Source organism: Myotis myotis, unplaced genomic scaffold (genome assembly GCF_014108235.1).
Source record: "Myotis myotis isolate mMyoMyo1 unplaced genomic scaffold, mMyoMyo1.p scaffold_m19_p_19, whole genome shotgun sequence".
Taxonomy (NCBI): domain Eukaryota; kingdom Metazoa; phylum Chordata; class Mammalia; order Chiroptera; family Vespertilionidae; genus Myotis; species Myotis myotis.
Window position 1 is genome coordinate 10,909,364 of NW_023416323.1, and position 139,707 is coordinate 11,049,070.

At 47.1% G+C, this 139,707-nt stretch overlaps 7 protein-coding genes and 1 long non-coding RNA gene across 20 annotated transcripts; 6 read left to right on the forward strand and 2 right to left on the reverse strand.

The window, feature by feature from the left end:
• Positions 1-13,720: 13,720 nt before the first annotated feature.
• Positions 13,721-13,933, forward strand: LOC118674146 (cyclin-dependent kinases regulatory subunit 2-like). The gene has a single exon (XM_036345482.1). The coding sequence runs from the start codon at positions 13,721-13,723 to the stop codon at positions 13,931-13,933; it is 213 nt and encodes a 70-aa protein (XP_036201375.1).
• Positions 13,934-45,062: 31,129 nt separating this feature from the next.
• ATP4A (ATPase H+/K+ transporting subunit alpha) lies at positions 45,063-58,370 on the forward strand. Its single transcript, XM_036346794.1, has 21 exons — positions 45,063-45,230; positions 45,318-45,377; positions 45,964-46,167; positions 47,276-47,389; positions 47,623-47,875; positions 48,164-48,432; positions 49,294-49,492; positions 49,866-49,975; positions 50,058-50,192; positions 50,832-51,024; positions 51,741-51,916; positions 52,987-53,123; positions 53,211-53,361; positions 53,457-53,625; positions 53,717-53,871; positions 55,224-55,347; positions 55,748-55,893; positions 57,158-57,291; positions 57,669-57,770; positions 57,862-57,953; positions 58,121-58,370. Exons 1-21 carry the CDS (start codon positions 45,063-45,065, stop codon positions 58,147-58,149), a joined length of 3,120 nt encoding a protein of 1,039 aa, XP_036202687.1. The 3' UTR covers positions 58,150-58,370.
• Positions 58,371-61,475: 3,105 nt separating this feature from the next.
• On the reverse strand, positions 61,476-63,240 carry TMEM147 (transmembrane protein 147). The gene is made up of 7 exons (XM_036346638.1): positions 63,053-63,240; positions 62,907-62,976; positions 62,413-62,472; positions 62,191-62,327; positions 61,969-62,053; positions 61,758-61,879; positions 61,476-61,674 (listed from the first exon to the last, which is right to left on the reverse strand). Exons 1-7 carry the CDS (start codon positions 63,127-63,129, stop codon positions 61,551-61,553), a joined length of 675 nt encoding a protein of 224 aa, XP_036202531.1. The 5' UTR covers positions 63,130-63,240; the 3' UTR covers positions 61,476-61,550.
• Positions 63,241-63,445: 205 nt separating this feature from the next.
• Positions 63,446-73,158, reverse strand: GAPDHS (glyceraldehyde-3-phosphate dehydrogenase, spermatogenic). Its single transcript, XM_036346637.1, has 11 exons — positions 73,000-73,158; positions 70,481-70,709; positions 69,582-69,678; positions 69,316-69,422; positions 66,275-66,365; positions 66,061-66,179; positions 65,572-65,653; positions 65,119-65,270; positions 64,797-64,959; positions 63,666-63,763; positions 63,446-63,588 (listed from the first exon to the last, which is right to left on the reverse strand). Exons 1-11 carry the CDS (start codon positions 73,064-73,066, stop codon positions 63,516-63,518), a joined length of 1,278 nt encoding a protein of 425 aa, XP_036202530.1. The 5' UTR covers positions 73,067-73,158; the 3' UTR covers positions 63,446-63,515.
• Positions 63,669-69,434, forward strand: LOC118674628. 3 transcript variants are annotated; one of them, XR_004973683.1, is made up of 6 exons: positions 63,669-63,784; positions 64,384-64,525; positions 65,337-65,686; positions 66,006-67,078; positions 68,695-68,759; positions 68,932-69,434. It is a non-coding gene; the product is annotated as an uncharacterized LOC118674628 (long non-coding RNA). The 3 variants fall into 3 exon arrangements; XR_004973685.1 differs by lacking the exons at positions 68,695-68,759; positions 68,932-69,434 and having other exon boundaries at positions 65,337-66,130; positions 66,958-67,169; XR_004973684.1 differs by lacking the exons at positions 68,695-68,759; positions 68,932-69,434 and having other exon boundaries at positions 66,006-67,169.
• A 4,872-nt stretch (positions 73,159-78,030) lies between the features above and the next one.
• On the forward strand, positions 78,031-82,746 carry SBSN (suprabasin). 4 transcript variants are annotated; one of them, XM_036346635.1, is made up of 5 exons: positions 78,031-79,032; positions 79,087-80,055; positions 81,456-81,521; positions 81,630-81,674; positions 82,566-82,746. In XM_036346635.1, exons 1-5 carry the CDS (start codon positions 78,085-78,087, stop codon positions 82,587-82,589), a joined length of 2,052 nt encoding a protein of 683 aa, XP_036202528.1. In that variant the 5' UTR covers positions 78,031-78,084; the 3' UTR covers positions 82,590-82,746. The 4 variants fall into 4 exon arrangements, with proteins under 4 accessions (XP_036202528.1, XP_036202527.1, XP_036202529.1 ...); XM_036346634.1 differs by having other exon boundaries at positions 78,031-78,533; positions 78,588-80,055; XM_036346636.1 differs by having other exon boundaries at positions 78,031-78,533; positions 78,804-80,055.
• Positions 82,747-89,944: 7,198 nt separating this feature from the next.
• DMKN (dermokine) lies at positions 89,945-104,388 on the forward strand. Of its 7 annotated transcripts, XM_036345803.1 has the most exons (20): positions 89,948-90,499; positions 90,778-90,993; positions 91,076-91,135; positions 91,402-91,452; positions 91,606-91,630; positions 91,715-91,974; positions 93,072-93,134; positions 93,371-93,421; positions 95,394-95,447; positions 96,300-96,350; positions 96,471-96,515; positions 96,722-96,769; positions 98,998-99,054; positions 99,375-99,422; positions 100,968-101,018; positions 101,135-101,176; positions 101,510-101,581; positions 102,612-102,635; positions 102,743-102,790; positions 104,075-104,388. In XM_036345803.1, the coding sequence occupies exons 1-19, from the start codon at positions 90,194-90,196 to the stop codon at positions 102,788-102,790; spliced, it is 1,572 nt and encodes a 523-aa protein (XP_036201696.1). In that variant the 5' UTR covers positions 89,948-90,193; the 3' UTR covers positions 104,075-104,388. The 7 variants fall into 7 exon arrangements, with proteins under 7 accessions (XP_036201693.1, XP_036201694.1, XP_036201698.1 ...); XM_036345800.1 differs by having other exon boundaries at positions 89,945-90,499; positions 91,606-91,974; positions 102,743-102,786; XM_036345798.1 differs by having other exon boundaries at positions 89,947-90,499; positions 91,606-91,974.
• Positions 104,389-109,569: 5,181 nt separating this feature from the next.
• LOC118674592 (keratinocyte differentiation associated protein) lies at positions 109,570-112,514 on the forward strand. Of its 2 annotated transcripts, XM_036346581.1 has the most exons (6): positions 109,578-109,723; positions 110,981-111,019; positions 111,120-111,161; positions 111,335-111,379; positions 112,049-112,096; positions 112,349-112,514. In XM_036346581.1, the coding sequence occupies exons 1-6, from the start codon at positions 109,637-109,639 to the stop codon at positions 112,385-112,387; spliced, it is 300 nt and encodes a 99-aa protein (XP_036202474.1). In that variant the 5' UTR covers positions 109,578-109,636; the 3' UTR covers positions 112,388-112,514. The 2 variants fall into 2 exon arrangements, with proteins under 2 accessions (XP_036202476.1, XP_036202474.1); XM_036346583.1 differs by lacking the exon at positions 111,120-111,161 and having other exon boundaries at positions 109,570-109,723.
• The last annotated feature ends 27,193 nt before the right edge of the window (positions 112,515-139,707 follow it).

Sequence of the window (139,707 nt, forward strand, 5' to 3'; positions counted from 1 at the left end):
GTACTTCCAGTACTATGTCGAACAGGAGTGGTGAGAGGGGGCATCCCTGTCTTGTTCCTGTTCTTAGGGGGAATGGTTTTAGTTTTTGCCCATTGATTATGATGTTGGCTGTGGGTTTGTCATATATGGCTTTTATTATGTTGAGGTAAGATACTTCTATTCCTACCTTGCTGAGAGTTTTTATCCAGAAAGGGTGTTGAATTTTGTTAAAAGCTTTTTCTGCATCAATTGATATGATTATGTGGGTTTTTTTCTTTCAATTTGTTTATGTGATGTATTACGTTTATTGATTTGCAGATATTGTACCATCCTTGCATCCCTGGAATAAATCCTACTTGGTCATGGTGTATGATCTTTCTGATGTACTGCTGGATCCGATTTGCTAGGATTTTGTTGAGGATTTTGGCATCTATGTTCATGAGGGATATTGGCCTGTAATTCTCTTTCATTGTGTTGTCTTTCCCTGGTTTTGGTATGAGGGTGATGCTGGCTTCATAGAATGAGCTTGGAAGTGTTCCTTCCTCTTGAATTTTTTGTAGTAGTCTGAGGAGGATAGGTTTTAGTTCTTCCTTGAATGTTTGGTAAAACTCCCCTTTGAAGCTGTCAGGCCCCGGCCTTTTGTTTGTTGGAAGCTTTTTGATTACTGCTTCAATTTCCTCCATAGTTATTGGCCTATTGAGACTTTTAGCTTCTTCCTGATTGAGTTTTGGAATGTTGTATTTTTCTAGGAATATGTCCATTTCCTCCAGGTTGTCTAGTTTGTTGGAATAGAGTTGTTCATAGTATTTTCTAACAATCCTTTGTATTTCTGTGGGGTCTGTTGCTATTTCTCCTCTTTCATTTCTGATTTTGTTTATTTGGGTCCTCTATCTTTGTTTCTTGGTGAGCCTGGCTAGAGATTCATCAATCTTGTTTATCCTTTCAAAGAACTAGCTCTTGGTTTTGTTGATCTTTTGTATTGTTTTTTTTGGTCTCTATGTCATTTATCTCCACTCTGATCTTTATTATTTCCTTCCTTCTGCTTAGACTGGGCTTTTCTTGTTGCTCTCTTCCTAACTCTTGAGTTGTAGAGTTAGGTAATTTATTCTCATTGTTTCTTGTTTCTTGCAGTAGGCTTGTAGCGCTATGAATTTCCCTCTCAGGACTGCTTTCGCTGTGTCCCATAGGTTTTGGATTGTTGTGTTTTCATTGTCGTTTGTTGCCATGATGTTTTTTATTTCTTCTTTGATCTCTCTGGTAACCCAGTCATTGTTTAATAGCGTGCTATTTAGTATCCATGTGTTTGATTTTTTTGGATTGTTTTCATTGTAGTTAATTTCCAGTTTTATGCCACTGTGGTCTGAGAAGATGCTTGATATGATTTCAATCTTCTTGAATTTGAAGAGACTTTGCCTGTAACCCAATATATGGTATATCTTTGAAAATGACCCATGTGCACTTGAGAAGAATGTATATTCTGTGGCTTTGGGGTGAAATGTTCTGAAGATGTCAATTAATTCCATCTGATCTAGTGTGTTATTTAGGATTGATGTTTCTTTGCTGATTTTTTGTTTAGAGGATTTGTCCAATGGTGATAATGGTGTGTTAAAGTCCCCTACTATGATTGTGTTGCTGTCAATCTCTCCCTTGATCTTCTCTAAAAGATTTCTTATGTATTTGGGTGCTCCTATATTGGGTGTGTATATGTTTACCAGAGTTATTTCTTCTTGTTGGATTGCTCCCTTTAGTATTATGAAGTGGCCTTCCTTATCTCTTTTTATGTCCTTCACGTTGAGATCTAATTTGTCAGATATGAGTATTGCTACCCCGGCTTTTTTCCCCACTTCCATTCGCCTGAAAAACCTTTTTCCATCCTTTCACCATCAGTCTGTGTGCGTCTTTTTTTCTGAGGTGGGTTTCCTGTAGACAGCAGATATATGGGTCATGTTTTCTTATCCACTCAGTTACCCTATGTCTTTTGATTGGGGTATTTAATCCATTTACACTTAAAGTTATTATTGATAGATACTTGTTTGTCATCATTTTTATTCTTTACCCCTCTGTTCCTTCTTTGTTTCCTATTTTTTTCTTTTTACAGCAGACCCTTTAGCAGTTCTTGCATTGCTGGTTTGGTGGTAATAAACTCCCGTAGTCCTTTTTTGTCTGTGAAGCTCCTGATTTCACCCTCAATTTTGTTTGATAGCCTTGCTAGGTACAGTATTCTTGAATTCAGTCCATTTGTTTGCATGATTTTGTATATTTCATTCCATTCCCTTCTTGCCTGATGTGTTTCTGTTGAGAAATCAGTCGCTAGTCTGATGGGGGATCCTTTGTAGGTAACTTTCTGTCTCTCTCTGGCTACTTTTAAAATTCTTGCTTTGTCATTGGTGTCTGCCAATTTAATTATAATGTGTCTTGGCATCGGTCTTTTGGGGTTCATTTTGTTTGGGACTCTGTGAGCTTCTTGGACTTGTGTGAGTTTTTTCTTCCCTATATCAGGGAAGTTTTCTGTCATTATTTTTTCAAACAGGTTTTCTATTCCTTGCTCAGTTTCCTCTCCCTCTGGCACCCCTATTATTCGGATGTTGTTTTGTTTCGTGTTGTCCCAGAGTTCTCTTAGGCTCTCTTCCTGCTTTTTAATGTTTTTTTCTAGAAGCTGCTCTGCTTGGGTATTTTTTCCTCCCTTGTCTTCTAGCTCACTGATGCGGTCCTCTGCTTCTTCTAGTCTACTGTTGATGCTTTCAATTGAGTTCTTTATAGCAGTGATGACATTTTTTATTTCTTCTTATTTTTTCTTCATTTCCTCTTGGTTGAATTTGTTCATATTGTTGAATTTGTCTTCCATTCTTTTCATCCACCTTATCGCCATTTTCTGAATTCTGTCTCCGGCAGGTTGCTTGCCTACATTTCCAACATTTTGTTTACTTCCTTTTCTGGTGATGCCTGTTTTTCTTTCATACGCGGGTAGGTTCTTTGTTTCAACATGATCTCTCTTCTCCAGGTGTTTGGTTTTGTAGTTCTCTCTCTGCTATGTTGATTTAAAGGCACAAAATACAACACAACAAGGCACAACGTACAGATCACTGAACACAAATGTATTCACGATATTAATAACCCCAAATGAAGGTGACCACCCGAAGAAAGAGAATTAGGGGATAAGGAAGATAGAAGAGAAAGAGATAAAAGAGAAAAGGAAAAAAAAGGAGTGCAAAAATGGAATTGGGAAAAGGGAGAAAAAAAAGTAAGAGAGAGAATGAAATAGAAGAGGGGAAGAGACTTATATGGGGAGAAAGCACCAATAGCACCGCCACTAATCCCAACCAATTCCAGCAACAGATCCCTGGAGATTAATGCAAACTAAAAACAACCACTAATATCAAGCGAGGTGAGGGAAACCAGAAGCACAAAAATAACTGGAGAAAAAAAAACCAACAGGAAAATAAAAAGCAAAAGCAAAACAATCTCACAAACAAGCATAAAAAACCCCAATATACTCAACAATCAAGCAAACAACAACAAAACGACAGAGAGTAGAAAAAAAAAATTTGGACAGTGAAGAAGGAGAAGAAAGAGTTGTATATGGATTTAGAGCTGGGGATTTTGAATTAGACATATAAGTAGGGTGAAATTTAGACAGGGGGTAAAAGGAAGGAATAGGGAAAATCTAAAGCAGGAATAGGGTAAGAGAAACAGGACAACAAAAGGGGAAAAGTGAGGAAGAGAGCTTTGGCATAAAGGTAAATTTGGGGTAGAGAAAAATGATGCTAAAGGAATGATGAAAATAGAATGTAGAACACTAATCCCCAAATAAAACAAAGAGAAAATAAAATGACAATTTAAAAAATGGTAAAATGATAGTAGTAATAATACTAGTTAAAAATAAAGATGTAGTAATCAAAAAGGTAAAATCAGGTGATCAAAAAAAATAGTTTCTTAATTAAAAGGTGAAAAAAGAATTAAAAATAAAAATGTACAGTAGTGAAGGTGCGTCAGGTCCTCTACTCTTCTTTCTGGGATGCCTTAGTCCTGCCAGGTATTCAGGAAAGTGTTGAATTTCCCTGTGATACACTGTTCCTCCGTGTTTTAAACCACAGTCCTGATTTTAAGGCAGGCAGTATTTGTTTCCCAGACTGCCTTTATTTGTATTTACAGAAGAGTCAGTTTGTGGTTCAGCCCCTGGGTGGCAGTGTTTCTGGATTGACCTCTGAGGCTATAAGTCCTCTCTATCCAGCAGTTGGGTTTATTTTCCCTATCACACTTAAAACTGGTTTGGGAGAGTCGACTGTCCTAGAACCTGTTCTTTAGTCATTACTCCCACTCTGTTTCCCAGGTTCCACAAAAACAACTTTCCCCTGCAGTCTCTGCGAGTGACCCTGACTGGGCAATCCCATGTACTGGGTTTAATAATCAAATGCAAAGATTTAATGGGAAGAGAGAGAACAAGGGCCTGAGAAGTTGCGGGAATTCACAACCCCCCACATTTCAGCTCTGTGCGCAGTCCCTTCTCTTTCCCAGTACTAAGCAGCCGGCACACTGGCAAAATCCAAGGCTGCTTTTTTGCACCCAGTCCAGCTATGGGCTTATTTTTAGCATTCCCTTCTGCCAGCAGCCCTGCGGGAGCCCTTCCACACTCACAGATCATGCTGGCCCCAACGGCCGTGGACTTTGTGGGGCTCGGATTTCCCCCACCCATGCGTGTTCCTCTCTCCAACCTGAATTGCAAATCGCACCTTTAGGGGAAGTCTGCCCTTTCCATGGGGAGAAGCAAGGTTCCTCTAAGTTCATGTAGTCACGCTGCTTGGGGTCCATTGTTTCCGGGTTAGTAGCCGATCTCTGGATGCCGTGGATACTGGGTCTTTGGCTTTATACTCTCCCAATAATAGCCACTCAAGATGGCGCATTCTCTGCGGCATGGCCGGCGCTCCGGGAGAGATTTCAGCCGCAATCTCCAACCTTTCCCTTTCTCTGGGAGTCCTCTGTCTTTTCCGGCTGCAAACTGTCTCCCAGCTGAATATCTTCTGCTTATTAGGATTGTATGTTACCCTTTGCAGCTGCTCACCCTTATCTGCTCCTGGACAAGGCTCGGGACACTTCCGTCTATACCTCTGCCATTTTCTTCTGCCCCTTGTAGTTTTTTTTTTTGATGGAGTCTGTAGGGCAAGCATGTCAAACTCACGGCACACCATTTCCCTCCACTAATGCTAGCAGCAAATATTTTAGCAACCAATTGCCATGTCATTAGTCTTGTACTGACTGGTTTGGTGTGCGTAACAAGAAATATTTTGCTTTCGAAGACAAGAAAAATAGGTTTGTTTGTGTTATGCTTATTAATTTGTGCAGTTATTCAGTGTCTGGTAAGTTAATGTTCAAGAAAAATATTAATTTTTATTAAAAATGTTCTATTGTTTTATGTTAACAATTATTTATTTATTTATTTATTTTTATTTTATTGCTTAAAGTATTACAAAGGGTATTACATATGTGTCCATTTTTCCCCCCCGCCCTAGACAGTCCCCTAGTCTCCCCTATCCCCCAGTGTCTTATGTCCATTGGTTATGCTTATATGCATGCATACAAGTCCTTTGGTTGATCTCTTACCCCCCTACCTCCTGTCCCCCAACCCTCCCCGGCCTTCCCGCTGCAGTTTGACAATCTGTTTGAGGCAGCTCTGCCTCTGTATCTATTATTGTTCAAAAGTTTATAATGGTCTCTATTATCCATGAATGAGTGAGATCATGTGGTATTTTTCCTTACTGACTGGCTTATTTCACTTAGCATAATGCTCTCCAGTTCCATCCATGCTATTGCAAATGGTAAGGGTTCCTTCCTTTTTAGAGCAGCATAGTATTCCATCGTGTAGATGTACCACAGTTTTCTAATCCATTCATCTACTGATGGGCACTTAGGCTGTTTCCAGATCTTAGCTATGGTGAATTGTGCTGCTATTAACATAGGGGTGCATATATCCTTTCTGATTGGTGTTTCTGGTTTCTTGGGATATATTCCTAGAAGTGGGATCACAGGGTCAAATGAGAGTTCCATTTTCAGTTTTTTGAGGAAACTCCATACTGTCTTCCATAGTGGCTGCACCAGTCTGCATTCCCACCAGCAGTGCACAAGTGTTCCTTTTTCTCCACATCCTCTCCAGCACTTGTCGCTTGTTGATTTGTTGATGATAGCCAGTCTGACAGGTGTGAGATGGTACCTCATTGTTGTTTTGATTTGCATCTCTCAGATGATTAGTGACTTTGAGCATGTTTTCATATGTCTCTTGGCTTTCTGAATGTCCTCTTTTGAAAGGTGTCTATTTAGATCCTTTGCCCATTTTTTGACTGGATTGTTTATCTTCCTTTTGTTAAGTTGTATGAGTTCCCTATAAATTTTGGAGATTAGGCCCTTATCAGATATGACATTGGCAAATATATTTTCCCACACAGTGGGTTTTCTCGTTGTTTTGTTGATTGTTTCTTTTGCTGTGCAGAGCTTTTTATTTTGATGTAGTCCCATTTGTTCATTTTCTCTTTAGTTTCAAGTGCCCTAGGAGCTCTATCAGTGAAGAAATTGCTTCGGCATATGTCTGAGATTTTGTTGCCTTTCGATTCTTCTAGAATTTTTATGGTTTCCTGTCGTACATTTAAGTCCTTTATCCATTTTGAGTTTATTTTTGTGTATGGTGTAAGTTGGTGGTCTAGTTTCATTTTCTTGCATATATCCGTCCAATTTTCCCAACACCATTTATTGAAGAGACTATCCTGGCTCCATTGTATGTTCTTGCCTCCTTTGTCAAATATTAATTGAACATATTGAACAATTACTTATTTATTTCAGCCCTTTGTATTCAGCATGTCTCTATCTAAACAAACCTAGGTTTCTATGAAAATTGAAGCTTTTGTTTCTTTGCGGCCCACATAAACTTAAACCTTGTTTATTTGGCCTATTTTAGCTTTTGAGTTTGACATGCTTGCTGTAGGGTTTTCTGTATACAATGTCATGGCATCTGTGAATAATGATATGTTAGTTCTTTTTTTCCAATTTGGATGTCATTATGTTTTCTTCTTGTCTGATCATTGTGGCTAGGGCTTTCCATACTACTAGTATGTTGAATAGAAGTGGTGAAGTGGACATCCTGTATTGTTTCTGATCTGCCCATTGAATATGATATTGACTGTGGGTTTGTCGTATATGGCCTTTATTACATTGAAGTATGATGCCTCTATTCCCACTTTGCTGAAAGTTATTTTAAAAGGGTGCTGGATTTTGTTAAATGATTTTTTTCTGTATCTATTTCTATGATCATGTGATTTTTATCCTTCATTTTGTTTATGTGGTGTATCACGTTTATTGATTTGCAGATATTGTACCAACTTCGCATCCCTGGAATAAGTCCCACTTGGTCATAGTGTATGATATGTTAAATGTGTTGCTGGATTCAGTTTGGTAATATTTTATTGAGGATTTTAGCATCTATATTCATCAGGGGTATTGGCCTATCATTTTCTTCCTTTTTTTTGTTTTTTAATTAAATCTTTATTGTTCAGATTATTACATTTGTTCCTCTTTTTCCCCCCCATAACTCCCCTCCTCCCAGTTCCCGCCCCACCCTCCGCCCTCACTCCCCACCCACTGTCCTCATCCATAGGTGCACGATTTTTGTCCAGTCTCTTCCTGCATCTCCCACACCCCTTTCCCCCCCCCAAGAATAGTCAGTCCATTCCCTTTCTATGTCCCTGATTCTATTATGATCACCAGATTATTTGTTCACTTGATTCTTTTTTTTTTTAATATATTTTTTATTGATTAAGATATTACATATGTGTCCTTGTCCCCACGTTACCCTCTACCCCCCCGCCGCCCCCCGCTCATGCCCTCACTCCCCCGTTGTCCATGTCCATTGATTAGGCCTATATGCTTGCATATAAGTCCTTTGGTTGATCTTTCCCCCTTACCCCCACCCTCCCCTACCTTCCCTCCAAGTCCCGACAGTCCAATCAATGCCTCTCCGTCTCTGGATCAGTCCTTGTTCATCAGTTTATGTTGTTCATTATATTCCACAAATGAGTGAGATCATGTGGTATTTATCCGCTCTCCAGTTCCATCCATGCTGTGGCAAATGGTAAGAGTTCCTTTTTCTTCTTCCTCTTCTTAAAGAATACCTTTCAGCATTTCATATAATGCTGGTTTGGTGGTGATGAACTCCTTAAGCTTTTTCTTATAATGATAGCTTTGCTGGATAAAGTAATCTTGGTTGTAGGTTCTTGGCATTCATCACTTTGAATATTTCTTGCCACTCTCTTCTGGCCTGCATGGTTTCTGTTGAGAAATCAGCTGACAGTCATATGGGTACTCCCTTGTAGGTAACTGACTGTCTTTCTCTTGCTGCTTTTAAGATTCTCTCTTTATCTTTTGCTCTTGGCATTTTAATTATGATGTGTCTTGGTGTGGTCCTCTTTGGATTCCTTTTGTTTGGGGTTCTCTGCGCTTCCTGGACTTGTAAGTCCATTTCTTTCACCAGGTAGGGGAAGTTTTCTGTCATTATTTCTTCAAAAAGGTTTTCAATATCTTGCTCTCTCCTTCTGGTACCCCTATAATTCTGATGTTGGTACGCTTGAAGTTGTCCCAGAGGTTCCTTACACTATCTTCATATTTTTGGAATCTCTTTTCTTTTTTCTTTTTCAGTTGGGTATTTTTTGTTTCTTTGTATTTCAAATCTTTGACTTGATTCTTGGGATCCTCTCGTCTGCTGCTGGATCTCTGTAAATTATTCTTTATTTCAGTCAGTGTATGCTTAATTTCTAGTTGGTCCTTTTTCATGTCCTCCATGGTCTCACTATACTTATTGAGGGATTCATTAAATTTATCGGCGGTTTCCATAAAATTCTTGAAAAACCTTATAAACGTGGCCTTGAACTCTATATCCAATCGTTTGCTTTCCTCCATTTCTGCCATTTGTGACCTGTTTCTTTGTCTCCGCATTTTGGCAGCTTCCCTGTGTTGATAGAGTGGCCCTGCGCGCCAGGTGTCCTGTAGGGCCCAGTAGCTCAGCCTCCCCAGTTACCTGGGGTGGACACTCTTGGTGCACTCTTGGTGCCTTGGTTGTTGTAGAATCACTGGGAGGAATTGACCTCCAGGCCAATTGGCTGTGAGAATCAGCTGTGTCTAAAGTGGGAGAACTTCTGTGCTGAAGACACCCTTCTGGGGCAAGACTTGCTTCAGTGGGGCTTTGGTGCTCACTGAGTCTGCTCCCTGAGTGTGTCCCTTATGGATCTGAGGAGTTGCAGTCTGGATGGTCCCCCTCTGACCACTGGGTAGAGTGGCTCCTGGATCTAAGGAGGTGCTAATTCAGCCTCTGCCTGAGGCCACACAGCAGGAGCCACAAAGAGGCTCAGCTGTGAAGCAATGCAAGCCGCTGCGGGGCCTTGGGCCTTCTCTTGGAAGTTCTGGGTCTGCCTGGCTCGGCTGCAGTTAGGTACATTCACATGCAAAAGCCTCTGCCGCAGCCTGGGTGGGGCGGGGTCTCAGGGAATCAAAGGGCGGATCAAGGAGCTATGGCTGATTCTCTGCCTGGAGTCGCGGGTCTCAGTGACCCGCTAATTGCTGCAAGCACCTCTGAGGGAAATCCGCCTTCAAGTTCGCCTGCTGCCGGACAGACCAGCTTCTCCCCGTATGAGACCTGGGTCCCCAGAGACTTCCCGGAACCGGAGTTCAGAGCAGTCGGGAGCTTGTGATTCAAAAAGACAGCTGCGTCCTCAGGTGCCACCCCCTTTCCTCGCGCGCGCGAGCCGCCGTACCTCTGCACTTCACCTCCGCAGCGCCTCTGGCTCTCAGCGTGCTTTTCTTTCCTTCTAGTTGTAGAATTTACACTCAGCCAGCCTTTCTGTTGTTCTGGATGATGTTTGCTCAGTCCTTTGCGGTAATTTTCAATTGTTGTGTGAGGCAACAATTTCCCGGTGTTTACCTATGCCGCCATCTTAGTTTCTTGATTCTTAGATTCACTTGTTGATAGATGCATGTTTGTTGTTCATAATTTGTATCTTTACCTTTTTCTTCTTCTTCCTCTTCTTAAAGGATACCTTTCAGCATTTCATATAATACTGGTTTGGTGGTGATGAACTCCTTTAGCTTTTCCTTATCTGTGAAGCTCTTTATCTGACCTTCAGTTCTGAATGATAGCTTTGCTGGATAAAGTAATCTTGGTTGTAGGTTCTTGGTATTCATCACTTTGAATATTTCTTGCCATTCCCTTCTGGCCTGCAAAGTTTCTGTTGAGAAATCAGCTGACAGTCTTATGGGTATTCCCTTGTAGGTAACTGGGTTTCTTTCTCTTGCTGCTTTTAAGATTCTCTCTTTGTCTTTTGCTCTTGGCATTTTAATTATGATGTGTCTTGGTGTGGTCCTCTTTGGATTCCTTTTGTTTGGGGTTCTCTGCGCTTCCTGGACCTGTAAGTCTATTTCTTTCACCAGGTAGGGGAAGTTTTCTGTCATTATTTCTTCAAATAGGTTTTCAATATTTTGCTCTCTCTCATCTTCTGGCACCGCTATAATTCTGATGTTGGTATGCTTGAAGCTATCCCAGAGGCTCCTTACACTATCTTTGTATTTTCGGATTCTTTTTTCATTTTGCTTTTCCAGTTGGGTGTTTTTTGCTTCTTCGCATTTCGAATCTTTGACTTGATTCTTGCACTCCTCTGGTCTGCTGTTGGGTGTCTGTACAATATTCTTTATTTCAGTCAGTGTATGCTTAATTTCTAGTTGGTTCTTTATCACAATATCGAGGGTCTCATTAGATTTCTTGAGGATCTCACTACATTTATCGGCGGTCTCACCAGTCTTTTCGAGGGCCTTACTAAGTTTATCGGCAGCTTCTAGACAGTTCTTGAGAGACCTTAAAAGTGTGGTTTTGAGCTCTATATCTTCCATTTCTGACATTTGCGTCCTGTTTCTTTGTCTCCGCATTTTTTTATCTTTTCTTGGTGCACCCCCTAGTGGTCTTTGTGCGCAGTCTTGTTGTAGTTAAGCCTTGATTGTTGTTGGCAATACCAGGGGTGATTTGACCTCCAGGCTAACTGGCTATGAGAGTCAGCTGTGTCTTCAGTGGGAGAGCTTCTGTGCTGGATCTCTAGGGTTGTGCTAATCTAGCATTTGCCTGAGGCTATCTGGCAAATGCTCTGTGCAGGGCTTGGGCGGGGCGGGTCCCCGGGGATCTACAGGGCAGGCCGGATTGAGCAGTTATGGCTGCTCTCAGTTCTGTCCCTAGGGGCTCTGCCTCACAGAGTCCCAGCAACCGCTGCAAACCTCGGAGAGAAAGCTGCCTTCGAGTTCCGACCGAAGCCAGACAGTCCCGCTTCTCCCGTTTGAGTCTGGGTCCCTAGAGACTCGCCCGGATCTGGAGCTCAGAATCTGAGACTCCCTCTCGATTGAAAGCATCAACCGCGCCCTCCGCCGCCAGCCCGCTCCGTGTGCACTCCGTACCTGAGTATTTCACTTCAGCACTGCGCCTCCTCTGAGTCTGGGTATGATATTCTCTTTCCTCCTAGTTGTAGAATTTCCACTCAGCCAGCCTTCCTGTGGTTCTGGATGATGTCCGTTCTGTCTTTTAGGTGTACCCTTGATTGGTTGTTCGAGGCAGCAATCTCCGGCGTTAACCTATACCGCCATCTTGGTTTCTCCCATTTTCTTCCTTTATCTTGTTTTGAAATGAAGATAATACTGGCCTTGTAAAATTGAGCTTGGGAGTTTTTTTCTCTTCTTGAATTTTTTTTGGAATAATTTGAGGATGATAGGTGTTAGTTCTTTAAGTGTTAGGTAAAATTCATCTGTGAAGCCATCCAGTCCAGGACTTTTATTTGTTGGGAGTTTTATTATTATTATTACTGCTTCAATTTCAATAGTTGTAAATCTCTCTATTAAGAGTCTATGATTCTTCCTGACTGAGTTTTGGAATATTGTGTTTCTAGAAATTTATCCATTTAGTTCAGATTGTCCGGTTTGTTGACATATACTTGTTCAAAGTATTTTCGTATAATCCTTTATATTTCTTTGGTGTCAGTTGTTACTTCTCTTCTTTCATTTCTCTCTCTCTCTTTTTTATTTTATTTTATTTTATTTTATTTTTTTAAAATTCTTTATTAGTTAAGGTATTAGAAATGTGTCCTTATCCCTCCCATTAACCCCCCCCCCCACACACACACACATGCTCTCATCCCCCTGTTGTCCATGTCCATTGGTTTGGCTTATATGCATGCCTACAAGTCCTTTGGTTGATCTCTTCCCCTTACCCTCTCCCTCCCCTATTTTCCCTCTGGGGAGTGATAGTCTGATCCCTGATTCTCTGTCTTTGGATCTGTCCCTGTTCATCAGTCTATGTTGTTCTCTATAATCCACAAATGAGTGAGATCATGTGGTATTTATCTTTCTCTGACTGGCTTATTTCACTTAGTATAATGCTCTCCAGTTCCATCCATGCTGTTGCAAAAGTCAAGAGTTCCTTCTTTTTTACTGCAGCATAGTATTCCACTGTGTAGATGTACCACAGTTTTCTAATCCACTCATCTGCTGATGGGCGCTTAGGCTGTTTCCAAATCTTAGCTATGGTTGTCTCTCTTTTTAAATTTGGGTCCTCTATGGGAGCTGGGTGGATTAAGTACTTTTGCTTTTCTGGAAAGGATGTAGAAAAACTTCTCTGTCATTGGTTCTCCCTAGTCCTATGGGTTGGTCTTCTTCAATCTCAGGAATTGGGAGCACTGCTTCTTCCTTTCCCCAAGATGATATATTGAAAAGAGTGGCTATCCTAGAAGATCTCAAACTGTGGTCTCTGTACCAGCAATATAGGGTACACCTAGAAATTTGTTAGAAATGTGGATTCGCTGGCCCTACCTCAGACTCACTAAATCAATCTCTAGGGATGTAGCTTGGGAAACTGTTTTAAGAAGCCCTTCAGAAGATTCCAATTGAGTTCTTTCACTTCTACTGTCCCATCAGCATGCATCCTGGCCTTTCTGCTGTCCTCTCTCACCTTCCCCACCTCTTAGAGCAGTGGTTCTCAACCTTCCTAATGCCGCGACCCTTTGATACAGTTCCTCATGTGGTGGTGACCCCCAATTTCATTGTTACAAATTGAACATAATTAAAGCATAATGATTAATCACAAAACAATATGCAAATATATAGTTGTTTTCCGATGGTCTTAGGCAACCCCTGTGAAAGGGTTATTCGACCCCCAAAGGGGTCACGACCCACAGGTTGAGAACCGCTGTTTAGAGCAAAACATTGCAGGTTCTCCTAATGACTGAGGGCCCATGAACAGGGCTAACCATACCCTCCTGAAGTATCGTCCATTTCCTTGAGAACTTGGCTACTGTGTCTCTAAGTACCCCCTTACACCTCTTCTCCTGTCCCCTGAAGCCACCTCCTACCCCACCCACTCTGTGACCTAACTTGATACCCCCACCCATGTGATCTAGCCTGTGTGGAAGTGAAATTGTAACAATGGAGCAGACACATTCAAGGCCCACTCCTAGAATTGAAAAACAACTGCAAATAAAAAATACGCTAAGAGCGCTGCCAAAGAATATCAATAAGCCAATCAGGAATTAAAAATTTTAAAAAGGGCTGGCTGTTGGTTCAGCTTTAAAGGAGAAAGTTTGGGTCGCAGTCGAGTGTTTCCTTGGATAGCTGGCTGCAGAAGGTTGGTTTGCTGCTCCCACTCCGTGGTGGCCCTTCACGCTGCTCCTCTGCTGGCAGGATGACCCACAAGCAGCTCTACTACTCAGACAAATACTTCGAGGAGCACTCCGAGTACTGGAATGTCATGTTACCCAGAGAACTTTCCCAACACGTACCCAAAACCCATCTGATGTCAGAAGAGGAGTGTAGGAGACTTGGTGTTCAACGGAGTCTTGACTGGGTTCATGACATGATTCATGAGCCAGAGCCTCATATTCTTTTCTTTAGATGACCTCTTCTAAAAGATCAACACAAATGGGGATATCTGGGGACGTCAATTAAATCTTTTTCAAATTTAATGTGTATGTGTATAGAAGGTAGTATTCAGTGAATACTTGAAAAATGTACAAATCATTCATCCATACCTGTGCATGAGCTGTATTCTTCACAGCAACGGAGTTCCGTTAAATGCAACTACAAGTAGGTTACTGTAAGGTGCTTAAGATAAAATTTTTTCTAGTTATTTTTTCTCTTAAATATAAGTACCTGTTTGACTTTACCTGTTACTTTTGTTTAATAAAGTTTGTATGTTGCATTTAAAAAATAAATAAAATGAGAAAGTTTGAGGACCCTTGTGATGTTTAGTCACTCAAGACCCCCTCAGAGAGATCTGGGAAGCTAAAACCCTCCATATGTCTTTCAAGGTTGGTTATTTCCTGAGACCTTTCTAAACACACACACACACACACACACACACACACACACACACACACACACACACCTCATAAAGTCCCCACTCCCTGCATTGTCTTCTGTTCTACTTTGGGATTTGAGGGTGGAGGTTATGGCCTTCAGTTCTTGCTCTATCCCTGTTGTGGTTTTCAATGATCTCCCCTCACTGTGTTTGATCTCATAAAACCATATCTCTGTTCCATCATCAGTGGCCAGGAAAATAACAGGAAGAATAACTGCAATAGAACTGAACATTTTTCTCTGTGTGCCAGTTGGCTGAGAATATGTGGAATCTGGAGAACTTTCCTCATCATTATATATTTTCATCTTTCTCTGCTTATCTGGCAAAGCCAAGGGAAATATTAGACAAAGACCCTCCAACCAAGAAACTTTATTGACAAGGGACACATCAGGAAGTGGACCCACCAGGCAAAGGACTTTCCCGTGAAGAGACTCTCCCGGCAAGATTCTCACCAGCCAAGAGATTGTTGAGCCAATCTTATTCATTGCTCACCCAAAGGGGATCACCACAGAGTAGTGGATTTATGTGCTCCCCTCCCCACCCTGCTTTAGCTCCTTACAATGGGATTTCATTACAGAGGAAATCTTGAAAATTTTGAACCAAGAAATTCTAAGAGGGACCTGCTGGTTTGTAGACTGTGTGTGTGTGTGTGTGTGTGTGTGTGTGTGTGTGTGTGTGTGAGAGAGAGAGAGAGAGAGAGAGAGAGAGAGAGAGAGAGAGAGAGAGAGAAATATATGTGTTTTTCATGTAGGTAAGTACATGGCTGTGTATTTGCAAGACTGCATGTGGGCTCAGTTTTTTTTTTTTTAATCCTTACCTGAGGATATTTTTCCATTTTTTTAGAGAGAGGGAAAAACAGAGAGAAATATCAATGTCAGAGAAACACATCGATTGGTTGCCTTCTGCATGCTCCCCACCAGGGCCCTGGCTGGAAAGGTCCTGCAACCGAGGTATGTGCCCTTGACTGGAATTGAACCCGGGACTCTTCGGTCCACAGGCTAACACTCTATCCACTGAGCCAAACCAGCTAAGGCTGTGGGGCTCAGTTTTGATGGCCTGTGATATTATTTGGAACTATAAAGGCAAGAACACATGGAGGATATTCTGATTCTTGGCATTGCCCTACTCAGCCCCCACTTCCAGTGCCCACCCTCCGTCATTGAGGGTCAATGACTTCCCAGGAGACAAAGGGAACAGGTGAGTTCATCAACATATCACATACACACAAGGACATACACACAATTTCATATGACTTGTTTTTATCTGACATTCCCTGGGGCCTACTCTGTTCCAGATACACCCCTGCCATGCTCAGAGCCCACACGATCTCAGCCTAGCCCCTTTCTCTCTAGACACAAAGTTTCCAGACTCTGTACCCATAAGGAGAGTGGAAACTTGAAGCATCCCATTCTCCATCCTGCTCAGGGAAGCCAAAGAACCTCAAAAATGTAAATAAGAACATATCCCTCTCCAGTTGATATCTTCCAACATGTTCCCACAGTACTTGGAATAAAATCAAATCCCCACTCAGGCATTCAGGCTCTGCCTGGTCTGTTCCCACCCTTCTGTCCCCTTTCCTCCTGCCTTACCAAATTCTAGCCATACTGCCCTGGAAGAAGGCAAATTCCTTCCCACTCACAGTGCCTTTGCCCTTGTTGTTCCTCTTGCATGGAACTTCCACCCTCCACCTAGTCTTCTCACACTGAATTTATCCTTAGCTCAAATGTGTTCTCCTCAAAGAAACCTTCCCTGACCCTCTACCTCCCTCTCCTTTGCTGTACTAGTTATGGCCCTTGGTCACTTCTGAAATCATCTCATTTATTTATTTTATTGTTTTTTCTCTGACTATGCCATGGACTGTAACTCTAAGAGAGCCATGGTCTTGTCTGTCTGGGTCATCTCTTGGCCCAATCCAGTACAGACAGGGCCTGGTGTACAGTAGTCTCATTAGGTGCTCATGTAAAAAGGATGAGTAAGCCCGGCCGCAGTGCCTCAGTGGTTGAGCATTGACCTATGAACCAGGAGGTCACAGTTTGATTCGGGGTCTGGGCACATGCCCGAGTTGCTGGCTTGATCCCCTATAGGGGGCATGCAGGAGACAGCCAATCAATGATTCTCTCTCATCATTGATGTTTTTATCTCTTTCTCCTTCTTTCTTCCCCTCTGGGAAAAAAGAAAGAAAGAAAGAATAAATCCTATCCTCTGCACTCATGAAACCAATCAGGAATCAGTCAGGAATATACTGCCTGTACCTGAGGCCAATCACAGTATATAGTCCAATTATTTTTAATGTTTTTACTGCTTGTGCTTGTGACATTATATCTAAGAAATCATTGCTAACTCAAAATCATGAAGATTTGCCCCTTTGTTTTCTTCTAAGAGCTTCGTAGTTTCACCTTTTACATCTATGATCTATTTTGAGTTAATGTTTGTGTAGGTTAATTTTTGAGGCAAGGGTCTGCTGGGGCTGTCCAGCAGACCCTGAGTGATGGATGAATGATTACTCTGACACATGTTTCTGTGAAAAAGAGGGCTAAGGGATGCTTGGCTTGAGAAACCAAACAGCCCTGTTCACCTGACTCCTTAGGTTTTTATTGTAATAACAGCTTGAACTAAAATTAACTATGAGATACTACCAGCAGGGTAAGTATCCTTGAGAAGACACATGCATCTGCAGTGTCCTTTAAGCAAGGAAGTCTAAAGACTAAACATAAAGATTCCAGTAAAACACCCGGGGGCTTAGAAAAGTCAAGGCAGGGGCTGCTGCCTTAGGCAAGGTCCCACTAGAGGCCCCTGACCTTTCGGAGATTCCTTCTTACAAACTTTCTAACCAAGTCCTGTGCTTCCCACATCTTCCCCCTCCCCCCTTTTTTTATTTTGTTGGATGCAAAAGACAGAGGGAGGCAGTGAACTTTCTGCTTTGGAATATTGAGATCCGAGAAGCGCATCCACTGCTTGAGTTTGTAGACTATAAGAAAAATAAAAGGATTACAATGACAGTAATGGTTAGTCCAATCAAGAAGACAGGGTGCTTACAAGTATCAAATCCTTCCCTCTAGCAACATGTAGGAGACAGGATTATAAAGGGGAGGGGATTAGGGTGAGGAATATAGCTATGTGCAGGCCTGGGGGTCCGCAGATGTCAGTTATTATAATTAGTCATCAGGTGATGAGATGATGTTGCTGAGATGATGTGTTGACTCCTGGTGGCTCAGTCTGACTGGCCATGCTTATCGGTTCTGCTTGCTGGGTTCACAGCTGAGTCACCTCCCCAATCTCTTCACCAGGCCTTGAAAAGGAAACTTTAAGAAAAACTTAAACCTCCTATTCACATATGAGAAACTTAGCCCCCTCTTCACATAAGTATATATGTTCTAAGATTTAAAATAATATGATTACTTTTAGATTAATTTAGGTGCTCTATCTATTAGGTTATAAGTCCCTCTTATTATTCCCCTTCTGATTAGATAGATTGGTTGATATCTATCAACCTTATACTATAGTAGTAAATTCCTTTTAAGATTTCTCTTTATAACCCTTCTATGACTTTGTAAACATTCTTATAACTTTAGCTCTTTTTTCCTTCAAAATACATCTCCATGCTTCATGCCTTCTATTAAGTATTCCTACTCTAATATCTTTTCTTCCTATTATATCCCTTTCCACTATTTTTATTCCTCAACTCTAATTCTTCACAGACTCTCTGCAACTTACCTAGTCCCTTTCAGTTTTGTTAATTCACTTTTCCCCCTTTATCTGTATACATTAAAACTATAAATTTCTTCCAATTAGTTATGATTAAAGGTCAGTCTACACAGGTTCCTCCATTGCCAGCTTCAGAGCAGCTGGAGTGGTGAGAAGCACGTCTCAGGGTCCCTTCTATTTCTCCTCCAGTTGGTCCATCGTCCTTGCTCTGCTCATGTCTGTCTAACTGCCTAGCACATCCCCTCAGGGAGCTTGGCTCTGAATTCTTTCAGGGAAAGAGGACACCAGATTTCTTCGGAAACTGCTTTCTGCTGATGGGAGGTTGAAGGTTTCTCTCAGAACCAAGAGATCCTTGCTCTCTGTCAGAGGGACGATGAGGCCTGGGTACAGAAGGAGGTGGCAATGGTGCCTAGAAGTGGTATTCCTTAGGTGCGAGTAGGGCTCATAACCTTGTGGAGATAAATTGTGCTATAAAATTTAGTTTTATTGGGCAAAAATTAGAACAGTAAGAATTATGATAAACTAGAGGCCTGGTGCATGAATTTGTGCATAGGTGGGGTCGCTTGGGGTGGCCTGCAGGTATCGGGCTCCAGCTCGTGTCCCCAGGCTCGCAGCCCCAGCTTGCATCCCCAGCCCTGCAGCCCTGCCTAGCACCCCACCATGGCCTGGCACTGCCCCCTCACCTGCTCCACCATCCAACCTGTGGGGCGATTGATCGGGGCAGGGCCCCCCACCTGGCTCCCTCAGTGCCTGGGAGCCAGGCGGCCACCCTGCCCCCCGCCACTGCTGCTGGTCGCCATCTGCGGAGCGGTAAGCGGGGCGATCAGGCCTTGGCTTGCACCCGCCTTGGCCTGGTGCTGCCCACTCACCTGCTCCACCGTCCTGCCATGGTCCCGCTCTTGTCAGGGCCCATCAGGGCTGGCAGTGCCTCCACTGCCACCGTGGCCAGCTCTGCGTCGCTGAACCCACCTTGTTCCGCACCACCCCCTGGTAGTCTGCGAACATCATAGCAAGCTGTAGAACTCCCAGTTGAACTCCGGGTTGAACAATTTGCATATTAGGCTTTTATTATATAGGATGGTCTGGTGGAAGGAAAAAAAAACATTTCATATCTAATAATTTCCTGTTGAAATATATTTATTTCTCCTTAAAATCACCCTCATTTTTATTAAAGAGATAAATTAAGATTAATTTGTGTACTGTATTAAGTTTAGTTATAATTTGGTCTGATTGTTTGTATGAACACAATAAAAATAATAGTTGCTCTTATAGGTTAGCTTTTTTTTTTTTTTTTTTTTTTCAATATGCTTTGCTGGAATCTCATGAGAAAGTTTACTCCCAGGGCAAAGAAGCTAAGCCACACAGTTGCCATCAGCCATGGCCTGGAATGCCTACAGAATTGGGGTGCATTCCTCAAGTTGAGGTCCCCACAGATGTCTTGAGGTTTCTTTCATGCCATCTCTCAGGAAAGCAACCTTCGTTTCTTACCTGGAAAGACTGCCATGAATGACGTGACCAGGCAAAATACCAAGCTATTTATCCAATGGGCTTACTGGCTTCGAAGTCAGTCTTTATTCCTTAGAGCTTTCTGGTGACATCCAGAGTTCTGGCATATTTCTCTTTCAGATATGACATTCCAGTAAAGTTTTGGTTAATAAAATCACAATTGGAAACTGACTTATGTCCTGTTATGAAGAAATAAGATTCTTATTAGATTTATGCAAACAAATATATTGCCATGAGAACAATAATTACAAAAACTATAATTATTTTTAGTTCATTCAATCCTATAATCAAATTCTGCTTTTCTTGACTTTTCTTCCTAGTATTTTTATAAATTCAGATACTCCATAGAGTAATGTAAATGACATGGAATCTTGTCCTTTTTACAAAACACAATATTCTATCACATTATAACTAATAATAGTTGTAAATGAAAGCGTATCAGAATATATTTAATCTGCATATATAAATGGAATATAATTATTATTTCCTTATTTGACAGAGCTTCCCATGTACCTTAAGTATAAAATTTTCTTTCATAAGGAGAAAAGCAAATCCTTGAGGCATTCCAGGGCCCATTGGAATGACCTAAAGCCCATTCTAGGACAAAGAAAAGTGTCTTAAAATTCAAACCCTGGGAAGGTAAGTCAAAAACATGACCAGAAGATTATATGTTGTTATCATTATTAAATAATTTTAAATAATCTATTTATTTAAAGTAATCAAATTGCTGATTAACATAATTATTTTAGTAATATATATAAAACCTTTGTTTCCTAAGCAAATACAGGAAAACCTTTTCTTTCTCCTTACTTTTAGAAATAGGCTTATTTTTCCAATGGAAAATATACTCACATTCTTAACACATTGCAGACCAGTAGTTTTATTGCTAGCTTTATCCAGTGGCCAGATAAGTTTCTATTGAATGAGTACAAAAAACATTTTACATAAATGTTAAAGGCACGCTTTAAAATTAAATACCCATTGCATTTTGAAGTTATTTATTACATGTTCTTACAAACTAATATCTTTTTAAAGTATGACGCTTTGTAAAGCACGGTGTAATATAAAGCGAGGATTCTCGTGTTCTGTCTGCAATGTGTTAAGAAGCATAAGGGAGAAAATTCCTTAGCTGAGAAACAATCCCCTCGAACTTGGAAATCCCCAGCGGGCTTCAATGACTTACTGCGCTCTTCGTTTTCAAGGTTTCCGCCACATCTCATTGTGTTTCTTGGTCCTCACACAGGCACCACCTGCCAGGGCTGACCAGCAGACACCTGGGGGCTCAGACTTGCTTGGAAAAGTCAAGGCAGGGGCTGCCACCTCCCGCAAGGTCCCACAGAGGCCCCGACGTTTCAGAGATTCCTCCTTGCAAACTTTCCAATCAAGTCCCATGCTTCCCCACAAGGGTCCGTTGTTTTGCATGGAGATATTCAATTGTTCAAGCACCATTTGTTGAAAATAATCTTTCCCCATTGAATTGTCTTGCCACCTTTGTAAAACTACATTGACCATAAATATGAGTTTATTTCTGGACTTTCAGTTTTGTCCACTGATGTTTCTATCCTATGTCAGTACTAAACTGTCTCGATTTATGTAGCTTTATGATCAGGAGTTTTGAAATTTGAAACTGTAAGTTCTTTAATTTCACTCTATTTTTTTCAAGATTGTTTTGGCTCTTCTGAGTTCTTTGTATTTTTACATGAATTTTAGGATCAGCTTGTCAATTTCTGTAAAAAATAAGCTAGCTGGGATTTTTATAGAGACATCTATGTGAGAAAGACACGTCGATTAGTTGCCTCCCGCATGTGTCCTGACCGCGCCGGGGATTAAACCTGCAACCCAGGCATGTGCTCTTGACCGGGAATTGAACCCGAGACCCTTCAATCTATGGGCCGATGCTCTAACCATCAAGCAAAACCAGCTGTTTTTAAATTCTTTTTTCTTTTTGCTGTTCTTTTCTTTATCATGTTTTATTTTTCAGTTGACATATAATATTATTTAGTTCCAGGTGTACACCCCAGTGATTAGATATCATGTAACTTATTAAGTAATCATCCCAATGAATCTTATACCCATCTGAAACGATACATAGCTGTTAGAATATTATTGACTATATTCCCTATGCTTTATTTTACATCCCCATGACTACAGGGTGTCCCCCCAAAAATGTATACACACTTTAACAGCTGATAGCTCAATTTAGAAAATGAAATATATTTTAATAAATGCTGATTTATAATTGTTCATAGTGTATGTATGCCTTTTTGTTGGGACACCCTGTATTCTGTAACAACCAATTTGTACTTCTTAATCCTTTAACCTTTTGTTTTTCTTTTATTTATACATATTTTTTAATATTTCAAGAAAAACAATTTTAAATATGTTACGTGCAATAAACATTAATATTTAAGAAAAATGATTTTAAATATAATGATACTACATGCAATAAACTTAATATTTCAAGAATAAAGATTTTAAATATAATTTTACCCAAACTGTACTAACATAGTATAATATCACAAAAGCTGTAGAAAGTATTAAGAATCTGCAAATAACAGGATTACTTCTATTATATTCTTACTAGAGGCCCAGTGCACAAAAATTTGTGCACTTGGGGGGGGGGAGGAGGCGTCCCTCAGCCTGGCCTGTGCCCTCTTGCAGTCTGGGATCCCTCAGGGGATAAGCACCTGCTGGTTTAGGCCTGCTCCCCGGGGGATTGGGCCTAAGATGGCAATCAGACATCCCTCTGGCAGCCCGGCAGCCCTCGGGGGATGTCCACTTGCCAGCGGGGAGCAGGCCTAAGCTGCAGGCGGACATCCTTAGCGCTGCTGAGGAGTCAGAAGAGGCTCCCACCACCACCGCTGTACTGGCAGCCATCAGCCTGGCTTGTGGCTGGGCAGAGCTCCTTCCATGTGAGAGCACCCTGACCATCAGAGGGCAGCTCCTGCATTGAGCATCTGCCCCCTGGTGGTCAGTGTGTGTCATAGTGACCAGTCATTCCCAATCATTCTGCTGTTAGGGACAGTTTGCATATTACCCTTTTACTATATAGGATAGAGGCTTGGTGCACAGGTGGGGCCAGCCGATTTGCCCTGAAGGTTGTCCCAGATCAGGGTGGGGGTCCCGCTTGGGTGCCTGGCCAGCCTCAGTGAGGAGCTGATGGGGGTTTGCAGCTGGTCACACCCACTTCAGGGTGGGGGTCCCCACTGGTGTGCCTGGCCAGTCTGGGTGAGGGGCTGAGGGCCGTTTTCAGGCTGGCGGGCAACTGAAGCTCCCAGCCTCTCCTTCTTTTCTGTTTTTTTTTTGTTTTGTGTTTTTTTTTTTGTTTTGTTTTGTTTTATATTCTGGGATATATTTACCTTCTATAGCCGTCACTGGAGCTGAGAGCCGGCTCCAGCTCTGAGGCAGCACAAGCAGGTATCTGTTTTATTTTTAGCTTCTATAATTGAAACATTGTTGCCATCACTGCCACTCTAAGCTCTGAGGCCCAGATGGCTGAAAGCAGGTTTCTGGAGCTTGTTTAGCTTCTATAATTGCAACATAGTTGCTTAGAGTGCAGCTCAGAGGCTAGCAGCGGCAGGCGGGGAACGTTGGCTTCCTCCATCACTGAAGCAAGAAAGCCTCCTGTTCGCTTCAGCTGTCTGGCTGCCGGCCACCATCTTGGTTGGCAGTTAATTTGCATATCACCCTGATTAGCCAATGGGAAGGGTAGCGAAGTTACGGTTAGTTACCATGTTTGTCTATTATTAGATAGGATGTTGTTCATTATATTCCACAAATGAGTGAGATCATGTGATATTTATCTTTCTCTGACTGGCTTATTTCACTTAGCATAATGCTCTCCAGGTCTATCCATGCTGTTGAAAATGGTAAGAGTTCCTTCTTTTTTACAGCAGCGTAATATTCCATTGTGTAGATGTGCTATGTTTTTTAATCCTCTCATTTGCTGATGGGCACTTAGGCTGTTTCCAAATCTTAGCTATTGTAAATTGTGCTGCTGTGAACATAGGGGTGCATATATTCTTTCTGGTTGGTGTTTCTGATTTTTTGGGATATATTTCTACAAGTGGGATCACTGGGTCAAGTGGGAGTTCCATTTTTAATTTTTTGAGGAAACTGCATACTATTTTCCATAACGGCTACACCAGTCTGCATTTTCACCAGCAGTGCAAGAGGGTTCCTTTTTCTCCGCATCCTTGCCAGCACATGTCGTATGTTGACTTGTTGATGACAGCCACTCTGACAGGTGTGAGGTGATATCTCATTCTTAATGTGGTTTTTATTTGCATTTCTCTGACAATTTAGTGATGTTGATCATCTTTTAATATGTCTATTGGCCATCTGTATGTCCTCTTTCTTTAAGAGTCTATTCAGGTCCTTTGCCCATTTTTAAATTAGATTGTTTGTTTCTTTGGTGTTGAGGTGTATAAGTTCTTTATAAATGTTGGATATTAACCTCTTATCATATGTATCATTGGCAAATATATTCTCACATTTAGTAGGTTGTCTTTTGTTTTATTGTTGGTTTCCTTTGCTGTGCAAAATTTTTATTTTAGTTATATATATTTTTGTTTCCCATGCCCAATGATATATGCCAGAAAAATTATTGGTAAGAGAAATGTCAGAGATATTATTATGTTTTCTTCTAAGAGTTTTATGGTTTTGAATATTATATTTAAGACTTTAATACATTTTGAGTTTATTCTTGTATATGGTGTAAGAAGCTAGTCTAGTTTCATGTTTTACATGTACTTATCCAAATTTTCCAACAGCATTTACTGAATAGACTGTCTTGTCTCCTTTGTTAAATATCAATTGACCATATAGATGTAAGTTTATTTCTGGGCTCTCTATTCTATTCCATTCTCTACATCCATTTTTATTCTAGTACTATGCTGCTGTGTTTTTTAAAAATATATATATATTTTTATTTTCAGAGAGGAAGCAATAGAGAGAGAGAGATAGAAACATCAATGATGAGAGAGAATCAGTGATTGGCTGCATCCTGCACACCCTTACTGGAGATCGAGCCTGCAACCAGGGCATATGCCCTTGACTGGAATCGAATCTGAGACCGTTCAGACTGCAGGCCAACACTCTATCCACTGAGCCAAACTGGCTAGGGCAGTACCATTTGGGGTCTTTTGAATTATTTGTTCTAATTCTGTGAACTACGCCACTGGTATTTTCATATGGATTGCATTGAGTCTATAGATTGCTTTAGGTAGTTTGGACATTTTAATAATGCTAGTTCTTTCTATCCATAATTACAGAATATGCTTGCATGTATTTGTATCTTCTTCAGTTTCTTTCTTCAGTATCTTATAATTTTCGGAGTACAGGTCTTTTACCTCCATGGCTAAATTTATTCCTAGGTATTTTATTTTATTTTTTGATGCATTTGTAAAGAGGATTGTTTTCTTAGTTTCTCTTTCTGATAGTTCATTACCATAGTAATAAAAAAGTAATATGCTAATTAGACGAGACAGCCAAACAACCTTCCGGATGTCCTTCCTGACGAAGCCATGGCAGCGGGGGCTGAGGCAGAGGTGGTTAGGGGCAACCTGGCAGACAGGCGAGCAGTTAGGGGTGATCAGGCAGGCATGCAGAGTGGCTAGGGGAGATCAGGCAGGCATGCACAGTGGTTAGGGACAATCATGCAGGCAGGCAGGTGAGCGGTTAGGAGCCAGCAGTCCTGGATTGTGAGAGGGATGTCCAACTGCCAGTTTAGGCCTGCAGGGATTGGGCTTAAACCAACAGTCGGACATCCCCTGAGTGGTCCCAGATTGCGAGAGGGTGCAGGCTGGGCTCAGGGACCCCCCTTCCTGTGCACAGATTTTGTGCACCGGGCCTCTAGTTGATGTATAGGACTGCAACTGGTTTCTGAATATTTACTTGGTATCCTACTTTACTGAATTCACTTATGAGTTTTAGTATTTTTGGTAGAATCTTAGGGTTCTGTATATATAGTATCATGTTATCTGCAAATAATGACAGTTTTACTTCTTTCTTTCTAATTTCATGCCTTTTATTTTTTCTTCTTGGCTGATTGCTATGGCCAGGACTTGCGTATTTGTTCCTGTCTTGGTGAAGCTTTTCTCCTGGATAGTGGTGATAAACCATAAAATTTACATTATATTGAGAGGACATAAAAAAGGTAAAAAGTAAAGCAATAAGATAGTTCTAGGTCAGTGCTATTTAATAGAACTTCCAGCAGTGATAGTAGTGTTCTATAAGCTAGTCTGTCTAATGTGGTAACAACTAGCAATATGTGGCTATTGAACACTTAAAATGTGCCTAGTACAATTGAAGAACTCAATTTTTTATTTAATTATAATTATTTTAAATTTAATTTTCCACATGTGTTTAGTGGCTACTGTTCTGGACAGCACAATTTTAGGTAGTGGTTAACACTGTGGAAAAAAAACAACACACCACACAATAAAATTGGGGGAGCAGGAAGAGGGACTTACGACAGAGTGACCCAGGAAAGCCCTCACTGGAACTGTGTCTTGAAGTTCATGAAAGAGAGAACCATTGAAAAATCAGGAAGAGAGTTCTAAGCAGAACAGCAGGTGCAGACTCTGAGGCAGGAAGGAGTCAGGCTTGTCTCTATAAGAGAAAGAAGATAAGTGGGACTGGCATGTGGCAATGGGCGTGCTACTCCCAGCTCAGAGGCTGGGAAAGAGGCAGATCACATAGAGCCTGGAAGCTTACTGGAAGAAATTTCGATTTTATGTGTGAAGTGAGCTATGGGTAGTATCAAACAAGAACACAGGCTCTGCTTCCTGTTTAAAAAGATTGTGTTATATGTCTACATTGTATGTAAAAGGTCTCTAAGCAGGTTCTGGTAGCAATTCCAGTGTATGTGTGTGTGTGTGTGTGTGTGTGTGTGTGTGTGTGTGTATGTGTGTGTATGTGTGTGTGTGCAGGACATATGTGATTAAAATCTGAGGAAACCCCAATGTCTGTGGTTGGGATTTCCTGCCTGACAACTGCCCTCTATTAGATTTTGCTGAATTCTGGCCAACATAGGTAGCTGGGGATTGTATTAGAAAGTTTGCCTCAAGTTGCTTGTGAAACTGTCCCACTGGAAGGAGGGGAAGTAGTAAACACAAGGCAAGCTTGTTTATAGAACAGAACAGTTGATTCTAAGATGTATGGGAAGAGTCAAAGCTTCTAGAAGAGCCATAACAATCTTTTATTTTATCTTGAAAAATGTTTTTATTCGTCTCAGAGAGAAAAAAGGAGAGGGAGATGCCTCCTATTGGGGACTGAGCCTACAACCCAGGCATGTACCCTAATGGGTAATTGAGCTAGCCACCTCCCAGTGCATGGGATGATGCTCAACCAACAGAACCACACTGTTGGACAAGCCTCAACAATCTTAAAGAAGAACCTGGATGGGGGTTTACACTACTCAGATTTCAACACTGACTATAAAGCTACAGTATCATGCCAGTGTTATCTATCCTATCTAATTATAGAGAAACATCGTAATTAACCATACCTCCAACACGCTTTCCATTGGCTAATCAGGGCAATATGCAAATTAACTGCCAACCAAGATGGTGGCTGGCAGCCAGACAGCTGAAGCGAACAGGAGGCTTGCTTGCTTCAGTGATGGAGGAAGCCAAGGTTCCCCGCCTGCCGCTGCCGGCCTCTGAGCTGCACTCTAAGAAACAATGTTGCAATTATAGATGCTAAAAAACCCCCAGAAACCTGCTTTCAGCCAGTCGGGCCTCAGAGCTGGAGCTGCAACAGTGTTTCAATTATAGAAGCCAAACAAACCCAGATACCTGCTTTCAGCAGCCAAGGTCTCAGAGCTGGAGCCTAGCCTCAGAGCTAAAGCCGGCTCTCAGTTCCAGTGACAGCCATAGAAGGTAAATAAATCCCAGAATAAAAAAAAAAAACAGAAAAGAAGGAGAGGCTGGGAGCTTCAGTTGCCCGCCAGCCTGAAAACGGCCCTTAGCCCCTCACCCAGACTGGCCAGGCACACTAGTGGGGACCCCCACCCTGAAGTGGGTGTGACCAGCTGCAAACCCCCATCAGCTCCTCACTGAGGCTGGCCAGGCACCCAAGCGGAACCCCCACCCTGATCTGGGACAACCTTCAGGGCAAATCGGCTGGCCCCACCCGTGCACCAGGCCTCTATCCTATATAGTAAAAGGGTAATATGCAAACTGTCCCTAACAGCAGAATGATTGGGAATGACTGGTCACTATGACACACACTGACCACCAGGGGGCAGATGCTCAATGCAGGAGCTGCCCTCTGGTGGTCAGGGTGCTCTCACATGGAAGGAGCTCTGCCCAGCCACAAGCCAGGCTGATGGCTGCCAGTACAGCGGTGGTGGTGGGAGCCTCTCCTGCCTCCTCAGCAGCACTAAGGATGTCCGCCTGCAGCTTAGGCCTGCTCCCCGCTGGCAAGTGGACATCCCCTGAAGGCTGCTGGGCTGCCAGAGGGATGTCTGATTGCCATCTTAGGCCCAATCCCCTGGGGAGCGGGCCTAAGCCAGCAGGTGCTTATCCCCTGAGGGATCCCAGACTGAGAGAGGGCACAGGCTGGGCTGAGGGACGCCTCCCTCCCCCCCCCCCGAGTGCACACATTTTTGTGCACTGAGCCTCTAGTTTATATATAAAAAGCCAGAGACTGTAACACCATAACAACTGGTCACTATGATGTCCTCTGAGGCCAGTGAACCTGCCTGATGGGGGGGTGGGGCCAGACAGCCGCCCCCCATGTCTCTCTCCCCTGGCCAACCCTGTCCCTGATTGGCCCATTGCCCCTCCCCTGGCTGGCTCCACCCCTGATTGCCCCCCTACCCCAATAGGGGGCAGGTCGGCTGGCCAATTTCTTGCAGCCCTTCCTCCTGCCTGGCCCCACTCCAGATTGGCCCCCTAACCCTGATCAGGGGTGGGGCTGGCCGGCCAACTGCCTGCAGCCCCTCCCCCCTACCGGCACCACCCCCAATGGGCCCCCACCACCCCAAACGGCCCACGGCTCCTCCCCCAGCCAGCTTTGCCCCTGATCGCCTCCCCCACCAATTGGGGGTGAGGCTATTCGGCCAACCTCCCACAGCCCCTCCCTTGCTGCTGATCCCCCACTGCCCCCCCACCCCATTTAGGGTGGGTCCCATCAGCCCACTGCCCCTTCCCATGGCTGGCCCTTCCCCAATTGGCCACCCACCCCCATCGGCCAATTGCCCTCAGCCCTTACTCCCGCTGGCCCAGCCCTGATTGGGCCCAGGGTGGGCCAGCTGGCCAACCTTCCACCCTGATTGGGGCCAGGCCGGCCGGCCTCCACCCGTGCACAAATTTGTGCATGGGGTCTCTAGTATTGGTGAGAGCGCCGAATCCTAACCACTAGACCACCAGGGAGGTGGGTCTCTAGTATTGGTATAAAAATAGACTGCCAGCCTGCTTGGCCCAACTGGCCCCTTCTGCCAGCCTGCTCACCCCCAAACCCCCTCCCACTGGCCTGATCACTCCCAACTGCCCTCCCCTTTTGGCCTGATTGCCCCTAACCACCTCTGCCTTGGCTCTGCCACCATGGCTTTGTCCAAAAGGATGTCTGAAGGTCTCCCAGTCTAATTAGCATATTACCCTTTTATTAGTATAGATAGATTTAAAATCTTTTTTCTTGAAATATTAATGCTTATTGCATGTAATATTATTATATTTAAAATTGTTTTTTGAAATATTAATGTTTTTTGCATGTAAATAACTAATTATTTTATGTCTACAATCTGGTAATGGATTTATTTTGTTTATTGTAAAAAAAAAAAAAAAAAAGTCAGTGTAGAATGGTGAGCAGGGAACAGGTCACCCAGGGTGATGAAGTCAAGTCCATGGTAAGTATGAAGGGAAGTATGGGAAGTACTAAGCAGGAAAGCACAAGATCTGATTTCTATCTTAAAATGTCCAAATTCCATACCTGAAGAATGTTGAGAGTCATGGCAGACCATTTTCCTTCCATAACAATTATGTACAAAAAGACAAACTAAAGTCATCACAGAGCTATGGAATGTAAAGAATAAAATCTCAAGAAATTAAATTGCAGTGAATGAAGGATCCATCGTAGATAAGCAGAAATCAGCAATTTTTCTGCTCTCTGGGGATTTTTGGCAAATGTTGGAACAGCTGGATAAAGGATTGGGTCTGTGACAGAGGGACTGTGCTGGGGAAAGAAACCAGCAAAGCTTTTCAAGGCCAAGTGGGCTGGTGTGAAAGAAGCTCAGAAAAGTCCAGAGAGAAAACCTTTAAAGCAGCTGAATCAGGAGGGATTCTCCAGAGAAACAGAATATACTAGTAGCTATAGGGATAGAGATGGAGAGACAGAGGTAGAGATTAGATAGATGATAGATGATGATAGATAGATAGATAGATAGATAGATAGATAGATAGATAGAAGATAGATATCAAAGAATTGGCTTATTTAGAGTAGAATTCAGAACAAAAAATGTCCACTGTATAGATAAACAAATGTGATGCATATATACAGTAGGATATAATTCAGTCTTAAAAAGGAATAAAATTCTGATGTATGCTACAACATGGATGAATCTTAAAGATATTCTAAGTGAAATAAGCCAGGCCCAAAAGTACAAATTTTGTAGGTTCCACTTCTATGAGGCACTTAAAATAGGCAAAGCAATAGAGACAGACAGTAGAATAGTGGTTGCTGGGGGCTGGGGAAGGGAGGAATATAGAGTGATTGTTTAATGAGACAGAGTTTCAGTTTGAGAATTGAAGAACATTCTGGAGATGGATGGTAGTGATGGTTGCACAACAATGTGAATGCACTTACTGCCACTAAATTGTACACTTAAGATGGTTAACATGGTAAACTTTATGTTAACTATATACATATTTTTACTATAATAAAAATATATTTAAAAAACAATGGGGAAAAAAAGAATTGATTTATGTTATTGTGGGGCCTGGCGAGTTTGAAATTTGTAGGCTGGAAATTTGGCAGGCTGGAAATTTGAGTAAGAGCTGGTGTTTCCATCTTGAGTCTAAAATCCATAGGGAAGGCCAGCAACTTGGAGACTTGGGCAGGATTTCTGTGTTACAGTCTTGAGGCAGAATTCCCAATTTTCCAAGAAACCTAAGTTTTTGCTCTTCAGGCCTTCAACTGATTGGATGAGGCCTACCCACATTATGAAGGATAATCTGTTTTACTTAAAGTCTCCTGATTGTAAATGTTAATCACATCTACCTTCAGAATAACGTCTAGCCCTGGCTGGTATGGCTCAGTTGGTTGGTGTGTTTGTCCCTTGCACCAGAAGGTCTAAGGTTTGATTTCTGGTCAGCACACATACCTAAGTGTTCAATCCCTGGTTAGGGCACTTAATCAGGGTGCATATGGGAGGCAACTGATTGACGTTTCTCTCTCTCTCTCACTCCCACTCTCTCTAAAATCAGTAAAAGAAAAAGATTAAAAACAAAACATAATAACATCTAAACTAGTGTTTGACCAAACAACTGAGCACCAAAGCCTCACCAAGTTAGTATATAAAATTTACCATTGCAGCATCATAGAAAAAGATGCCTAAACTTCAAAAGAACAAAAAAGATTAAGACCATTTTCTTTTTTTTCCAGGTTTATTTTATTTGTCAAATAAAAGTCTACTACATTCAAGAAGTGCTATATAGTGAGTAAGTAGAATAGTGTGGTATTGGCATAACCATAGATGCTAAATCAATAGAGAAGAATAGAAGTACAGCAATAAATACACAAATATAAGATCAATTGAGCTTCAACAAAGAAATCATGCATTTCAGTGAGGAAAGGAAGTTATTTTCAATAAATGGTGCTAGAACAAGTGGACAACAAAAATGAAACAACAAAATAGAACTTGCTCCCTGCCCCATACCATATACAAAAATTAATTTATATTAGTGTAAGCTAAAAATTATAAAAGCTTCTATACTAAAGCACAGAATAGTATTTTTCATGACCCAGAGTAGGCAAAGATTCAATAAGACACATACACTATGAAAAAATAATAAATTTTATTTAATCAAAATTTAAAGTTCACCTTATCAAAAGAACATTAATAAAATAAAAAGATAAATTGACCATATCTGACAAAGAACTCATATCCAGAATACATTTGTTAAAACATCTATAAATCAATAATGACAGATAAATCAATTAAAAATGGACAAAATACTTGAGCAGATACTTAACAGGAATGCAAAATAGTATAACTACTTGAGAAAACTGACAAATTCTACTAAAGTTAGATATCTTATGACCCAGAAATTTCATTCTAGATATAAAACCAAGAGAAATAAATGTATATATCCTCAAAAAATATTTATGTAAAAATGTTCATAGCAGTTTAATCCGTGATGGTCAAAAATTATGAACAGCCCAAATGTCCATCAATAAACAAATATGGGTATATTCATGAAATGCAATACTACACAGCAATCTATACTAATAAAAGCCTAGGTGGTCCTCATGTCCTCGTGTAACATCCTCATGTCATCACAAGATGGCTGCAACAAGATGGCTGGCAGGGGAGGGCAGTTGTGGGTGACCAGGCCTGCAGGGGAGAGCAGTTGGGGGTCATCAGGCCGGCAGGGGAGGGCAGTTGGGGGCGAGATCAGGCTGACAGGGAAGGGCAGTTGTTGGCAACCAGGCTGGCAGGGGAGGGCAATTGGGGGGGACCAGGCCATCAGGGGAGGGCAGTTGGGGGCAACCAGGCCAGCAGGGGAGGGCAGTTGGGGTGATTGGGCCAGCAGGGGAGCAGTTAGGGGGCAATCAGGCTGGCAGGCAGAAGCGGTTAGGAGCTAGCAGTCCTGGATTGTGAGTTGGACATCCCCCAAGGGGTCCCAGATTGCAGAGGGTGCAGGCCGGGCTGAGGGACAACCCCCCTGTGCACGAATTTTGTGCACCGGGCCTCTAGTCTATACTAATAAAAGCCTAGATGGTCATCATGCCCTCACGCCATGACACCGTCATGCCGTCACAAGCCATCACCTGGTTGGACTGGGGTTGACACTGTGTGCGTGCCACAGGGGTGGGTCCTGGCAGCTGCTCTGTGCGGCTTCCACTGGGAGTCCTGCGGCTCCACGTGCACTGCAGTGGCTGAACCTCCAGCTGTGGCCTACCTCTTTGGGCAATCCATCGAGGAGCCCCGGATGGGTGGGCAAGGTCTACCTCTTTGGGGTGATCGATTGTGGAGCTCCTATACTGTGAGAGGGCACAGGCCAGGCTGGGGGACCACCCCCACCCTCGAGTGTATGAATTTCGTGCACCAGGCCACTGGTCCTATATAATAAAGAGCTAATATGCAAATGGTCATCACACCCTCACACCATCACACCGTAAATGCTCAGACACTCAACACTGGGGAGAGAGGAATGGGGACCAGCCAGGCTGTGGCCGGGAGAGGGACAAGCCGCATGCCCCATGGTCCCGGGTGCTAGCCGCTGTGGCTGTGGCCCAGGAGAGGAGCAAGCTGCCCACCCCACAGTCCCAGGATCCAGGGCCTGCACCTGCGGCTGCAGCCCGAGAGAGGGACAAGCCACCAGCCCAGGGGTCTCAGGTGCCAGCGGCTGTATCTGTGCCTGTGGCCTAGGAGAGGGACAAGCCGCCCACCGTGTGGTCCCAGGTGCCAGCAGCTGCACCTGTGCCTGCAGCCCTGGAGAGGGATAAGCTGCCCCCCCTGCGGTCCTGGGCAAAGCCGCCTGCCCAAGGTCCCCTGTGGCTGCAGCCAGCCCTGGCAAAACTGGCCCGGGGCCTGAGTGCCTGCGGCCAGCCAGAGGAGGGAATCCTGGGTTCTGGGTGTGGGGCAAGGCAGAGGCAGTTAGGGGCAATCAGGCTGGTAGGGAAGCAGTTAGGAGCGATCAGGCAGGTAGGCAGGCGAGCGGTTAGGAGCCAGCGATCCCAGATTGCAAGAGGCAGTTGGACATCCCCCGAGGGGTCCCAGATTGGAGAGGGTGCAGGCCGGGCTAAGAGACCCCTGCCCCTGTGCACAAATTTCGTGTACTGGGCCTCTAGTTGGAAATAAAAGGAATGAGTTCTGACTATATATGGCATGTTGAACACAAATAGCAGTAAAGGATTTTTTAAAAGGCATAAACCCATAAAGACAAAGAGAACCAAAGAGGACAAGAAATGCTTGTAAAATTTGGGGAGCCAGAGAACTGAGACTTGAGCTACAGTTGATTAAGCACTCTGGACAGGGCTGGTGTTTGAGGCCACAAAGCAGGAGGTCAGCAGGAAGAAAAGTGTTCTTGAGAGGCTCAGGAATGGCACAGCCCAAGTTCTGCTCTGGGGCTGAATGTGGAGCAGGCATGGGGATCAATGGTGAAAACTGGAACACGGAAAATCTTGAAAGTGGGCAATTAGATTCTCCAGATCACCTGCCCCACCCAACAGAGCCAGAATACTTTTCACCCTACACAGAGAGAAGGCGAGAGACTGGACTGGAGAGGCCAAGACAGCCCGGATCAGGCCTTGGGGACAGGGGTCAGTTAGCTTGGGGGAGGCAGAAGTATCACCTGACCTCAGGGAGTAAGAGACTATTGATATAATCAGTGGTGAGCTCCCTAGCATCCTTCCCTATTCTCCCTACTCCCACCCTTTCAAGGATTTGGGGGACCAGGCTTGTATCCCCTGGTGGCAAATTGGAGTATTCCTATCTGGGGAAACCAGCCAACCTGGGAAAAACACCTACCAGCACTGACATTTTGGAGGTCTGCCACAGACAGACAAAAACCTACCTGATGAAACTATAGTAAAGCTTAGTCTAATTAAACTTACTAACTTCCTAACATATACACAAAGCTTTCCAGGCAACATTTTATGCCCTTTAAAATCTGAAAAAAATAAACCTGGCCGGCGTGGCTCAATTGGTTTAGTGCAGTCTCATGCACCAGGAGGTCACCAGTTGGATTCCTGGTCAGGGCACAGGCCCGGGCTGCGGGCTCAATCCCCAGTAGGGGATGTGCAGGAGGCAGCCAATGATGTTTCTATCTCCCTCTCCCTCTCCTTTCTTCTCTGTAAAATTTAAAAGTACATATATTTAAAAAAAATTTAAATATGAAAAAGTAATTTGTGAAAATCCCTAATATATAAAGCAAAGAGCCCTAAACAAAGAAATTCAAAGGAAGCAAAGGAAGAACTAAAAAAGCAAATGAATAAGAAAATGTATTATGCAGAGGGCAGAAAAGGGTATTTTTTAAAAAGGAAAATATATCTTCAAAGAGGAAGAGATGATATAGTATCCATGAATAAAAAATAGGAGGCCAGCCTTAGCTGGTTTGGCTCAGTGGATAGAGCATCAGCCTGAGAACTGAAGGGTCCCAAGTTCGATTCCGGTTAAGGGCACGTGCCCAGGTTGTGGGGTCGATCCCCAGTAGGGTGTGTGCAGGAGGCAGCCGATCAATGATTCTCTCTCATCATTGATGTTTCTATCTCTCTCTCCCTCTCTCCTTTTCTCTGAAATCAATAAAAATATATATATTTTTTAAAAAGAATAGAAGGCCATAAAATGGAATACACAGAAAACAAGAAATACCTCATTGGAATGAGAAATATGAAAGTAGAAATAAAAATTTCAAGAGTTTTTGGGAAATGGAGTTGAAAATATCTCCCAGAAAATGGAACAAGAAGGACAGTGGTAGGAAAAAGCTAAGAACATGTGGATATCATCACAGGAGGAATAGAAGTTACAGAAAGAGAAAAGAGAGAGAAGCACAGGAAATTATGAAAGAAGTAATATAAAGAAAGTTATTCAGAAATGAAGGGCATAAATTATTAGTGACCTGGGTAAAAACAAAACTGAGTGCAAAGCTAAATATATAAGTTTAAATGACTGGCAGAATGAAATTGGTGTAACAATTTGGTCCTAATCCCAGCCTCACCACTCACTCCTAAATTCTGATGTTTCTGTTTGTTACATAGGACTAAGAGAGCCTACTAGTAAAACTTTTTTTTCAAACTGATGGTGATATTTATCAAGGGCCTTAAAAACGTTCAAATACTTTCACCAGAAATTTTCTTCCAGGAGTCTGTCTATGTTCATTAGGAAGCTCTTAGTTGCAAGAAAAGGGTCTCAAACCAGCTTAAACCAAAAGGAAATCTTTTCTGTCACAGAACAAGTCTTGAGGCAGGGGGCTCCCAGCAGACCAGGGACCCAGCTCTGTTCTCATTCATTTTCTGGGTTAGGCCATTAGCTGTGGGTTGGCCTCGGTGCTGATCTACTGTCATTCTGTGTTTTTGTTATTTGTAGCTAAACCTGATCATAACTAGTCCTAACCACACTATGGCCTATGAGTCTGATTCCACGGTTAGACTTCTGTACTCTCTAAACAAGGGACTCCCCACATATGAACTTGCAGTAGGTGGGTTGTGAGGAGATGGCCCAGGGGTGCTAAACACTGTGAAATGAAAGGAGAGCTGAGAACTAAACCTTGGGACCCATGGATATTTCAAGGTATATACAAAATAGATCTCATGGTTGACACTGTGGTGGGCAGCGGGAGAGCAGGGAGAACAGCCAGATGAAAGGGGCTATAATTTAGTAGTTTTGTTTTCCCTGTATTTATTTTTATGCTTATTTTCTGTTTATAGCAAAAGATACTCCTCCCAGCCCCCCATTCCTCAGTGCTTTAAGGTTTCCTTTTGAAAGCAACTTATTTGTTTTAAAAAGTAAGTGAATTTTAAGAGATACACATATAATAGTTCAGATGGGAATAGGGTCAATTTGAACAAGATTGCTCTGCCCCATTCTATTGTCTACATTAATCTGGCAAACACACGCCTATAAAGGCATGGGTCCAGAGCAGAAATAACAGTGCAATCAACAGAACACACTCCCCACCACACCCGCATTGTGTAAACACACACAAACCACAGAAGTCAGAAAGTAGGTGTATTTAGTAAAAAACTTTCTTGAGGGACATATGTAATACTTTCAACAATAAAGAATTATTAAAAAACAAACAAACAAAAAACTTTCCTGGTATTTCTCTCTTTTTTTAAATATAAATTCTTTATTGTTGAAAGTATTACAAATGTCTCCTTTTTTCTTCCACTGACCTCTCCCCAGCCACTCCCACCCCCCAGCACATGTCCTCACCCCCCTACTGTCTGTGTCCATTGGTTATGCTTATATGCATGCATACAAGTCCTTTGGTTGATTTCTTACCCACTCCTCCCACCTTCCCCTGCCTTCCCTCTGAGGTTTGATGGTCTGTTTGATGCTCCTATGTCTCTGGATCTTTTTTGTTCATCAGTTTATGTTGTTCATTATATTCCACAAGTGAGTGGAATGATCATGTGATATTTATCTTTCTCAACTGGCTTATTTCTCTTAGCATAATGCTCTCCAGTTCCATCCATGCTGTTGCAAATGGTAAGAGTTCTTTCTTTTTTACCACAGTGTAGTATTCCATTGTGTAGATGTACCACAGCTTTTTAATCCACTCATCTGCTGATGGGCACTTAGGCTGTTTCCAAACCTTAGCTACTGTAAATTGTGCTGCTATGAACATAGGGGAACATATATTCTTTCTGATTGGTGTTTCTAGTTTCTTGAGATATATTCTCAGAAGTGGAATCTCTGGGTAATAAGGCAGTTACAGTTGTAATTGTTTGAGAAAACTTCACACTGCCTCCCACAGTGGCTGCACCAGCCTGCATTCCCACCACAGTGCCTGATGCTTCCCCTTTCTTCACATTCTCACCAACACTCGTTTGTTGATTTATTGATGATAGCATTCTGACAAGTGTGAAGTGACATAATTTTATTAACCAGTGTCACCCCAATAAAAAAATAATGTACCCCCTTGAAAAACACTGCTAGATGCTACAAGCAGTATAAAATGAGTCGGGAGTTTTCAGCCAAAAAGTATAGTAAAAATATATACTATTGATGTGTCAGTTAACATAAATATTTTAAATATATTTTTTTTTTTTGGAAAATAAAGAAATGAAGTGGTGCTAGCATTCCTAAGGGGAGGAATGTAAGCAAAGCCATCCAGGATCCAGAGCGACGACCTGCCGGCCCCTCGGTTGTGTTCAGGATCTCTGACCGCTGGGTCCTGCTCGCCTCTCCCCTTAGCGCACAAGCACTATGGATAGGACCATGACTGTTTTGCTCACTGAAAATTCCAGTGCTCAGCAAAAAGCTTGGCACATAATATCTGCTCAATAAGCATTCAGTAAATAATTAAATGAAGGGTAACTTTAACGAGAGGCCTGTTGTCAAATGGTGCCTGGTGTGATTCAGTGTATTCAAAGGCCTGTGAGGGCTCTCCAGCAGGCTACCTTGGTTCCAATCCTGGCTCTGTCACTTATTAGCTGTGTGACCTTGGGCAAGTCATTTAACTTCTCTGCACCTGTTTTATTTTTTTTTCTTTTAAGTATATTTTTATTCATTTCAGAGAGTAAGGGAGAGGGAGAGAGAAATAGAAACATCAATGCCGAGAGCGAGTCATTGACCGGCTGGCTATCTCCTGCACGCCTCCCACTGGGAATCGAGCGCACAGCCTGAGCATGTGCTCTGACCAGGAATCGAACCGTGACCTCCTGGTTCATAGGTCGATGCTCAACCATTGAGCCACGCTGGCCAGGCTGCACTTCGGTTTCTTCATAGTCAAATAGGAATAAAAACAGTACCACCCTAGCCGGTTTGGCTCAGTGGGTAGAGCGTTGGCCTGTGGACTGAAGGGTCCCGAGTTCAATTCCAGTCAAGGGCACATTCCTGGGTTGCAGGCTCGATCCCCAGTCGGGGCCGTGCAGGAGGCAGCTGGTCAATGATTTTCATCATAATGTTTCTCTCTCTCCCTCTCTCTTCCTCTCTGAAATCAATTAAAAACAATAACAGCAACAACAAAACAGTACCTTTTAAATGAAGTTATCGTGGGGATAAAACATGCTCATACATATAAAGCACGGAACATGGCTGGGCACAGGGAGTTCTAACGAGGGTCAGCTGTTATTACCAGCTTCCTGTCATTGTGCCTGTCCCTCTATTTATGTTGGGGCTGTGTTGGGCAAAGAACATCATTTCAAGGCAGAACCCTGGTCCATCTTAGTGTTTGTGGCCATGACAACTGCTGTATGTGCTAACTATCCCAGGGACCTTGAGACTTATCCAATCAATGGAAGTCCATTAAGTGCCTACTATTTGTCATTTTAGGTACTATGGACACATCAGACCAAAAAACAAACCCTCCCCCAAAAAATCACATAAAATCCCTGCCCTCATGGAATTCATACTCTATTGGGGATTCAGAAAATGCACGCACAACCCAATAGGAAAAAATACATAGTATGTCAGAGGGTGGTAAGTACTATGGGGGGAAAGTGGAGAAGGTAAAGGAGGTGGAGCGGGCTGGAGGGAGACTGCAGCCTACAATTTTAACTCGGCAAGGCAGTCTCACTGGGAAGGCACCTTTGTGTAAAGACCTGATGAAGGGTCAGAGGGAGCCATGAAGATATCTGGGGGAAGCCCTGGCTGGTGTATCTCAGTGGTTAGAGTGTCAGCCCATGCACCAAAGGGTTATGGGTTTGATTCCCAGTCAAGGGCACGTACCTGGGTTGCAGGTTCAATCCTGCATGCGGGAGGCAACCAATCAATGTCTCTCTCTCTGTCTCCCCCCTCCCTTCCTCCCTTTCACTCTCTCTAAAAATCAATGGGAAAATATCCTCAGGTGAGGATTAACATCAACAACAACAAAGACTCCCAAACAAACAAACAAAAAGAAGTCTGGGGGAAGAACATTCCAAGGAGAGGAAACAGCAAATGCAAAAGCCAGGAGGCAGGAGGCTGTTTGCTGTGTCTGGGGCATAGCAGGGAGCGACTGTGGCTGGAATGGAGCAGGTCAGGGGGAGATTGGGAAGTAAGGTCAGGGAGGCAACAGGGCAAATCACTAAGGGCTTAGGTGAGAATGCGGGGCCCTGGCTTTTACCAGGAGTGAGGTGTACCTGGGGAGGTTTTGAGCCTGGAGGGCCCTGACCTGATCTTGGGGTTCACAAGCTCCCTCTGTCTGTGTGTGGGGAGCAAACTGTGGGGATGGAAACCAGAGCAGGAGACCGGGGAGGAGGCAGCTATGCTATCCACGAGGAGAGGTTGAACCAGAGGAGGGACCGAGGAAAAGGGAGAGATGGTTGCATTCTGGATATAACTTTAAGATCCTAGATGAGGACAGTCTGGCAATTTTGTGAGGATAGTTGACCTTTCCACATCTGGACAAAAGTGGGAGAGGAGCAGGACACAGGGGATCTGGCTGCCAGTTTAGCTAGGCTGGGGCCAGGCCTTGACCCCCACTTGTTCCCTCTGCCTGCTCCTGTGCTAGCTTATAGATGAGGGAGTCGGGCCCTGCCTGCCCAGCCCCTAGCTTCAGTCTTCCCAGGGTCTGGGGGTGGGGTGGAGAGCGACCTGACCAGGAGGTGAAGGACATTGCTAATTCCACTATCTTATCAGAGAGGCCAACACATACCCAAAGTCACTTTCACTTAGCAAATACTCCCTGAGGACAGCCTGGGCTGAGCTGGGCCGTGCAGGGCAAGGTTGGGGCCCAGACATTCTGGATCCTGTCCTCATGAGTCCAAGGGGAGGATGAAATGTCACCCAATAGTGACAGGCGAGTGGCCAGGGAGTGGTCAGAGCTGGAATGTGGAAGCCTGGGGTCTGTGACAGACCAGGGGAGATACGTGCGCCAGCCAGGTGGGTGGTCCCAGGTTTCCTGGAGGAAGAAGCATCTGCACTAGAACAGGAAAGAGGAGGAACAGCTGGATGAGGGAGGATGCAGGGGGGATGTTCAGAGAGAGGAAACTGCATGGCCAAGGTCTTGACAAGCTACTTTTGGAAAATGGAAGGCGGGGGTTGGGGCCGGGGCTGGGAGGAGGGTGAGCGCTGAGCCCTAAAGCATGAAAGGGCAACATGGCATCGGGCCTCATAGGGCTGAATTCTTAAAGTGTGTTTGATTAGGATTCCAGGAGACTCGTTCAAATTCCCCTAAAACTCACTCAATACTAGTAAGTCACCATTTAATAGTATGTCCTCTGCCCTGTCTTTCTCAGGAAAAAGAGAACTTTTTAAAAATTCTGGCTGTTTGTTGTTCTCAAAAGTCTTTAATGATCCATGCGCCCAGCCTCAGAGAAATTGTGCAGCACTCTGCTAAATGGTCATGTCACACTTGTGACATTCTTGTGAGAATGACCCCAGGTCATGTTGGGAGTTGCCCATCAGCCTGAGATGGCATGGCACTGCCCACCTGGGGTCTGCTTCAGGGTGCCAAAGATGTTGGCACACCCCTCGCTTTACCCAGATTCTGCCTGTGGGTAACAGCCTGTGTCCATCCCCAGACACGGCTTGAATTGCTTGGACACATAATGAAAGAATAAATGCACAAGTAAAGAACCCCCACCCCCTCCCAAAGACACAGAACTTGATAGCATTGGAAGGCCGTGCAGTCAAAGGGGCTGGTAAAAATATTTAACCATCAACGGGGTGGGCATTGACCGGTCAGAGTAGACAGGCCTTGGGGCTGGAGCAAGGTTGGGCTGCCCCTGGAGGTGGTTGGGTGTGGGAGGTCTGGGGGCTCAGGCAGTGGCTGTTTCATTACTTTAATCATCAGCACAGCGGAGTGCCAGAGTGGCTGTGACAATAGAAAAGTTCTATTTCAATAGAAAATAAAGACATCATAGAATAGCCTTGTGGTCATTCCCTAAAGACTCTTTTTTAAAAAATATATATATTTTATTGATTTTTTTACAGAGAGTCAGAAACATCGATGAGAGAGAAACATCGATCAGCCGCCTCCTGCACACCTCCTACTAGGGATGTGCCCGCAGCTAAGGTACATGCCCTTGACCGGAATCGAACCTGGGACCCTTCAGTCTGCAGGCCGACGCTCTATCCACTGAGCCAAACCGGTTACGGCCTAAAGACTCTTGATAACCCCAAATGTCCACCTTCTTCCAGAATCAAAAATGAGGTTTGTCCTGACAAAATGCTCTGTGAAGGGCACATGTCACCATATGTTCTGACCAAAAGTGCACAACCTGAATCTCATCATGAGGAACCCTCCGCAAAACCCAACTGAGGGAATTCTACATAATAACTGACACTCTTTCAAAATGTCAAGGTCATAAAAGACAGGAAAGACTGAGAAAATGTCACAGATTGAAGGAGACTCAGAGGCATGACAACTAAATGTGAAGTGTAGTCCTGCATTAGATCCTGGACCAAGAAAAGGACATGAGTGGGAAAATGGGAAATTCAAATAAATTCTCTAAATTAGTTAATAATGTCACATCAGTGTTAATTTCTGAATTTAGTCATTGAACTGTGGTTATGCGAGAGAGTGTCCTAATTCACAGGAGATACATGCCTGAGTATTTATGGATAAGCATCCTGTCTCCGACTTACTCTCAATGATTCAACCAAAACTTAAAAATATATCTCTATCTCTATCTATCTATCTATCTATCTATCATCTATCTACTTATCTATCTTATAGTACAAATGTGGTAAAATCATTAAATTTAGGTGAAGGTTAATATTCCTGTAACTTATAGGTTTGAAATAAAAAATTGGAAATTAACATAAAATAATAAAACTAATAAGTGAGAAATAAAACAAATGAGACAGAGTCCAGAGAAGGACGGTCTCTGAGTTTTGACAACGGTTTGCACAATATCACATGTCAGCCATGTGCTGCCAGTGGTAGTGATGGCCGGAACGGTGAGCCCAGGTGTTTTCCTGGGGTCGTGTCTCATGACGCCGAAGAATGAGCTACGCGGACCAGAAGATTTAAGCAAAAGTGTGGAAAATTTATTATAAGCAGATTCAGACTCCCCGCAAGGGGAGGGGGACCCAGAAATGGGCTGCCCGTTAAAGCCTTGTAGTCCAGGGGCATATATTTGCCACAAGCCTGCTCTATGTCTACCTGTGTCGTCACCTGATTGATTCCCTCAATTGTTCTTGCCCAGCAACGGGCCTGAACTTTCCCTGTTTCCGTGTGTGCTTTCTCTGTTCCTGTGCTGAACTTTCTGTTTCTATGTGTTCGTACAGCTTGTTGCTACAGGCCCTCCCTTGGTTTCCCATGCCTCCCGCTTTGAGCCCAGAAACATTTTATTATTTCTGCTTGTTTGGTTCCTGTGGTTAGGCTGCTCAAACTGCCGTGTCTGCCCCTGCATATGTTCCACCTGCCTTTGTTTTCCACTGGACCCCTGCCCTGTCTGCCTGCAGGGGCTTCAAGCTCACTTCTCTTAATAGTGCCTCAGTCTCTGCATCTGTGACATAGGTCGTGGGGTTCCCTAACCTGCGCAGACACAACCCCATATCTGCCTCAGCTTCTGGGTACTTTGGGGGTAGTGGGCTGGGGGCCAGGGTGGCAGGGCTGGAGACAGGAGGGGCACCTGAGAAGGTTCCAAGGGCCCTACCTGTGCACCAGGTTAGTTTATGAACATTCCCAACCCCCGGGGTGAGATGGATCCTGCTCAACGCTCAGAAATATTTGTGTGTCCAGGGAATGTTCCCGGTGTTATGTGGATATCAGCAAACACAACCTAGGCCCGGTCTTCTTTCTAGTACAACAAGGTCATCACCAAACAAATAAAAGTACAATACAATGTCATGTTGGGATAAGGGGTGTGAATTAAGCAGGGTGAGTGGCTGGAGCCTGATGGGAGTGCAATATACAAGTAAGGACTCTCTGAAGAGATGGCATTTGAGCTGAGAGCTGCCGGTGAGAAAGAGCCATGCAGATATCTAAGGAAGAGTAGCAGGCAGAAAAAGCTGCAGGTGCAAAGGCCCTGGGGCAGGAATGACCATGGTCTCTTATAAGTGCAGCAAGGAGGCCACTGAGCTAGGAGAGGTGAGCTGGAGCCAGATCTCATAGGAATGATTGTGGTGTTTATTCTGAGAGAACAGGAAAGCCCCTGGAGGGTTATAAGCAAGGGAATGACACAAACTATTTTACATGTGTGTCCCGGAGAGATGAACGCCAGTGGGCAAGTGGACACATTGTAAGGGGCAGTCAATGTGACTGTGATCTGCCTCTCTTTTGGGGTTTCCTGTGGCAGACTGGAGATCACTAGCTTGTGGGGGCGGGTATGGGAAGGAGCTGGGACTGCTTAACAGCTTTGACTTTCTTATGTGACCTGCCCCAGAGGAGAAGGACATCACCAAGGCAATTACGTTATCAGATAAAGGCACACTTGCCCCTGGAGAAACGTTCACCCCTGAGGCCCAAGCATGAGATATCAAGGACCCACCAGGCAACCAGTCCAGCCTCTCATTGGTGCCCACAGAGGTCCCTGTCTGGGGGATTGGAAGTCCCCAGACCTAAACCTGGCACCAAGCACCAAGTACAACATCAATCCAGGACCCTTGGTTTCCCCATCTGGGCAAGTTGGGGTGGAGACAAGGTAATGATTGAAAGGTGTGATGGCTAAAGCTGGATGTGTGGAGTACCTCTAAGAATCCTCCTTGAACCTCTCTGAGCCTCAGTTTCCCTCTCTGCACAATGGGAATAATAGTGGCATCTTCACAGGGCTTTATTGCAAGGATCCATGAGGTTACATGTGTGTAGTGCCTGGGCATACCTTGCACTGTAGTTGTGAAGTTTTGGGTTTTCCATTGCTGATCCCTTATGAAAACCAGGCTCCAGGGTCCCACGTGGGCTGGAATCCTGTTCCTGATACTTGTTACCACCTTAGGCCAAAGTTCTTAACCTCTCTGTGCCTCAGTTTCCCCATTTGTACAATGGAACATAACTTTATAGGGCTGTAAAGAGGAGCTAATGAAACATTTGCACAAAGCACCTGGGGGAAGCCCCCCACACAGTAAGTACTCCCTAAAGGACAGCCAGTGTAGTGACTGTTGGGAGCACCCTCCCCCTCCAGGTGTGGCACAAGCAGTATGTTCTAAAAATGGACACTCTGCGACCAACCTATTTGATTCTGAGTTCTGGCTCTTTCACACCCTATCTTGGGAACCGTGAGAATGTGACTTCACCCCTTTGTGCCTCAGTTTCCCCATGTATAAGGCAAAGTAAAAATAGTTCTCACTTCAAAGGGTTGTTGTGAGGTTAAGTTAGTAACGAAAACACTCAGTACAGTTCCTGAAATATATGTTTGCTATTTTCTTGTTACTATGGATATTCCTATTGAGTCCCTGACCTCAGTGGCAGGTTGTGATGGGGTCTGGGCAGGTTGGGCAGCCCAGTAAGGAATGCCTGAGCTGCCCAGGCCTAGAGGTCACCCCAAGGAGCCCTGTAATCAGCTGTAATCAGGCCGTCCTGCCCCACCTCCTCCTTCCCTCGGTATATCTGGGCTGGTCCAGATCCAGGCTCTGTATTGGCAAAGGAGGGCAGCTGCACTGGAAATCATGGGAAAGGCAGTGAGTGGGGTCTGGGGCCAGGGGTTGGGGGTGGGGAGGGTTGGAGGTTAGAGGCAGGGGTTCTGGTGGGATCTGATGCCTGCCCTCTCCCCCTGCCCCCAGGAGAATTACGAGTTGTACTCAGTAGAGCTGGGTCCTGGCCCTGATGGGGACATGGCAGCCAAGCTGAGCAAGAAGAAGGCGGGCAGTGGAGGGGGCAAGAGAAAGGAGAAGCTGGAGAACATGAAGAAGGAGATGGAGATTGTGAGCATGGGGCTGAAGGGCTGGGTAGGGGGCTGGGGTGAGGGCCAGTGAGAGCTGGACAGTGAATGTCCTGCCCCCACCACACAGAATGACCACCAGCTGTCAGTAGCGGAGCTGGAACAGAAATATCAGACCAGTGCGACCAAGGTGAGCTGGGGGCAGAGGGAGCAGTGGGTGAAGAGATGGGTAATGGTGAAGAGAGAGAAAAAGGAAAAATGCATGAGAGAGAGAGACAGAGAGAGGAGGAGAGGAGACGAGAGAAAAGAAGCAGATAAAGAGCAACAAAGAAAGAGGCAGAGAGATGGGCAAGAAAGAGAAACAGGGTAGAGGCAACAGGAATACAGAGACAGAAAGTTGAGAGAGAGAGAGAGAGAGAGAGAGAGAGAGAGAGAGAGAGAGAGAGAGAGAGACATAAAGTGTGGAAGGGGAAAGGGACAGGAACAGAGACAAAGATAGAGAAAGAAGGAAAGAAAGAAAGAAAGAAAGAAAGAAAGAAAGAAAGAAAGAAGAAGAAAGAAAGAAAGAAAGAAAGGAGGAAGGAAGGAAGGAAGGAAGGAAGGAAGGAAGGAAGGAAGGAAGGAAGGAAGGGAGGGAGGAAGGAAGGAAGGAAGGAAGGAAAGAGGCACAAGGCAGATGAGGGGGGGCAGAGGGAGGGAAACAGGGGAAGGAGAGACAGAAGAGTGTATGGGGAGAGGAAAGCCCTTAACAGCCACTGCCACCCCCCTGTCCCCAGGGCCTGTCTGCCAGCTTGGCTGCGGAGCTGCTGCTGCGGGATGGGCCCAATGCGCTGCGGCCACCAAAGGGTACCCCAGAGTACGTCAAGTTCGCACGGCAGTTGGCAGGTGGTCTGCAGTGCCTCATGTGGGTGGCTGCTGCCATCTGCCTCATTGCCTTTGGCATCCAAGCCAGTGAGGGTGACCTCACCACTGACGACAATGTGAGTGTCGGGTACTAGGGGGACAGACACTGGACATGGGGTCCTGGAGGACAGAGAACATTAAGCATGAGACTCAGGACACCAGGGACATAGGGTGGGGATGCAGAGACACAGAAATGCAGCTCCAAGACATGCTCATGGAGGTAGGGATCGACAGACCCAAGATCACAGGAGACACAGCAGATAATGTGTCTCAGATGTGGAGGACATAGGTGGGGATACAAAGGCAAAGAAATGCAATACTTAAAAGTTGGGGCTGGGGAAATGGAGGACATGGGACAGATCAAGGACAGAGGGCACAGGGGACATTGGGAATAAGGGACAAAAGACTCAAGACACAGTACATGGAGAGACATAAGACATCAGACAGGGAAACACAGACACAGAGACTATCGAGATGGAGGACAAGAGGACATTAGATATATGACAGGGGTCAGAACAAGAGACATGGAGATTTAGGGACATGTGACATTGAATGTGACATAGGATGGGGACTCAGAATTACATAGACATGGAAGACACTGGACATAGAAACTTGGAATTTGGAACCTGAGACTCTTGATCGTGAAGTTCACGGAATATGAAGCAGAAGATTGACAGCACACAGACACATGGATACGGGCCACGGGCCACAGAAACTATTGTGCTCAGGGGACACAGGTGATGCCAGGCAGATTATGAAAACAGAATAGGAAATGTGGAGCACAGGAAATATAGGTTGTGGGACTGTGAGGAGACACATGGCAGAGGACATGTGGAACGTAAGATTGGAGAACACAGGAAAAGGGGACCCATATGACCAAGGTACTTGGTGACATGGAGCACAAGTCATAGGCTATGGGGACATGAGAGACCTAGGATTCAGGGGCCAGAGAATATGGGATACACAAGACAATGAGAATTTGGAGCCGTTTAAGGTGGATATGAGGAATATGAGGATAGGAGACAAAAGCCACAGGGAATAGTGCATAAGGGTTCCTAGTAGGTGGGGAAAATCCTGGTGGAAGTGACCCTAAGAACACCAGGGGACCAGGGTACAGACCGGTGGCCTTGTACAGGGAGCTTCCAGCCTCTACTCATAAGCTGACTCCCTCACCTCCGCCCCCAGCTGTACTTGGCACTGGCTCTCATTGCTGTGGTTGTGGTCACCGGCTGCTTCGGCTACTATCAGGAATTTAAGAGCACCAACATCATCGCCAGCTTCAAGAACCTTGTGCCCCAGGTGGGTCCCACAGCCCTTCACCACTTCAGATTCCAGAGACTCCACACCAGCGCAGGCAGGCTCCTGGCATCTGTGTGGCCCCTCCCTTTAGGCCCAGCCTGCCCTTTGTCCTTGGCCTCCATCTGTCCCTATAGGTCCTCAACTCACCCCCTGTTCACCTCCCCACAACTCCATTGCACTCAGCAACTTCAATCTCACCCGTTATCCACAACTCTGGTGTCCCTGCCCCACAGCAAGCAACTGTGATCCGAGATGGGGACAAGTTCCAGATCAACGCAGATCAGCTTGTGGTGGGTGACCTGGTGGAGATGAAAGGTGGCGACCGAGTGCCCGCCGACATCCGCATCCTCCAAGCCCAGGGCTGCAAGGTGGACAACTCCTCGCTGACGGGAGAGTCGGAGCCACAGACCCGCTCCCCTGAGTGTACACACGAGAGCCCACTGGAGACCCGCAACATCGCCTTCTTCTCCACCATGTGCCTTGAGGGTCCGTGAGGCCCTTGCCTGCCCACCCAGCTGACCACGCTGCCTCAGCACTCCCTATCCCTACCTCCATTGCCCTTCTGCTACCTTCTGAGACACACTGCCTCCCATTTCACATGACTGCCACCTCTTTAAGTCATACTACCTCTCTAGCTCCTGTTATTGCTACTCTCTTCCCAGGTCACACTGCCTCCACTGCCTTACATTACAGCCCCCTCCTTCAGTTCACGCTGCTCTGCACGCCCCACTGCTGCCCTCCCAGCCCTGAGTCACCCTCTTGGCCCCACTGCAGGCACAGCACAGGGCCTGGTGGTGAACACAGGTGACCGTACCATCATTGGGCGCATCGCATCACTGGCATCTGGAGTAGAAAATGAGAAAACACCCATCGCTATCGAGATTGAACATTTTGTGGACATCATTGCAGGCTTAGCTATCCTCTTTGGTGCCACATTTTTTGTGGTGGCCATGTGCATTGGCTACACCTTCCTGCGGGCCATGGTCTTTTTCATGGCCATTGTGGTAGCCTATGTACCGGAGGGGCTGCTGGCCACTGTCACGGTGAGTTGGGGAGGCAGAAGGGCGGTCCATCTGTCCATTCATCCAGGCTTCCCTCCACCATCTCCCATCTTCCTATCTATCTATTTATTCACCTCCCATCCTCCCACCCATCTTCTCATCATCCATCTTTCCCTCCCACCCCACATCCCTCCACCTATCCATCCAGTCAGCAAACATTCCTGAGGCTTCTGTGGGCCATGTCCTGTGCCACATGCTAAGGACTCAGAGATGAAAAGGCAGGGTCCTTGACTGAAGGAGGCTGAGGCTTGAGGGTGTGGACAACCTTCAACAGTCAGTTCAGAGGAGGCTGAGGGAATGTTCATTTTCTTATTTTGTTGATTTGTTAATCCTTATCTGAGTATATATTTTTTCCATTGCTTTAGAGAGAGTGGAAGGAAGAGGAGAGAGATATGGGGGTTGAGGGGGGAGAGAGAGAGAAACATTGATGTGTCAATTGGTTGCCTCCCGCACTGACTGCTGCTGGGGATCGAACCTACATCCCAGGTGCATGCTCTTGACTGTGAATTGAACCTGTGACCCTCCAGTGCACAGGCCAATGCTCTGAACCACACTAGCCACATTTCTCATTTTAATTGTGTTGATAAGTGAACTTACAGAACCTCGGCTAGGGCAGCTTACAGAGGGGCCTGGCTCTGTTTATCTGGGTGAATTAGGGAGGCATCCCAAGTAGGAAGCACAGGTTGAACAAAAGGGTGTAGGCAAGAGAAAGCCTGGGTTTTATGGGGGAATGCTGCATAATCAGTACTGTGGCTGGGGTAAGGGATCCCCAATGCCAAGAGGAGGGAAGTGGGCCTGGAAGCAAAGACTGGTCTCCAGGTGGCTTTTCTCACCTTCACCCAGGTCTGCCTGTCTCTGACAGCCAAGAGGCTGGCCAGCAAGAACTGTGTAGTCAAGAACCTGGAAGCAGTGGAGACACTGGGCTCCACGTCAGTGATCTGTTCTGACAAGACGGGGACCCTCACTCAGAACCGCATGACTGTGTCCCATCTGTGGTTCGACAACCACATCCACTCAGCTGACACCACAGAAGACCAGTCAGGTTTGGGAGTGCGAAGAGACAGGGCCTGGAGCAGGAGGGAGGCTTAGATGGGAGCTCGGAGGTTACTGAAGAGAACCTGGGAGGGCTATGCATTCATGGAGAGGAACTCCATCCAGATAGGCCCAGAGTCCAGGGCGGGGCTTGGTATGGAGTCTCAGGGGACTCTCAAAGGAGACTCCACACTGGGCCTGAAGAAAAGGCTCCGTCTTGGGGTATGAGGGAGGGTTTGGGTCCCACACAGGTCTGGAGAGGGGAATCCTGTCCTAAATTGGGGGAGGGGGGTTCGGTTGTGATGTGGGAGAGCGGCCGCTCTGTTTCTGGTACAGTCTGGTGTAGTTGCCTTGCGGCCCCAGCCTGGACGTCTGTCCTCCAGGGCAGACGTTTGACCAGTCCTCGGAGACATGGCGGGCGCTGTGCCGCGTGCTCACCCTGTGCAACCGAGCTGCCTTCAAGTCGGGCCAGGACGCGGTGCCCGTGCCAAAGGTGAGAGCCGGGAGACTTGGGGGATAAGGGGAGCCGGGAGCCTGGGACAGCCCGGCGCGCACCTGACGCCCTCCGCTCCCAGCGCATCGTGATCGGGGACGCATCAGAGACGGCGCTGCTGAAGTTCTCGGAGCTGACGCTGGGCAACGCCATGGGCTATCGAGAACGCTTCCCCAAAGTCTGCGAGATCCCCTTCAACTCCACCAACAAGTTCCAGGTGCGAGCCCACCCTGGCCGGCCCCCACTGCCAGCCCGCCCACAGCAAGCCCGGCTCACTGTAGTCTCCACCCACATTCGGGGCTGGCCTGCGGCCGGGCTTCGCTGTCTCCTCCCTCTCGCCCCGCTCCCTTCTCGCCCACCTCCAAAGCCCACCGATGGCCAGGCCACGCCCAGCCCTTAGCCGCGGGCTCTTCGCCTGCTCTCTGCTGTCAGGACTCCGACAGGTGCCGGACCAACTCCGGCGCTCGATCAGTCCATTCCCGGCACCCAGGCCCGTAACTACAGCCCCTCCCCAAACCTCGGCCTCTAGCGAGGACCTGCCCAGCCCCTACCAGTCAGCGATGGGGAACCTTTTGAGCTCGGCGTGTCAGCATTTTGAAAAACCCTAACTTAACTCTGGTGCCGTGTCACATATAGAAATTTTTTGATATTTGCAACCATAGTAAAAGAAAGATTTATATTTTTGATATTTATTTTATATATTTAAATGCCATTTAACAAAGGAAAATCAACCAAAAAAATGAGTTCGTGTGTCATAGTTTCTCCATCACTGCCTAGTCACCCTAAGGCTCTTCGGTCAGCCCCGCCCCCTTCCCTCTCCACCCGGCCCTCTACATCGTCCGCTGATCGCCTGCAGCTGTCCATCCACACCCTGGAGGACCCCCGGGACCCGCGGCACGTGTTGGTGATGAAGGGCGCCCCTGAGCGTGTGCTGGAGCGCTGTAGCTCCATCCTCATCAAGGGCCAGGAGCTGCCCCTGGACGAGCAATGGCGTGAGGCCTTCCAGACGGCCTACCTCAGCCTGGGAGGCCTGGGCGAGCGCGTGCTGGGTGAGACGGCCAGGGCGGGGTAGTGAGGGGAAAACTGGTGTGCAAGAAGCTAGCACAGAGCGAGGCCAATCCTCCCTGCCCTTTCCTGGCTGACTGCTGACCTGCCCCAGTCTACACACTCACCTTTGTTTTCCCCTATTTCACTCCTGATCTCTGCCTATGCCCAATTCCTACCTTGACTCAGCCTCTCCAGACCTGTCCTCACTTGGACCTTCCCTATCCTGACCCGACCTTTGACCCATTGGTTTTCCTAGCTCTTGCCCCAATTGATGATCTGCCTTTGCTTTCACCTCCACCTTTCAGAGTCCTCCTCTTGACCCTTTGACCTTCCCCAATCCCTACCTCAGCTCAAGACTTTCCCCAATCCTTGTCCTGACCTCTGAGACCTCCCCCAATTCTGTCCTGACTCCTTAAACTTTCCTAACCCCTTCCTCGGCCCTGGAAGGCACAGACCTGTGGTCTAATTCTGGAGTTTTCATTTCACTTGCTGTGCAATGACTGGCAGGAATTGTCTCCCTATCTAAGCCTGTTTTTTCATCTGTAAGAGGAGGATCCTAGTAGGCTCACAGGGTGGGTGTGAGGATGGATTCAGATAATGTGAATGAAGGGTGCAGCACAGGGTCAGGCATCACAGGTGCTTGGTGCAAGGGGCCTGGCCTTGCTAGCAAAGGGTCCACTCAGGACTTTTTCTCTGACTTTTCCTTTTTTCTGATCAGGCTTCTGCCAGCTCTACCTGAGTGAGAAGGACTACCCGCCTGGCTATGCCTTCAACGTGGAGGCCATGAACTTTCCAACCAGTGGTCTGTGCTTTGCGGGACTTGTGTCCATGATAGACCCGCCCCGGGCCACTGTCCCTGATGCTGTGCTCAAGTGCCGCACAGCAGGCATTCGGGTATGCCACTTGGGAAAGGACCAGGCAGGGGCAAGAACGGAAGATGGCAGTATTTGGGGATGAGGAACCCTGTGTTATCTGAAAATAGCTTGAATCAAAAAGGGAATATATTGGTTCATGAAACTAAAACTTCTTGGGAATGAAGCTTCAGATGTAGCTGCAGGCAAGTGTTCAGTGTCATTAGGAATTTGCCTTCATGTGCCAGCTCTCCTTTTCTCTCTGCGGGCTTTATTCTCAAGCAGTCCCTCCATTTTGGCAGACAAACATGACCATCCCCCAGCAGCTCCAACTTACCTGTTTACCCGCCCACTCTTTCTGTGCCTCTTTTGCAGTTGTACTAGACTGGGTCACATGTTCATCCCTGAGCAGTCACTGTGGCTGGGGGATAGAATACCTTGGCCAGAGACCTCAACTAGAAGCTGGGGGGAGGAGTGATTCCCCAAAGACAAAGCAAGGGCGGGAGAGCCAATGCTGAGCAAGCATCACTCCCAAGTCTTTCCCATGGTCTGGAAGACCCTGTAGACCTGAGCACAGTTACTTTTCGAAGCCCATTCCTTAGTTCTCTACCTCTTGTTCACTCCTCTCCAGTCATCTTGGCCTGCCTGTTGTTCTCCAATAGTTCAGCCATGTTCTCACCTCTCTCATTTTGCACTGGCTGTTTCCTTTGCCAGAAACACTCTTCCCCCAGATTTCTATGTGGCCAACTCTCACCTCTTTCAGGTGTCTGCTCAAATGTCACCTTCTTGACGAGGCTTTCTCTGGACACACTTAAAATTGAACCACCCACCCCTTTTTTTTTTACCCAACACTTGCCATCCCCTTTGCCCAGTTTAATCCCCCCTCCTTTTAACATGCTATATCATTCATTTCTAATTAAAAAATGTTCTGTCTCTCACACCACAATGTCACTCCACGAAGACAGGGATTTTTGTCTGTTTTGTCTCTGCTACTTCCAAGGCACATAGCAGGTGGTCACAATTGGTTGACTAAATGAATGAGTATATCACTAGGAAAGACAGCAAGAATGGGCTGATATGAAGGAGTCAAGGGTCTGCTGGTCCTTTCCACAGGTGATTATGGTGACAGGTGACCACCCCATCACAGCCAAGGCTATTGCGGCCAGTGTGGGCATCATCTCTGAAGGCAGTGAGACAGTGGAGGACATCGCTGCTCGTCTCCGTGTGCCTGTAGAGCAGGTTAATCGGAAGTAAGCCCCCTTCAGCCCTCCCCATGGATCTTCCCAGGCCCTACCCAGACTGAGGGCCCAGTGATGCCCTCCTACCTTCCTCCCCAGGGATGCCCGTGCCTGTGTGATCAATGGCATGCAGCTGAAGGACATGGACCCATCAGAGCTGGTCGAGGTGCTGCGCACCCACCCTGAGATGGTGTTTGCTCGTACGAGTCCCCAGCAGAAGCTAGTGATTGTGGAGAGCTGCCAGCGACTGGTGCGACCTTGCTGATGGAGGTGGGCAGAAGGGCTGGGCTGGCCCTGGGCTGGCCTTTCACTGACCACCTGCCCACCTCCACCCATTCCCTGCAGGGTGCAATCGTGGCTGTGACAGGGGATGGTGTCAATGACTCCCCAGCCCTGAAGAAGGCAGACATTGGTGTGGCCATGGGCATTGCTGGCTCAGATGCTGCCAAAAATGCAGCCGACATGATCCTGCTGGATGACAACTTTGCCTCCATTGTGACGGGCGTGGAGCAGGGTCCGGGCTGGGTCAGGGATAGGGGAAGGCAGTATGGGCACAGGAGGAAGCGTTCTGTGAGGAGGCTGAGGTACCTACTGTACTCTCATAGGCCGACTGATCTTCGACAATCTGAAGAAGTCCATCGCTTACACATTGACCAAGAACATCCCTGAGCTGACGCCATACCTCATTTACATCACTGTCAGTGTGCCCTTGCCCCTCGGGTGCATCACTATCCTCTTCATAGAACTCTGCACTGACATTGTGAGTTTATAGCCCCATGCCTCCTCCCACACGTGGCCATAGACATATGTCCATAGTTAGACATGATGGGTAGAGACCACCACATTCACTCTTGGAGATAGACAGGCAGGAAGGTAGACACAGACAGAACTACACACAGGTAAATGCTTAGGTAGGTATGGACAAAACCCATGGACATAACCCATGGATACACATGGACTCAGATACAGATACTCAGATAAACAAAAGTATTAACAGATACAGATGTCTGGCTAAACTTGGATCATAGACAGACATCTCTCAATAGGTATGGGCAAATAGATACCATCAGATAGACTCAGGCAGACAGATATGAAAGAGCCACAAATGTAGCCAGAGGCTGACCATATTGACATGTTTATTCAACAACTTACATAGTGCCTAGTCTGGACGAGGCACACATTAAATTTACTTTTGTCCTCATAGCCACTCTATGACATGGGCTTTATTTATCACCCTTGTTTTACTGATGAGCTCATTGGGCATAGGGAGGTTGAGTAACTTGCCCCAGGTTACACAGCTAATAAGTGGCACAGCTGGGATAAGAGGCCAGGCAGTCAGATGCCCCAGAGCCTGTGCTCTTGATCAGTACACCTGCTGCCACTCCGTAGTCACACACATATGGGGTGGAGCATGTTTTTTCCTGCCAAGATCCATTTGGATATTTACAACATTATTTGCTTAATATAATTTACTTAATACAAATTATGTTGCTATGAAAAAAGCTCCTAGACTTATTGGATTTTGAGTCCTGCATAAGGTTGCCTTGGCAGGGCCAGACCAAATGATTTTGTGGGCCTCATATGGCCACGGGCCGGACATTCCCCACCCCTGGATACAGAGAAACAAAGATAGTGACAGACATAGAAGCAGGGACACAGAGTCACAAAAGCAGAGACACAGCCACAGAGAAAGATACCAGAGACGGGGACAAAGAAACAAAGTAAGAGAAGAAAAGAAAGAGGCCCAAGACTAGAGTACCCCAGAGTAAAAAACAGAGACAGAGAAGGAGGAGGCAGCAGCAAGGGAGGAGACAGATACAGAAATGGGGAGAGACTATGTAATAGTGTAGACAAATGCACATGTTCTGATAGAGATGGACAGCAGGACATATGTGGACACAGATGTGGAGTAGATATGCCAACACTCCTGACAGGGGCCAGCTGGACCCAGGCTGTTCAGGCAGGTGTGGCTGTGTAGTCACTGCAGGTCTTACCTCCTAACCTCAGCCCTATCCCTGCTCACCGGCAAGGGGGAGAGAGCTCCAGAGAGTAGGGGACTGGGGCCCAGGAAAACCCTTAACCCAGGTTGCTTCTGCTTCTGCTTCTGGACAGTTCCCATCTGTGTCCCTGGCTTATGAGAAGGCTGAGAGTGACATCATGCATCTGCGGCCACGGAACCCGAAGCGTGACCGATTAGTCAACGAGCCCCTGGCTGCCTACTCCTACTTCCAGATCGGTGAGTTACTCATGGGGCTGGGAAGCCTGGGGCTCTCCTACAGGGCTGCTCACCTGCCTTGAGGTCTCTGAGGCTCTGGCTTGTTCTGGATTTTGGTGTCTGCATTTGATCCTGGCTCTCTGTCATTCTGAGTTTTATCTGTACATAATGGTTTCTATGATCCCCTGTGTCCCTTCTCTGCCTCTGTTCTCTATGATCCTGTCTCTGGGTTGTTGCCTTCTTCTGGCAATTTTGAGTTCTCTGGTGTCTCTGTCACTCTCTGTGCTGTCTTTAGTGTCCTTGTCAATCTCCTGGGGCCTTGTCTCTGTGTCTGTCTCTCCATGTCTGCTCCTGTCATTCTCATGTCATCATTTCTGTGTCCCTGACTCTGTGTTTCCATCTGTCTCCCTGCCTCTCCCAGGTGCCATCCAGTCATTTGCTGGCTTCACTGACTACTTCACGGCCATGGCCCAGGAGGGCTGGTTCCCACTGCTGTGCGTGGGGCTGCGGCCACAATGGGAGAACCACCACCTACAAGATCTGCAGGACAGCTATGGCCAGGAGTGGGTGAGTCCCATGACTCCCTTATTTCCAATGCCGCCAATCTAGTGTGAGGTGCACATGCAAACTGAGCTCAGCCAGAGCATCCCAGACACCCAGACTCCCTGCCAGTTCTGGGGCAGAGGGCCTTTCTTTACTGTATCTTGCTCTAAACTCTTGCTTCTGATGATCCCAGCTGCAGATGGGTCCTCTCCCTGCCCTAACAGTAACACATCATCTCAGGTGTGGAACCAGGCCCCTATTCTGTTATTTTTCCTATAGCACTAACACAGAGCATATGCATTTGTGGCTGACTTTAATGAAGGTCTGGAGCACAGAGGTCAGACCTGATTGGCAGGTGTGTTTAGCTTGTCCTGTAGAGTTACAGATCAGGTTATTTCCCTTAAACATTTACTGCCATGGTTAAGAATGTAGACCTTAGGAGCCAGACTGCGTTAGATTCATATAGTATACCATGTTCCTCACTGTGGTGTAACCCTGGGCAAGTTGCTTTGACTCACTGTGCCCATTTTCTCACCTCTAAAGTGGAGAGAACACTGATGTCTACCTCAGTGATGTTCAGTATGGCCCCTAGACCAGCAGCATCAGCATCACATAGGAACTTATTTGAAATGCAAATGATCAGCTCCTACCTCAGACGTCTGGGGTCAGAAACTTTGGGGGCAGGCCTGGAATCTGTTTTAACCAGCCCTTCTGGGGTTCTGGTGCACACTGAAGTTTGAGTACCACCAATCTACCTCATGGGAATATTGGATTAAATGAGATAAAACATGTGAAACACTTGGAACCTGCAGCATAGGAAGTGTTCCCCACACAATGAGCTGGTATTAAAAAGTTATATTGAAGAAATGAACTGAATAGTGACTGCCCCTTTAAGTGCTGTTCCCCATAGGCCTACCTGGTCCACTTCACTTATAATTGCCATCTGCCTGGGCCCTGGAATCACAGGACTTTGCAAATCCTGCCGTGGGATTCCAATTCCTTTTCCCTAGGTCCCTTATTTCGGGTGCCAGGAAATTCTCCCTTCCTTCTTTCATTATGAAAGCAATTGGATGACCTGTCACCTACCCATGCACTGACACCCATGCTCTGCTAGACCGTTTCTGCACCTCACACTGTGGGGTCCTACAAACCTAGCAGATCCTGTGCCTCTCCTTTCCTCCCATCGTAGGCTCTGATGCAGGGGAAAGGGCAATTAAGGGTCTCTGGCCCCAGCCTGGCTGCAGAGGCTCTCCCTTTGGGCTCAGGCTGCTTTTGTTCCCCGTTCCAGACATTTGGGCAGCGCCTGTACCAGCAGTACACTTGCTACACCGTGTTCTTCATCAGCATCGAGATGTGCCAGATCGCTGACGTTCTCATTCGAAAGACACGCCGCCTCTCTGCCTTCCAGCAGGGCTTCTTCAGGTGTCCCCAGCCCTGTCCTCAAGCCCTAGTCCCAACTTCCATCAGGTCCTGACCAGGGCTTACTGCAGTCAGCGAACACCAGCACCGAATTTACAGATGTGCCAGGTGCTAATATTCCTTATCGATAGCTGGTCAGTAGCTCCCACCATGTGCTTTTCAACTGGCCCCTCCATGTTTCATCAACTAAAGGGATGATGCTGATAGGCCAGCACTGTTGCGGAGGGGCAGACCACTCCTGTGTCAAATGTTTAGAACATCTCCCTGCTGCTAATGGCATCTGACCTGCTCTGACCCAGTACCTTATCTGACCCCCAGTTCCTAAAGGCTTTGTCCTGAGTCCGGCAGTCTGAGCCTGTTCTACCCTGTGCCACCCGCAGGAACAAGATCCTGGTGCTGGCCATCGTGTTCCAGATCTGCATCGGCTGCTTCCTGTGCTACTGCCCGGGAATGCCCAACATCTTCAACTTCATGCCCATTCGGTGAGGGGTCATGAGGTGTGAGCAGAGGGATGGGCATGTGGGACACAGACTGGGGATGGCCCTCACCTTGTCATCTCCCCTGTGCTTTCAGGTTCCAGTGGTGGCTGGTCCCCATGCCCTTTGGCCTCCTCATCTTCGTCTATGATGAGCTCCGGAAACTTGGAGTTCGCTGTTGCCCAGGGAGTGAGTGTGGAGACTGGAGGTCTGGGGGTTGGGGGCTCAAATGTTCTCAGAGCAGTTGTCCGACCTTTGGCCTTCAAACTTGACCTCCAAATCAAACTGCCACAACCTCTGAGACCCTGGCCCCACCTCCTGACCCCTCAACACTGAGTCTTTGTTTTCTTTCCCAGGCTGGTGGGACCAGGAACTCTACTATTAGAGGGACTGCTGTCTTCAAGTCATCCCTGCCTCTACCACAGACAGGTTGGGGCAAGACTCATGGGACTGTCTGGACAGTCACCAAAACACCTGAGCGAGCAAGAGTCCTAGCCTGACCTGTGTCTGTTCCTGTGTAGCCCATGGCACCCCAACCTGGAAGGGACCCTCCCTACTGCCCTTCCCCATCCAAAAGGGGCCCAACTTCTTGGAGGAAGTCCCTAGGCCCAGTCCTCTGAGCTGGCCCGGGGAAGCCCCCATCTGAGGGGGAGGTTTGATGGGGCGGAGCTAGTAGCTCCTGTGAGGTGGGGTGCCTGGGGGCTCTTCTTTAAAACACACTTGTGTCTGCGTAATAGTAATAAACCAGCTCACAGTGACTGCTTTTTAATTTGGTGTGGCACCGTCTTAAGTGGTTTTCATGAGCCCCTCTGGTCCCACAATCCTACAACTTAGGGGATATTTGTTCAGGGCTGTATCTCCAGTTCCTCAAACACAGCCTGGCACACAGTAGGCACTCAATAACCCTTCCTTGGGAAAATAAAGTCCCATTTCTTTGCCTAGGGTTAAAGCACTTAAAGGTGAGTTGGATGTGACCACAGGCACCCTCCAGAGCACTCTAACCACTCCACTAACCTAAACACTGCCTCTGGGCTCTCTTTCTCAGCACCCATTCTCCCTCTGGGGAGACTCCTCGACACAGGGTGTCAAAATCTTTTCCATCTCAGGCTGTCCCCGCCCTCCAGCCTTCACAGGTGTCTCCACTCTGACTCCACTTGTTCATTCCTTTGCAAAGCAATGGGCATCCCAACCTACTCCTGGGATTAAACTCACAGGCTCCTCCTTACACCCTCACTAAAAGTTAAGCTTCCAACTGCCAGAAATTCCCATCCCGGGCCTTCCACCTCCCTCTGGCCACACTCTTTCTTGTCTCTCTTCCCCTTTCTCTAATGAGTCTCTCTGGCTAGGCCCCTGGCTTCTCCCTCCTCTTCATCACAGTACTCCTGCCCACATCTCAGTTGTCTCTGCAGTGTTACCCGCATCTGTCTCTAGCTTCCCCAGGCATGTCTGAGGGGACCCACTGGTCTCTGTATCACCCTCCAAACCTGCTCCCATCCGCTGTCCCATCAGTAGGTTCCTCCTCCTAGGAAAATGTGATGAGACCTTGGGAAGGGCTCTTCACTCCTTTCTCATCTGTCATTTCCGCAATCCCCCCACCACACAGAAAAAAACAGGCTGTTGGTCACCACCTCCACTGCCTATAGCCACTCTCCTACTTCCGCCATCCCTGTCCTGGTCCAGTCCTGATTTCCTGGCCTCAGTCTCCCCACCCACAGTGGCCACAGAAATCTTCCCAAAGCCAAATCTGACCCTGTCTTCCCCTCACATAGAACTCTCCCTGGTTCCCCATTGTCCCTGGTCAATTCCTCAGCCCAACCCTCAGAGCCTTCTGGGATCCAGACCCTGACTTCTGTCTCACAAGTCCCCTTGGACTTGTTCCAACCAGTTAGGTTTGATGGAAAGGGAAGGCCCTGACTTCAAGGCCTTTATACAGATACAGGCCTTGACACCTGTTTTCTCCTCTTTGCCTCACTAACTCATCTTTCAGGTCTCAGCTCTTCCAGGGAGCCCCGCCTGCCCCGCCCCCGTCCTCCCCTGTCTGGGTCAGCTGGCTCCATTGGACCACCATTGTTTTACCATCACAGCTCTAATCACTATTTTAGCTCATCAGTCCTACCACTCCGACCAAGCTTCACCCATCACAGTCCTGATTCCTCTGGCCTGTGCTACCCCCTCCCCCACAACCTTAGCCCCAACCACTCTGGTCTGTCTGTATCCCATGGAAGCTGGGATTAATTCATAGACAGCCACCAGAAGCGGGGCCTGGGAGTCCCTGCTCAGCAAATAGTTGTTGAATAATTCCTGCAAACTTCGTTTGTCCCAACACGTGTCAAGAGCTAGGTGGTGCATGGGATAAAGGTGAGAAAGTGACTCCACTACATATCCACCTACCTGGACTGGGAGAGTGCCTGCTCTAATCCCTTTTCAAGTCAAAGTCAGGGTGACCAATCAATCACTTCCCCATTCCTTCCCAAGATACCTGTGGACCCTGTCTTGACTAGGGGCAAGGGGACGGATCTAGATAGTGGTTGTATGTTCCCTCTGAAAACACTAAGACTGCCATAGTAGAGCTGAGCAGCTGTGCATGATGCTTTCCTAGGCCCAGGGTTAAATAACATTATGGCAGGACCTCCATTGGTAGAGTGAGGGAGGGGGCAACTGCCCGGTCTCACACCCTGGGGGATTCCACTGGGAAAACCAGGGCTGGGGAGCACTTTCCTGGGTGGCAGGATTTGCATCAAGGTGGAGCTGAAACATGAAATTCAAAGCTCTGCCTCTGACAGGATTTGCATCAAGGTGGAGCTGAAACATGAAATTCAAAGTTCTGCCTCTGATATCCCTCAGGGAGGGGTCAGAAATAGGACAGGGAGCTGACCCCACTGAACCAAGAAAAGGTTGAGGTGGGAAGGGTGGCATTCAGGTCAATATCCAAATTTAGGGGTTCAAATGCTCTGCTTGGCTGCAGCGGTCTCTGAACTCTACCCTAAGAAGACTCAGACCAGGATTTTATCTGAGGGCCACAGAACTGAGGAACTCAGAATCACAGAAGTCTGCCCCAACGGTCCAGGGTGCAATGGGGAGCTCTAGATCAGTGGTTCTCAACCTTCTGGTCCTTTAAATACAGTTCCTCATGTTGTGACCCAACCATAAAATTATTTTCGTTGCTACTTCATAACTGTAATTTTGCTAGTTATGAATCGTAATGTAAATATCTGACATGCAGGATGGTCTTAGGCGACCTCTGTGAAAGGGTTGTTCGACCGCCAAAGGGGTCGCGACCCACAGGTTGAGAACCACTGCTCTAGATGGTTATAATGAGGATGAATTAATGAGACTGGGTTTCAGATAGATCCTCTTGGCTGCCATATAAAGGGTGGATCAAAGGAGATTAGGGACAGGGGTCTCGGAGGTGACCAGTGAGGGAAGGGCCCATATGGTAGAGGGCCAGGTTAAGGCTGTGAGAAGTCCCCAAGAACTTTGGATTCCAGCTTCCCTCTATCGCCTGTTCTCTAATTTGCCACTGCTCAAATATTATATACTTCAAGGCCTTCAGTCTACTCTGGAAAAACAAAGAGCCGAGGAACGGCTATAGGAACACAGGACAAATCAGAGCCAGGCTGTCTACCTGGCTCCAAAGCCAGAACAAGGGCCTCTGGGACACAGGTGAGTGTGGCATTGGCAGACAGCTCCAGAGAGAGATGTAGGCGGAAACAACTTCCCAAATACTGTTTAATTCACTAAAACCTGGAGACAAGGAAAAGGTATGTGAATGCCTGGGACCCAAGCCTAGGAGTGCGCGTTGACAACAGCAACATACAAGGCCAGGGTGCTGAGGGCCAGCAGCCCTGTCACTACTGCTCGGGCCAGAAGTGCCGTCCAGCTGCCCAAGGAACAAAGGTGGACGAAGGTCCTGTGGGGAAACATCACAATGAAAGAAGGAAAACAGATCATCCAGCCCCTTTTGGACCCATCCTTGAATCCCACCCAACTCACTCCATGACAAAGGCCTTATAGACGCTGAGAAACATCAGCAGGAGGACAGCTGGCCGGAAAGTGTGGTACAGATCGTAGCGTGTTATCATCCACACCTGGGCAGATGCAATGATGTAATGGACCTGAAGGGAGGCAGGAAGTCAGGGCCAAGTATTGGGGAGAAGTACTGCCACCAACAGAAGGGTGTGTATGGGACAGTAGCACTGCCTACCAGACTGATGTTGGAATCAATGCTCATCTGGATGTATTTCCAGTCAAATTCAATGCCCCGGGCTCCAACCCAGAGGGGGATGCAACTGAAAAAGGCAAAGGGAAGGATTCTCCAGTACCCAGAAACCCTCAGCACCCAGAATCTGAGCCCCCACCCTCCAGAACCTCTCTGAAACCCAGGTGTCCTTTCTCAGGAATCTGGGCTTCAGGCTGCTGCACACACCGGGACATAATGAGCTCCGCAGTGGCCCAGCCCAGGGCAGCAACCATAATCTTGTACTCCCCTTTGCCGGCATTCCGAGACATGACAAGGTTGAGGCCTACTAGGTCTGCCACATCCACGCTGGCCTTCATGAACTCCTGTGGGTCGGGTTAAGGTCGAGTAAGTACAGATGCCAGGGGGCCTTACTTCTGCACTCCCTCCCCCCTTCCTCGCCCCACTCACCCCAATGAAGTCATAGATGCCGCCTTCCCAGGTGGGAAAGAAAGTGGCCAGGAACAACATCTGAGAACAGAAAACAGAGGTCACCTCAAGGTGTGGGAAGTTAGTGTGTGCTGGTTCTGGGGTTCCCATATGGAGAGGGACCACCAGATGAGGGGGCAAGATGACAGGACCCGTGGAGATGTAGGGAAGAGGCCTGGAAGCTTTTCTGTGGTGATCACAGGGTCAGACCTGGAGGTGCTGGGCTGGCGGCCACCAGCAGCATTTGCAGCACCCGGTGGTGGTTAGTGGTTCTTAACCATACAAACCCCCTTCACACCATATAACCGAGTTTCTCAATCTTACAAAATCAGCTATGCAAGAGCTGCTTGGAGGCGTCTCCTCAGGTCCCACCCTCCCAGGGCCATCTTCTATGGGGAGAGCCGAGGACCACACCGCGCCATCGGGCAGCTGGGTCTGCGAGCCTGGGGCCAGACGAGCGGTGTGGGCGCCCTCACCTTGCACAGCTGCACGAAGAGGTAGGTGACTCCAGCCTGGACGCACTTCCAGAAGGCATTGTACTCGGACCTGCAGGAGCGGGCGGTGAGGGCTCGCCCGGCCCGCGCCCCCGCCCCGCCCCGCCCCGCGGCCGCCCCGCACTCACAGGCCGCTGCACTTGTAGGTGATGAAGTAGGGGAAGTAGGCCAGCGCGAAGCAGTTCCCGAAGTGAAACAAGGTCATGGCGCCGCCCCCGCCCGCCGCAGCGCTGCTCCCTACCTCGCCCTCCAGACGCCTGAGCCCGCGCCGGGCGCCCCGGCCTCCGCCGCGGCCCGCGCGGCCTTCTGGGAGCGGAGTCCAGGGCGCGGGCGCATGACGTCACGAGCTGCGCCCCGGCGCGGAGCGCGGCCGCTGGCGCCTGCGCGGGCCGGTCTCCCCCCGGGGAGTCGGCGCCCAGGGGAGGCGCTCGGCCCTCGCGCGCCGGCCGCGGGAGGAAGTGGGGCCGGGCCCCCGGGAGCGGCGCAGAGACACGGGCCAGCTGTGAGCACGCTGTGTTTATTTCACCGGCGGCTCGCGGGAGGTGGAGGTTCTGGGCAGGGAGCACGGGGGAGTGGAGGGGCTGTCGCGCTTCACTTGTCTCGGCTGAACATGTACCGGAGGAGGTCCACCACCCGGTGGCTGTAACCGTATTCATTGTCGTACCTGGGGAGGGCGTCGAGGGTCAGCGGCCCCTCCTCGTTCCCCCAGCTCCCCCTGCCCTCTGACCCCTCCCCCCGTACCAGGAAATGAGCTTCACGAAGTTGTCGTTGAGCGCGATGCCGGCTTTAGCATCGAAGACGGACGAGTGGGTGTCGCCGATAAAGTCCGTAGAGACAACCTGGGTGCCAGAATTTCTGAGGTAAGTTTGAGTCGCAGAGAGAGACCTCCAGGAGGCCAGGTTCTGACTCAGGCATATTGGCTATGCCTTCGTCTACGACATCTGATGGAGTCCTACTGTGTCCAGGCTGTGGGGGTGGGATATGAAGAAGGCACCTGGGGGCTTTGCTGGTGGGGGACTGGCCAAAGGACACAGACCACGAACACCCTGATGCCGCACCAATAAATATCATTTCCTGGGGATAATTCAGGCACTTGGAACGGGCTGGCAGAGGCCCCAGGTGGAGGCACCGGGCTGGGTCGGGCTGACGGGCCCTCAGCAGAGCTGAGGTAGGAGGAGCTGCAGCGCAGAGGCGGAGGGTTGTGGCCCTGGTGTGGTGAAGGCCACAGGAAGGTTTTCTGCAGGGGGGAGGGAGGCGGGTGTGATCTGATTCCATTAAAACAAGAGGCCCTGGTGGCTGTGTGAGGGTGGCCTTGCAAGGAGCTAAACCAGGGAGACAGCACCAGAGATGGTACTACTGGGAGCACAGGGACAGTGGCATCTGTTTTTCACAGGGAAGGTGCCTGCCCATGGCCTGCCCTGAGCAAGTGTTGAAAAATGGTATATTTTGTCTTGTTCAGGAAGCATGTATTGAACATCTGCTGTGTGCCAGGCCCTGAGAAGATGGCTGGAGCTATGGAAGTGAAAAGATAGTCCCCAGATCCTTGCCTTCTTGGAGTGCACGTGCTCGCAGGACCAGCAGTGACTGAGATGGAATTTCAGGTGAAGAAAGGGGCCACAAAAAGAACACCTTGCTGAGGAGGGAGGGAGGCTGAGGTAAAGAATCGGAGGAGGGGGGACAGGTGTATGGCCACTTGGGGGAAAAGCTTTCCAGACCAGAGGAGCAGCAAGTGCAAAGATGCTGAGGCAGGAGATCTGACTCCCAGCCCTGCAGTTCCTATCTGGATTCATTGTGAGCAGCTCCTTGGCAAGTGGGAAGTCACGCTCTCCCCCCAGAGGGTTCCTCCCAGGGTCTCTTCTCCTCAGTCCCTACCTCGTCCTCTGTGTAGGCAAGTATGCCAGCCATTGGCCCCTTGGCTGCTGCTTTTACGGCATCCTTGATGGCCGAGTATGTGGTAGGCCGGGCCAGGCGGCAGGTCAGGTCCACGACAGACACGTCTGGGGTTGGTACCCGGAACGCCATTCCTGTCAGCTTCCTGGACAGTCCCACATGGAGGTGGAAGTCAGAACCCAAGGACTTCTCCATCCACCCCCTCCCCTCCACCTTCCTCTCATTAGATACCTTAAGGATTGGGGCCCGTCTGCTCTTCCCAGGGTGTGCCTCCCACCCTGGTTGCAGCTTTCTGCCCTCATACCCTTTGAGGTCTGGGATGACTTTGCCCACGGCCTTGGCAGCCCCTGTAGAGGCTGGGATGATGTTCTGGTGAGCTCCTCGTCCGTCTCGCCAGGCCTTCTTTGATGGCCCATCCACTGTCTTCTGGGTGGCCGTGTAGGAATGGACTGTGGTCTTGGGGAAGAAGAGGGCTGAGGTGAGGCCTTCCTGCTCCTAAGTTCCTGTGCCTCTTTATTTCAGGTCTGAAGTGATGAGCCAGGTGTGGAGGTTGTGGGGCCACCACAGACCACTGGAGGGGCACCTGCAAGCTGGGGTTCAGCCTTGCCGAGAGTTACACAGAATTTTAAAAGACTCTACCACTGGCGGGCCTTTCCTCTTGAAACCAGTCTCTTTCTATTAAAGTCACACACTAATCTGAGAGGAAGCAGTACAGGTTCCCTGCCATCCATCCTGCCCAGCCCTCTCCCCAACTCACCATCAGTCCTTCCACAATCCCGAATCGCTCATGAACGACCTTGGCAAGGGGGGCCAGGCAGTTGGTAGTGCAGGATGCATTGCTGAAACAGCCCAGTATGCAAGGGAACTGTGAGGTGAGTGTCAGAGCCACCTTCCACCCTTACCTCATTTTGGGGAGATGCTCAGAGGCTCGGATTTGTGAAAAGTCAGGATGGGGATGAGAAAGATCATTGGGGATGCCTTTAGACTGAAGGAGGCACTGGAGGTGCAGCTGGGGGAAGCTCCCCAAGCATGTTCTCCAGAAGTTGTGCATTTTTAACAGGTCCAGGGGGATGTTTACATGGTGGCTGTTAAGACTTTGGGAGGGAGAAGCAGATGGGGATGTGAAAGCAGCACCAGTGGGAGTGGCGGTTGGGGGACGGGGAGGCTGAGCCTGATCCCTTCCCATCACAGGCTGGCATGTTCTCTGGACATCACCCACCCACTTCTGGATGTTGGTGCCCGTTACCTGACAACTTTCATGGAATCAGGATTATAGTCCTTTTCATTCACCCCCATGACAAACATGGGTGCATCTGGTGAGGGTGCGCTGATGACCACACGTAAGGCACCCGCCTGGATGTGGCTCTAGGGAAGGAGGAAGGAGCCCTGGTGTCATGAACTGATGAGATGCTTTGAGTGTCACCTCCCCTGGCCAGCCCCGCCCACTTCTCCCCACTTACAGAAGCTTCCTCTTGGGACAGGTACACTCCTGTGGACTCCACTACAAAGGGGCTTCCGACAGACTTCCAGGGGATCTCTTTGGGCTGCTTGCTATGGAGAGGTGGCAAGGCTGTGTATCAGCCTCCCTTGCATGGCCTTGCCTTCATAGTCCCTGGCCTTTACTGTTTGAAAGGCTGACTAGACACCTTCCCACCTGGCCTGTAACCATCTGTTCTCCCCACCCCACACATACCTAGTTATCCCAGGTGGATTTGACCCTGCTAGTCTTGCCTGTTGGCATTTTGCTGAGGAGGGAGGCTGAGGTAAAGAATTGGAGGAGGTGAGGACAGATATATGGCCACTTGGGGGAAAAGCTTTCCAGACCAAGTGCAAAGATTCTGAGGCAGGAGATCTGACTCTCCCAGCCCTGCAGTTGCTATCTTGATACATTTTGAGCAGCTCTTGTTGGCCACTTACCTTGACTGCCCTTCCTCTGCTATGCCCCAGTATATACAAGTTGCCACCTTCCCTACTCAGGCTCATTCACCCTCTGTCTCCAGGGGACCACCCCTGACTACTGCCAACCAGGTCAGGCCCTTTCTATGCCTAGAATGTAGACTCCAGAAGGGTGAGGCCTGCTGCACTGCTTCTGATTCCCTGTCCTCACAACCTCACCATGGCCCTCCTTGCCTCTTGTCTCTAGCACTCAGCTTCTGCAACCGGGAGCCTTCTGCCAGAGGCTGAGCAAGTCCCTGAAGACAGGAACTACATCCTGGGAGCAATGGGGGGACGGGCTACCGTGGGGTCAGCAGTGGATCAGAAAGGTCAAGGCCTTTTTGGTTTCCACTTTTATAAATTTATATTTTTACTTGATAGTTTAACATTTGCATTTGAAACAAATATTGCTGTTTTCTACTTGGTTTGCATATGAGTCTTCTTCACAGGACTTATCACAACTGCAGTATTCATTTTTGTGATTTTTTGTTAGCATCTGTCTCATCTTTTAGACCGCTTTGTGGCAAAAGGGTTGTGTCTGTTTCCTTTGTCATTGAGCCTGCTCCCTCCAAAAGGGTTCAGACAGTGTTTGTAGGGTTATTTTTTATTAGCCATCCTACACATGTTTACTGAACACCTGCCACGTGCCCATGTTCTAAGTGCTTTGCCTTCACTGAATCATTTAACCCTTACACCCTGAGGGTTAAATGCCTTATTGGCATTTTGTAGAGAAGCCAGGGCAGAGGTGAAGGGGTAGGAGAGAGAGCTGTCTGGAAGTATAGGCAGGCTGGTCCTAGGATCTGTACTGGCTGCATACCAGATTAAAGGAACAAATGAATAGCTTCCTCTCCCTGGGCCACCACGCATGGTTCTCTTTTCCTGGTCACCTGCTCTGTCAGGTCACACTTTTCATCATTTGGCTCAATTACCTCTTCTCTGAGGCCCCCCATCTCCTGCCTTCTCATTTGGGGAGGGAGGGTAACTCAAACTCCTCTGCAACAGTTGTTAAGTTGGCACCTCAGGAGACCCCAGCCCTTTTCCCTAGACTGTCGGGCCCTGCCTTCCTGCCCAGGGTCTTGTTTTGAGGATTCCATTCATTCATTCTTCAAGGAAGTTGTGAGTTTACCCAGAGCCAGGACCTGCACTATAGGTGCCAAAGCAATAGTGGTGACAAACTGACAGGATTCTTCCTGCAAGGGGGCCTTGTGGGAAAATGCCCTTCGCAGTGCTCCCCACATGCCTGTTAACTGGCTGTGCTACCTGCCATGGATCTGATCCCCATCCCCATCAGTTACATGAAGAAACAGGCTCAAGGAAATTCACTTCCTTAGCCCAGGGTCGCCTGTCTAGAAAGGGTTGAACAGGGTAAAGTACACACAAAAGCAACATCACTTTTGTGACTGGAAAACACCCACAGTGCAGTGACAGAGTGGGGTGGTGGGGGGAATAACCACTGCAGTGACCTGACAAGGCAGAACCTGAGTAGGGGTGCACAATGGGGGAGAATGCTGCAAGTGGCAGGAATGACGGTGCCCAGGTTGAAGGAGAGGACACGGTATGTCTAAGTAATGACCTCTGTGCCGGAATTGTTTTTGGTTATGATTTCAAACTTGGGTCAAGAAGCTTCTCTCACTGATGTTCCAGTCCCCACCTCCATCCCCTCCTTCCCAACCCTGACCACCTAACCACAAGCCTTCCTTGTCCCTCTTTTATTCACACTCCCTACACCCCAGTAAATGAGAGGGGCTGGGAGTGGGCCTGCTGGGAGGAGCGCTGGGAGGGCTTGTGAGCATGCAAGCACAAGTGTATGTCAAATCGGGGCCAGCAGTGGCCAATAGTTTACATTAGAAATATGAAGTAGAATATTTTCCATTTTATAATTTTTTAGTTTTCTTGATGTCTTTGGAGCATATTAAACATTTAATAATGCTTTTGGTTTTTGCAGATTCTGGACATATCTTTAAATGGAGGAAAATTAACATCAATAACTATGTGAAATGGGGCCAAGAGGTGGGTGGCCACTGTGGCTGAGGTTATATTAGAAGGCTCAGGCGTAGGGCTCATAATGCTTGTGGGGCCCTATCAGGAGCTGGGATTTTATTTTTGGGGTGGCGGGAGGGTTTAAGTAGGGGAGTAACGGCCTAGTTGACATTTTAAAAAGGCCTCTGTGGTTGCTGTGTAGGAACCGAGTAGAAGCACTTGGCCATATGTCGATGTCGCTTCGTGGGAAGGGAGATGAATAGGTTTGGGGGTTGATGGAGAACCAAGAGGTGAGTTTTAGACATGTTGAATTGCTATGCCTGTGCGAAAACTTGTAAATGTGCATTAAATCAGAATGCACATTTTGATTTATTCCTGAGTAGAGTGGGGCATCTTTCTAAGTCAGTGCTTCCTAACCATTTTAGCAGTCACAGACTTCTCTGAGACCCCCCTCTTCCAACCAGTACTGAGAGACATACATGCTGAGGGGTTATGAATCCCAAGGAGAGGCTGGGATCCCATTCATGTCATCTTTACACTCCCTCCATTAATGTGTTGCAGGCATGCATCAGACAGCTGCCCTTACCACTGGAAGACACTGATCTCCTGTTTATCCACAACCAGCCGTCCATTCTTGTATTCCACAGTCCCCTTGTATCGGCCATGGGTGGAGTCATACTTAAACATGTACACCTGTGGGAGACAGAATGGCTCCTTATCTTGGGGGTGGCAGAGGTGGGGGAGCAACCATCCCTAAGGAATCCCTGCCTTGGTGAAGGTTTCATATTGCACCTGAGAACCTCCCAGAGAGCACCCCTGAACCCCCGATCCTACCCTTTACCTGCTACTCACCATGTATTCCGGGTCAATGAATGGATCATTCACTGCCACCACCTTAACGCCTTTCTGCATGCAGGCTCGCAGCACCAGGCGACCGATACGTCCAAATCTGTCCAGGACAGGGGTTTGGGGTTGTCTTCAGAATCCTCAGCCAGCAGGCAGAGGAGGGGACAGGAAAGAAGGGGGCAGCAGGAGGCTCCTCAAGGGGACTGGGTGGGACGACTCGGTCTCGGGGAAGAAGGCAACCAACCCTTTGCAGGCAGCTATTATCTTGCTCATGATCTCACCAGCTTAACTGATTTGCCTGCTTCCTCACCCATCCATTCTTTACCCCATTCCTAATCGTGTAGTTGGATGGATCTTAAAGAACTTCAGGCCCGATTACGTCTCTTGGCCTGAAAGCCTCTACAGCTCTATCAGTAAAACTAGATCCAAATTCCTTACCATGGCTTACGAGGCCCATCTGCTTTCCAACACTCCTTCCTCTTCTGCCTTGCTTGCTCCACACCAGCACTGAATTCCTGCCTGTCCTTTGCATACTGTGCTGCCACCTGTGCCCCCAAGCCATTGCTTGCTGCACAGCTGCCACTCAGGCCTCACTCCAGTGTCATCTCCCAGAGGTCTTTCCTGACACCCCAGCTAACACTGGCCTCTCCAGTCTTACTATACTTCATACTGTTCATTCACACATCACCAAACCAAATGTTCCTTATTTGATGTTTTCCCACCAGAATGTGAGCTCTCTTAGGGGACAAAGCCCTGTCTACTCCCACCCCCTCCCCCCCCAATTCTCCAAGGTGGACAGAGTGAAAGCACTGATGGTGTGAAATGTGGAGATGCCCTATTCAGTAACTGGAGGAATGCCTGGGCCCTATGGTTTCAGGAAGGCTCAGAGGCCAGGGCTGACTCACCCATTGATGCCAACAGTCAGTTCCCGAACCTTCTGAGGTGGAGGAGGAGGTGGAGGAGGTGGTGGAGGTGGAGGAGGTGGGGCTTCCTCCTTGATAGGCTCTGGCTCTGGTTCTGGGTCTGGCTCTACCACTGGCTCTGGGTCTGGCTCTGGGTCTGGCTCTGGGTCTGGCTCTGGCTCTGGTTCTGGCTCAACTTTGGGTGGTGGCGGCGGTGGTGGTGGTCTGGTTACTGTTGGAAAGAGTGGGGGTGGCAATGAACTGCACCATCACAGTGAGAGAAAATGAGCTGTGTTTCCAAAACCTACCTGATCCACAAAATGAACAGGATGGGCTTGCTTTAAAATATCAATGCCAGGGCCCCTTCCCTGGTGATTCTAATTCAGTGAGTACTGTGTATCTTTAACAGTTGCTTGGGATCACACTCTGAGTCAGTTTCCTCCTTTCTAAAATGGAGATAATAGTACTCTCAGAGGGTCACTGTGAGGATTAAATGAAGTAATAATATATGTAGCGCTTATGACAATAGTCTGGGAACATTCCGCATACATTAGTATTTCAAAGGCCTTTTCCCAAATGGTCTGATAATTCATGTAGCTCACTGGTCCCCAGAATGTTCTGATAAGCATCATCCAGAAAGTGCCTCCTAGGGAAATCTGACTCAGTAGGCCTGTTTTGAGGCTCAAGGGCTTCTAAGGAACACTTCAGGTGATTCTTACCTTCAGAAAAGTTTAGGAAATACAGATATACCAGAACATGAAACAAATGGAGATCTTTATCAGCTCCCGGTTCTCTAAACATACTCCCACTCCCTTACTGCATATTTGAACATCTGTGCTTGGAGGTGTGCCATCTGAGCTCCAGGTGAAGAGAGGAGGGGAGATGTGGAGAGAGCAGTCAGGGATCTGCCTGGCAGAGGGCTTCATACTGGGGATCAGGCACGGTTGTCATCCCTGCCTCGGCTACTTGGCACCTGGCCTTGTGCAAGTTTCCTGTCATCACATCTGACCCTCTCCTTGGGGGCTTTTGGGAGGACTCAGTGAGATCTCAAGGTCCAGTAGTGCTGATTTTAATACAGGGGAGGAAGTCTGATACTACGTATTCATGAGGAAAGGGAGAGAGAAGGGGATGGAGAGGCCCGAGGATGAAGGTGGGAGATGGCTTTGGCACTACTAGAATCAAAAGCACCCGGGAAGTGGTGTGGCTGGGAGCCAGCGGCCAGCTGGCCTGTTGTCTCCCTGACCTCTCTGGCTGCCACAGACCTTGTGGCCTGAGGCTGGGCTGTGGGTGTTTGCTGTCAGTACAAGTTCATAAAAGTATTAGTCTTTATTGGTGGCAGAGGCCCTGTGATTATTGGTGACCTTAGGATGTTTGCATTCCTTGGGGTTCTGTTCCTGCTATAACAGGAGATTTGTCCATCTGGATTAAGAGTAGGGATGAATCTACTCTACCTAAACTCTCCCAACTTTCCCTAGCCTTCCCCTCCCTTCTAGGGGCGCGGTACCGGGGCTGGAGAAAAGCTGCTGCACTGAGCGGGAGCCCAGCGGAGCTTCTTCCGTAGGTGAAACACTGTCACAGGTGACGCCAGGTGCTGGGCTGAGCTCCAGTTCATGGGCTCAGAATCCTGTGAGGCAGATGCTACAAAGCCACCTGACAAAGGGAAAGCCGAGACCCAAGGGCACAGAGGGCACAGAGCTGGGCACCTGCAGCAGGCAGCGGGTTCCGGCCACGCCCAGTACCTTGGGGAGGAGCTTCCTGGCTGTTTCTCACCCTCAACCCCCTTCGGTCAGTGAGGAGGCCGGGAGGGAGCGGGTGGCCTCCCGAAGACCTGGGGTCCTTGGGTTGGGGTGTGTGTGCGCACGCGCGCACTTCCGACTGGGTCAAGTAGGGCTGCCCAGTGGCCGCGAGCGGGACTCCGAGTCCCAACTCACGATTCCAGTGAGAGACCCACGGGAAGCGGTTTGCGCTCTTTGACAAGCGGACGGTACATACGCTGACCTCGCTATGTGGTTGCGAGGCGTCAGTAAGTGCACGCTTGTGAAGCGCTGGGCACAGCCCTGGGAGGGGCAAGTATCCTCGCTGGGTGCAACACGGAGGGAGCCCACCAACTCCCGGCGGCCCTTCCACCCTGGTCGACGGGAGCGTCAATTTTAGGTGAAACCTCCCTCGCCGAGCTTCTCAACCGAGCGGCTGTCCTCAGAGATGCCCCCTCATAAACTCGGCCCCAGGTTCCGTCCCGGCCCCTGCTTCTATCCTTCTACCACGCGCGCGCGAGGCGCCCAGCCCATCCTCCCTCCCACTATCGCCATGAAAACCACTTGGCAGCAAACTCTGGTGGCCGACTGGGGAGGGGTGGCTGGAGGGTGGGAGGAAAGGGGCCCGGATGGTAGAGCCCGTCGGCCAGAGCGCGCCTTCTGACCCTCTTTTGCGGACGCTCTATGAAGGGGGCTCCGACCCAGCGAGCGCTGTACCCCCTCCTCCCTCCCCCCAACCTCTCCAGCGGGCTCCGCCTCTTCCCTCACCCGGGCATGGCTGTCGTAGCAGCTGGACCACGGTGACATTGGTGAGGACGATGTCGCGCTTCCGCATGGCCTCCTAAAATTTCATGGCCTGGCTGCCCAGGGACTCGCCGCGATGTTACTGCCACGCGGGGCGCGGGGCTAGTGGGGCACGAGCTTTCTGCCGTGACGTCACAGTCCAGTGATGTCACAGAGGCGGTGGCGCAAAGGGCCCATCCCATCCCAGGGGAGGTGTGCTGTCTGCACACCGTGCACCACCATTCCAATGCCGCCGCTGGCGTCTAGAATGGAATCCAACTTTTTACACTGGTCCTCAAAGCCCTTCCCTCTCCCTAAGCACACTGGCTCCCTGCTGTTCCTTGACATACACCCCGTTCCCCATAGTTACCCCAGCTGTTCCTTTATGCCTGGAAGCTCTGCGGAGGCCTCCCCTCAGCTGGCTGCCTCTTGGTTTCCCTCAGGTGTTGCCCTTTATTTTTATTTATTTTAAAAAAGACATGTTTTTATTGATTTTAGAGAGAAAGGAAAGTAGAGGGAGAGAGAGAGAGAAATATCAATAGGTTGTCTTGCACACATCCCTACAGGGCATCAAGCCCACAACCTGGGCATGTGCCCTGACAGGGAATCAAACCAGTGACCTTTTGGTGCACTGGATGATGCTCAACCAACTGAGCCACACTGGCCAGGGGTCAGGGCAGGTGTTACCCTTTAAAAGAGATCCTCCTGACTCCCCATCTAAAGTTCTCTTCTTTCTCAGTCACTACCTCCCATCAGCCTCACCCCCTCAATGTACCCACCCTTCAGGAAGCCTGTCTAACTTCCCATCCTAGGTTAGATGTTCCAATGTCTAAAACTACTCAAAGGTCATGCTATTCTTTTATTTTCCTCATGTTGTAATGTACCCTGTGAATCACGGGAGGAGGCCTCAAGAAGTCGAATTAAAGAGTCACATTTATTGAAATCCGGGACTATGAGGGGCCATTCCCCAAATCTCATAGTAACAAGATGGTCGCAGCTCCAAGGTTATATAGGCAAAAAAATCACAAAGGTATTGATTACATCCCAGGGTTTGGAATGAGGAACCTGGCTCGCAAAAAGCAGTTTACAGAAGCAGAATTAAGCATGTTAATTATAGTTTTGGGTCTCGGGGTCACTGAATTGACAGAAATACATTATCTAGAGCCCTTGGGTTTGCAAAACCTAGTTTGCAAAAAACAGTTTAAACAGCATGTTATAAACACATTATCTAGAGCCCTTGGGTAACCTGGGTTTATCTAAATTACAGTTTTGGGTCTAGAGCCCTCTGACCTTGGGATAACTGTGCTGTCCTTCCCAGGTGAAGGAAAAATGTGCTTTCTAAGACCAGTATGACCACAACCCATGGGATATTCACATTACAATCAATAAGGCATTTAATTGAATGGGATGATTTATAGAATTCAGAAAATCAAAATTGTCCATGTTAAACAAAGCAAATAGGTACATAAGCCAAACAGCAGGGTTAAAGTTAAACTATAATTTCCACCTGAGATGGTTGCTACCACACTTCACTCACAGCAGATGTCTCTAAACCCCATTCTTTTCCTTGTGGCTTTTCATGTAGTTCAGCGGTTCTCAACCTGTGGGTCGCAACCCCTTTGGCGGTCGAACGACCCTTTCACAGGGGTCGCCTAAGACCATCCTGCATATCAGATATTTACATTAGGATTCAGAACAGTAGCAACATTACAGTTATGAAGTAGCAACGAAAACAATTTTATGGTTGGGTCACAACATGAGGAACTGTGTTTAAAGGGCCAGAAGGTTGAGAACCACTGAATTGTAGTTTGTCATGACCTAGTTATGATTTACTTGTTCATTGTCTCCCACAAGGCATGAATTCTTGTTTATTTTGTTCACCCCTGGGCCTCCAGCACCTAGAACTGTGCCTGGAACAAAGCAAGCTTCCATAAACGTTTGGGGAAGAACCAATGGACAGATGGTCCCCTTCCCCTAAAGCACTGTGGGTGGGGGCTTGCTTGCACATCTGTGACTCACAGGCAGGCACCTGCAGGGCCAGTTGACACACAACTGTGACCAAGACTTAGGGGTGTGGGGGTTGGAGCCAGGAAGGAGTCACCATCCCAGAAAGAGGTGTGGAAACAAGAAGGGGCACAATGATATGACCTCTTCCCCAACCCTCCATGGGAAAGCAACTGCCATGGGATAGGGTGAGGGTGAGACCTTCCTGCTTGGATGGCCTGGGAGAGGTGGGAATGAATCTACTAAATTGGGTGTACATACAGATAGGGAGACCTCAATAAAAAAAAAGTAGTGATTAAACAAAGGGGGGACGAACTTTACATGTATGATCAAGAGGGGTGGAAAGACCATACAAATAAAACCAGGACTGAAAAGGGACTGATTTTGTACAACTTTACAATAATAAATATGAAACGCTTGATGAAATTAAAATATTTCTTAGAGAATATAAAGGATCAAAATTGGTACAAAAAGAAATGGCAGATCTGAGTAGGTCAATAACAAGAGACAAAGAGTTAAGATCCCAAAGGCTGATTCAGATCCTGATTTTTTTTTTCAGATCCTGATTTTATGACAAGATCTGCCAGAGTATCAGGAACAAGTATTTGCCAGACTATAGGAAATGTTGCAGATCCTAACCAGAGCTGGGAAGCCTGCGGCAGCTCCTGTGCAGAGAGGCTCCGGGCAGGGTGCATGTTCAGAGGCCCTGTGGATTGGCATGCACACTGTGTACTTTCATGGCAAACTTCTTGGGGGTTCTTTGGGGGAGCTGTGATGGCTCCATGACTGAAAGCTCCACCCCTCACTCTAGGAAAGCAACACAGCCATGTAGCCCAAATCAGCAGAGGATGGCAGGCCAGTCTCACAGAGATAGATGCCAAAATCCAAACCAAATAGTGGCCAATGGGAATGGAGCACTGAGGAGGGGGCCTGAGGCTGACAGAAGATGGTAGGGTAGGGCAGAGAGAGGGGTGGAAAGACAAATGGAGAAACCCCACCTGTCAATCTCAGGGAGGATTAGGATTCTGGAGCTCCCCACCCAGCAATCTCCTGGCATGGGAAACTCCCTCATTTAGACACTGGACAGAAAAGCCACACCTGAGGTTGCCCAGGGATTTGGCTTTGTTCCTGGAGCGTGAAACTTGGAAACCTACGATGAACTCAAGCATGGAGAGGTGGTACAATTAGTCACCCTCTATAGGTAGAGCACAGAGAAGGCAGAAGCTCCTGGGCCTCTGGGTCTCGGATGCCTGGTTCCGGATAGAGCCAAGTGTCCAGGATCTGGGGTGGAACCTGGGTCTACCAAGGGAAGTGGGCCGTGTTGTCCTTGTTTGAGCAAAGACCCAACACACTTGCAGATTCTCACCACACCTGGGCACCCACACACATAACTCTGCCACCCCCACTTGCTCACACCCTGCACATTCCTTCCTGCCTGGCCTTCCCACTTGCAATCCCACCTCCACCCCCTCTCTCAGTCTCTCCCCTTGGCACAAAAACCCAAATATCTTACACCCCTTCACCCAACTGTACCCACCCACTGGCTCTTGTCCTTCTGGTCTCTGTCTCCCTCTAAACTAGCTCCAGATAGATATTCTGCCACAGATCTGCAAACCACTACCTGTCCTTCCTCCTGATGCCTCTATTCACACTTAGGCCACCTCTTAGCAGTTTCTTCCTCCAACCCATGCTGCCATGTCAACACCTGGGGCTTCAGGTTGGGACTTATGAGTCTCCAGGGGGAGGAGGTCAGGAAGAATGAGCTCCTGGCCCCCAGCCCAGGTTCTGGCTGACAGTCTCCTGCTGTTCTGGGTCTCCAGCCCCTCCCCATGGCTGCCTTAACCGGCTTTTCAGGAGGCACTGCGTCCTGTCCCAGCTCATGGCAATCAGCCCCCTGCCCTTGCCCAAGGGCTGGGAGGCAGGAGGCTAGGGTTCTGTGATGATAATGTGATCCTGGCTCCAAAATCTGCAACCCTTCCCAAGGGACTGTAGGCTACTCTGGGAACTCAGGCACCCTTCCCCCCCCCAGCACCCTCTGAGACTCAGACTTAGGCCTATCCTTCCTTTGGCTTCTTCTAATCCATCCATTTGTCCAATTTATAAATATCTACTGAACTCCAGGTAATGTTCTAGACGTTGGGGATAGAGCAGTAACTAACACAGACAAAGCCCTGTCCTCTGGATGTTTATAATCTGATACGAGGGACAGACAATAAAAAAGGTAGTTTTGGATCAATTAAGTGCTATAAAAACCAAAGGATGATATTACAGAGTATAACTGGGGGATGGCCAGGAAAGTTTTTTGAGAAGGTAATATTTGAGCCAAAAACAGAATGAGGAGGAACCTGCCATGTGAAGATCTAAGTACTGATACCAGACAGAATAGCAAGGGAAAAGGCCATAAAGCAGAGATGAGCTTGGTATGTTTCAGGACTAGGGAGAACAACAAGGGCAAAGGCCATACGGCAGGAATGAACTTGGTGTTTTTGAAGGCCAGGGAGAAGTCCTGTGTGGCTGAAGCATAGTAAATTGTGTGTGTGTGTGAGGAGTGGGTCAACAGGAACAATAAGAACAAGGTCTGATGATTTCCTCATCTCCCTGAAAGTGCTCACCTCCCCCTGACTGTACCTCTTATCTTTCTAGAATCTCAATGCTGGGAAGCTGGATCCTTGATCCCCTGAGAGGAGTGAAGAAGCTGAGGAACCAGAGATGGGGGGTTATTGAAGGTGGGGTTGGGAGAGCGGAGGCCTGGCTAGTGGGTGAGGAATGAAAAGAGGAGGTAGTTGGGAGGGCAGACATCTAGGTTCTGGGGTGGAGGGCCTGAACGGGGAGGGAGCAAAGATGCCATGTGAGTATTCTTTATTCATGACTCACCTTCTCTTCCTCCTCCTCTTCATTGCTCAACCTCAAATCTCCCTGGGAAATACCTCCTTGACTGGAGACCAAGTCAGTGCCTCACGGGGGTAATTGAGTCATGAGGGGTGGAGAAGAGGGAGGGAAGCAGAAGATAAATAGCAGCTTGGCTTCACTGGTTCCTCTCTGCATCCTCCCCACCCTCCCAACAATATGCATCTTGCCAGTTTGATCAGTTCCTGCTCCCTCCTACTGCTTTTGGGGGCCCTGCCTGGATGGGCAGCCAGTGATGACCCCATTGAGAAGGTCATTGAAGGGATCAACCGAGGGCTGAGCAATGCAGAGAGAGAGGTGGGCAAGGCCCTGGAAGGCATCAATAATGGCATCACTCAAGCTGGAAGGGAAGTGGAGAAAGTTTTTAATGGACTTAGCAACATGGGGAGCCAGGCCGGCAAGGAGCTGGACAAGGACATCCAGGGGCTCAACCACGGCTTGGACAAGGTAGCCCATGGTACCAACAATGGCGTCGGACAAGCAGGAAAGGAAGCAGAGAAGTTTATCCATGGGGTCAACAACGCTGCTGGACAGGTTGGGAAGGAGGCAGATAAAGTGATTCAGGGGGTCCATCATGGGGTCAACCAGGCGGGCAGTGAGGCAGGGAGGTTTGGCCAGGGGCTCCACCATGCCGCTGGGCAGGCTGGAAATGAGGCAGGGAGGTTTGGCCAGGGGGTTCATCATGGGATTGGTGAGGCCTGGAAGGAAGCAGACAAGTTTGGCCAGGGGGTCCACCATGCCGCAGGGCAGGCTGGGAATGAGGCAGGGAGGTTTGGCCAGGGGGTCCACCATGCCGCTGGACAGGCTGGGAATGAGGCAGGGAGGTTTGGCCAGGGGCTCCACCATGCCACTGGACAGGCTGGGAACGAGGCAGGGAGGTTTGGCCAGGGGCTCCACCATGCCGCTGGGCAGGCTGGGAATGAGGCAGGGAGGTTTGGCCAGGGGGTTCATCATGGGATTGGTGAGGCCTGGAAGGAAACAGACAAGTTTGGCCAGGGGGCCCACCATGCCGCTGGGCAGGCTGGGAATGAGGCAGGGAGGTTTGGCCAGGGGGTCCACCATGCCGCTGGGCAGGCTGGGAATGAGGCAGGGAGGTTTGGCCAGGGGGTCCATCATGGGATTGGTGAGGCCTGGAAGGAAGCAGACAAGTTTGGCCAGGGGGTCCACCATGCTGCTGGGCAGGCTGGGAAGGAGGTAGAAAAGTTTGGCCAGGGGGTCCACCATGGGATTGGTGAGGCCTGGAAGGAGACTGAGAAGTTTGGCCAGGGGGTTCATCATGGGATTGGTGAGGCCTGGAAGGAGACTGAGAAGTTTGGCCAGGGGGTCCACCATGCTATTGGGCAGGCTGGGAAAGGAGGAGACAAAATAGTCCAAGGGGTCCATCATGGGGTTAACCAGGCTGGGAAGGAGGTGGGGTGGTTTGGGCAGGATGCTCATTATGCCACAGGTCAGGCTGAAAAGGAGGGAGACAAAATAGTCCAAGGTGTCCGTCCTGGGGTCAACCAGGCTGGGAAGGAGGTGGATCAGTTTGGCCATGGGGTCCACCATGAGGTTAATGAGGCCTGGAAGGAGGCAGAGAAGTTTGGTCAGGGGGTCCACCATGCAGCAGGGCAGGCTGGGAAAGAGGGGGAAAAAGTGGTCCAAGGGGTCCACAATGGAGTCAACCAGGCTGGGAAGGAGGTGGAACAGTTTGGCCATGGGGTCCACCATGAGGTTAATGAGGCCTGGAAGGAGGCAGAGAAGTTTGGTCAGGGGGTCCACCATGCAGCAGGGCAGGCTGGGAAAGAGGGGGAAAAAGTGGTCCAAGGGGTTCACAATGGAGTCAACCAGGCTGGGAAGGAGGTGGATCAGTTTGGCCAGGGAGTTCACCATGCCGTTGAACAGACCGGAAAGGAGGCAGACAAAGTAGTCCACGGGGTCTACGATGGGGTCAACCAGGCCGGGAAGGAGGCAGAGAAATTTGGCCAAGGGGTCAACCACGCTGCTGGCCAGGCTGGAAAGGAAGCGGAGAAACTTGGCCAAGGTGTCCACCATGCTGCTGGCCAGGCCGGGAAGGAGGTGGACAGGTTGCAGCAGAATGCTCATTATGGGGTCAACCAAGACGGCAAGGAGGCCAACCAGCTGCTGAATGTAGGTGAACAGGGGTGGGGAAATGGGGAGAAGGGGGCTGGGGGAGGGAGAGGTTAAACCTTTAAGACATTTGGGGAGCCCAGGTAACCTTCATGTGGTGAAAGAAGCTTAGGCAGCTATATAACCGTGCCCTCCTTCCTCTCCTTCTTTACAAAGGAGCTGGTGGTCAGATGGTCAGATGGATCAAGCCGTCTTATCTGCAAAGCTTTAAACCAGATAGTGTGAATGTGACCCAGCCCCGCCTCCGGGAGCTGCCCTCCTAGTTGAGGAGGACTGGAGGGAGGAACATGAAGCCTCTCCTGGGGAACAGGAATCAATTACTGAGCCAGTATCTGTGACTGTGGGAGCAGATGAGTATTGAGAAAAGGCAGAATATGAGTGTGAACATGAGGAATAGCTTTGGAGATAAGCCCTTTTTTGTTTAATTTTCATAAGGAGCCTTTGAGGTTGTCAGGGTGAGGAGTCTGTCTTGACTCCCTGATTCTCAGATGAGAGAACTGGAGCTCAGTGAGGTTTAAGGGGATTTGCCAGGGTCCTGTGGCTAGCACACATCTTCGGCAAATCACAGGCCCGGGTTCTTCCTCTTCTTCACATGCCTCATCAGAATAGGTCTGGAGGGTTTCTGATCCCCATTTAGGTAGAGGGAACAGTTACTGGAGGACAGGAGAGGCAAGCAGCACTATGCTTAGTTGAACAGGTACCAAGGAAGGAGCTTGGCAATAGAAGGCAGACCCCTGCCTGCCTCAATTCTCCACTCTAATCTCCATGAGGAGGCTTTGGGATACTATCTTGAGGGACTGGCCCAGGCCTCAAAGCCTATAACCACATTGGCTTCCAGGCAGGGAGCCAGGGAAGTGGGTGGGGAGGAAGGGTCTATGTAGGAAGCATGCATGGTAGGCTCTGAGACAAGACAGCAGGATTCACCAGGAGAGGGAGGTTTGTGATACGGCTCCATGCCGGCAGCAGCAGCAGAGTGGCACTGCTGAATATCTGGGGATAGGATTGAAGATAGGGATCAACCTGAGTTAGGGATCAGGCTCAAGTGTGTGTGAAGGGGGTAGAGTTGAGGTCAAGGCTGAGGTTAACTATGGTCTTGGCATTTGTGTGGGTCTTCTGGGTTCCCTTTCTAGCCAGGCCACTTCTCAGGGACTGAAAGCATCTCATTAACTAAAATAAAAGGAAATGGGGGGAAGAGTAGTCAGTAGGGGCAGACATCCTTACTGGCTTTTCTTCCCATCTCTTACAGAATTACCACAGCAACAAGGCTTTTGGGTTTCTTTCTGGACAGTGAGGGATAGTGGGTTAGTCACCCTAGGGGGCAGCAGGTAACTGGGGAAAAGGAACTTGGGAGACCCTCAGGGATTGAGGGGTTGTAATGATGGTCTGGGCTTTGTCAACAGGGCGGTCACCCAGGCGGATCCACCGGCCATCACGGAGGGGGCGCAACCACAACATTAACATCTGGAGTAAGTCTCACGAGCAAAGCATAGACTTGGAAGTGGGGGAATGGAGGCCCTCCCAAGATGGTGCTGGGGTGGATGATGGGCACTGACCCTCTTGTCCTTGAATTCCAGGCTTCGGTCAACAAGCCCTTCATCAACTTTCCAGCTCTATGGAGGGTAAGTGTCCACATGGTTTTAGGTTTCTGCTCTCCGTCTTGAGAGATGTTTGTACATTGCCCTTCCCATTGCCTGCTCATAGACAACTTTACTGTGGACAGACTCTCAGCCTTTCAGAGACTATGCAACCCATTTCCCAGCCCTGCTTGTCCCTTTCTTCACCTGCTCCTTACCCTTTGCATCCTGCGTTTACCTCTTGGGTGTTTTTCATTCCCACTGAAGCAAACACAAGCTGGCAGAAAAGACCTCCAGTGGCACATGTGCATCTATGAGCCAGGGAGAGAGGGGTGGCTGGAACCATCCCCTCCATGTGCCCACCATCTCTCCTCATCATTTCCTCTGTGACTCCCTCCCTACCTCAACCTACTGTAAACACCCCTGCTATGCATCCCTGCTGTCTTACAGCAATATGCTGGGTGGTGGGAACTGTAGCTCTGTCCTTTCCCTGAATCAAGACTTCCATGGGATCCTCGTCCAAAGTAAAGTCCTAGCTGTACTCTTTGGATTGAGTACCTCAGCTGCCTGAGGCTGGGCGGAAGGCTAAGGGTGTGTAACAAACAGCTCTTTAGACTGCTCCTGGAACCCAGAGGCACACCTTGCTTATTCCCGGGCTATGGGGTGGCAGGGGATTCTCTGAGGCAAAGCAGACAAGGCTTCTCAGTTCTTACAGAGTCCCCCCTCTTGGCATCTCTGCCCTGGAGTACTGGCTCCCTGTTCTTTCTCAATCTAGGTGCTACCTTCCTTAAGATATTCTCAAGAACATAGGCAATTACTGGGCCAAAGTAGCCAGTCTCCCTCTCATTTCTCTAGGGAAGGATATGAGGGCAAAGGTCTCACTGCCCTTATGACTGCATACCCTGCATTCACTCCCTATCTCCTTCTCTCTTCCAGAGCGTCACCGACATCATTCCCTAAACTGATGCACTGGCCTTGCTGAGCAGACTGGCTTTCCTGTTGGCATATCAGCTGAAATGACTTGAAGGAGCTAGGGATGGGGGGCGGGTAGATTTCGGGCATCCCTTGAGGGAACTGTACTGAGATTTGTGAATAAATATGACACAACATACTCTCATTATGGTCCACATGCTTCCTAAGGAGGGATGTGAGGGGAGGCTTGTCTTTTCTCTTCTTGCTTCTATTCTGAGAGCTGGGGGTCTGATGTACAGGACAGGTTGAGCTGGAGATTTCAGGCTGATCAGATCTAAGAAGGCGGTTAGAGAGACAAACCGAGTTCCATTAGTGTGCAAGGTTCGTGGTCAGCACTGGGAGGAGCATCATGAAGGCGAGCCACTTCAGGCCAGTAGTGGGGGCGGAAACACCAGGGAAGAGATGGCAGAAGCCATCTCCTCATCCTCATTCAGGGGATGTTGTGCCAAAGGAATAACAATGATTACTTGGACTTATTATGCAGTTTAGGCCTGCTAGGCTCCCTGACGGGTGCTTTACATGCATGACATCACTGAAGTCTCCCAACCAGTTAGGTAAGAGGTACTGTTATTGCCCCATTTTATTGAGAAGCATGTAGAGGCTTGCACAGGTTAAGAACATGACTAGTATTTGGAGGGAGAAACAGCCTAACAGCTACAAGGGATATTCTAAACAAAGAGGTCTTCCCTTGTTTGGCATCAGTAGCTATGGGAATCGGTGAATAAGGAGAGAGGAAAGACATGCATTTGGGAGGTCCCCTCTCCGGGAGGAAGGCCAAAGGTTCAGGGGAAAGGCACACTGGTGGCAGGAGGGAGAGCTTCTTCACAGAGGCAGGAATGGTGACGGAGGAGACCCAGCTTTCAGATCTGTGATGACCAAAGCCTGTGGAGTCATCATAGAGCTTCTACCTATTGAGCACTTACTGTGACGAGTGCTCATGCTCTGTAACCATTTAAACTTCCCCCAACCCAAAGGCATAAGTCCTCTTATGATCCCCATTGTATGGACGAGGAAACTGAGGCTCAGAGGTGCAGAGCACTTGCCCTGGGTGGCCCATGAGAAAGCAGCAGGCCTTCCTATTGCCAGAACCTGCTGGGAGACCTGCATTCCAATCAGGATCCTGTGCCCCCACAGGGGCCATTAATTTCCTCCTCTATAAAGCAAGGATGCTTGCTTGCAGAAGAGGACTGTAAACATGGCTTCCAGCATCAAAATTCCATCAATGGTGGGACCAAAAGAAAAAGAAAAAAAAGAGACAGTGTTCTGCCCTGTAATTTACAGGCTTCCTGAGGAGACAAGGCATAGAAACAGAATATGAAAACAAATGCAAGGCAATGCAGCAGTAAGAACAAATAACACACCAGGGAGGGTGTGCACGATAAAGGTGATGTTCCTGACACTTTATATTGAAAATATTTCTAATTTAGCACAAAGATGAAGAACCTTAGAGTGGACACCTGCATACCCACTATTTAGATTTTACCACTAACATTTTTCTATGCTTGCTTTATCACACATCCATCAATCACACACATCTCTCCATCTAGGCATCTATCAATACATTTTTATGCATTTCAAAGTAAATTTCAGACATCTATTTCCTGCATTTTTTAAAAGAGAAGCATTCATTCATAGCACACATTACTGAAAGACTACTCTGTGCTGGACATTGTTTCATATGGACTGGAGGACTCCCTTCTGAAAAGGGAATACTCAAGGGAATCATCCTGTCCTAAAGTAAAAACTTGCACTGGTTTTATTTGTATGCACATTTTCTTGCTGAATATATTTGCCAAAGAGGTATGGGGTAAATCATTATGTACTGGGAGTCAACCCTGGGAGGCTTCTGGAAAAGAAGATTGTAGCTGGTTTTGAAGAGTAAAAGGAGCATGGCACATTCTTGCCTCGAGGCCTTGCATGCTGTTCACTCTGCTAGGAATATTCTCTATGTGCTCCCCCCTTTTAAATTAAAGTATAGTTGACTGTTTGCAAGACCATGAATGGACCTGACCTAGAAGGCATTATGCTAAGTGAAATAAGTCAGAGAAGAACAAATACCATAAGACTTCAATACATGTGGAATCCAAAAAGCAGAACAAATGAACAAACAAAACAGAAACACACATAGGTACAAAGGACAAATTGATAGCTACCAGAGGAGAGAGGGGTGGGGGCATAGGTGAAAAAGGTGAAGGAGAATTAGAGGTAAAAACCTCCATGTCTCTTTTGTCCCCTATGTTAGTTCCTCCTCGCTCTTTAGGTCTCAGCTACCTTGACCACACAATCTGAACAAAAGACCACCTTTGTTATTCTTTCTCATGGTACACTGATTTTTTCTCTTCATAGCACATATGACAATTTGTAGTTATATAGAGGGTGTCCCCCCAAAATGTGTACACAAACTTTGAATAATTATAAAGGCAATGTTTATCAAAATACATTTCATTCTCAAAATTGAGCAATCAGCTGTTTCAATATATATATATTTTTTGGGGGGGACACCCTGTATTTACTTATTTCATATCCATTTTCCCTCTAGACTAAGAGGTTTAAAAGGAAAGGTCAGGCTAGGCACACATGGCTGGCAACTGGTAGAGGGAAGGCTTGAGCAGACTTGGGAAAGGCCTTGGAATAAATGCGAGCAAGAATGAGGCACCTGAGACAGGTAGGTGGAGCCGGGCTGGGGAGTAACAAAGACAGGAGGTGCCAGTTTCTGCAGATGTGGAAGAACAAGGAGAGGACTTTGGGCGGGACCGGGCAGCCATCTTTATTGGGTGCTTACTATGTCTATGCTAGGCCCTTACAGACATGATTCATTCCAGCCTCACAACCTCTCATGAGGCAGGTACCATGATTATCCCCTTACAGATGATAAAGTTGAGGTTCAGGGAAGGGAGAGAGTTGCCTGAGGCCACCCAGCTAGTAAGTGGTGATGGCGGGCTCTCTTCAAGAGCACTTCCCTGCTGGTGATCTCTGCTAGTGAGGTGGCATGCTTCCCTGGGACCCTTGGGGAGTGGGCTGCTTCAAAGTAAGTCCTCTTTAAAAATAAGTTTCTATATTTGGCTCTTTCAGGAAGTGCATGTGTATGTCTCAAAATTAAACAACTGTCAAGAAAGCATTACAACAACAATGGTAACACGCCCAACATATATTGAGTGCTCTTGTGTGCCGGGCACTGCTCTATGCTCTTTGCATTATTACCTCATTTAACCCTCACATTCACCTCTCTTACAGAGAAGGAAATGGCTATACAGATGATTAAAATTGCTATACAGATGGCTAGTAAGTGGTGGACCTAGAATTTCAACCTAGACTCCAGGACAGACACTGTGGAAGAGATGATCCAGTAGGTGCTAGTTTGAGGCCTAGGACCCCCTAGGAGGGAGCAGAAACACTGTCCAGACCCAAGGCCTCCTCTCCTCTCTATACTTGAGTTCAACCTCCAAACCTGCCCCCTCAAGCCCCTTCCCTGATCTCTGTACTCCTCTCTCCCTACAACAGTCTGTTCCCCAGAGGAGCCCTGTTCACACCCAAGTCAGATCACAGCCTTCCTCAGTTCCAAGCCCTCAGCTGGTTCCATCTCAGTCAGATAAAAGTCAAAGTCTTCACAATGTTTACTTCTTCACAAAGTATATAAAGAACGCATACAACACCAAACAAGCAATCCAATTAAAAAATGGGCAGAGGACTTGAACAGACACCTCTCCCAAGAAGACATACAAATGCCCCACAGATATACAAAAAGATGCTCAACGTCAGTAGCTATTAGGAAGATGAAAATCAAAACTACAATGAGATACCACCTTGTGCCTGTTAGAATGTGGGAGAGGTTGTGGAGAAAAGGGAACCCTCATTCACTTCTGGTGGGAATGTAAACTGGTATAACCATTATGGAAAGCAGTCTGGTGGTTCCTCAAAAAATCAAGAACAGAGTTACCACATGACCCCAAAATCCCTCTTCTTGGGTATCTACCCGAAAAACTTGACAACATTTATTTGCAAAGATATATGCACTCCTATGTTCATTGCAGCATTATTCACGGTGGCCAAGACAAGGAGACAACCCAAGTGTCCTTCAATAGGGGACTGGATAAAGAAGATGTGGTACTACTCAGCCATAAAAAAGATGAAATATTGACATTTGTGACAACATGGATGGACCTTGAGAATATTATGCTAAGCAAAATAAGTCAGTCACAAAAAGCTAAGAACCATATGATTTCACTTATTATGTGGGATATAAAACTGAAACTCATAGACACAGACAACAGTATGGTGGTTACCAGAGGGAAGAGGTGGGGGGGGGGTAGTAAAAGGTAAAGGGGGCCAAATATATGGTGACAGAAGATACTTTGACTTTGGGTGGCGGGCACACAATGCATTATATAAATCATGTACCATAGAAATGTACACTTGAAATCTATATGATCTTATTAACCAATGTCACCCCAGTAAATTAAATTTAAAAAATGGTTACCTCTTTGATTTAAACTCCTCCCATTCCCCCTGCTCCAGCCTCAAAGCCTCTGCACAACCATTTCCTTGCTTGGGATACACTATCCCCAGATATCCACCTGGCTCAGTTTCTCACTTCCTTTGGGTTTCAGCTCATTGGTGACATCTCAAAGAGCCCTTTCCTGACCACCCTATTTAAAATACCCACTCTGTCTTCTCTATTCCCTCACTCCACTGTGTTTTCCTTCATAGTGTTCATCACCACCTGAGAGATTTATTGTCCAAATTCCCCCACAATGAATGTGAGCTCCCTAAGGAAAGAGATTTTGATGATCTTGTTCCATGCCTAGAATAGGCATGGCACAGGGTAGGTACTCAATAAATACTTGTTGAATGAATAAAGTGGTGAACGAGAGAGAAAAGATGAAATCAGAGGGTCGTGGACATGATGCGGGCATGACAGCTTTGTGGATGCTATCATATATAAAACATGGGAGGCATGGTGATGTAGGGTCAAAGCTGTTTGGAGTCCAACAGACTTGGGTAAAATTCTGACAACTCCATTTTACCATTATCTTTTCACATATGATCCTGTGTATGTGTTTAAAACTCTAGACCTCAGTTACCTCATCTGTAAAATGGGAATAACCTCCTTCCTGAGGTTATAGTGAGGATTAAATGAGATCATGCATGTGAAAGCACCACATCATCTATTGGGTTGGGTATATAATAACTATGCCTTAAGACTGATTTGAGATGACTGCTCAGGTACAGAGATGTCTGAGGCAGTTTTTCTCAGGAGGTAGAACATGAACCTGCTGGTTGTAGGGGAAAATTTAGGTGGTCTGTGAACATGGCTTTAGATCATTCTGAACCACTCAGTGAGAAACGCTTTTCTCATTTTCTTTGAAGCTTTCTGATTTGTTAAAGAGAAAGACTCAGTTTCTGTGCTGGTGCGCCTTAAAACATCTCCCAGACTTGCTAATAAAGAGGATGCAGAAACTGCAGCCATCTATGATGCAATACCATTGTTTGCTTCTCTCTATGTTTTTCTGGTACTTTCTATTTATGGGCAAGTGATTCTGGCTTTCTACTTCCAGCAGCAATATAAAATATTCTCTTAAAATTAAGAAAGTAAGCTAGCTTAAAGAAAAGTCTTAGCAATAAAGAAGGGAGAGGGCAGACGTATGCCATTGTGAAGGTGTGTCCCACGAGGGAAGTGTGGCAAGGACTCTGAGTCAGTGGGCACTCTGCTGCCTGCCAAGGTCCTGTCCTCGGCCAGTGGAAGCAGCAGGCTCAGGACTGGGGTCTCCATCACCAATTCTGAAGGCCTCAGATTTACTCCTGCTCCCCTCCCTCCACAAGATGCCAGGGCAAAACCAAAAACAATTTTATCCAGGGAAGAATGAGGGCTTTGAAAAACAGGGGGAAGTCTGAAATACTGAGGTGACAGAAAATGCTGGGGATCAGGGCTTAGGAGAGAGGCAGGCTGGGCTTGGGTTTTGCTCTACCACACATTCACATGTCCTCTCTGAACCCCAACTTCTCCATCTCTAAATGGGGTAATAATAAGACTGATCTCCAGGGCTGTCTGAGCCTTAAAGTGTTTAGTCCAGTGCTGGACACATAGAAAGCCCTTGATAGATTGGAGCTGCAATGATTATTATTATTACTATTATTATTATTATTATTACCACCACATTTATGATCATCATTGAAGAGTCAGAGATGGAGTAACAGGGAGGTAGGAGCTGCTGAGGATAGGCAGGGATTGTTTTCACATGGTAAGAGGTGTTGAATGTTACAAGTTGGGGTGTGGGTGCTGGGGTGGAGAGAGAGACTAACTGGGAGACATTGAGAAAGGCAGATGGAAACTGACCCCTCCTAACTGGGCTATGAGTCGTGGTGATACAAGGCAGTGGCAAGTGGGAGGGCCTGGACTCCTGGGAGTACAGAGGCAGCCATGCTTGCTAAGCAAGGATGAGACCTGACCAAGTTCCACATCCTGAGCTGGGACCCACAGAGCATCATGCTGCTGACATAGGGTTCCTGCCCTTGTGCTGACCCCTCCTCCCTTTCCAGAGTCATCCTGGCCCCTGGGGGAGGCTGGGGGTGGGTGGGGTGAGCTGGTGCAGTCCTAGCCCTCCCAGGAGGCCATGAACTCACACACGTGTCCCTTCCGTAACAGGTAAACAGGATGGGTGCTTGGGTCAGCCGCTCCCTCCCAAGGTCTTTCCCTCCCACTCATTCCCTGGGGGCGGCTGGCCCGCCCAGCTGCCCTGCTCCACACCCAGCTTTCTTAGCCAAGAGCCACCAGGATGCTAACTGAGACACCCTGATGACCACTCTCAGGGTCGTGGCCACTTCCTTCCCAGAGGCCTGGGGTCTCTACTGAAACCTCAGGCCAGTCTCATAGCTCCCAGGCTCTTCGGAGTTGTGGAAGAGGGTGAGGGCAGGCACCTTTAGATGGCAGCCTGGGGGAGAAGGGAAATGGGAGAGGCAAAGGCTAATTGAAACTGAGAGAAAGTCACCTGACTCTACTCTGATGCCCCCGACCTAGGCTAGCTGACACCTAACTCACCTGCCCCCTTTCCCACTGAGTTTCGTATCCTTGCCCCACTGGTAGGGCCCGGCCTGTAATTTCCCTCCACCTACCACCTCTAGGAGACACCAACAGACTATCTCCTCAGGTGCCCCCATCCCCACCCTGCGCCCCAAATTCCTGGGGTTGGGAAACTGAAACACTTTGCAGCCATCTCATTCCATTTCTCCCTCCCTCCCTGATGCATGGGCTCCCTCTCTGTTTCAACATAGACTTTCAGACTCAACAATTACAGCTTATTACCCTATCAGTGGCTGGCCCTGAGTCACTGGGAGGAGGGACTCCGGGCTGCCCAGCCCTGTCACCTTCTCCCAAGCTGCAGTATAAGGAGTAGTGGCAGGGAGGAGGCCTCTGGGAAGGCAGGGGAGTCTGGGAAAGGAGAGAGGAGGCTGCAGACCTAGAAGGAGTGAGAACAAGAAGTCAGAAGGAAAAAGAGAACAGAGGAGGGCACACGGACACAGAGAAGAGAAAGGGCCAACAGAAGGAAACTTGGGTGGGAAAAAGACACTTCGGAGGGAGAAGGAGTGAGGCAGAGATGAAGTTACAGGGGTCCCTGGCCTGCCTCCTGCTGGCCCTGTACCTGGGCAGTGGGGAGGCTGGCCCATTGTTAAGTGGAGGGGCAAGCGCTGAAGCAGGTTTTGGGGAAGCCGTTGGACATGCGGCAGGAGATGCCATTAGTCATGGAATCAGTGAGGCCATTGGCCAAGGGGCCGGAGAGGCAGCCCATGCTCTTGGAAACACTGGGAGTGAGGCTGGCAGACAGGCTGAGAACATTATTCGACATGGAATAGATGCTGCCCACAGCTCCTGGCAGGGGATGCCTGGCAGCAACGGTGCTTGGGTGAGTGGCTGGAAGGAAGCTCGGTGTGGGAACGGGAGACTGTAGGAAGCTGGGTTGAGAATCTTGGGAATCAATGGAAAGGTGAAGGAGTCTTACTTGTGGCCGTCTGGGGCAGTTTCTGTCCATGCTATGCATCCTTTTTCTACCACCTTGGGGTCTCTCCCTGCCTCTCCTTATGCCCTGCTCTGGCTCCTCTCTATCTTAGTTGCTCTGCCTGCCTTGCCCCATCATGAGTGATAAGGTCACACACACTAAGTGCATGCATGTTGTCCTTGCAGGGAACCAATGGCCAGCCTCCATCTGGAGGCCAGGGCACCTTTGGCTCTCAGGGTGGCATTGGAGCCCACAGCCAGGGCAATCCCGAAGGCCCAGGCAATCCCTGGATCCGTGGACACGCTGGAGGCTCAGGTGGCAGCTTTGGAACCAACTCTCAGGGAAGCTCCTGGGGCCAAGGAGGCAATGGAGGGCCATACAACTTGGGACCCAACACTCAGGTAAAGTAAGCACCCAGCCCTGATCCTGCACCTTCACCCCTTCAGGCCCACACTCTCATACTTAGTCTCATCCTCCCTGCAGGGAGCTGTGGCCCAACCTGGTTATGGCTCAGCGAGGGGCAACAGCAACCCAAATACGGAGGTAAGAGGAAGAGTCGGGGGGAGGAGAGGGTGTCTGGGTGCATGTGGCAGAAAGTAGGAGAGACAAAGAGGAAAAAAAGATGGGGAGGCAGATTGGCCAGGGAGAGATGAGTGTGGAGAGGAGGCAAGGGAGAGCGGGATGTCAACGTGATGGGTGGGGGAGGAACACGTTGGGAAAGAAAGCCGAGCCACATGAGGAAGGAGAGCCTGGCGTGGCGATGGCCCTAACTGAAACCTCACAACCCACCTGTCCCCTTTCTTCTGCAGTGCACCAACCCTCCGCCCTCTGGCTCAAGTGGAAGCTCTAGCAACTCTTGGGTAAGAGGTGGGCCACCTGAAGCATTGGGCACAGGGAGAAAACAGGACTCTCTTTCCTCAGACTGGGCAGGAATATGCCCGAGCAAGAGAGCAAGGGGATGGAGGGAAGCAATCTTGGTGTTCTCACCTTTAGTCCTCACTCTGGTCCCTCAGGGAAGCAGTGGCGGCAGCAGCGGTGGTGGCAGCAACAGCGGTGGCAGCAGCGGCAGTAGCGGCGGCAGTGGCAGTAGCGGCGGCAGTGGCAGTAGCGGCAGCAACGGTGGTGGCAGCAACAGCGGTGGCAGCAGTGGCAGTAGCGGCGGCAGTGGCAGTGGCGGCAGCAGCAGTGGTGGCAGCAACAGCGGTGGCAGCAGCGGCAGTAGCGGCGGCAGTGGCAGCAGCGGCAGCAGTGGTGGTGGCAGTGGCAGCAGTGGCAGCAGCGGCGGCAGCAACGGTGGCAGCAGCGGCAGTGGCGGTGGCAGCAGTGGTGGTGGCAACAACGGCAATGGTGGTAGCAGCGGCAGCAGTTCTGGGGGCAACTGGGTGAGTTCTGCTCCTATGCTGAAAGGCAGAGATGAGGCTGAGGCCCGTGGAGGTCCCGGCCGAGGAGATGCGGTCCAAGGCCTTCCTGAACGCTGCCAGCCCTGGGGTGGGTGGCGTCACTGGCAGTGTCATCCTGTGGCTCCTTCACTTTGTTTCCCACCTTCCCAGCCCCACCAAGCAGGCTTGCAGAAGAGGTGCCCTCCCTACTTCTGCTCACTCTGTCCCTTATCTCTGCTCCATGACGGTGGGGATCCTCTCTCTCCTGTCTAACCCCTACTCCTGCAGTTGTGGCCACTTGGAAATCTGACTACCGCTGGGGGTGACGAGTGGAAGAAGAGAGGTGGGCACAGAACAACATAATACTTGTCAGGGATGCTCCCGGCCAGGAGAATGGGGGCAAGCCTGCACACGTGGAGACTTAAGGCACTACAGGGCTGTGGTACAGGCGAACTAATACAGATGCTGCACACGAGGCCCCTCCCTGATGGTGAAAGGACCAGGAAGGGACCACAACCTGTCAGCTGGACTAGGAGGGATCTCCAGGAGGGGGGCCTGAAGAGAGAGAACACTACTGGCTTCCTTTGGAGTCTGGGAAAGGTGTCGGGCAAGAGGAGGGAGGCAACTAGAACAAGCCAGATCACATAAGCTGCTTTAATTCACTGCTCTTTGTACTGCTGGCTTTTACCCCATCTGATTTTCCCATAGAAAATTCTAGGCATGTTGATCAGGCTCCCTGCCAGTGGCCCTTTCCCCTTTCTAGGTTCCAGGAGAGGGCAGGGGAGAGGAGAGACGGGGCAGGGCAGCACGAGGCCAGCCTGCCCTCAGGTGTCAGGGGACTTTTGTGCAGTTAGGCTCCAGAGGCCTTCCACCCCTGGCATGTGGTGGGAAGTGGGAGCAACAGCTCGGAATCCCCTGATTATCCCACATTCCCAAATGCACTTGGCCACACCTGGTCTTCCCTGTGCTCCCATAACTTCCCTCAGTGAACGGCTGGCTGAAGACGGAGGGCAGGCAGAGGGGGTAAACATGGCTGGGAATCGTTTGGTCCCTTCCAAGTCCCTTGACGACACCAGATGGACTCTTGCTTTCCCTTGTAGGAACACAGTAGCAGCTCTTCCTCAGGAAGCAGCGGAGGAAGTGGTGGTGGAAATAAACCCGAGGTGAGTGTCCACGGTTTGCACCTGCATGGATCTCCCTGAAACTGAAACTGTGGGAAGGAACAGAGGAGGCCCCGTGGATGGTGGGACAGTGACCGCTGGGGCTGAGAATGGGGTGGACCGCTGCTGGGGTGGGGCTGACGTGCGTGAACCTCGAGGCTAAAAGACTGCAACTTGAGGGCTGGAATTGGCGTCTGGGTAAAGACTGAGAGGAAGTCTTCTCTTTCTCTCACCCACAGTGTGACAACCCAGGAAATGGAGTCCGAGTGTCCGGAGGATCTGGGGGTCAGGTAAGAGCCAAACTTGTGGTTACCACAGTTCATCACTGCCGCTGTGCCACTCCTTGTAACCCAGCTCTGCTCTCCGCTCCTAATGCTAATCTTCACCCCAACCACGTCTGTGGGGAATTACAATTTAGGGGTAGAGACCAAGCACATAAAATTACTAACAATCTCCAAAGGAATAATTCATTGCAAATCCTTATGGGACATACCCCCACAGACAGGGCTGTGAAAGTCACCTGAAGACCAGTCCGTTTAGAAACATAAATGTTTCAAATGTCCTGTACCTGGCTAGTGAACACAATTTGCTAACCCCTTTGACATTGGTTTGCATGCATCCTCCTCCTAGTTATTCTGGAAATTTGGGCTTTCCGGTCAGAACCTGCAGCACTGACAGAGGAAGTGCTACACCAAGGTGCCCACGAATGGCCCGGAGGTCTTGTGAAAAAGTGGGTTCTGCTTCAGCTCTGGGGTGTTGCCAAGATCCTGGCTTCTAACAAGCTCTGGGGGAGGCTGGTGCAGAGCAGCAACACCTGGTGTGTCGCCTGCAGGGTGAGGAGCATGACCCTATGATGCTACATTGACAAGGCTCTCTGAAGAGCTCCTAAAATATTGGGGATAGTAATCTTTTATGGGTAGACAGGTTTCAAGAAAACGTCTCCCAGTTTGTTACTCTATTTCTAGATTTTACATACCAAAGTCTGTTTTTCTATGGTGTCTTCTCTTGAAAATAAAGGTCTTTATTTTCTTCTAGCATTACTAACACTTCTATAGTTTCATTGTTAAACTTAACTCTTAATCCACCTGGGCGGTATTCTGGTGTATTCTGTCTAGTCCACTCCTGGATCCAACTAGGCAGGCCCTACACTTTGAATCTGATCTGTGAGCTACTGTAGGGGACAATCAGATAAAAACAGAATGGAGGAAACTGTGAGGTATAAATAAGTTTTCCCCCCAAAACATAACTAGTATTCCCAGCCCTGTATTCAATCATTTCTACCACTGATTTAAAACATCATGTATATATACCTTAATATTTGGGGAGAGCTTCTGGGGGTTCTATTAATCGGTTGATCTGTTCTGGGACAGGAACCACAGTTTTATTCATGGTAGCTTTATAGTACATTAATATCTGCCAGTACAAGTCCCTTTGCTGCTCATCTTTTCCAGTGTTTTCTTACCAATTGTTAGGCATCTATTCTTCCAAATGAACTTCAAGATGATTTTGACAAGTTCCAAAGAGATTTCCATTAGGATTTTAAGAGGAATCATATTAAATCATATATGAATTTGTAGGGATGGACCTGGTAAAACAATAACCTGTGTCTCACTGTCTTGTCCCTCAGGGCTTCAGAGGCCCCAGCGGCTTGGCGACATCAGGGTGAGGAGAGTAGGGACTGTGGCAGCGGCAATACTAACAGGGCAGAGAGTTCCACCTCCCAGCCTGGTCTAGATTTTAGCTCTGGGAATGAAGAGGTGCCGATGGGTCTGGGATCCATACCAAACAGTGAAAGCAAAACTCAAAAGGAGCGGACCTCTGCCATAGGAGGAGACTAGCAGTTGACTTCTGTGCCGCCTCATATCCCAGGGACTCTTCCAGCGGGCATCACCTTTCTGACTAAAGCAAAACATCAGCCCAGCCTGCATTTTGAATTAATTTAGTACAGCAGCCTGGCGGGTTCCTACTTGGTGGCAAAGGCTATTCCCACTGAACTGTGGACAACTTGCAGACTGAATAGAAACAGATGGTGATGGTACCAATGAGCATCCTAAGTGAGAAGTAGCCCCATCCACAAGGGGGTGAAACAAGATTTGCCAGGAAAGATAGAGCTACCCAGAGAGAAGGGCCTCTCTTGGGGTCCTGGGAAGGACTCCGCCCTCCTCCTGCCTCAGTCCCCCGATTCAGAAATCCTTTACCTACTTCTCACCTCTCATCCTGCCTGCCTCCCCACCAACTCTTCTCCATTTTCTCTCTCCTCAGGGAATAAGCAGGGAAGGTAGTCGCCTCCTTGGGAACTCCCAAGGCAATTATCAGGTGAGCAGGGATGTCTTTAGGAGAAGGGATGGTGGAGTGTGGGGATAGAATGCAAAGGGCTTGGGAAAAGAAAGGGAAATATCAGTTTCTTCTTGCCAGCTTCTCTGAATCTGTCAGGTGACTGCCAGGAGATCAACAGCGGTCCAGGATCCCTGTCATTCTCCTTGATTCACCCATTCTCTCCCTTTTTACAACTGCAATCACAATCCTATTACCTCTGTGAGGGGAAAAAAACAGATTAAAATAACAGAAGAATGGCTAGCTAAGGGGGATTTTAAAAATCATACTTAGAAGGCAGTGTTGAGAAGCATAAAGGCAGTGAACTTTGAGTTAGAAATGGGAGATCACTTGTCATCTGTGATCAGGCAAGTCAGTTGACCTTTGTGAGTCTGGCCTTCCTCTTGGATAAAATGGGCACTGTGAAGCCCAACTTTTTCACCCCCACAGCTACTGCAGAGCTTTCTGCATCATATCCCGACCAAGGGGGCTTAGGATACAGACACTGAACCCTGGCCTGGAGATAGGTCTGAGGCAAGCTGCTGCACAGCTCTGAGTATCAGTTTCCTCATCTGTCAAATGGAGACATCTCCACAAAGGACATAGTGCTTGGCACACAGTGAGGCTATATATTAGGAAGCGGGTAGGTTTATGCTAGGCAGCAAATAATGAGTCATTCCAGGAAGGCTTTCTGGAGGTGGGGTTCTTAGGTGCTGTGTAAAGAAGAGAGGTGGCTTTACAGAGGGTTCATGGTGCTTGAGCAAAGGCAAAGATGAGTGGGCCAGGAGCAGGCTGATGGGTGGTATGCATAACAAGATGCATGAGCCTTGAACATCAGTCCCCTTTCCCACCCAGGGGCAAGGGTCCAGTGGGGGAGGTGAAGCTGTCGGTGGAATCGATAACTTGGTGAGTGGAGGCATCACCCCACCTTAAGCCAGGACCCTCCAGACATCCATAGCTCCTGCCCCTGCCTCTTGCTCACGAAGTGTGTTCTTACTCTCATCCCATTTCTCATTGGTTCCTTAGAACTCTCAGACTTCTGGGCCCTTCAACTTCGACACTTTCTGGAAGGTGAGTTCAGCAAGACTGCTCTGCTCATTCATTCTCTTTTGGAAAGCCAAAATCCTGTCCCCTTGACCTCACAGGATGAAGTCCTCTTTCTATAACTACTGTCAGTGGTGGTCCTTGACCTCTCTTGTCCTGAGGCTCCAAGCCAATTACATTATTATGATCCAATTTGACCGGTCTCCTTTTTTTCTTTTTTCTCTTCTCTGCAGAACTTTAAAGCCAAGCTGGGCTTCATTAACTGGGATGCCATAAACAAGGTAAGGGCTGGAAGGCCATGTCATATGATCTTTGTGGGAGAGGAATATAGAGAAGAAAGCTAAACCTCTGAGCCAGGTGAAATAATGATGATGGCCATGAAGAGCATTTTGGCTAGTGCTAAAAAAAAGAACAAAAACAAGGAGGAAGAACAACTGAGATAAGAAGAGAGGGAGACTTTGCAAACAGTTGGGTATTGAGGATGAGAAATGAATGGGCCTCTTTCATATCCTAACATGCAGACTTGCAGAGGTCTAAACCTCAGTTTCCCCTCCGAGACCTGGAGGTTAATGGGAGAGGTAGCAGAGGCCAGGGTGGGAGGGTGGACTGAATAGTCAGGTGGAGCTAAAAGGCCACATGAGGACTGACACAGAGAGAGAAGGGAAGGAGAAAGCCAACATTTATAGAGTGCCTGATGGGTGCCCTGTACTTACATAATATTAGGGGACACAGGGAGTCCTGGAGCCCTGTCTTCTTCCTCCCTGCTCACCCCCTCCTCTTGTAGGGAAACCCCTGGCCAAGCTAACACGACACCAGAATAGTAGAGAGAGTGGACTGGAAGGAGAGGATGAGAGCAGACAAACCTGAACAAATACCAAAAGCAAAAGCTGTAACTGACAGCCCAATTATGTGATTTTTATGGATATGTTAAAAAACACACACAATATGAATCAGTTGCCAAAGTTTAAAAATGTATAGGCTTTACAAAATGACTTGGATTTCTGACTTCTATTGAAAAATTTGTCAACACAAGGCCCCATTCCATGGGCTACAGTAAACTAAAGCTGAGTAGCAGCTGCTTCTTGCCGTGGGGACTTGCTCTCTAGCAGTCAGACTCCCCCTGCCCATCACAGCCATTCTAGCCACCTGACTGGCCGTGTTCAGTTGAGTTTCTAAGCCTTAACTTAAAAGAATGAAAATTAGGATCCTGTCCTCCAAAACTTGTGGGGGAAAAAGGGTACTGATAGGGGGAAGCAAAGAGGCAGCCCAAACCCCAGGAAAGCCAAAGCCTTCCCTTTGGGATAAGGGGGAGTGGAAGACAGAAGATACAGACAGAAGATGTTCCCAGATGTAGCACAGTTTGGTGCGCATGAGCTAAATGAACAAAATAGACTGTTTCTGGTTTAGAAGCACAATCTCTGGTGAGGCAAGACTCCTTACTGTGAACTCCTTTCTGGGGAAGCCAGCCCCTGAGCATGGGGACCTTCGGGCACACACGGACACCTCCCAGAGGGCCAGGACAGATAGCCAAGCGTTTTGCACATCTAGAGGGCACAGTACAGTGAGTGCCTGCAGTCAGGCAGGATTCATCTGGGGTGACTTCCCAGAGGCACAGATCTCAGAAGAGGGACAGAACAGAGATGGGCAGAGAAGAAAATGGTGAGCTCTGGCTCCTTCACAGTGCAGTGTGAGGTGCTGAGGACTTCCTACAGAGTGAGGAGTGAAGACAGGGGGGCTGTACATAACATTCCTGGCAAGGTATGAGAGTTTTCAAGCTCAAGCTGGAATATCTGGGGTTGACTGGATGACAGCCGTGGTTCAAAAAGGTCCCTGCAGATTTCTGGAGCAGGGGTCTAATATAACCTTGACTTTCCATTACTCTCTGAAGTCCTATTCCTTGAGCTCCCTCTTAGAACCCATTTCTTTGCCCAGGACGAGAGGAGCTTTCACATCCCGTGACCTCCAGACAAGGAGCTACCAGATGGATGGGAGACCCCCACCCTTTCTTAAAAAAACACTATTCACCACTAATCTCAACCTTTGCCCTTGAAATAAACCTTAGCTGCCCCACACTCCTGGTGTCTGCTCCTTTCTTACGTCTCAACTGTTATTCCGGGGGGGCTTGGAAGGGATAACTTAAGCCCCACAGCTTTGGGAAATGGGCTGGAGGTGGCATGGCTGGTGAAAAGGCAGGAAGCTCTGTGGGCAGGTCTTAGTCTTGAGGTTTTGCTACAGTTATGTTCAGCCAGAGGAAGGGGAAATGGGATAGAGAAGAACACTCTGTGTGTGCTAGAGGCGGAAAGGACGGTTAATGGCTCCAGAGATCTAGCTTCTCTCTTCCTCTGCTTGCAAAAATAGTTTTTTGGTCCCTAAAGACACCCAGCTTCCCCCAAAATCTTGGTCAATAGTGCAATTATGAAGACCGAAAAATGATGGGAGCAGGAGTAGGGGCTTAGATGATCAGGGGGTCAGGCTCTCTGCTAACCTGCTCCCCACATTTCATCCACAGGGCCAAGTCCCATCCCCCAGCACTCGAGCCCTTCTCTACTTCAGCCGACTCTGGGAGGTAGGACAATTCTCACTTTTTAAAGAACTGGGACCCTGGTCATCCTGTCCCTCTCTCTATCTCCCTCAAGGCAGCCAAACCCCAGCTCCTGTCACAAAATTCCCCCTCTGTTTATTTTGGAGATGGGAAACGTCGTCCAAATCTTATCACTAATACCCTCAAAAATTCTAACACCTCTAATAAGTGTATCTTCATCTAACCCCAACCATACCCGGGCTCCAAAACCCATTCTTGTGCGTGGTCTTGAAACTTTCCCAATGAGTTGCCACACTCCACCCTCTGTCTCTCTGTGGCCCACTCATCTCTCCTTCTTCTTCCAGGATTTCAAACACAATACTCCTTTTTTGAACTGGAAGGAAATTATTGAGGTAAGAGCGGCAGAACCTCTTGTTTTGGGGTCAGGAAGCTCAGCTCTGGGGATGTGGGGTGCTGGGTTCTTGACAATGGCTTGCAGATTCTGTGCCAGTTCCTTACTCTGTGAGAGAGGGTGCCTCCCTCCCTTCCCACTTTCCTTTATGCAATGCTGAGTGGGGGTGGGGTGTGAGAGAGAAGCTGTGAGTCACTGAAGAAAGAGCAGGATGGCAGGTCCTCCTTAGGATAAAAGCCCAGGCCAAGGGTGGGGGCCCTCACAGGCTCCGGGCACATGAAGTTGGCCACTGTCTCTGCTCTGCTGCTGCTCCTGCTGGGCCTGGCCTGGCATGGGGGGAGTCACAGCTGGGTGGGTACTGCAGGGTGAACAGGTGATGGGGACCAGGAGGTTGAGAAGAGGGAAGGACCTCAGAACCGGAAATGGGAGGGAACTAGGGAAAAAAGCTGAAGGGAAACAGTAGGTATGGGATGGGGGGGAGGGAATCAAGTCATTGTTAACTGCAGGCAAGTGCACAGGGTCTGAATATCTGCATTCTGAGAAGGACGGGCAGGACTTCAGAAAGCCACACCTTGGTTCTGCATGGCCAGTGGCCTTTTCAAGAACCAGATCTCTTAGGCACTGAGGCAAGAGTTGCCCATTTACTCACACATGGGCCAGGAACCTGAAGTTGGACAGGTGGGGCCATGCAAAGGAGGAGGCCAAGGCCTTCCAGCTGAGTGTTGTCATGTACCCATGTAGTCCCAGTGTGACCACATCACCTGATTCTTCAAGAAAAGTTAGAAATCTGATATTGAATTGCTTATAACGAAATCAATTTTAAAAATGCAAACCAAGTAAAAAATGTCTGGAGGCCTGTGACCAACCAGTTTGTGACCTCAGTATTAGGGCTAAAACTCAATGTCAGGTGAGGATGGGTAGGGAGTTAAGTCAGAGTTAAGAAGAACACCCTAACCCTGTGTGTGTGGTGTTGGTGGTGTGTCCTAGTAGAGAAGTGCTGATGGAAGGAACTGAACTTCTCTCCCACTGCTTAGGAATTTTCCCTGCTTCACCTGGGGGAGGGAGAGGGTAGTGCATCTGCAGTGTGACCCAGAGGTAACGTTACACACTCCCCTTTGCCTCACAAACAACATTGTGAACAGGGATAAAAGGGCCTATGCGGGGAGCAGGGTTTGGCATCAGCAAAATGCGAGCCTGTGTGGGCACCACACATTTGTCATTCGAGCTCAGTCTCAGGCCAGCCTGCCAACATTCCAGGTGCCTGGGTGGGGATGGTGTTGCTAAACCCAGTTCGCTACCCTCACTTCCCAGCACTGAGTGTGGAAACCTATCATCTGTATCTATCTGGACCATCAGTTTCCTCCAGGCTCACTGCCCTCTCTGTGGACAGCACTCATGGGCCACTGAGAGGGACGGAGCCGGGTAGGTGGGATGCGGGTGCTCCAGAAGGAGGGCAGCGCCCAGGCAGCAGGATGTTGGAGTCCCACAAGTCTGGCAAGGCCTGAGGACCGTGGAGACACTCTAACTGTGGCCCCCTTTCTTGCAGGGTAACTATTCATCATCATCACTTCAGAAGAGGGCAGGCAGTGCTGGTCAGGTAAGTCTCTGCCCTCAGACTGACCTTGGAGATCCTCAGCCTCTCTCAGTCTTGTTCCTCAGTCTGGCCAACATCATATTCTCCTCCTTCACTCCTCTGTTCTGTAATTTTCTCAGCCTGGTGCAGGATGGCCAGAGGTAGCAGCTGTAACGTCTAAGGTAAGATATCTGCCACATGACCATCTGATTTAGACCTCACTTCTTTCCTTGGTCTTTTCTCCTAACCTCCCAAGTAACACTGGAATTGGGAGAGGGAAGAAGGCAGAGCCATTTGGGCTGGGACCATAAGGAGGTGAGCGTGTGAGCTTGGATGGCTGAAGGGGATTCTGGAAAAGAAGACACCTGACACCAGGAGGAGGAGAAGGCAGGGGCTTTGAGAAAGGTCCAGCCAGGGCAGGGAAGTTGGGTGTTTATTCCAGAGAAAAAATGGTTTCATCCCTTCTGTGCTGTCCTCCACCCCCCACTACCCACCACCCTTGCTTTCTTCCGCAGAACTACAATTATAACCAGCAGGCATATCCTACTGCGTCTGGCGGGCAGTACTCCGCCAAGGCCCCCGCTAAGGTAAGACTTGCAACTGCCCTGTTTTCCCATTGGGGTCTCTGCATGGAGGTGAGGGAGGGAGGCTTTCGCTGCCAGGCTCTTCTATGGGGGTTAGCTGAGGCCAAATCCTGTTCACTCAGAAAGTCATCTCTTTCCACACCTTCTGTCTTGCACTTCCAAACTGCTCTTAGAGAAAGGAAGAAGGTTCAAGACTCATTGCACCCACATTCAGAAAAGGTTACAAGGGAGCAGTGGCTACATCATGGAGAAAACTGGGAGCCATTACCCTCTCAAAGAGAAATCCCAGTATATGCTCCTTAGAAAAATCACAGGAAGCATGGCAGAACAGGCTGCCTTCCTTTGTAGCATCCACTCTCTACCTCTTCAACTGCTGACCTTCTGGGCATGGTGCGGGTAGAGGGGGAGGAGGTTAGGTGAAGCTAGCCCAGGAACTCTTGGTTGGTGAGAATAAATGCTTCATTCCCCAAAGAACTGAAAGGAAGAACATTTGAGAATTTTGTTGTATTCAGTTGCAAAGAAAGCAGTCTTATAAAGTCAGTAAATAAATGTGCTAAATACTAATTGGGCTGGTGAAGCAAAAACAGGTGGTATTTCCCTCCCCCTCTCAGAACAGTAAAGCCCTGTTCTCATGGAGAGGCCTTCCACCGAGAGATCAGAAACTCACTGCTGACAGGTGAAGTGGCAGTCCATACTGCCTGTGGGTGTCCACTTTGCCAATTATTTGTGGCTAATTTCCATCCGCCTTGCAGGCAGAGGGAGACCTACCTATTCTCATTCACTTCCTGTGGGCAAAGTGTGCTAAGGGACCACATTCAGTATCATCTTGGGTAACGTGTCCTTAAGATGATAAATTGTGCTGTGAAAAAATTTCCATGGGCTGAATGTCTACAGTCAGACCCAAAGGAGCTTTGAGATAAACTGGTTTGATCTTGCCCCTTCCACTGAGCCCTTTCTGAGCACCAGGAACATGGCAGAGTCCAGGGAGGTCATTGTAGCACCTGTATCACCTACTCTGATCATCTCTTTACAGGGGGGAGTCACGCTTTCTTCTTCGGTAAGTAGCGGGGCTAAGAAAATTGGCTTGTGAGAAAAGGGGTCTGAGGGCAGAGGTTGTGCAGGGGAAAGTGCGATGTCCACTCAGACATTCTCCCTGTCCCACAGGCTTCCCGGGCGCGACCTGGCCTGCTGCAGTGGGTGAAGTTCTGGTAGGTGAGTATTAGAGTGAGCCATGCTCAGCTTCATCCAGGAGCTGGGGCACCATCGCCCAGGGGCAGGGCTGGGATCATGGCACTTGCTTTGCTCTGGGTGGGAACTCTAAGGGTCCTGAGAAAGTGAGTCCAATGTGAGGGTGTGAAGAAAAACTTACAAGATATGATCTACTCAGAAAGCACCTCTGAGTGCTGAGTGAAGGCCTGTTGGAGGGGAGACCGTGCAGGAACAGATATGAGAAGAATGGCACACTAGGTTAAGGAGAGGGACTGGGATAGTAATTGTGCAGGGCAACTGCAGAGAGGTGAGCCTTTCAGGTGTAAAGGGTCAGAGGCAGGAGGAAGAAGTGAGTTCCCAGTGGGGGAGAGGTAATAGATTAACTTGGCAGAACCACATAGCCTGTTTTAGGGGACAGAAAAGTGAGGGGATGGCAGGTGAAATAGTTAAGACACAAAGCAACTGTGGGAATGCAGAAGCCCAATGAAGGGATGCCTGGTTTCATAAGCCAATCAGAGAAAGGTAAGTATCACATGATCTCACTCATATGTGGAATCTAATGAACAAAATAAACTGATGAACAAAATAGACCCAGAGACATAGAAACATGGAATCTTAGTAGGAAGGCGGGGATGGAGGGTAGGGAGAGATTAACTGGGGAACTTACTACATATATGCATAGCCCATGGACACAGACACTAGTGCAGGGAAGACCTGGGAAGGATGATGTGTGGTGGTGGTCGTGTTGGGGTCAATGAGAAAAAAAGAGGGGCATCTGTAGTGGAGGGGACTTTCAACAATAAAGATTAAAAAAGCACAACACAAAGAACAACCACTTAGCAAACACTTAAATGTGACAGGCATTGTGATTGGCCCTTTGTTTGTACCATACTATTAATTCCTGGAAAAGGTGCCATAACTGTTTACATATTACAGATGACGAAACTGAGGCTCAGAGAGGAAGTCTCACTCTTGCTGCAAGAATATGACATTCAGTTCTGGGTGCCACTAACCTATTCACAACGGTGTCCCACCCCTACCCCCACCCAAAGCGGGGAATGAAGGGGCAGGGACACTTCTATTTTGTTCTATAAATATCTATATTATAAAAGGCCTGTGACCCTAAAGCTGAAACGACCAAAGACCTGGGCTGGTGGGTGGGCAGGGCCGCACAATTCACATGCTGGGCTTCTAGTATATTAATAATGAAATAACACAAAAAGATAGGATGTCTGGTTTCAACAGATTGGAAGTGGTCACATTCTACCATTTTCTCTTTTCTCCTAGAAAATTACTCCCAATTATGCCTGAGACCCTGAGAAACATCAATCATCGAGGAACCCAACCACGCCCCTCCCCCAGCTCTCCCTCCGGGCCAGCCCTGGTCTGGGTGTTGACACCTGCTCTTTCTAGGTTGGGGACCTGTCCTTTGTTTCTTCCCACGCATGTGGTGTCTCTTTGACCACCAGCCTCATCAAATAAACCAGCCACTTTTTCTACCTACTCCATGTGTGACCTGAAGTCACTGACCATCTTTCAGGAGGAGTGTCCCACTTTTGAGTTTCTCTGTGGAAATAAAACATGAATCTTTTTTTCTCTAAGACTTTCGTGAATTTTATTCTTTAACACTACACTGATGGCCCGGATCAGGGAGATGGGAGACTGAATTAGGGGCAGATAATCTGCCTCCCTCCTGAGACTGATATACAAAATGGTGGGCTGAGAGATAAGACCTGGGTAGTCCTGACAGGAAGTAGCTAGCTGACCTCACTGGGCCTCAGTTTCCCCATCTGTAAAAATGATCTTTGCCCAACCTATATCTGAATACTGAGCTTACTGCCCTTGAAGTGGCCATGGATGTTTTGCTAGCCTGCAAATCAGAAAGTGGGTGTAAAGAACCAATTCAGAGAAGACCAATCCCAGAGGGCCAAGGAGAGGGCAGGAACAAGAGCAAGGGGTAGGTGCAGAATATGCCTTGGCCTCTAAATGCAGCGAGGGGTGGGTGAGGGGACCGTTGGGTTGACATTTTAGGAAGATGGCGGTGGGGAGGGAGGTGGGGCAGCTCATATCCAGCATCTCACACGGAGCAGCCCTGTGTCTCCAGGACACAGAGGGGCAGCAGAACACTTCTACTCCAGTAATGTACCAATGAGACCGGCAGAGGGCACGGCTGAACCCAGGCTTATCATAAGCCCAGGAGCCCTGAAGACAGGGCTGGAGACTCTCCAGTTAGAGTCTCTGAGGCAAAGTCCCATCAAGGCCACACTGTGTGTCAAATTAAGGAGCCCCCATCATCACCTCTGACATCCTGCAGGAACCAGGAGCAAAAGCAGGACATGAGACACTCTGCTAACCCAAGTGACTCCCTCTGAGACTGCAAGTGTTCTGAGGGCATGACCTGTCTTCCTTGGTCACTGTGCCAACCTCAGTGCTTAGCACAGGGCTTGGCACAGGGTAGGGTCGGCCTCAAATGTTGAGTAAATGAAGGAAATGGACTTGAGGAAACCGACGTGATCAAATCCACCTGACTGGAAGGGAGAGGAGGACTACTCCTTAGCTCTGCATCCTCTTCTCCCTTATGTCCCTGAATTGGAGCTACTGCTTTGTATTTGTCTTGGGTTTCAATTGTATAGGGATAGCCTTGCAGTACCTCCTTGCAGCCACAGGGCGGGAGAACACAGCTGTCCCAGGGCCAACACTCAACCCTTTCTGCTGACTGACAGCTAGCTTCCCCGAGTGTAGGTGAGATTTCAGAAACAGCTGGAACCAGTCCCTGAGGGATTGAGGGAGAAGCTGAGGTGGTCAACATGGCTGAAAGCATCCCTTTAAAGTTTAAAGTACCATCTGAAGCAGGCTCAGGCCCTCTTGTGTAAAAGACTTTAACAAAAGGGCAGGCCACTCCTTTCTCCTGTCTGGACCTCCGAAGCAACTTTCCTATGTTCTTTCAAATTTTCCCTATAATCCATTCTCTCATGACAGCCAGGAAGGATCCCCTGCTCAGAATTCTCTGCAAGCTTTTCATTAGCCCTACAATTAAATCCCAACTCCTCAGCATGGTTTGGGGTGACCTGGCTCTGGCCTCCCTCTCCAGTATCATCTGGACCTGCTGGGACAGGCCCTTGGGGAACACTGCTGTTATCTGGCTCTGGATCCCGGGATTTTCAGAAGTTTGGAGCTTTAGATCTAAATTCACACGGCCTTCCCCAATCCAGCTTAGCCAAGGCTACATACATACATGATCACTATCATTTTAACTTACTCATAGAATTTGTCATTCTCTGACATTATCTTGTTTCCTAATTTTTTTGTTAGATTATGATCTGTTTCCTCCACCAGAAATAGGCTCCACAGGACTGGTATCATGTCCATCTTCAATCCCTAGCACCAAGAGCCAAAGTGGCTGCTCAATAAATATTTATGAACTAGAGGGATCAGAATTAAGTTGGATTAGTCCAGGAAGTCTTCCTGAAAGAAGTTTAAGCAAAGGATACACAGGGGCAGAGGGTGGGTGGCAAAGGAAAAAACTAGACCTGCTGGGCAAAGTGGCTGCTTTCTTGGGCATGACAATAACACTGGCAGAGGGAGACAAGGACGGGACAGGGATGCCCCCACCACCCCTCACCCCGGCCCCCTCTCTCTCCAAGGCTTATCACCTGGGTGTTCACCAAGGCCCCGAGGCTCCAGTGTGCGTCCCTTCAGATCCCCCATTTGTTCCCTGAACCCAGGAGGCCAGTCCCCAGCTCCTAGGTGTGTCTGTGATGTAGCAATCAGGGCTCGGCCTCACCTTCTACCCACACTCAAGTTCTGGCATATCTGAGGGAGGGTGGGTGCTGGCCTGTGGGAAAACAGGGCTTTACTGGTATGCTCAGAGAGAGGGCTAGGAGATAAACCAGACTTGGAAATGGGTTGGTGCAGAGCCAGCTCTGTGGCTCTGCCTGGCCATTAACCTGATGTGATGTATCCAAAGCAATGCTAAACCCCATGCCCATTACCCTGCCAGCCACTACCTGAACTGCTGGGATCCTCTCCCAGTGAGAATCCCCCCATTTGCTCAATCACTGGACACAGGACATTCAGGAAACAAACTCACTGAGGCAGAATAGATGGGGGAATGTCAAGGAGCTTGGAGAGAGACATTAGTTAGCACTTTCAGCATAAGTCATGTAAGCCAAAATTCTAACAGGAAGGTACCAAATTGAAACAAAGTCTAGCACACCTAGTTTTTTCTCCAGCACAAGAACAGAATTTCTTTGGTTGTGCACATGAAGTAGCTAGCTTGTGTTTAGAGACATTATTAAAAAGTACCTATCTTTAAACACTGGAACTTTAAACATTAGAACAAAACTAGAAATATCATTAAATACATGCTTGGTGTGGCAAGAAGCTCATACTATATGAGGCATCTGGAAACTGAGGCAATTGCAGGTTCATTCTGGGGCATAATCTCTTAGTTCTCTGTTTTCATTTTACCAAGAGTTTACAATTTGATTTATTGAGATCAATACACGTATGCTCAGAGCTGCCACCTATGGCTGTGCAGGCTGCATACCACAAAGGACCTCTGGTCAAGTTGGCTAGTGGGGACCAAATGCAGCCTGCCCCCCAGCTCGCAGGGCATGGGTCTAATTCACACAAGGTGGTATGTGGGCTGGCCGAGGCCCTTTTTAGGACACTACTCCATAGCATAGCAAAGAGCCAGTACAGGTGGAGGCTCTGGAATCCCAGGGTTTGAACATGGGCCTTGCCACACTGTCTGTGTGACCTTGGGTAAATTACTTAATCTCTATATGCTATGGTTTCCCTACCTAAAGAATTTGGATAATTATAGTGCCTACCTCACAGAACCACTGTGACATTTCAATGAGATCATGCATTTAGAGCACTTGGCACAAGGCCTGCCACATAGTAAGATATCAATAAATTGGCTAACATCATTATTAGTAGCACTAGTATTAGGTGGAGAGGAAAATGGGGAAGTCAATTTGTTGCTAAAGAACTCTAGAGCCAAATAGATAATGGCGTTTAGAGGTGTTTGGATCACCTGTTGCTTTAGATGCCAAAGTGTTCCTACATTAGCATATCTAAGTAGAGTTGATTTTACAATAGCAGTTCTCTTTTGTTGATTTTTCATTCCTTTTACTCCTGGAGTTGACTTTATGCTGACAGAATGGTGTTTAATGAGCTCCTTTGGTCACTGTTAATTAATTAGTAAGAATTCATTACACATATAAACTTGTGTCCTCCAGAAAACTTTTTGGGGAGGTGTTCCACCCACTGCAGTCATTTTTTCACTTGTCCCCTCCAGTAGAACCAACTGTACATTGCATCCACTGTCACAGGTCATCTGTGCTTAGTGAGTGTCCCTTAAGCATTGTCTACTCAGGTAGCTCTATAAAAACAGGAGGCTTCCTAAGGCTAAAGAGGGATAGGTGTCAGGGATTGGGCTGTGGGGCCGCATGATAATTGAACTGAAGTGCTTCTGGGGTTCATAAAGATTGTTCATGAATGACTGTAGCCCTCCCACTCGAGGCCTGCCACCTGTGTGCATTGCATCAGGTTGGGTAAAGAGGCCCACTCTTAAATAAGGTCTTGCTTTGTCTTGGTAGCACTAGTCCATGTTCCAGCACCTCCCTATTACACCAGGAACTGGTTGGGCCACCTCAACCTCATTGTGGAGAAGGTTGTTTGATTGGGATGTTTTGCCACTTTGAGATGATCAACTCCTAAACTGGGGGAATGAAGTAGGAGGTGGGATAAGTCAATGAAATGGAGTAGGCACTCAAAGTCAGGACCTAGATCCCATCTCCAATTGATTAGCTCTAAGACCTGTTTTGCATTTCTTCTTTATCCCTTGTCTTAGGGCAAAAACAGTCATCTGTCTGAAGACCCAAGAGTAAAAGATGAGCAGTTGGATAATGGGAGGGGTCCATCCCCAAAGGAAGAAATTCTACAACTTGGTGGAAGGATGCTTGAATTCTAACATATCCAATCTAACAAATGTTGGCTCCACCTATACTCTGTGTAAGGTGCAGTGCTTGAGGGATAAAAAGGTGATTAAGATATAGTTCCTGACCTTGAGGAACTTAATATTCTAAGAGGGAAATAAGAGAAGAACATACATTACTCTAGGTGCAATGTCAGAGAAATACAACTGAATTGTTACGGCAATTCCGAGAAAGGCAAAATGTGTGGGGGAGGCAGGTGAGGGACGATGGGAGAAATCAGGGAAGCTTCATCAAAGATGGCTATTGGATTCTGAGAATTGGAGATGAGAGAAGGGCATTTTAGGAATAAGGAACAGCATGGGAAGATACTTGGAGGAGGAAAAAGAAGAGTATATTTGGTATGGAGTCCAGTTTGGCCATAATGTAAGAAACATGCAAAGGCAGTATAAGAAGAAAAAGGAAAGGCAGATTGAGACCAGAACATGAAAGGTCTTCAATGCCAGTCTAAGGAGTTTAGACAAAACTGGGTAGGGTGGAAAAAGCCTGAATTATAGGAGAGGAAGGAAGGGCATAAGGAAATGAGACAGACAGAAGGAGAGGTGCTTGGGTGCCACTGCCAATCCCTTGGAAGGACAGGTCCAACTTGTCTCCATCCCAGCTCCATTTGCATGAGGAACCTCATTGCCATCTCACCTTCCTATTGCCTAGGGCAGAATGTGAATTGAGAAATCCAAGGTAAGTGGGGGACAGGCCACACCTTCCCTCCCAGAGTCCCAGGGGTGAGTGACAGGATCTGGGGGTGAGTCAGTGGGGTGGGGACCCCATTTCTGCTCACATCTGCCTCCCTGGGAATATAAAGAGCAAGCAGTGAGGCCCCGCCTCAGAGCACCCTAAACTTGACACCATGAAGATCCCAGTTCTTCCTGCTGTGGTTCTTCTCTCTCTTTTGGCGCTCCACTCTGCTCAGGGGGCTACCCTGGGTAGTTCTGAGGTGAGCACATCACCTGGGTTCTTTTTTTCTTATACCTATTACCTCAATTACTCTTCAATTTCTTTACTTTCTATCCATTACTGGTTAAGTGGTTCTTATTTTTGAATATTATCAGGGGCTGGATGAGAAGCTTGGGTTCTGAGGAAGGGAAGAAAGGAGGAAGGAAACAAAGCATTCCTGGGAAGACCTGTAGGAAAGGAGATGCTATTTCTGGAAGGGATGGTGAAGTATGGGGTGGAGGCTGGACAACTAAACCCTGGGAGGGGACAGGGGCTGAGGCTGGTTGTCTGGGTTCAGCTTCACCTTTGTTTCATTCATATCCCTGGGAATGGCTTCCAGGTGACTGGAAGCTCCCTACTACCTCTGGAGCCTAGGCCATAGCAAAAATCCTTATGATCCAGTTTCTAGCCAGGAGGAATCCTGAGGCCTCTCTATCCCCACCTTATTCCAAGGTTGGGGGAGAATGTGTATGCTGGATTGAAAAGTCTAAGATAGGGGTCACAAACTCAATTGCTTAAGGATCCAAGCAAGTGATGTCGATGAGCAAAAGGGCTGGTGGGGCCTCAGGGGAGGTGGAGGAAATTTGCCCAATCTAAGAGTCTGTATTCTGTCTGACTGCTGTTAAGAAATGTTTAATTTAAAATAAAATAAAACCCAACCAAACTACTATGAGATCTAAACATTTGGGTCTAGCCTCTGTTGTGGGAAGGAAGGAATCAGAAACATGAAGCTGGGCAAGTTGGGAGAGCAACAGCATGGGCTGTGCTTAGGTCTGGGGGACTTACCAAATGGAGGATGGAAATAGAGACTGGAACTTTGGTAGCAATAAAGTCACAAAGCAAACCAACCTCAATCTATTCAAGGCAGAAGGGGCACTTCGGTAGCTTGGCTTCCACTGGCATGCTAGTCTCCCCCACCCAGCTCTCTGGGCTAAGTGTGGGTGTCTCAGGAACTGGAAGAACTGCGGAACAACACTAGCTCGTTTTTCTTGGGAGGAGTGCTCTTTCTCCACCCTTTCCACCTGATGCGGGTCTGGGTTTTTACTTCTCTATCTTACACATGCCCTTCTCTTCACCTTGTCGGTCTGTCAGGCATCTGCCTTGCTGGGACAGATTGGGTTAAGGAGGCCCTACGGTGGAGAATAGGCTATTTGCTTGCGAACTGGCCTGTGGAAGAAGGCAGAGCTGGTTGAGATTTTGGGAAGAGGGATTTGCTGTCACATGATCATTTGGCTCATTTCTCCCCTTTACTTTCCAGGAAGAAACCACCATTGGTAATTATGCAGCAGGACCTGAGGTAAACGCCCATTTTCCCACACTCCAGCCATGAGTTTGCCCCCATCTATTCATCTTCATGCTCCTTAGCAATTTTTCTGACACCCTGCTTCTTTGCCTAGGCCGTTAGCCCTCAGTTCCTGAACATCGAAAAGTTTCGATCTGTAAGTACAACCTCTAGTGCTGCCCCCACAAATATCCACATCAGGAAGGAGATCAACACCTTGGTAGTGAGCTTGCCAAGCTGCCAGGGTCCCTTCATCTTTTCCGGAGGGCTAGGGGCTAAGCTTTGTCCTCCCCTGGAACCAACCCTCTTTTGGTCTCTCTCTCCCCACAGGCTTTTAAGACGGAAGAATTCCTGAACTGGCATGCCCTCTTCGAGGTAAGTGCCGGTGTACTCCTTATTCTCCTAGATTGTTGGCAGTCTATCCAGGTTAGTGGCAACACGTGCTAGTCCTAACCCTCTGGGTTCTTTCCTGAGTTCTAGGAGGGAGTAACTGCCATGCTTGGATGCTGTGTAGCAAAGAAAGTTTCCCCAGGAGGCTGTCATGGCTGTGCCTTATATTCCTAACATGGCACTAGGAGAACAAGGCCACAAAGACAATTCCAGAAAAGGAAGAGCTGAATCAGTCAAGAGTTTATTTGAATGCCCTCAGCCGAAATGAAGAAACTAAGGCCCTAAGCCAGGTGGCCTGCCCAAGCTTTGAGGCTACATCAGTGACCATGCTGGAACTAGAGCTTGCGTTGCATGACTTTGCACATACTTGCTATGTGCCCTCATGCAAATGTCTTCAGTTCTCTGAGCCTCAGTGTCCTCGCTTGTGATGTGAGGACAATGACAGTACCTACCCCAAAAGGTTGCTGTGAAGACCAAATGATATCATGGCTGTACTGCAGTGAGTACAAGGCAGATACAGAGCAAGGGCCCAGAAAATATTAGTTCTTACAAATTATAAAACAATAATATCATCACCACTACAGAGAGTGGGTGCTTACTGATCCATGCTCAGCTGACCTGCGACATGTCTCTCTTTCTCTTTTTCTATTTTAGATGATCAAAAAGAAGCTTCCTTTCCTCAACTGGGATGCCTTTCCTAAGGTAAGAGGAAGTGAGCATTAGGAGGATAAGGAGGTTGGGGGTGTGGGGAGAAGTAGAGGATCCGGGAGAGAGAGTGGGACAGTGAAAGAAGGATAAACCTCTTCACCGAAGTTAAGGGGAATCTCAGCTACAATAGAGGATGGGAACTTAGCCTGAGACAGAGATTCCTTCCCATCAGAGGCTTCATTATGGAGGACTCCAGCTTCCTGCACCCGAGGGTCCCTAATCTGATCATACCCTTTCTCCCTCTAGCTGAAGGGATTGAGGAGTGCAACTCCAGATGCCCAGTGACCGTTCCCTTCAACCCCGGCACCACTGATACACACTGGAAGAGGGGGCTAATGTGGGCTCTGATCGCCATCCTGCAATCACTCTTTCTTGGTTCAATAACTTCAATAAAATGTTTCCCAACTAAATAGCACCTGTATCTGTGGCTCTGTCCTTATCCTCCAGAAAGGAATTAAGATGGAGTGGGCTCCAAGGCTGGTAGGCAAAAATCTTAAATTCTGAGAAGGTAGTAAATAGTAAGATAGGGGGGAGTGGGGTGGACATATCAAGATGGCAAGAGATCACTTATGTCTTAGCTCCTTAGTATTGGCTGACATCCTTGAGGAGCATGAAGTTGTGAGTTGCATGGTAAGATGCCTATGGAATCAAACCTGCTTCAAAACTACTGACACCTCCCCCCTCCTGCTTTTTGAGAATCTGACTCCTTTGGTGGTGGCAATTTGGTATAACAGAGCTATCTGAATCCAAGGCTGAGGACCCGACTTAAAACATGAGTTCATCTGAAATCCTTTTGGTTTTCTCTAAATTGGGTAGGTTATAAATAAGAAAACTAGTGGTGGGACCCTAGGCCTTTGTAAGCAACCATTTCTTTATCTGTGGAAATAAATGAGAATTATAATAACAATCTTGTGGTGTTTTTATGAAGGTCAAATGAGATAAGGTATGTGAAGGCCCTTGCACAAGGCCAGGTATGTAGTAGGTACTCAACGATAGCTTGCTTTCTTCATTCCCCCGAAGAGTTGCCACAATGACCTTACTCACTTTTCACTCATTCACGCACTCAGTTGTCCATCCATCCATCCACCCACCCGTCCATCCATCCATCCATTGCAAATTTCTTGAAACATGAAATGGATTCAGTGTCAGTCCCTGCAGATGTATTCTGCATGGAATCTCTTTGTACTCTGTGTGCCTACTCTGTGTCCTAAAATGTTGGGATTATTTTTGGTTTCTCTTGAAAACTGGGAAAAATCAGAGAACAGTGGACCTGTGATTGGCTTAAGTATAAGTAATAGCTGCCCTCCTTGCACAGAACATGGTTTCCAGGTAAGTAAAGTTCCACCTGGCAAGTTTCATTTATCTACTTTGCTTTTTGGCCTCTATAAGCAACTGAGTGTGCAAACTGTAAAGTGGACTGCATACAGAGGGAAATTAAATTTGTGTAGAGGCAGGAAAAACTTTCTCTTACTCTCTTAAATTCTGTGTTTGACTTAAGACTTAAACTGACATAAGACAGATTAACAGGGGAAAGACCTACAAACTTACTTAATATATTTTTTACATGTTCATTGGGGTCTTCAGAAGGAAAATAAAATCTCAAAGGAGCTGTTAGGCCCAAAAGCTTGCATACTTATTTATACAAAGAATAATAAATTATGAGGATGTGCCAACACAAAGCAGCTTGGACTAGGGACATTAAACTGTGGGACAGTGAGTAAGAAATATATGGGGGAAACGAATGAAAGATCAGGGTGATTTGAGAAGGTTTGTTTATATAGACTGGAGTTGACTCCCAGACTCTGGTGATAAATATTGCTCTTCTCTTCTTGGTACAGGGAAGGCACTTTTCTCAAGGAAAATGTTATGACCTGCTTTTAGGCAGAAAGGGGGAGAACAGAGAACCTTTCCTGCATCCTCCGTGTCTCAAGTGTCGTCAGTCCCAAATCATCATTGTGCCAAAGTGGCGTACTTGGGGGTGGCCTATTCTGAACCCTTTCACTTGGTTCCTGCTTTCAAATGGCTTACAGATTAGATGACAAAGACACGTAAATGTTGCTCATCCCCTTCCTTCTGGTTAACTAACAATAATACACACACACACACACACACACACACACACGAGAAACTTATAAATACTGGTCAAATGCTACAATCAATTAAAATATTTAATACAGGCAATAGGTTGGTGAAGACCTAGGAGGGTGGGTGAGGGCTGGGAGTGGGGGGTGGGGGGGATGGGAGATATCTGTAATACTATCAACAATAAAAAATATATTAAAAACTTAAAAAAATATTTAGCAAAGATTGAATGCTCATAAACTGGGTGATAGAAAATGGAGTAGAGGAAAAATGAGGGCAGGTCCTTAAGACACATTTATTAAATGTTAGGTTTTAGGGAAGGACAAAGTCATCATATCGAAGTCAAGACTATCTTTGAGGTAAAGCAGCCCTCCAAGTGTAGTCCTGGGATCAGCAGCAGCATCTCATGGACTCTTACAAGACACTGAATCAGAAACGGTGGGGCCCGACAATCTGTGTTTTCACAAGCTCTCTAGGTGAATCTGATGCATTAGAGCCTGAGAACCACCGAGAAAAGGAAAGCCAGAGAATGACTAATGCAAAATTCAGGATGGTAGTTACCCTGCTGGGCAAATGGAGGAGGAAGTGGGTGATAAGGCTTCTACTATTAGTGTTTTTTTTCTTCCCCTTAAATATATTGTAGGCGAGGAAAGAGTATCTTTTCTTTCTACCCTTCTAGGTTTTTGGCTGGTTCTCTGCAACAAAGTACAGATTAACATGAAAAAAGCATACAAACTTACCTACATGTATAAAAGCTCAGAGACCAGAAAGACCGGTTGTTATGACACGCCCTGTGGTGGGCAACCGGCCCAATCAGGGGCCCCCCAAAATCTCCCGCGCCCCTTCCCACTGGCTGGCCTCATCCCCGATCGGCCCCCCTGACCCCTATCAAGGGCGGAGCTGGCCGGCCAACCTCTCACAGCCCCTCCCCCCTGCCGGCCTGGTCTCTGATCAGCCCCTCCACCCTGATTGGGGTTGGGGCTGGCTGGCCAACCCCCCATGGCCCCTCCACCCAGCTGGTCTGTCCCCATCAGCTCCGATCAGGGTGTGCTGGCTGGATCCCACCCGGGCACAAATTCATGCCCTGGGCCTCTAGTTTAATATAACTTTTATGGGACATGGGAACCTTATAAGGAAGTGAAGACCTAAAGAAGAGGTTAAACCTGTATCTTCTGTGCTAGGTTTGATGAAGAGTGGGAAGTCATGCAAAAATGTGATAGGACCAAAGGGGTATGAGCTCAGTGTGGTAAATGGTGGGAAACTTAGCAAGGCCTGTTCTTTCAGATTCCTCTTGGGAGTCCCTCAGTCTTGGAGATGATTGTTTCCTGAGGGTGTAGAGAAGGCACTTCTCACATGAGGGTCTTATGATCTGCTTCAGGGGAAGGACACAGAGTCATTCCTGCATCCATTTTCTCAGACTCCTTTGGCTTGAAATATTCAATATGCCAAGGCATCATATTTTGGGATAGGGTGTCCTGTACCCCATCAATATACATGTTATACACACTTATGTATATTCCCAATATTATATTAATAAAACAAGAGACTGTCTTTGAGTATCTTGTGAGTGCTAAGGGGATATAGAATAAAGGAACAATTTGAGTTTAGAGAGACTAGAATCTGAAAAAAAAAGTGTAGACATGCTTGTATAAATGAGTGATAGATGTGTTCTAGATCAGTGTACCAACATGAACCAGGTAAGTCAGAGAATTGGAAGAATGGAAGACAAGACACCTGGTCTCTCTGGAGAATGGGCAGGATGAGGTCGAACCCAAGAAGTAGTCACATCTCACTGTATACTTCATAAAAACAACCAATAGATCTTATGTGGACACTATGCCACCCATTAAGCAAGGTGTAGAGATATATGATGAGATATAGAACAATCTCTAAGAAATAGTAAAATAAAAAAAGAAAATAGCAGAGCAATGTGAATAATATGTTTAAAGAAGAGAGATGGCACAAATACATGCTCTTATATGTATAAAATGTCTCTAGAATAAAACTCATGAAGTAACAGTGATCATCTCTGGAGACTGATATACTTTCACTGGGTGCTTTTTTGGATTTTATGGGAAAATATATATATATATTTTTACCATGTATACTGTTACATATTCAAAAGAATAAATTTAAAAAATAAAACTCTACACCTGAAACTAATATAACTAATATAATATTGTATACCAACTATATTTTAAAAATAAAAATAAAAAATAGAACTCTCTCTCTGGCCAGTGTGGCTCAATTGGTTGGGCATTGTCCTGAGCACCCAGGGTTGCTGGTTTGATTCCTGGTAAGGGTACATGCCCGGTTTTGGGCTCAATCCCCCTGGGAGGGTGTGTGTGTGCAGGAGGCAACTGATCAATGTTATGCTCTCACATCGATGTTTTTCTCTCCCCTCCCCCTTCTTCTCTCTCTAAAAATCAATAAACTATTCTTTAAAAACATAAAATACAATAAAACTCTTATAACACACACACACATGCACACACACACACACACACACACACACACACATACCCGCCCCCTTTGCATTTTAAGGTAGCAGGGCCTAACCCATGAACTGGCCCAGAATAGGCATGTCTTACTGAATGAAAGAAATATATTTCTCATATTTAAAGTGCAGTCCTTGCACCAGCAGGGTCAGCATCATCTGGGCTTGTGAGAAATACAGAATCTCAGCTCAGCCTAGAGACAATGAATCAGAATATGCATTTTAATTAGACAACCCCCTGCCCCTCCACCCCCCGCCCCCCGACACACACATCTTGCCAGGGTTCAAATGCACAATGAAGTTTGAGAAACGCTGCCTGAGACATTAAGTGCTGTGCAGACTGCCTTCTAGGAGCTAATGATCCAGCTGAAGATGAAGTGCACAGGTAGAAAGTGCTGTGTTTAAGTTAAATTCAACAGAAGGCAGAAATTCCTTTTGAGTCAGGGTAAGAAAACTAGGAGAAGTAGTTTTTGACATGAGCACTGAAGAAATCATATGGCACTAAAAGCAACAAACTCATTGGTTACTTTTAGAGGCTGCTGGAAACCATTATTTTTTTTATTTATTTATTTTTTCTTCTTAATTAAAGCTTTATTGTTCAGATTATTACATTTGTTCCTCTTTTTTCCCCCCATAACTCCCCTCCTCCCAGTTCCCGTCCCACCATCCGCCCTCACTCCCCACCCACTGTCCTCATCCATAGGTGCATGATTTTTGTCCAGTCTCTTCCTGCATCTCCCACACCCATTTCCCCCCCAAGAATAGTCAGTCCATTCCCTTTCTATGTCCCTGATTCTATTATGATCACCAGATTATTTATTCACTTGATTCTTAGATTCACTTGTTGATAGATGCATGTTTGTTGTTCATACTTTGTATCTTTACCTTTTTCTTCTTCTTCCTCTTCTTAAAGGATACCTTTCAGCATTTCATATAATACTGGTTTGGTGGTGATGAACTCCTTTAGCTTTTCCTTATCTGTGAAGCTCTTTATCTGACCTTCCGTTCTGAATGATAGCTTTGCTGGATAAAGTAATCTTGGTTGTAGGTTCTTGGCATTCATCACTTTGAATATTTCTTGCCATTCCCTTCTGGCCTGCAAAGTTTCTGTTGAGAAATCAGCTGACAGTCGTATGGGTACTCCCTTGTAGGTAACTGAGTTTCTTTCTCTTGCTGCTCTTAAGAGTCTCTCTTTGTCTTTTGCTCTTGGCATTTTAATTATGATGTGTCTTGGTGTGGTCCTCTTTGGATTCCTTTTGTTTGGGGTTCTCCGTGCTTCCTGGACTTGTAAGTCTATTTCTTTCACCAGGTAGGGGAAATTTTCTGTCATTATTTCTTCAAATAGGTTTTCAATATCTTGCTCTCTCTCATCTTCTGGTACCCCTATAATTTGGATGTTGGTACGATTGAAGCCATCCCAGAGGCTCCTTACACTATCTTCGTATTTTCGGATTCTTTTTTCATTTTGCTTTTCTGGTTGGGTGTTTTTTGCTTCTTTGCATTTCAAATCTTTGACTTGATTCTTGCACTCCTCTGGTCTGCTGTTGGGAGTCTGTATAATATTCGTTATTTCAGTCCGTGTATGTTTATTTTCTAGTTGGTTCTTTATCATAACATCGAGGGTCTCATTAGATTTGTTGAGGATCTCATTAAGTTTATCAGCGGCTTCTAGACAGTTCTTGAGAGACCTTAAAAGTGTGGTTCTGAACTGAATAGCCTCCATTGACAGTTTTGTCCTATTTCTTTGTCTCCGCATTTTTTATGCTTTCTTGGTGCACCCCCTAGTGGTCTTTGTGTGCAGTCCTCCTGTAGTTAAGCCTTGATTGTTGTAGTTAATACTAGGGGGATTTGGCCTCCAGGCCAGCTGGCTGTGAGAATCAGCTGTGTCTGCAGTGGGAAAACTTCTGTCCTCTAGGGAGGTGCTAATCTAGCCTTTGCCTGAGGCTATCTGGCAAATGGCTCTGCGCAGGACTTGGGCGGGGCGGGTGGGTCGCTCAGGCTCGGGATCAACAGGGTGGGCCGGAGAGAGCAGTTATGGCGGCTCTCAGTTCCGTCCCTAGGGTCTCTGCCTCACAGAGTCCCAGCAACCACTGCAAACCTCGGAGAGAAAGCTGTCTTCGAGTTCCGACTGAAGCCAGACAGTCCCGCTTCTCCCGTTTGAGTCTGGGTCCCTAGAGACTCGCCCGGATCTGGAGCTCAGAATCTGAGACTCCCTCCCGATTGAAAGCATCAACCGCGCCCTCCGCCGCCAGCCCGCTCCGCGTGCACTCTGTACCTGAGTATTTCACTTCAGCACTGCGGCTCCTCTGAGTCTGGGTATGATATTCTCTTTCCTCCTAGGTGTAGAATTTCCACTCAGCCAGCCTTTCTGTGGTTCTGGATGATGTCCATTCCATCTTTTAGGTGTGTTTTGATTTGGTTGTTCAAGGCAGCAATCTCCGGCGTTAACCTATGCCACCATCTTGGTTCTCCTATCTCGGAAACCATTATTTTGAAAATTGATAAATAAATGGAAGGGATCAAGCATTTATTCTCTTTCCTGTTATGACTATGCTATATAACTCCAGTCAGATCATGACCCAGTTGTACCTCAGGGCAAACAAAAAGTTTTTTTTTAATATAAGGATTTGCAGCTAACAAATGCAGATGGAATAATATAATTACAACATGACCATTTCACACAACTTAATAAAATTATGGATCTAGGATAGCATGAATGACAACTAAAACTGATAGGTAAAACACTGACATGGAACTTCAGAGTGGTTGGTAATTACCAAAGCTAGGTAAGAGATACATGAGGGTTCTTTATAATAGCTTTTAATTTTTGTATATTTTGCAAATTTCCATAATGAAAGCTTTAAATAACATTTTTAAAAGATATTTTCATACTTTTGGAGTAAGAGAGAGGACAAAGGGGGGCCCCTCAGTGGGCAGAGCATAAATGCAGGACTGTAGTGCAAGGATACTGGATTGGGGACCTAATTCAGCTTGGTGATAATGTAGGTGGTGAAGGCTAGAAATGCAGGTTTGGTCAGATGATGGAGGGCAATGAATATAAGGTGGAGAAATTCCCACTCCATCCTCTGGTCAGTGAAGGGAGTCCTGAAGGTGCTAGCAACCACAGCCACAATTGCAACAACAGCCACTCTTGTTTGGTTCTTATCACAAGCCAGGCTTTATGCCAAGTGCTTTGCATATATTATCTCAGTTGATCCACATAACAATCTTATTAGGTTGGAATCATTATCTCCATCTTACCAATGAAGAAACTGAATCTCAGAGAGATGAAGCAATTTGTTTAGGCTCACAGAGCTAGTACTTTGGCAGAGGCAGGATTAAACTTGCACGCACCTATGCCATTACCCCTGCTTTAACTAGAGTAATTCTAACTTCATTTGCTTTATAAACTGGGGTTCCATATAGGATTTTGCTGGACAATATGTTTTCATTCCTTAAGAAATGTTTGGAAACCATCGCTGAGAATGATGAGCAGCTCTGAAGTCACTTAAGGTGGTATATCCTGGTGGTTAGAATACAAGTTTTAAATCGGTCAGACCTGGTTTCAAATGCTGTTCCTACCACTTTATTAACTATGTGATGTCTGGATGGCCATTCTGTTAGGGCCTCAGTTTCGTCATTTGTAAAGTGAGAATAATATCAATTCTTCCTAGGAGTTATGAAACAATAAATGTTAGCCTAATTTTATTCATATTCACAAAAGGGAGCTGTTATGACTATGCTATATAACTCCAGTCAGATCATGACCCAGACAGAATCTTACTTGGAGAACAGATATTCACAATTGCACTCATTTGTTCTTTTATACTGGACTAGAGGCGTGGTGCACAAATTTGTGCATGGTTGGGTTCCGGCTGGCTGCCCTGGTCGGGCCGATCAGACCGGGCTAGCTGGGGGGAGGGGACATGGGAGGTTGGCCGGCTGGCCCCGCCCCAATTGGACTCCCAGGCGAACTCTTGGTCAAAGGGACAATTTGCATATTAGCCTTTTATTATATAGGACTAGAGGCCCAGTGCACAAAATTTGTGTGTGTGTGTGTGTGTGTGTGTGTGGGGTGTCCCTCAGCCTGGCCTGCACCCTCTCCAATCTGGGACCCCTTGGGGGATGTTCGACTGCCAGACATCCCTCTCACAATCCAGGACTGCTGGCTCCTAATTGCTCACCTGCCTGCCTGCCTGATTGCCCCTAACCGCTTCTGCCTGCCAGCCTGATCACCCCCTAACCACTCCCCTTCCAGCCTGATTGGCCCCAACTGCCCTCCCCTGCCAGCCTGGTTGTCCCCAACTGTCATCCCCTGCAGGCCTGGTCACCCCTAACTGTCCTCCCCTGCAGGCCTGGTCCCCCCACACAACTGCCCTCCCCTGCAGGCCTGGTTGCCCCCAACTGCCCTCCCCTGCTGGCCTGTTCACCCCCAACTGTCTCCTTGCCACCCCCCCCACCCCCACCCCCGGCCAGCCTGGTCGTCCCATGTAGCCTGCTGTTCAGTCATTTGGTCGTCCCTCACTAACCCCCCTGCCAGCCTTGTTGTCCCAAGCAGCCTGCTGTTTGGTCGTTACTGTTACTGTGATGGTGTCCCGGACAATTTGCATATTTCGTTCTTAGTAGTATAGATGAGGAAACAGCTCAGCCAAGGGAAGTGCTCTCCCAAGGGCACCCAGCGAGGGAGTTGCAGGCCAGACTTTACACCAGGTTCTGTTATGCTCCAAAGCCTGAGCTTCTAACCATTTTACTTTCGTATCTCTATAAGACAGAAGAACTCCCAGGCTTTGAGCCCCTTGTAGCAAGTAATTTACATTCATGCTCTTATTTAATTCTTACAACCTAGAAGTAGGTACTACTATCAGATTCATTTTACAGAAAGGAAAATAAAACTCAGAGACAAAGTACAGCTGGGTTTAACTTTCTGTCACTTAAGTTTCTCATCAGATTCCTGAATGACAAAACCAGGACCAAAGTGCAAAGTTGTGGGCATGTGCACCCAGCAACTACTGTCCTAGGAATACACTAGAAATTTTTGCATACATACACAAAGAGGTAGATATAATGGTTTTACAGCAGCAATGCTTGCAATGGCTCAAAAATGGAAACCATCTAAATGTCCATCAATCAAAGAATGAGAAAATAAAATATGGTATATCCATCCAGTGGATAGTAGGTATCTAGTAGTGAAAATGAGATAGAGTTACATGCATCAACTGACTGAGTCTGAAAAACATAATATTAAGTAAAAAAACTAAGTCACAAAATGGTACCTATAGTGTGAAACCATTTATGTAAAGCTTAAAAACATGCAAAGCAATAGATATGTTTGTGGGTACATCCATTGGCAGTAAAAGTGTAAAATTATGGATGGGAAAAAGTCCTTTACTAATGTGAGGATTGTGTTACCTCTGGAGAGGGAAGGAAATGGACCAAGAAAGGGATGACTAGGGCTTCAGCTCTGTCTGTAATGTTTTTAGTTCTTAAATCAAGTCTGAAACAAATAGGTCAAAATGTTAAAATGAATAAAGTTGGGAGATGAATACACTAGGCTTTGTTAGTATGGTTCCTCATATTTTTATGTGTGTTTGAAGTATTTCATAATAAAACATTTTAAAGCAACAGTAATAAAGACACCTTAATTTTAACCTGCCCAAAGCCATTAGGCCATGCGGGAAGTCTGCTGCTGACACGGCACTCCTCATGCCGCCTCCTCAGCATGGTCCCTCCTGAGGGCCTGGCTCGCTTCGTGACAAACACGAGCACTGCGGAGGCAGCCCAAGAACTTCGGCAGATGAACTACCCTCAGATGCTCCTGTGAACACAACATACTGCCCTGGATGACTATCCTCCTATTAAAACCTCCCCCAGCATTTCTGGACATCCAACCGATAAGCCTACAACAACATTCCTGGGTGCTCCTCCCCAAACCAGAGACAACCCACACAAATAAAAGGCCCTCCGTCCTCTCCCACTAAGAGGCCCCTCACATTCCTACATTCCTCATGGAAACTCTGAGTCTCTCCACCATCAGGAACTTGAGGTAATGTTCCTCAGTGCAGCCTGCTGCAATTGGCCTCTTTCCCATCTACCTTCCTATCAGACCTTCCATCACCCATGGATATGTCGTCACTTCCCAGGAGCCCTGCAAGCCCCTTTTTATGTTAAGCCAGATCAGGCCATCTTTCTACTCTCAAACATTGATTTCTGCTCTCCTTCAATAATTTCCAGTTACTTCCAGAATAAAACCCTAGAGCCTTTACCATAGGTCTCATCTCCTACCTCCCTCAAGTACTGTGTCCACTTTGGTTCACCCACCCAGCCACCTTGGGGCTCCTCAAACAGGCCAAGCTTGTCCTCTGCCTGCATGACACCTTCTCTCCTTCCCTTGCTCCCTCACTTCCTCCAAGTCTTTTGAGATGACTCCTCCTCAGTGAGGCCTTCCCAGTCTGACCACCCCACCTAAAGCATCACCTGCCCTTTTGATCTTCTAACCTTGCTTTATTTTTTTGTTATAGCATTTATCACGACCAGAAACATCTCTATTAATCTGTTATCTTTATAGCACTCTAGAGCTGCACTGTCCAATATAGTAGCCAGGAGCCACATGTGGCTATTGAGCACTTGAAGTGTGACTAGTCATAACTGAGACATGGGGCAAGTATAAAACACGCACACCACATTTTAAAGACTTTGAAATAAAAGCAAAAGAGCATATAAACATCTCACTAATATCTTCACATTACATGTTGAAATAATATTTTGAATATATTGGGTTATATAAAACATGATCTCACTCATATGTGGAATCTAATGAACAACATAAACTAATGAACAAAATAGATCCAGAGACTTAGAAGCATGGAACATAATGATGAGTTTCAGAGGGAAGGTGGGGATGTGTTGGGTGGGTGAGGAGAGATTAACTGGTAACGTATATGCACATATGCATAGCCCATGGATACAGACAATAGTGTGGTGAAGGCCTGGGAGGGACAGGTGTGGGGTGGAGGGGGTCAATGGGAAAAAAACAACAAAGAGGACATCTGTAATACTTTCAAAACTAAAGATAAAATTTTAAAAATTTTAAATTAATTTCACCTGTTTCTTCTTTTTCAAAATTTGGCTCCTTGGAAAATTTTAAATTATATATGGGACTCCCATTCTATTTCTATTTCTATTTCTATTAGCTACAGCTAGTCTAGATGATTAGTCCTATGAAGATGGAAACTCTTTCGTTTCCCACTGTACCCCTAGTACATAGTGCCTGACACAAAGCAGGCACTCAGTAAACATTTGTGAACTGAATGAAGGACCAGCCCCCTTGTTCACGCCCAAGCTTACACCTGGGCAAGCACAATCAGAGACTGCCAAACAGTAACTTTCCTTCAGAGAGCACCCTACCCAACATATCACACAATCCTGGTTCCACAATAACAGCTCCAACATTTCCCATAGTGTGAACCTCCTTTTATATTATTCCCCAATAGACAAGGAACTCTGCCTTCAAATCTCCCAGGACCTCCCATCTGATGCTCTGTGTTTCTGATATGATGTGTGGCCACAGGATCACTGTGTAAAGCTCAGCTAGCAGCCCTCTCCCACCACGACAAACCTGACTCCTTACACAGCCCCCTTCTTTACTCTTTCCCAATGTAGCATCAGGGAACACTGTCCCTCCAGCACTGGCCACCTGATGAAAGATCTCTCAAGACCTCCGTTTAGCACGGATCACCCTTACAGCTTGCTCTCAGGATGACCCTCCTCACTGATTCTCTATGGAAGCAGGAGCCAGGAAAAATAACTTATAACTCCTTAAGTTATCTCCAATTGGGATTTTTCAGAGCGTTATAAAGGCAGTCTGACTGGATTGAGAGATCAAAGTCTCATTCGTGCACAACTTAAAAACTGTGTCCCATTTCCAGGCCATCTTGTTATTTCTTGTAAATCAAACTGTCTGCAAAACCATATGCCCTGGATATGTTTTTGTATAATTCATTCAATGTAAACCTTTAAAACATGGCACAATATTTGTAACACATTTTATTTTAGCATTGACCATTTCTCACTGTACTTCAAAGAAACCTCCCAACATCTCTCCTGACCTCAAGGAAGCCCTGTCCAGCTCCCTCCCCGCAAAGGCCCAGCCCAGGCATCAATCCTCCTCCCCTAGAAGCCCAAACTTACAATTCTGATATCCTCGGTGGATAAGTCAATTGCCAGTTCCAACTTGGCTTCGAGCACTAGCGCTAACTCCTCATCTAGCTCCCTCAACTTGGTGGCCAGGGCAGAATGTGGAGCGCGGAGCTTCGTGATCTGGGTCCACCGGCTTCTTTCCAGGGGCTCACCTCTGCCTCCAAAGGCTGCGCATTTCACTCAGCATCTTTCCTCATACACTTCCGGTCAGCGCTGACCTGCGCTTGCTCCCGGCTCTGGAGTCCCTTGTTGTTTCCTGCCCTCTTTGGTTAAGACCCCTGCAACTGGCCATTTATCACATCTGTTTTAACTGGGCATCTACACAGGAAGGCATTTTAAGGCCTCACTGGAGGACTGCCTCCTGTTTCCTTGCGATGCAGCCCCTGACAGGCACATGCACACTGAGAAACATACAGAAATGGCAGGAAAGCTGAGGTTCAGTTTTGGGGACATTGAGGCCTGGGCCTAAAGTGAAAGCCTACAAATCCCAAACTTTGAGGCAGCAGTGAGCTTAGGACCCAGAAGGCAGACAGGAGGGATTGAAGAGGAGTACCAAAACAAACAGACAGACAGACAAAGAAAATAACTGTCAGGGAGCTCAGTTGGTTAGAGCATTGTACCGATATGCCAAGGTTCAATCCCTGGTCAGGGCACATACAAGAATCAACCAATGGCCGAAACCGGTTTGGCTCAGTGGATAGAGCGTCGGCCTGCGGACTGAAAGCTCCCAGGTTCTATTCCGGTCAAGGGCATGTACCTGGGTTGCGGGCACATCCCCAGTAGGGAGTGTGCAGGAGGCAGCTGATTGATGTTTCTCTCTCATCAATGTTTCTAACTCTCTATCTCTCTCCCTTCCTCTCCGTAAAAAATCAATAAAAAAAAAAAAAAAAAAAAAAAAGAATCAACCAATGGCCCTGGCTCGTGTGGCTCAGTTGGTTGAGCGTCTTCCCCTGCACTGAAAGGTCGCTGGTTGATTCCAGTCAAGGCACACGCCCAGATTTTGGGTTTGTGCAGGAGGTAGCCGATGGATGTTTCTCTCTCTCCCTCTCCCTTCCTTTCTCTCTCTAAAATCAATAAAAACATATTTTAAAAATCAACCAATGAATGCATAAATAAATGGAACAACAAATCAATGTTTCTCTCTTTTTCTCTCTCTCAAATAAATAAATAAAAATTTTAAAAATCTCTCCTTTTAAATCAATTAATGAGAAGGTAATACTTTGAACATGTTGGGGATAAATAAAATGTATTACTGAAGTGAATTTAATCTACCTCTTTTTACTTATTTTAATGTGGCTATTAAAACATTAAAAATGGTTTATATTTCCACTGGACAACACCAGGGGTGATAGAAAGATACAGTACAAAGCTCTTAGCCTAGTGATTGGCAAAAAATAAATGTCTGATAAATTCTCCAATACACTTTTACAGATTGCTTCCCTGTGAAAAGCTTTCTGCTGGTTATTGAGAATTCAGCTATGAATAAAAGAAAACTGCCCTGTGTCACTCAGCTGTGAGTGGGAAGACACACAATAAGTAAGTGAACATAGAAGGAACTTTCAGATCATGATAAATAAGTGCTGTATTAGAAATAAAACAGGCAGCGGAACACCGGGTATTGGCAGTGTATCTTTAATTAAGGTGTCTGGGAGGGCCTCTCAGAGCAAGTAGAATTTGAATTAAGATCTGAATGACTAACAGAGGGAGCTGGTCCTTAAAGGCCTTGGGACAAGGGTTCCAGGCAGAAGGAATCCCCTTTGCAAAAGTTCCCAGGTAGGAATGAGGCTTCTATAAATGAGGAACAGAAAAGAGCTCTTCAGACATCTCTCACAGCAATATGTTTACGGCTACATCTCCCAGGACAAAGGAAACTAAGGAGAAAATAAACAAATGGGACCACATCAAAATAAAAAGCTCCCGCACAGCAAAAGAAACAAATATCAAAATGAAAAAAGAGCCCAATTTATGGTAGAACATATTTGCCAATGATACATATGATAAGGGATTAATATCCAAAATATATAAAGCACGCATACAACTCAACAAAAGGAAGACAATCCAATTAAAAAACAGGCTGAAAACCTAAATAGGCATTTCTCCAAAGAGGAGATACAAGTTACCAAAAGACATATGGGAAAATGTCCAAAGTCACTAATCATCAGAGAGATGCAAATTAAAACCACCATGAGATATCACCTCACACCTGTCAGAATGGCTATCATAAAAAAATCAACAAACAACAAGTGTTGGCGAAAATGTGGAGAAAATGGAACACTAGTTCACTGCTGGTGGGAATGCAGATTGGTGCAGCCATTATGAAAGAGAGTATGGAGTTTTCTCAAAAAAATAAAAATGGAACTTCTGTTTGACCCCTTGATCCCACCTCTGGGAATATATCCTAAAAACCCAAAACACCAATCAGAAAGAATATATGCACCCCCTATGTTTATAGCAGCATTATTCACAATAGCTAAGTTTTGTAAACAGCCCAATTGCTCATCAGTAGATGAATGGATAAAAAAGCTGTGGGACATTTACGCTATGGAATACTATGCAGTTGTAAAAAAGAGGTATCTCTTACCCTTTGGGACAGCATGGATGGACCAGGAGATTATTATGTTTAGTGAAATGAGCCAACCTGGGAATGACAAATATCACATAATCTCACTTATTTGTGGAATCTAATGAAAAAAAAATGAATTGACCAACAAAATATGACCCGAAGCATGGTGATATGGAACAGACTGACATACCCCAATGTGGGAGTTGGGGGGGGGGGGGATGAGAAGAGATTAAACCAAAGAACTTATATACTTACTAAAGGCCAGGTGAACAAATTCATGTACAGGGGGGAGCGGGGGGAGTCAGGCCAGCCTGCCCTGACGGGGGCACATCGGGTCCAAGTGGCCACGCGGAGGGGCCGTGGGCAGTTGGCTATCTGGCCCTGCCCCAGATCGAGGTGTTGGGGGCCAATCAGGGCAGGGCGGCTGGGGGGAGGGGGGATGATGGGGGCCTGCATTAGGCTGGTTGACTGTGCAGTGCGTGTCATAGCCACTGGTGGTTCTGGTCATTCTGGTCATTCTGCCGTTTCGGTCACTGGGCTTATATATATATATAGACTAGAGGCCCGGTGCACGAAATTTGTACATGGGGGTGAGGGGTGTCCCTCAGCCCGGCCTGCACCCTCTCCAATCTGGGACCCCTAGGGGATGTCCGACTGCTGATTTAGGTCCGATCCCTTCCTTAACTGGCAGTCAGACATCCCTCTCACAATCTGGGACCGCTGGCTCCTGACCGCTTGCCTGCCTGCCTAATTGCCCCTAACCGCTTCTGCCTGCCAGTCTGATTGCCCCATAATCGCTCCCCTGCCAGCCCGATCACCCCCAACTGCTCTCCCCTGCCAACCTGATCGCCCCCAACTGTCCTCCCCTGCTGGCCTGGTCACATCCAACTGCCCTCCCCTGCTGGCCTGGTTGCTCCTAACTGCTCTCCCCTGCTGGCCTGGTCACCCTCAAATGCCCTCCCCTGCTGGTTTGATCACCCACAACTGCCCTTCCCTGCTGGCCATCTTGTGGTGGCCATCTTGTGATGATGTGAGGGTGGCCATCTTATGGCGGCCAACTTGTGGTGGCCATCTTGTGATGATGTGAGGGCACTGCGCAAGGGCATAAGGACCACCTAGGCTTTTATTAGTATAGATATGCATAGCCCATGGACACAGGCAATAGGGTAGTGAAGACTTGGGGGTGGGTGGGTAGGGACTGGGAGGAGGGAGGTGAAGGGGGGGAATATCTGTAATATTATCAATAATAAAGATATATTTTTTAAAAAGAAAAGAGCTCTTGTGTTCAGAAAAGGTTAGTAATGAGCCTGCAGATGTGGCTGTCATTGTGGTAGTTGAAGTGTGACAGGAAACTTTTATAGCCATTTCTACCCAGTTCTTAGGGAAGAATTAAGCCCTAACACTATAAGGCATCCATTGCATGTAATGACTTAGGTCATCTCTACTGTTTTAGAGAGAGAATGATATTAGCCAGTATCATCCTTAGGAAAAGGGAGAAAACAGTCAAGCGTAACATTCTTTGCAGGGGCTTAATTATCTCCTAAGACACTGAGAACGGCTGAATGAGAGGATATTTTTAAAAATATATTTTATTGATTTTTTACAGAAAATAAGGGAGAGGGATAGAGAGTTAGAAACATTGATGAGAGATAAACATCGATCAGCTGCCTCCTGCACACTCCCTACTGGGTATGTGCCCACAACCAAGGTACATGCCCTTGACCAGATTTGAACCTGGGACCCTTTAGTATGCAGGCTGACACTCTATCCACTGAGCCAAACCGGTTAGGGCATGAAAGGATATTTAACAAGAGATTTGAAATAGTTAACATTTATTGCAGTGTAGAGAATGGATGGATTAAGGACCAAGAGGCAGGAATGAAAACATATGAGGTATCCTTCACAGTGGCCCAGATGAAGATGGTGGTGGCTTCCACTGGGGATGCAGTAGCTGGATAGTACGAAAGAGTATTTATTTTGGAAGCTGGAACCAAATGGGACCAATGGATTAGACTTGAGGTGGAAAAGGAAAGAGAGAGAGAGTCAAGGATAACTTTGAATTTTTGGTATGAGCAACTGGGTGGATGCCAGTGTCATGTATGGTGATTTGATTGAACTGCAGTCCCAAATCTGCTGGCTGACCCTGGGAAAATAAGTGAATTCCTCACTGCTGAGCCTCAGTTTCCTCATCTGTAATATGGGGATTGCTATAGAGATTTAATGAGATCATGCATGAAAAGCATAGGTCTGGGGCATGGCAAGCACTTAAATTCTATTATTATCATTGTGATCATTCCTGCATGACCAGCATACTAAAGTAGGTAAAATCATGGTAGGTAAAACCAGTCAGACCTGAGTTGAATTCCAGCATTGTTATATGACCTTGGTGAGGTCAATTGACATCTCTAAGCCTCAGGTTCCTTTTCTGTAAAAAAGGGTTAATGGGACTACCCTCCTTCCAGACATGGTTGTGAGGATTCAGTGAAGTCTTGAATATGATGTGTTTAGCACTAAACAAAGTAATAGTGATTGGTTGCTCAGTAAACAGGACCTAAATGCTAGAATAATTTGAGTTTTCTTCTGTGTGTGTTTAGGGAGCATGATTATTACTTAAAATAAGTCTTTGCATTTTATTATGAAATAGTACATGCTCATTGGAAAAATATAAAGAGTACAGAATTATGAAAAGTAGAAGCTACCTCTCCTTTACCTAACTCCCTAAATAACCTCTGTTGACATGCCTGCGTACACTCATGTTACGCTTTTTTTAGGGAGGAAGTACAAGATTATGGCTGAGAGCTCAGACTACAGAATCATACAGATACACGTTCTAGTCCTACCACTACCACTTATTTGCTATGAGATATTAGACAAGTTATTTAACAAGCACTCTAAGTCTCATTTTTCCTTTTTGTTAAAAGAAAAGTCATGACAGTACGGACACTGCTTGGTAGAGTCATTAAGAATGCATGCAGAGAGAGGTTCCAAAATGGTAGCAGAGTAAATGAAAGCTACACTGACACACTCCCAGAACCAAACTTGAATTACAAGTAAAATACAGAAAAAAAAATCCTGAATAATCAACCGAAGACTAGCTGGAGAGAACTCTGATAACCAAGGACAGAAAGTGGAGACCACATAGAGACTGGTAGGAAGTAAAAAGTCATGAAAGGTCTGGCCAGGCATCCACAGTCAGCAGCTGAAGTTCAGGAGGGATATCTCAGCTGTAGGGGGTTCCCACTGAGAACTCTAGGGTTTAAGCACCAAGCTGGGTTTCCCACTCAGAGCACCAGAACTGAGAAAGGTTCCCACATAACATCTGGCTGTGAAAAGCATCAGGGTTGCTGTCTGCCAGTGAGAGATGGCTGGAAATGCAGGCACCCTTTTAAAGTGCCAACACACAAAATTTTGTGTGCAGCCACTCACCTTGTGCACTGGCAGAGGGAGGGCAGAGTGCACTGGAGTTGTGTGAGGAGAGTCCAGGATTGGGAGCACTGGGGTTGGAGCTCATAAGGCAGCCACCCCAGTTTTCTGTGCTGGGTCATTCTCTCATGATGTGGAGCATTTCTTTCTCCAGCAGACTTTCGTTATCCAGGTGATTTATGCCTGGAGGGAAGGCAGTTGCCCCACTCTGTTGGAAGACCTCTCAACCAACCCTGTGGTCGATAGTCCGAGGCTAGTCAAGACTGAGTGTCAATTGGACTGCGGGCAGAGGTAGATCTCTGGAGGCTTTGAGTCTTTGCCTGATCTTCTTCTGGGGCTAGGCTAGGAAAAGCAGACCCTGGGGCACATCTTGGTCCTTTCCAAAGACAGAAAGCCCCAGAAGAAGGAGCCACAAGCTGTGGATTGCTGATAGCTCCAAACAAGGTACTTGGGCCAGTCACAAACAGCATCTGACATTGGCCTTCACTAGAGATTGGGAGGAGTAGCAGATCTACCTAATACACAGACACATACACAAATAGGCAGCCAAATTGGGGAGACAAAAAAAACAAGCCCCAAATGAAAGAACAAGAGACTTCTCCAGAAAAAAAAGCTAAATTAAATGGAGATAAGAAATTTATCTGACATAGAATTCAGAATAATGATGGCAAGGATGCTCAATAGCATGAGTAAAGATATAGTAACTATGAAAAATGACCAGTTAGAAATAAAGAGTGACATGGCACTAATAAAGAATACATTGGAAGGAATACACAAAAGATTAGGGGAATCCAAGGATAGGATCAGTGAATTAGAAGGATAGAAAAAAATCACTCAAGCAGAGAACCAAAAAGAAAAACAATTAAAAAACAGAAGAGCTTAAGAGAGTTGTGGGACAACATGAAACATAACAATATCCATATAATAGGTGTGCCAGAAGGAGAATAAAGTGAACAAGGGATAGAAAAGGTGTTTGAAGAAATAGTGGTAGAAAATTTCCCTAGCTTGTGGAAGGAAAAAATCACACAAGTTCAGGAGGAACAGAGTCCCAAGCAAGAAGAACCCAAACAGGCCCATGCCCAGACACATCATAATTAAAATGCCAAAAATTAAAGACAAGGAAGGAGAGAACCTTAAAGGTAGCAAGAGAAAAAAAAATTTGTTACCTACAAAGGAGCTCCCATGAGGCTGTTAGCTGATTTTGCATCAGAAACTCTAAGGGCCAGAAAGGAATGGCATAAAGTATTCAAGGTAATGAAAAGCAAGGATCTGAAACCAAATTACTATATCCTGCAAGGCTATCATTTAAAATAGATGGTGAAATAGCTTCCTAGACCAAAAAAAAAAAAGGGGTGGGGTGGGTGGGCTAAAGGAGTTTTTCACCACCAAACCAGCACCAAAAAAGCTAAAGAGACAGTTGTAATGAGAATGTAATGAGAAGAAGAAATAGAGAGAGAAACATAGGCATAAAGAATTAAAATGGCAATAAATAAGTACCTATCAATAATAACTTTAAATGAAAATTGATTAAATGCTCCAATTAAAAGACATACGGTAGATGAATGGGATAAAACAAAAAAACTGTCTAAAAGAGATCGCCCTCAAATTTACACAGGATGAGAATGAAGGGATGGAAAAAAATTTTCCAGGAAAATGGGAAAAAAAAATCTGGAGTAGCAATACTCATATCTGACAAAATAGACTTCAAAATGAAGGCCATCACAAGAGACAATAAAGGTCACAATATAATACTAAAGGGATCAATACAGCAAGAGTATATAACACCGGTAAACATATATGCACCCAATATAGGAGAACCTAAATATATAGAAGAACTTCTAGAGGACTTTAAGGGAGAGATTGACAACAATATAGTCATAGTAAGAAACTTTAATGCCGTCCTGACTTCACTGGATAGATCTTCCAGACAAAAAATTAACAAGGAAACAGTGACTCTAAAGGACACACTGGATCAGATGGATTTAATTGACATTTATAGAACATTTCACCCCAAAGCTGCAGAATATATATTCTTCTCAAGTGCACATGGGTCATTCTCAAAGATAGACTACATGGTAGGACACAAAACAAATCTCTACAAGTTCAAAAACATGGAAATCATATCAAACATCTTCTCAGATCACAATGGAATGAAATTAGAAATCAACTGCCATAAAAACACTCAAAAACATTTAAACACATGGAGGCTAAATAGCATTGTATTTAACAATACTAGTAAATGGGTTACCAATGGGATCAGAAAGAAATAAAAAACTTCCTGGAAACAAATGAAAATAAACACACAACTATCCCATATCTCTGGGACACAGCAAAAGCAGTCCTGAGCGGGAAGTTCATAGCACTACAGGTCTATCTCAAAAAATAAGAAAAATTAATAATAAACCATTTAATCCTACAACTTAAAGAATTAGAGCAACAGGAAAAGCCCAGTGTAAGTAGAAGGAAGAAAATAATAAAGATTAGAGCAGAATAAAGGATAGAGACATTAAAAACACAATACAAAAAAGTCAATGAAACAAAGAACTGGTTCTTTGAAAAGATAAACAAGATTGATGAATCTTCGGCCAGAATCAAGAAACAAAGAGAGAGGACCCAAAGATATAAAATAAAAAATGAATGCGTAGAAGTAACCACTGATATCACAGAAATACAAAGGATTGTAAGAAAATACTATGAACAAATATATGCCAACAAACTGGACAATGTGGACAAAATGGACAAATTCCTAGAAAAATACAATCTCTTAAAACTGAATCAGGAAGAATTAGAAAACCAGAATAGGCCAATAACAAATGATGAAATAGAAGCAGTAATAAAAATAAAAAATTAAAAAACAAAACAAAAAAACCCTCCCAGCAAACAAAAGTCCTGGACTGAATGGCTTCACAGGGGAGTTTTACCAAACATTCAGAGAAGAACTAACACTTATACTCCTTAAACTATTCCAAAAACTCTGAGAGGAAGGAACACTTCCAAGGTTTTCTTTTGAGGCCAGCATTATACTAATTCCAAAACCAGTACAGACACTACAAAGAAAGAGAATTACTAGCCAATATTCCTGATGAACATAGATGCTAAAATCCTCAACAAAATAATAGCAAATCAGATCCAGCAACATATTTAAATATCATACACCATGATCAAGTGGGATTTATTCCAGGGATGCAAGGCCGGTACCATATTTGCAAACCAATGAGAGTGATATCTATAGTATAAAAGGCGAGTGGCCATAATGCCAGAATGCTGGAACGACCAAATGACCGGTCACCAGGAGGTGCATGGAGTATACCTCTTGGTCCCTCCCCGCAGCCCCGTGAGTTGCTCGCAGCAGCAGGGCTGGCTTGCAGCTCAAATGGCTCACATGGCACAGAGGGGCTCGTGGCTCATGGCTCGTGTGGCGAGGCCGGGCTCACGGCTCACAGCTCACATGGTGTGGTGGTTCACGGCGGTGAGCTACTTGCGCATGGTGGGTCTGGAGTACCTTTGGTGTGTTGGTTCTTGGTCTCGTTCGATTTCGAACTCTGGGCCTCTAGTCTATAATAATAAAAGTGTAATATGCTAATTAGACAAGATGTCATTCTAGACATCCTTCCTTTCGGACAAAATTCCAGTGGGTGGGGGCCGAAGCAGAGATGGCAGAGGCCCTGGCTGTGGCGGCCGAGGGCGAGGCCAGAGTCAAGGTCCTTGCACAAATTTTGTGCATTAGGCCTCTAGTATCACATAAACAAATTGAAAGGCAAAAATCACATGATCAAAGCAATAGATGCAGAAAAAGCATTTGACAAAATATAATACCCACTTTTGATAAAAACTCTCAGCAAAGTGGGAATAGCATACCTCAACATAATAAAGGCCATATATGGCAAACCTACAGCCAACATCATACTCAATGGGCAAATATAAAACAATCTCCTCTATTAGTAAGAACAGGAACAAGACAAGGATGTCTGCTTTCACCACTCTTATTCAACACTAGTGGCCCAGTGCATGAAATTCGTGCAGGGGCGGGGGGGGGTCCCTCAGCCTGGCCTGCATCCTCTCCAATCTGGGACCCCTCAGAAAATGTCTGATTTTTTGTGTATGGTGTCAGTTGGTGGTCTAGTTTCACGCCCACAACTGTCCTCCCTCACTGCAACCCACCTCCTCCACCAGGACCTGCCTCCTCTGTGCTGTGTGGAGCCGTGGGACCCCCAGGTTTTATTGCACAGAGCGGCCGCCAGGCCTCGCCTCTGCTGTATGTGCAGCCATCTTGTGGAGGCCATCTTGTGGCAGCACAAGGACCACCTAGGCTTTTATTAGTATAGATAGTACTGGAAGTCCTAGCCACAGCAATCAGATAAGAAGAAGAAAAAAAAAGGCTTCCAAATTGAAAGGAGGAGGTAAAAGTCTCATTATTTGCAGATGACATGATATTGTACATAGAAAACCATAAAGACCCCATCAAAAAACTCTTAGATTTAATAAATGAATTCAGCAATGTAGCAGGATACAAAATTAACATCCAAAAATCAATGGCATTTTTATACATCAATAATGAATTCCAAGAAAGAGAAACTAAACAAACAATCCTATTTACCATTGCAATTAAGAAATTAAGATACTTAGGAATAAACTTAAGGAGGTAAAAGACTTGTACTAAGAAAACTACAGAACGTTGAACAAAGTGATAGAAGAAGATATGAACACGTGGAAGAATACTAGTGTACTGTGTTCATGGATTGGTAGAATTAACACCATTAAATATTCATATTACTCAAAGCAATCTACAGACTCAATGCAAGCCCTATGAAAATACCAATAACATATTTTTTGGAGTATAACAAATACTCCAAAAATTTATATGGAACCAAAAAAGACCCCGAATAGCTGCAGCAATCTTGAGAAAAAAGAACGAAGTTGGAGGGATCACAATACCAGATATCAAAACAGCCTGGTATTGGCACAAGAAAAGGTGTATATATCAATGGAACAGAACAGAGACTCCAGAAATTGACCTAAGACATTACACTCAATTAATATTTGACAAATGAGGCAAGAACATACAATGGAGTTAAGACAGTATCTTCAATAAATGGTGTTGGGTAAATTGGACAGGTACATGCAAATAAATGAAACTAGACCACCAACTGATACCATACAGAAGAATATACTCAAAATGGATAAAATACTTAAATGTAAGTAATGAAATCATAAAAATTCTAGAGGAAGCCATGACAGTAAATCTCAGACATGTCTCATAGCAATATATTTGCAGACACATCTCCTAGGACGAAGGAAACTAAGGAGAAAATAAACAAATGGGACCATCCTATATAATAAAGTCGTAATATGCAAATTGACACTCATGCCCTCGCACCACAAGATGGCCGCCCTCATGTTGTCACAAAACTGCCACCACAAGGTGGCTACCCCCCACATCATCACAAGATGGCTGCCCCCATGTTGTCACAAGATGGCTGGCAGGGGAGGGCAGTTGGGGGCGATCAGGCCCACAGGGGAGCAGTTAGGTGTCAATCAGGCAGGCAGGTGAATGGTTAGGAGCCAACAGTCCCAGATTGTGAGAGGGATGTCTGACTGCCGGTTTAGGCCCGATCCCGAGGGGTCCCAGATAGGAGAGGGTGCAGGCTGGGCTGAGGGACACCCTCCCCACCCCCAGTGCATGAATTCACCGGCCCTCTAGTATCAAAATAAAAATCTTCTGCACAGCGAAAGAAACCATGAACAAAATGAAAAGGGAGCCCACTGTATGGGAGAACATATATGGCAATGATACATCTGATAAAGAGTTAAAAACAAAATATATAAGGAACTCATACAACTTAACAAAAGGAAGACAAACAATGCAATTGAAAAATGGGCAAAGGACCTAAATAGATACTCCTCCAAAATGGACATTCAGGTGTCCAAGAGACATATGAAAAAATGCTCAAAGTCACTGATTATCAGAGAGATGCAAATTGAAAGGACAATGAGGTATCACCTCACACCTGTCAGAATGGCTACCATCAACAAATCAACAAATGACAAGTGCTGGTGAGGATGTGGTGAAAAGGCAATCCTAGTGCACTGCTGGTGGGAATATAGACTGGTGCAGCTGCTGTGGAGAACAGTATGGAATTTCCTCAAAAAAGTAAATATGGAACTGCCAATTGACCCAGTGATCCCACTTCTAGGAATATATCTTAAGAAACCTGAAACACCAATCAGAAAGAATGTATGCACCCCTATGTTCATAGCAGTGCAATTTACATAGCTATGTTCTGGAAACAGCCCAAATGCCCATCAATATATGAGTGGATAAAAAGGCTATGGCATATTTACACCATGGGATACTATGCAGCAGTAAAAAAGAAGGATCTCTTGCCCTAGCCGGTTTGGCTCAGTGTATAGAGCATCAGCCTGTGGACAGGGGGTCCCAGGTTCGATTCCAACCAAGGGCACATGCTTGGGTTGCAGGCTTGATCCCCAGTGGGGGGGTGTGCAGGAGGCAGCCGATCAATGATTCTCTCTCATCATTGATGTTTATATCTCTCTCCCTCTGCCTTCCTCTCTGAAATCAATGAAAATATATTTAAAAAAAGAAGGATCTCTTAGTATTTGAGACAACATGGAGGTACCTGAAGAGTATTATGCTAAGCAAAATAAGCCAGTCAGAGAAAGATAACTATCACATGATCTCACTCATATGTGGAATCTAATGAGCAAAATAAATGGATGAACAGAATAGATTCAGACATAGAAGCATGGAACAGACTGTGGAATCTCAGAGGGAAGGTGGGGAAGAATGGGGAGGGTGGGAAGAGATCAACTAAAGAACTTGTATGTATAACCCATGAACACAGACAATAGGGTGGTGAAGGCCTGGGGTGGGGGGCAGGTACGGTCTAGAAGAGGTCAATGTGGCGGGGGGGGGAGGGGGGGGAACATAAGTAATACTTTCAACAATAAAGATTTTTTTAAAGTAAAAAAAAAATAGAGTGCATGCAGAGGGCTTAGCATTGTGCCCACATGTTGAAGATCTCAGGACACTTAGTGCTATTATTACTATTATTACTAGAGGCCCGATTATTATTATTATTACTAAAGGCCCGATACATGAAATTCATGCAAGAGTAGGCCTTCCTTTTCCTGGCTGCCAGCACCGGCTTCCCTCTGGCACCTGGGACCCAGGCTTCCCTTGCAGCCTTGGCTTTGTCCAGAAGGTCATCTGGTCTAATTAGCATATTACGCTTTTATTATAGAGGCCCGGTGCACAAAAATTTGTGCACTTGGGGGGGAGGGAGGGTCCCTCAGCCCGGCCTGTGCCCTCTCGCAGTGTGGGACCCCTCGGGAGATAATGACCTGCTGGCTTAGGCCTGCTCCTGGGTGGCAGAGGGCAGGCCCAATCCCTAGGGGCAGCCCCTGGTCGGGCTCAGAGCAGGGCCGATTGGGGAGTTGGGGCGCCGCCCCCTGTCATGCACAGAGCAGGGCGGATCGGGAGGTTGCGATGCCACCCCCAGTCACACTCAAGGCAGGGTTGATGGGGAGGTTGTGGCGCCACCCCCTGTCACGCACAGAGCAGGGCCAATCCAGGGGTTGGGGCGCTGCCCCCTGTCACACACAGAGCAGGGCCCATCAGGGGGGTTGGGGCTCCGTACCCTGTCACGCACAGAGCAGGGTCGATCAGGGGGTTGGGGAGCTCCCCCCTGTCATGCACAGAGCAGGGCCCATAAGAGGGTTGAGGAGCTCCTCCTTGTCACTCAGAGAGCAGGGCCGATAGGGGAGTTGGGGCGCCGCCCTCTATCACCCACAGAGCAGGGCCGATCAGGGGGTTGGGGCACTGCCACTCTCACACTCAGGGCAGGGCCGATGGGGAGGTTATGGCTCTACCCTGTCACACACAGAGCCGCAGGGCGATCAGAGGTTGGGGAGCTCCCACATATCAGGCACAGAGCAGGGCTGATCAGGAGGTTGGGGCGCCTTCCCCTGTCACGAACAGAGCAGGGCGGATAGGGAGGTTGTGGCCCTGCCCCCTGTCACACACAGAGCGGCAGGGCGATCAGGGGGTTTGGGCGCTGCCCCCTGTCACGCTGATCCTGGTGCTGGGAGGCATATTACCCTTTTACTATATAGGGTAGAGGCCTGGTGCATGGGTGGGGCTGGCTGGTTTGCCCTGAAGGGTGTCCCAGATCAGGGTGGGGGTCCCCACTGGGGTGCCTGGCCAGCCTGGGTGAGGGGATGATGGCTGTTTGCAGCTGGTCACACACCCTTCAGGGTGGGGGTCCCCACTGGGGTGCCTGGCCAGTCTGGGTGAGGGGCTGAGGGCTCTTTTCAGGCTTGCGGGTGACGGAAGCTCCCAACTGCTCTTTTTTTTCTTTTCTTTTTTTAATTCTTGGCCAGCTTTAGCTCTGAGGCTCCAGCTCTTAGGCCTCCGCTGTGAATGTAGGTATCTGGTTTGTTTCAGTTCTAAAATTGTAACAATGTATAACTCCAGCTCTGACTCCAGCTCTGAGATCCCAGCTCACTGAAAGCTGGTTTCTGGGGTTTTTTTTTTAGCTTCTATATTTGTTAAAATGTTTCAAACTGCAGGCTCAGAGGCCTGCAAGGCAGGCAGGGAACGTTGGTTTCCTCCGTCACTGAAGCAAGCAAGCCTCATGTTAGTTTCAAGCTGCCTGGCTGTCGGTCGCCATCTTGGCTGACAGTTAATTTGCATATCTCCCTGATTAGCCAATGGGAAGGGTAGCGGTCGTACGCCAATTACCGTGTTTCTCTTTTATTAGATAGGATTATTATATACTTATTTTAACATTATAGACAATACTGTTTTCTTTTATGCTCTTCTGA

Excerpts from the sequence above, each read along its gene's own strand:
- LOC118674146 (XM_036345482.1), top strand. The coding sequence starts at position 13,721 with ATGACCCACAAGCAGCTCTACTACTCAGACAAATACTTCGAGGAGCAC.
- LOC118674592 (XM_036346581.1), top strand. The coding sequence starts at position 109,637 with ATGAAGATCCCAGTTCTTCCTGCTGTGGTTCTTCTCTCTCTTTTGGCG. Across the intron at positions 111,020-111,119 it reads ATTATGCAGCAGGACCTGAG|GCCGTTAGCCCTCAGTTCCT; the intron begins GTAAACGCCCAT and ends TTCTTTGCCTAG. Across the intron at positions 111,380-112,048 it reads ACTGGCATGCCCTCTTCGAG|ATGATCAAAAAGAAGCTTCC; the intron begins GTAAGTGCCGGT and ends TTTCTATTTTAG.
- GAPDHS (XM_036346637.1), bottom strand. The coding sequence starts at position 73,066 with ATGCGGAAGCGCGACATCGTCCTCACCAATGTCACCGTGGTCCAGCTG. Across the intron at positions 69,679-70,480 it reads CTGACTGTTGGCATCAATGG|ATTTGGACGTATCGGTCGCC; the intron begins GTGAGTCAGCCC and ends TGTCCTGGACAG. Across the intron at positions 69,423-69,581 it reads TCATTGACCCGGAATACATG|GTGTACATGTTTAAGTATGA; the intron begins GTGAGTAGCAGG and ends TGTCTCCCACAG.
- SBSN (XM_036346633.1), top strand. The coding sequence starts at position 78,085 with ATGCATCTTGCCAGTTTGATCAGTTCCTGCTCCCTCCTACTGCTTTTG. Across the intron at positions 80,056-81,455 it reads AGGCCAACCAGCTGCTGAAT|GGCGGTCACCCAGGCGGATC; the intron begins GTAGGTGAACAG and ends CTTTGTCAACAG. Across the intron at positions 81,675-82,565 it reads ACTTTCCAGCTCTATGGAGG|AGCGTCACCGACATCATTCC; the intron begins GTAAGTGTCCAC and ends TCTCTCTTCCAG.
- ATP4A (XM_036346794.1), top strand. The coding sequence starts at position 45,063 with ATGCCTGCCCTCTCCCCCTGCCCCCAGGAGAATTACGAGTTGTACTCA. Across the intron at positions 46,168-47,275 it reads ACCTCACCACTGACGACAAT|CTGTACTTGGCACTGGCTCT; the intron begins GTGAGTGTCGGG and ends CTCCGCCCCCAG. Across the intron at positions 49,976-50,057 it reads ACGCGGTGCCCGTGCCAAAG|CGCATCGTGATCGGGGACGC; the intron begins GTGAGAGCCGGG and ends CTCCGCTCCCAG.
- DMKN (XM_036345798.1), top strand. The coding sequence starts at position 90,194 with ATGAAGTTACAGGGGTCCCTGGCCTGCCTCCTGCTGGCCCTGTACCTG. Across the intron at positions 96,351-96,470 it reads TCGGTGGAATCGATAACTTG|AACTCTCAGACTTCTGGGCC; the intron begins GTGAGTGGAGGC and ends TTGGTTCCTTAG. Across the intron at positions 101,582-102,611 it reads CCGCCAAGGCCCCCGCTAAG|GGGGGAGTCACGCTTTCTTC; the intron begins GTAAGACTTGCA and ends ATCTCTTTACAG.
- TMEM147 (XM_036346638.1), bottom strand. The coding sequence starts at position 63,129 with ATGACCTTGTTTCACTTCGGGAACTGCTTCGCGCTGGCCTACTTCCCC. Across the intron at positions 62,473-62,906 it reads TCTTCGTGCAGCTGTGCAAG|ATGTTGTTCCTGGCCACTTT; the intron begins GTGAGGGCGCCC and ends TTCTGTTCTCAG. Across the intron at positions 61,880-61,968 it reads TTGATTCCAACATCAGTCTG|GTCCATTACATCATTGCATC; the intron begins GTAGGCAGTGCT and ends GCCTCCCTTCAG.